Genomic DNA, 139,189 nt, shown 5'->3' with positions numbered 1-139,189 from the left:
TTCTGGTCTTTTCCGTTCTCGTGCAGTCAGTTTCACTAAAACCAAGATGCCAGCCAGAACGCACTGGCATGACTCAATGCCGCTCAGGTCTCCATGGTAACTCCCCCACTCTCCACAAGCAGATGCCCCTAAGGCTCGCCTAAGAGGCAGGGAGAGGCGTGGAGGCAAGAAGCGTCAGAAAGAGGACCGTTTCTGGGCTTCAGGGACTCTTTCAGAGCCCCGAGAATTGCTGGCATGGCTCAGTGGAGGAAGCCTGCCCAGGACACTGGTCTCTGTCACCCACCTGCCACAATGGAGGGCCCTACTTCATCGCTCCCGGCAGATATGGAAGAGCTTTGTGCAAATCAAAGAGAAAAGTACAAATGTCATGATGGGGGAAAGGGCCAAAGGCATGAACTGGCAATTCACAGGAAAAGGACAGATGTGACAAGGACACAGCTTATTAACTTGAGGGTGCACCCACACTAGCGCTCTCGCTTCCGTCTGTCAGGTGGTGGGGAGGATGAGGGAGGAAGGGAAATCACTTGTGAGAAGGACCTTTTCAGTTATGAATTAGAGCGCCTTTAATATTCTTCAGAGAGACACACGGAAGGCCTGATTCCTTTTTAATTACTTGGGGCCACACGTCTGCTTCTCTGATTAAGCTCCCGTGCTGAGCCAAGACCTGGGGGGCATGCACATGAGAGATGTGTCACCTCCCCAGAGATCAGAGGGACACAGAATCCCGTAACCATGCCGTTCCTTGGAACCTGCCAGCGTGGACAAGGGGTGGGGAGTGGCACCGACTGTCCCAGGTACAACCTGCCTCCTGTATCACGATTCCGATCGCACACGCTTTCTGACTCAGCTCTTCCACGCACACACAGTTACTGAAGGAAATTACTAGAAAAGCTTGCACGTTTCCTGGAAGGGGAAATGTCGAAAACAAGCTAAAAGGCCATCATGATCATCTAGCTACATGTGCTGGGTACCAGACGAGGACAAACGTGGAAAGGCTTTGTTCGGTTACCGCTCACGTCCCCTGTGTGGGACGTGCCCTGCGGTCCCCACTGCAGAGAGAAAGACGTGGAAACTGGAAGCCACGTGACGACAAGCCTGTTCTCCCGACCAGCTGTAACCCTATAATGACCCACTGTAGACACGTGGAGAGCAGCGCTTTTCTGTCAAGGCTCTGCGGTGAGCCAGGCACTCCCCCGATGCTAAGCCCACAGACCTGATTAAACTGGACAAAAGCCTTCATCCTTCAGGTGCCCACCACCGTCTGCACACACCTGGAAAGAGGGCGGCAGGACAAGGGGACCTGCAGGCTCGGTTGCGACATTGCTGTGCATAATACGATCTGCCCATCCACCCAGCCCACAGCTACTAAGCAGCCAGTCTTCATGGGGCATCTCCGGGGCCCTCCTCCAGCCTCTGAGGCCCACGAGGCCAGAGCCTGGCTCCTCCAGTCTCCTGGCACATGGTCCAGCCTGGGGCATGTGCGAAGCCCACCCCTCAGAAATGTCTGCTGACGCAGTGAATCAGCACAAGGAAAATAAACATGAGGTTTCAGAACAAGATCCTTCCTTTCCCCTAAAATAGAAATATCCTTTCAATTTTTATGACAAAAGTCATGTTCTTAAAGGAAACACTAGACAATTTAGAAGTACTAGTGGCGAAACTCCCTCCCATCATAACCCTACTTCTGAGAATGAATTCTGTCCTTCTGGAGCTATTTTCAGATTCCCAACAATGTCCCCAGAACAGTGTCCCTAGTTACTCTGCCCCAGCACCTAGCCTGCTCACTCTACATGCTTATCAAAGGCAGAATGGCTTTATTTTGTATCTGATGCCTGTTCACTTGATGGTCTCGCCCACACCGAGGACAAAACCTTCACACTGAAGCTGAAGACTACAGAGAAGGAGCTTCCTTCCACACAGCTGTCAGCCACGTTTGGAGACAGAGATACAGATTTTTTTCACACAAGGAGTAGCAGAAGATACTGCTAGTTCCCCACCCTCCCAGCCTCCTCCCCCAAGTCTGCTCCTTGAAGGCTCTGGATCGTGGGCGTCCTTGGCTTTTGAGGGCTCTGGACCAGAAGAGCCGTTTGTGGAAGTATTTCCTGCGTCTGTGGATCGGACCTCCCGTCCTCGGCGGAGGGCGAGCAAGAGAACCAGTCAAAGCCTGAGGGCCTTGCCCTACAGCATCCCCATGGAAGCCTGGGGCCTCCAGGTCCCTGAGTGCCCAAGTGACTGCGGTTCCATGAGACATGAGGTACACATTTGCTAAAACACAATTGCAAAAGCAATTAAAAGGGAATTAGTGGAAATTTGGTGTCAACTTAGCTTCTTAAGACTAATTATTGGTTCATTAGGACTCCCAGGCTTCAGCAAAGCCTTTGTCACATGGAAACAGCTGCCACACCTGACTTGTATGACCCATAGGCTTAGCAAAAGCAAGCCAGGCCTCACGGTCACGAGCTGCCTGGGGCTCTGGGGTCATCAACAAGTCCTTCTACTGAGGCCTGCAAACCTGGGGTGGGCAATGAAGATATCCGTGCCTCGTGCTGTGATCAGGTCTCCATGATCGGAAAAATAGAAAGAAGCTTTACCGTATCAACTTGTGGATCTTCCTAATCACTTCCGGTTGCAGACCTTTGAGTCTTCTAGAAAGGTAGGATCAAAACCTGAATAATCGTGGTCTTTCACTTCCTGCTTCACCTGAGACCACACTACAGCAAACGTGAACGGCTGTGCCAGGCACAGATGCGTGTCAACCAAGCCATCCGCGGTCAGGGGCAGCAGGTCAGTCTCTGGAGGCGGGGGACGTGGGGGCATGGGGGAGGCTGTGTGGAGGAGGCGGCCGCCGAGGTCACACGTGGAGACAAACACAGCCCTCCGCAGCCTGTGGGTGGGGCTGGGAAACGTCACGCAGAGATGGAACTGAGATACAGAGCCGAGAGCAGGTGCTTAAGCCGATGATACACGGAACATGTGACCCGCCGTGGGGCTGACACTGAGCAGCCAGGCCCGTGCGTCTCAAGGAAGATGGACAGCCCGTGTCTTAGTCACCCAGTGCTGCACAACAGCTCGTCCCAGAGCTGAGCCCCGTATTAATGTGCCGCTCCTGCAGTTCAGGAACTGAAGAGCGGCTTAGCTGGTGCTTCCTGCCCGGCTCTCTCCTGAGGGTGTGGTCAGGACAGGACCCAGAGCTGCATCCTCTGAAGATCTGCATGGTGCCGGGCAGTCTGTCCAGGATGGTCCCTCACTACCCAGACTCTCTAGCAGCCCCTGACCATGTCCATGACCCAGCAGCTGACCTCCCACATGGCAAAAACAAGAGGAACGCACAGTGCCGCTTGGACCCAACGGTGGAAGTCACACACGGTCATGTTTGCCACATTCTATGCATGACAATAAAGTCACTTAAGGGAAGTGGAATTAAGCTCTACCTCTTCCAAGATGGCATGCCCAAAGATTTACAGCTTGATTGAAAAGCCACCCCATCCCAGAAAAACAGACCTCCTCATCTAGGGTTCAGGGGTCCACCATCCCTAAAGACAGTTCCCTGTGACTCATTTAAAGCCAACTCCACCATTTACCAAGCCTCCTCATACTCACGGAACACCTGTGCACCTGTGTGTCTTATTCTAAATGTAAACACAAGTTATCTAAATACACTTGTCAACAAGAATACCAGACACTTCAGGGGACAAAAACCCTGTAACGTCAAAGAGAAGGCATTGAACTATGAAAGAGAAAAGCTGACCCCTGAGGGATTAGAAATAATTCTGGAAATGGGATGAGAACCACCACCACCAACCCTAACTAGTAGCTTCAGGGAGAAACCACAAGACATCACATCTATTATAAAACAACATAATTCTACAAAATCTAGACACTCAGAGAACACGAAGGAACTCCTAGAGATTAAAAATATATGGCCACAGGTATTTTTGAAACATGTAGAAGGACTGTTTAAAAAAAAAAAAGTCAAATCCAATAGCCCAGAAAATATAACAAAAAGAGACAGAATAGATGAGAGGAAAAAAGGAGAGGCCAGCAAGTCTGGGAGGCCCACCAGATACGGGATAACTAGTGCGGCTCCTAGGAGATGGAGGGAGAAAGACCTTCTAAGAGAACTAGGGAATTCACCAGATCGAGAGGACACAACCATCAGTGCGGAAAACCTCACCAGACCATCAGGATAGTTGTGACGAAAACAAGAACTCTCTGTCAAGAGTTCATGGGGAAATCTGAAAACATCCAGGATAAGGAGAATGCCCTTTGACCTAAAACGCGAGTTGATAACCCATTTTGTTTTTGTAAGCACAGTTATTTGTTGTTATTGTTGTTTTATTTTAATTTGGAATTTTTCCCGAATTTGCACACCAGCCTTGGCAGAGGCTGCTGGCCTCTGGGTTCTGTAAGAACAGCACAGGAGAAGCCCGCATTGTCCTGGGTTTGGAACTCCTCCCCACACACCCGCAAGGAGCCTCCTCCCCCAAGCCCGCTCCTCGGGGAAACCCTACAACTCTACCTCCTTATGCAGAAGGCGGTGATTCCCTCCCTCTTGGTCTGCAAAAGTCCAGCCACATCCTCAAGACTCTGTTCCCAACACCTAAGTCTCCATCAGCATTTGGTAGCCAAGGTCCACTCGCCCTAGAGAGGAATTTCACAACCAGCAAGAAAGGCTGGTGACAGCTATTCTAAATAACAATTTTCTCTCTCTTTACCAAATATCCATTTTCCAAGTGTGCAAACCGAAGTCAGAGAGGCAAAGCCACATGCTCAAGGTTATGAGATTGGGATCAGACCCAAGACTCAGAGCCAGGATTAGAACCCAGAAATGTCTGGCTTCAGAGCCTGGCTCCAAGTCCCTGCTTTCCTCCTTCTTTTCCAGGGAGGAGGGGCCCGTCGCTAGCACTATGCCTACCAAGTGAGCCACAGCCCCGTTTCTGGTAGAAAGAGTGTGACTGGCCTGGCTCAGGTCAGCTGTGCCTCCGTGCCCAAGCAGCTCTGGCCAGAGACAGCAGAGGCTGCGGGGTGCCACTGAGTCAGGGGGCAGCTCCTGGGGTGACAGAAGGTGTATGGGCTGGAAGGCCATCCTGGGAGGGCCTGTGACAGAAGAGTACAATTTCATGAGGCACAGCCAGCTGGTTTCATATCGCTGTGCTCACTCGCGTCAATGGCCGGGCAGAATTGTCATGATTTTCCACCAGACGTACTCCGGTTCCCCACCCTGAGCAAGGCCCCTCTGGCCTAAGAGCAGAAAATGGAAGCGCATTTGCTTCTTCCCCAGGCTCGGGCGTGGGGTGATTACTTGGCAAATAGCCCTGTCACATTTGGTCATCGCGGACATTTTTCCTCCCCGGCAGCTCCTCTTCCCAAATGGACCCAGAGACATTTCTCAGAATGTTCTGCTCAAACAAGCATGTGACAAAACAGCTTGTCAGCGTGTCTTTCTTGCCGAAATGAAACCATGATGTTAAGACCCAGTCCTTTATTCATCTAGAAATGATGGGATAATGGCGCACTGGCTTAATTTTCCAGGGAAAAGAAGATGGTTCTTGACTAGTGAAGCTCCCCATAACCCCGCGAAGAGCAGTAATTATCTCCCTCCGAGTCAGTCCCTGTGGATCTCCTAATTAATTTAAAATATAGACGAGGGCTGTTCAAAAAGTGAGTTTACAAGGTTAATTACTGGTGTATTACACACAGCACAGGCATCGCGCTGGGCCGTGGTACTGGGCACCTCCCCCACGGTAAAGCCAACTGCCCACTCCCTCTCTGTCCAGCGCTGAGGGGCAAGCGGTGACCTGCTGGCTGGTTTTCGAGACACGCCGGCGTTATCAATGGAAATCAGCTCTGTTCGTGATGGGGCCCTTGGCTGAAATGACGAACTCTGCCCTCCAGCACACGCAAGTGCACGCACACACGACCACACATGTGTACAGTATATGCGTGCATGCACATCCACAGTCACACATGTGCACATGCGTCTCTTATGCACGCACACACACACACACACACACACACACACACAGATGTTACACAGGTGGCAACGTGCGAAGGACGAGTTCTCAGCTGATCGTCACATGCTCTACCTGGAAATGCCAGGAGCTTACCAGCACAGAGAGCCCTCTTTCCCTTCCTTTGCTGACGGAGACCCTAAGAGCCCTGTAGGGATGGGGTTTGCTTCAGGAATGGACTCCAGCTAAATCAGGTGGACAAGAGGGAGGGTACTGCCAGGAGGGAGAAAGGGAAAGTTTATTTCTTGCCTCGAGCTTGCAGTACAAGAAAGGACGAGGGGCCTCTCCATGTCCTTTCCCCAAATCTCCCTCTGCATGCCCACTTCCAGCTGTCCCCCAAGTAGAGGTGTTGGCCCCGTCGGCCAGAGCCCATGTTTCACTAGCCAGCAGGGCTGCAGGCTCCGTACCCCACTTCCCTTCCTGTGTCAGACTGTGGAACCAACAGGTAGGCAACCTGCCTCGCAAGGCCTGGGAGGCACCACAGAGGTAAGGACAGGACTCCGTGAAAGCCCACAGCAGAGAGAGCCAGTGCTCTGTCCATGACATCCAAGACACACTTGACCTGGACCCTGCAGGGTGAGCCAATGCCCCAGAGAAAGGAGAGGCCACTGCAGAGAGACCAGGGCAGAAGCAGGTGTGGGAACACGGGAGACGGCATGTTGGGGCTGCTGGGCCAGAGAGGTGTGAGGGCTCTGCGTGTCAGGTGAGGAATCCGGACTTCATCCCGCAGGCAGTGGGAGGTTTCCAGACAGACGGACAACTTTCATCCTGGAGGAAGCTCAGACTGGTAGAAAATGTGGGGACACTGGAGCACAGGTCAGAAGCAACGGTGTCCTGATCAAAGGCCGTAAAAGTGAGGGTAGAGACCAGGGCGGGTACAGGGACTGAGGAACAGAACGTACATGCCCCAGGGCTCGGTGGGAACTGGCTCTTCTCACTGGAAAGGGGCTGCAAGCGCTGAGGTTGGATCATGGAGGGCCGAGCAATGGTGGTGCATCTCCGGGAGAGGAGCACAGATAAGGATGCGTGAGTGTGTGCACACATCACACATGCACGCACACGCACTCCTCAGCCAGTGGGTATCAGGCTCCGTTCTCTGGTCCTCACCTTACACCGCATCCGCGACATGAACAGTAAGAGCAGCGACAGCATTTAATGAGGTCCCGTATTATCTGTGAGCAGCATTCTGTGCTGGGTATCACATTTCCACACCCAGACAGTTGTAGGCATTGGCCAGGAGAAGCCCAGAGAGGGCGAGCAGCTTGGCTAATGTCACAAAGTCAAGAGGAGATAGCGTGGCCGACACCCCGGGCTGTGCCCTGCAGGCTGGAAAGCCGCCTGGAGACCAGCAAGTCAGGCCCCCCCACTACCCTCCCTTCCAATGGCCTGTGCCAAAGCCACCATAGCATTTCCTCCTCCAGAAAGCAGCACAGCCGGAGAGATTATTGTGACATATTTCCTGAAGACGCTGTTTCTAGAGCACTTGCCTGATAAAAATGATATATTTATTTGGGACCGCCGAGAGCTTGCTGAAATGAGGAATTTATCTGCATAGCTTTTGTTATTAAAGTGATTCTTCTTGTTTATTTCCTCCTAAGCTACTGATTCCATCTATAATACATGAGTTTCAGGTAATAGAAATTTTTCATGCAAGTAAATATTTTAATAACAACATTATGGTCTTGATTCTGAGTGTTACACGTGACAGCCCGACGCAGGGAACGAGTGTTACTGGGAGGTGAGGGACTTGTCTCCTCTCTGCATTTCCGACCTTGGACAAAACCCAGCCTTTTCAGTGCCCCCCGTTTCCTTATCTGCAAAGTACGGTTGTGGCCCCAAGCCCCCAGTCCCCTGACTCACAGGGGCTACTGTGAAGCTCCAGTGTGAGGACAACCCCGAAGGGAGGCTACAGGCTCCATGACACGTGGGCCAGGTGAGCTTGGACTGTCAGCTAAAGACACTCACAGACACACTGGCTTAAATAAAATAACGTGTCCGCTGGCAAAGGCAGCAAGAGTCTAGGAAGGACAAGCAGCCCCAGCCTCAAAGGCTGTCAGGGACTGAGGCAGGGCGGCCACGGCTGCCGTCCCCAGCATGGAGCTACCAGCTCTGCGGCCAATGTCTGCTGCTCTGCCTTCAAGGTCAGGGCCTACATGGGCACACAGTGCTCATGCCCTCTTGGCCCAGATTTAGTCCTGGGGGCCCCGGGCTTCCTGAGTGTCAGGAAGGCTGGGAAATGTGGGTTCTAGCCAGGGGCCCACATGCCCAGCTGGTGCTCAGGACGGGAAAACGGATGCTGAGAGACGTCTCGCTCAGCACCGTGGAGCAGACAACCGCTCAAGATGACGGCTGCGGAAATGGAAGAGCCCCAAGGTCTTTGGGAAAGGCCTGCACCACATGGCTGCCCCGCAGCATCTGCACAGACCGGTGCTCAGGGCCGCACACCTACAGCCTACGAGCACATGGGGTCGTGACGGAAAGCCTAAGAGTGGGTGCACAACCCCAGACGGGCAAGGCGGGCACGGAACCTAGAGAGCGGGTGGTGACGTGACCTGAGGCGGGGAGCGAGGCTGGAGAGGCAGGCGGGTCCAGGACGGACTTTCGGAGACCCACAAGGTGGGACCAGTCCAGACAGGTGGGACTGTCCTGGAATGGAAACGACAGCTGAGGACACACCTTGCAAGTTTTGGTGCTCCAGCAGGCTGGCGGCCGTGCCCTGACCTTGCCCCAGACAGGGCTGTCTCCTGTCCATGACCCACAACAATGGACGCTAACTGCTTCCCGTATCAGAGCTCCGCCCTGGCCACATGTGTTCTGTCTGGGCTATGCCTGACGTCCCAGACAGGCAGACCCTCAGTCCGCACCAAGTCCCACGCCTCGACCCTACCCACGTGTCTCCCACATACATTCCAGTGTCTCTGTTGGAAACCCAGAAAGGAGCGGGGCTGTGGCAGGGGCAGAAGCATCCCCAGGGCAGCAAGAAGCATGAGTCTCAGTGACGGCAGGGGAGGCCATCCGGGAGTGTGAGTGGCACCGGCCCTCCCAGCGGGCTGTGCCCCCAGCAGACAGGGAACCATCACGGAGCCTCGGTGACACATGCCACTCACTGCACGTTAACAGCTCATGTGCATTCGGATCTGTCCATTCCAAGTCTTTGTCAAAGCCGAGAGCGTGAGACTTACAGCTCTACGGTGTAGCAGTCATGGAGGCCGGCAGCACCATGAGGAGGAGACTATCAGGTCAGCTCTCCGGGAGGAGACGGTTTCCAGGACGGCTTGAGACTGCACGCACACGTTGTTCCTGCGGCCCGTCCCACCAGAGGGGCGTCATCTGCAGTCTCCACGGCAGGAAGCCTGGTATGAAGAGGCGCCAGGGTGTCAGGACAAAGGATTCCCACCAGGACCACAGACTGGGACACACATCTCTGTGGCCGGGGACGCTGGGGTTTTTGGGGAACAAAAGTAGCGATGCCGGTGGGGCACGTCCAGCTCTGGCTGACGAGCTGTGCTCAGCGAGCTGCATACAAGCCAGCACGGCTGCTCACCTGCATCAGGGCCTCTTCCCCACACCCGTGCTGGCCCCATCCCACGTTCACGGCACGTGAGAGATGTCCTTCTAAACCCAGGTCTGACCGTCGCCCTCCCCTCCCACCACAGGGCCTTTTCACAAGCTTCTCAGTCAGCCTGGAACCCTCTTCCTATGCCTCCTTTGGTTCCAGCCCTATTTCACTAGGAGCAAACGCCACAGTCCTACGAGGGCCACAGGCAGAGCGACCCCACGTGTGTTGTCCTAACAGGGACATCCTGGAGCCTGACAAAGCGTGACACGACCCGGGGGGGTTGCCAGGCCTCAATCCCCTCTTCAAGGCCATCCTGGCTGGCCCTCCCCTCTCACCTCCTGGCCTACCCCATGCTCCACGGAAGCCTCCACCCTGCTGTCCCCCACCCCACCGGGCAGGCCCACCTGTGGGCCTGGCACTGGCTCCTTCCAGGAGCTTCTCCCAGGACTGGACAGGACAACCTTCTCCTCCTGCAGGCACTGCTCTCCTGTCTCCCGCTCAGGGAGGCTCCCCGGCCGTCATGAGGATGGCCTCAGTCGCCCACCTGTCCCACACCCTTGGATGATGTGTGGTTCACCAGGACGCCGGCAGAGCTCCTCGCAGCGCTCCGAGGTCTGCAACACCCGCACGGCCCCGGAGACACCCCAGTTCTACTGCCCACACACCGCGGCCCCCGCAGCTGACTGCGGACCAGCGATGGAGAGTGGCCCGGGTCATCCGCAGAGGGGGTCAACCCCTCCGGAGCCCGGGGACCCCCACCCTGATCGGACCCCATACCAGGACCAGCAGCCCCTGCCTAGGGACCCGCACCAGAACCTGATGCCCACCAGGACCAGGACCCCCGCCCGGGCCAGGGACCTTCCCCCGGACCAGGGACCCCGCCGGGACCAGGGACCCCCGCCGGGACTGGGCGTCGAATACCCGGGGCAGAGCCGCGCGGCCCAGAGCCACCTGACGCAGGCACCGAAGGTCCAGGTGTGCCCGCGCCAGAGGCCGGCCGTCCCGGGGCTCTCCTGGGACAGCGGCGGCACCAGGCTCCGGTCCCCTCTGAGGACGACAGACATGCGGAGAAGCGAGAGCGCCGCCAGCCTCGGCGGTCACACAGTAACCTCCGACAGGCCTCTCGCGTGCCGGGCCCAGGTCCAGTGTCGGTGCCAGTCCGGTCCCGGAGACACGTGGCTCGGAGTACTCAGATTGGCCGGCTCAGGTCACGTGTCCCCCACGGACTACTCGGATTGGCCGGCTCAGGTCACGTGTCCCTCACGGACTACTCGGATTGGCCGGCTCAGATCACGTGTCCCCGTCTGCCGCGTCACCGACGCGCCAGGCTCGGAATAGTCGGATTGGCCGACTCGGGTCACATGCTCCGACCACCTGGACAAGGGGTGGCGCCGTCGAAGGTCGCGCCGGTGCTGGGGACCGAGGGCGGTCTGAGGGCGCTGTGCGGGGCCCCGGGGACGGCAGCCGCCCGCCCCCGCGCCCCCCGCTGCAGCCAGGAGGAGGCAGGATCCGCCCCGCGCGGGGCTTGCCGCAGCCCGTACGTTCCCGGAGGACACGGAAGCGCCAAGGCCTTCTCTGCCTCTCTGCCGCCGCGCCCAGGAGGACCCGTCCGTGGGGACGACGGGGAGTCGCTGCCGCGGGCCCGGCCTCGCGCGGTCACGACGTCGGTCGATGAACCCGGTTCGCGTCCTCCCGCAGGCGCCACCGAAGTGAGGCCGTCGCCGAATGTCGGGTCCGGCGTCCGATCCCGCAGCTGAAGCGAGGGCGGGCGTCGGCGGGGCGGGGAGGCCCGCGGCGGGGCGGGCGGAAGGGAACTCGGAGCGAGCCGGCCGGTGGCCCGGAAAAGGCAGCGGGGCCGACGCGGCCTCCAGGGGAGGAGCCACCAGTGTCCGGTCCGGCTCGGACGCCCGCCCCGGGCCAGCGCCGCGCTCCCCGGCGGGTGTTGGCGGTCGCGGCGCGGGTCCTGCGGTGCCAGCTGGGCCCCATGCGCTCTCAGAGCCCGCCCCGCCTCGCCCTTCAGGTGCCCGGGACCCCTTCACGCAGTGCAGCAGGGACCGTACAGCAGGGGCACTGACAGCAGCAGGGACCGTACAGCAGGGGCACTGACTGCTGCAGGCGCTGGGGTCCGAGTCGCAGGCCGCCGATCTCACCCTCAGTTTACAGACGTCCCGTGTTTAGTCTGTGAATACTAAAAGCATCTGCCCTGCAGGGTTTTTGAAGGATAAATTGCAAATGTGTTAGGATGTTAAGTGTGTAGCCCTGGGTCTAGCTCAGAACAGGAGCTCACTCAGCGGGGCCTTCGGTTCTCTGTTTCTTTCAGCAAACCTGGACCCTCTGGTCCTTGGAGGGAGGCTCTCTCTGCGGGTGCTGGGGTGCTCTGCGTGGAAGTCGGCTTCTTGTGCATCTTCAGCATCAGCCTGGGGTCTGCTTCTCATCGTGGGGTGGGGGCCGGGCCCCAGGAATTCTCCAGCTTGTGAGACACCATACCTACTGCATTCATGTCACTTAGGGACCCTTCCAATGAGATATTGCCCTCGTGTTGCATGCCGTTGAAGAGGAGGAATGGTACCCACAGGGTCATTGCTCCATTCTCCCTGGTTTTCATCGCTTTGCCTTTTTTTAAAGAAAGACCTATATGGGGGCGCCTGGGTGGCTCAGTGGGTTAAAGCCTCTGCCTTTGGCTCAGGTCATGATCTCAGGGTCCTGGGATCAAGCCCTGCATCAGGTTCTCTGCTCAGCGGGGAGCCTGCTTCCCCCTCTTTTTCTCTGCCTGCCTCTCTGCCTACTTGTGATCTCTGTCAAATAAATAAATAAAATATTTTTTTAAAAAAAGACCTATATGAAATGAATTGAATGAGGGCTCTAAATTCCGCAGCTAGGAACGATATTGCTGGGCTCGCAAACGGGCACTGCTGTGCCCTTCCGAATTCTTGGTGAAACTAGATGGTGAGCATGCTTTCAGAGACCCCAAACACCTTCGTTTTTTAGAGAGCGCTGAGAACACAAGTCATCCAAGCACAGCATCTCAACTGAAAGGAACAAATTATTAACCGTGACAGCTGAGACATAATGAGATTCTAATTGACACCTTTCGTAAATGTTCCTTGCCCCAGATCGCGTTCAGAGTAAGTGGCATCATTAAGAATAGAGCTCAAGTTTTCTGCTTCTAAACCTGGTACTTTTTCTGCCATAAGCCAGCAGCGGCTGTGTCAGCGTCACAGTAAGGGCCGGGAAAGCAAGGGCAGCTGGCGTCGTGAGGGCTTCCTCTCTGCCGTGATCACCACCGAGCGTGCTGATGCTCTGTCTCGGACGTGTGTGTGTGTGTGTGTGTGTGTGTGTATGTGTATGTATGTGTGTGTGCACACACGTGTGTGCACGTGCGTGTGTGTATGTAAATAAATGAGTGAGAAAATAAGTAATCTCTCAGGGAACATGATATTGTCATCCCCACTTTACAAATGAGGAGACGTAGGACCGGAGTCATTGGACACATGGCCCGGGAGCACTGGGCTGGGGAGTCATCCCACTCAGCCTCATCCATGACGGCCCAGGGGGCTGTAGTTCAATAGTCTTTCCCATCAAGCATTGCGGGTCGTCCCGCGTTCCCCCTACACGTGGGACATCCCCACACAGGACTTTACTTTCAGATCTGCCTTACCCCATGCAAATGCAAGAGCTGCTCAAGACCAGGGATTTGGCCCATTTCTCTTACTTCTGTCTCCCCGGTGCCTAGAACACGGACGAGCTCAAGTGGGCTCGAAACATACTTGTTGCCAGGAGGTACGGACAAATGAGTGGGCGGACAGAACAGAAGGAAGGTTTGGTGGACGACGGAGAGAAGGAAAGAGGATGTATGGGAGGATGGATGGATGGATGGACAGATGGACAAACGGGGATGGGCAGGTGTGGGAGTACTTCCCTAGCACAGGCAGCCAGAAGTCCCTCACTGTCACCCCAGTGACCACACAGTTTACCGGACCATGGTTCTCAACTTTGGTTGCATATTAGAACCTTCTGGAGACCTTCTGAAGAATTCAAAGGCCTGAATCCCAGCAGCAGATCGTCAGGCTTAACGGGTCATGCGGCCCAGGCACTGAAACAGTTAAAGACTCTCCAGGTAATTCGAATGTGCAGAAGCACTAGTGGGCTCAGCCTGAGGACCCCTTCCCCGGAATTGCAGAGGGGGCTTTGAAAAATGCCGACGATCCCGGGCTGCCCACCAAAGCTTCCCGATCCGGAAGAGCCAGTATGTGTTGACATATGCCCAAGGGAAATTTTTTCCCTCTTCCGCTTAGTACCAAATTTAAGTTGGGGGACGCCTGGTGGCTCAGTGGGTTAAAAGCCTCTGCTTTCGTCTCGGGTCATGATCCCAGGATCCTGGGATCGAGCCCCGCAACGGGGCTCTCTGCTCAGCAGGGAGCCTGCTTTCCTTCCTCTCTCTCTGCCTGCCTTTCTGCCTACTTATGATCTGTCTGTCAAATAAATTAAAAAAAAAAAAGATTTTTAAAAATTTAAGTTGGTGGTTCTCCTTGCAGGGGGGAATCAAGGGTTATTTCTTGTTCCCTAATGATGAGAATGAGGGGTTCCTACTAGACTACCCACCTGGCCTGGGTCTTTGCTTATTATTCCAAGTCACATTTCCAATTCAGCAAATACCCTTGGGGCAAGAATCCAAAGACTAGGAGGGGTACCTGCCTTCACTGAGTTTTTTACTTCATCGTTCCTTTCTTTCCAATTTATCAATGCACTTAAGGGGAAAAAATAGTATTTTATCCAGTTTCAGAGGGAGGGGTCATCACCGTATGTCGTGTGCTTTCCTGGACAGGAGAAGTCTGAGCTGTGTGACAGCTACTTCCCACAGTTCGCCAAGATGTCCACTACAACCTAACCCATAGCCGTTTGTGTGACTGTTAGTTTCGAGTGTGCGTGAAGACAGTGCGTGCCGTCTGCAAACTACCCTGCACGTATATGGGTACGTGTGCAGGAGTGCGTGTGACCAGCCAACGACGATGCTATCCCAGTCTGCTCTGCTCTGCTCTCATCTCCTTGATCTGTTGGCTTCCAAGATAAGGGCCCTGGGGTGATCAGAGACCAGCTTCTTCCTGTTCCTCCACCCATCGGGTCCTGCTCCCATACTTGGGAGCCCCAGCATTAGGTGACTGGAGCTCGTCTTCGTCCGTTGACTAGACCCTCTGGCAATGCCAGTCGTCCCTCCTTATCCACCAGATGCTTTCATATGCTGTCGAGCGTCAGCAGGTAACTTCTGCTTCTCTCTTGTCGGTAGGGGCTCAGCGTCGCACGTAACTTCTCTTCCACGTCCCTGTGTGTTTCTGTTCCTGATGTGCTTCCTGGAAATGGCTTAGAGACACACTTGTGACCCTAACTTGGAATCCCTCTCAGGGGGTGTACTTAAGTTACACTCACTTTGGACCGTGTCCGTTTTATTCTGTTTCCTATTGACTTTTCTTCCTCCTTCTGCCACACCACCGCCTCCCTGTCACCAAGTGGACCAACTCCCTTTATGGTATCTTCCTTCTCTCATGTTTCCCTTTCTGATTGTCCTTCTCTGTTGTTCCAGAGAATTCCCTTAAGTACTCTGTCTGTAGTTGAACCTATACATTGTCTGTATTTGAACCTACGCCATCTATCAACGTCTGGACGGAGTCCGTCCCTACACCTTTCCCTCGAACAGAACAGAACTCGGCATATCCTTTGCTTCCTTCTTCCCACTCGACCCCTTTGTGTCTCTCCCCCACGTGTGTCCTCTGGGATTCTCGTTCCGGCTCTCCCTCATTTTTGGCAACCAGACGTGATGTATCTTTAACATGTACTGCAGTTTTGCGGACCACCTCTCATGGATTCATCTTTCATTTCTCTGTTCGTGCTTTCAGATGGGTTCTGAGAAGGGTGGGAGGTCCGGGCTTCCGGAGATGGAACAAGGGAGTCCCAGGGACGAGAGGTTTCAGCGCGTGGATTGTAGTCCGTGCCATTGTAATAATGTCATCTGGTGGCAGACGGCAGCCATACGGGTGACGAGCAGAGCGTGACGTGTAGACACGTCCAATCACTATGTCATACACCTGACACTGTAACATTGTGGGTCCACTGGACTCAAGGTTTTAAAAAAAAAAAAATTAATTAAAAAACAAACAAACAAAAAAAAGAGGTATGACTTGAGTCCATATAATCCAAACTATGAGACAGCGAGATTGACCCGACATGACTCCTTCTGGTTTGAATCTGGGGGCGAGAGCTCGTCCATCACTCTGCGGTCACTGACTCACCAGGCCCTGACTCAGCGATGGTGAGTCAGTTAAAAGGTTGCTGATTCTGAGTCTGTCAAAGCACCGGTTGCTCCTCAAACAGTGTAATAATTCTTGAGTTTTGTTCTTGGAGGGCAAAAGGGAAGGTGGTAAGTAGATTGGTGGGTGGTGGGTGGACAGAAGGGGGAGGGTGAGTGGACGGATGGAGAGAGATGGATTATGAGAAGTACGTGTCGCAAGCTCTTGCCCATCTGAAGCTGTCTCTACCCTCTGTGGTATTTGCAGCAATGAGGGAAGTCGTCACTTTAACCCGTTGCCCGAGCTCGGAACGCATGGCCCCGCGTACCCTGGAGCGTTGCTCGGACTTGCCGTTTCATACACAACCAGTCCCTCGCTTTCTCTGTCGATATTTTGCTTTTTCTGGGAGGTTTGTAGGATATTTCTCTTCATCCCTGGTGGTATGGAATCTTCCGACGATGGTCTGGGGCTCTGTGCGTTTTATATCCGATGCACTTGGCTCCCCGGCAGCTGTCAGTGGTGACTATCGTAATGTGAGCTCGCCGCACGGCCAGCCTCGTGATGCATTCCACGCCCCTGCCCCGGATACTGTCATTATCCTCCTGGCACGGAAGAGGAAACTGAGCTGCACACCCACTGGGAAGCCTGTCCTCAGTCCTGGGAAGCATGTCGCTGTTATTTCGTGGAGAATTTCCTGCGTTTCCTTGGCTCTCTGCCAAGCCCTGTTGGGTATGGGATTTGGAGGTCAGTCCGTGGGCACAGGGTTGGTGAGGTTCCCTCGGCTGCGTCGCTGGGCTTACCCACCCCGACCTCAGCTGGCTGCTCCTGCTCCTGGACCTACCCATGGAGGCCCTGCCGTTGGGAGTTCATTGGACACTTAAGTCTTTAAGGGCCAGGCTCCCCAACAGGAAGGCAAACAAGCTGGGACTGCAGAGACAAGATGGCACTGGCATCCTGCTCTGTGCCCCAGACAGGACCACGATCGCATCCCATCTTACAGCCTGCAGAAAAGGCTTTCACAGGCCTTCTCAAAATAGATGATTCACTCAGCCTCCGACGTCAGCCCAGAAAACATTGGCCACTGTCACTCAGCCTCCGACGTCAGGACACATGAACAGTGACCTGATAGGTAGCCAGGTGTGCGATCAAAGCCCCGACGGACACAGCTTAGCAGCCAGCCCACAGGGGCCCAGTCTCAGGATGCTTAAGACAGCTCCTCAGAAGAGCTTATGAAACCCTAGGAGCTCAGAGGCCAACAACCCTCAAGCCCCCACCCTCTCCAGGAGCTTCACACGTCTGCTCGGTAACCATTGCCAGGCCGCCCACCGCTCCCGTCTGGTCCACCTCCTCATTCTTCACAGCAGTGTGAGCAAGAGCCATGGGCACTAAGGGGACACAAACCCCATAACGTGGCCTCTCCAGCTCAGACAGCCTGGGGACGGGTGCAGCGAGGGCCCCACAGCCACCTCCCCTCCACACCATCGTCCCCGATGCCTGCGGTCCCTGCTCTCTTTGGGCCCCTCTAGCCCATCCTGCGTTTGCCGTCCCTAAACATGGTGCTCCCAGCTGCCGCTGGCTTGGCCTCTGCTCTGGTCACCTTCCATCTTCTGTGGATTTCTTTAAATCCTGTCCACTCTCAGAGCCTGCTTTGTGCTTTCCACAGCAGTGGTGCACAGTGAAACCTTTTCTGTCATGTTGAGACTTGGAGCAGAAAGATAAGAAGGTGCTTGGTTCGCCACATGACCCAGTCTCCTCCCACCTTGAGCGGGGGGACCCATATGGCAGCAAGGTGGATGGTGTCACAGATGGATGGCCCCCAGGGAGAACAGGCCACACCCCAGGCAACAGCCCAAAGGGCCTGAGAAGCTCTCCGGACAGGACTGACACGGTTCGCCACTATGACAGCTGATGCTCCGGCAGCTTGGCCACCATGGCCAGCCACGGACCCACCCCCTCCCCCCTAGGTCACAGCTCAGCCGGGTCCCCAGCATGGGCCTCCGTGGTGGGGGTCAGGTGACCCGCACTATGCTTGGGGTGGGTGCTCTAAGACACACACACACACACCCCCGCCCACCCCAGGTCTGAACATCTGGGGCTCGTGGGCATGTCTGCATGCTCAGCTCTGGCCTCTCCACGGACCACCAATCTGGAAGGAAAAAACGTCCCCCGAGAAACCAGTGCATCTACAGACACAGGCTGTTGGCTCCAGGGCAAGGACTCCGAGGACAGAAAGACTGGTTTAGGCTCAGAAACACCAAGGGAGCACCCCCGGGAGGATGTCCTCATGCTTCTGAAAGCCTGGCTCACGGCAGAGCCCCTTTCCCTGGGAGTTACCCCACACATGGTGGCACGGTCCCTTTGGCCTGGAGAGACCCCACTCTCCTGTCGGCCACCGATGATTGACTAATGGAGTGTGACAGCTCCCACAGGGACCCAGGCTGGGCCGACCAGATCCCCTCCCCCTCCTGACATGTGAGTAAAGCAAGCTGCAGACCTAATCAGGGGTGTTGGGGCTCAGCCTCTGTCTGGGAGGAAGTGTCCCCGTATCTGCAGTTCTCACATAGCCTCCTCCTTGGCCCATGGCCCTGGCCCCAGATCGAGCCTCTTCCTGGCCAGATGTTGATCTCTGGGCCTGACCCCCCACTGGTGACCTGGGGGTCAGTGTCACAGACGGCCCTGCTGTGAGAGCAGGTGACTTTCCTCCCTACCTCTGGGCTCACATCTCCTTTCCTCCCCTGCACGGAGGGCGGCCAATGCCTGGACCTCTTGCTTCCTGGGGCTGCTCCCTCACTTGGGACCCAGTGCCCAGGAAGAGGGCTGGGCCTGTGCACAAGCTGAGGGACGTGGCAGGGGCAGACACAGCGCCAACTTCCTCTCTGCAAGAACATCGAAGCAGAACCCCTGAGGGTCACTGGGGCAGCTGGAAGCTGGGCCATCCTCAGAGCTCCCTCTCTAGGGTGTTGTTCCCCGGTGTGCCCCCTGAGAACTCCCTCTGCACCCTGTCCTCTAGCTTCATGCCAGCCTGCAGCCACGGCCCCTCCCAGGTGGGGTCCCCACCTGCACCCTCACACCTCCAACCCTGCCCAGGCAGCACTGGCAGCAGGCAGGAGCCCTCGGAGGACCGAGTACACATCCCCATGCTCACAACTCCTCCATGCCCCCCGATAAAGACCCCCTCCTGTGTGTGGCTCTCAAGCCCTCCACCATCCGCCTCCAGGACTCCCTTCCCAACACCAGGCCGCACGCAGCGGGGAAGATGGCCTCTTCCTCCCACAGATGGCTCCCCACAGGGTCCTTCTGGGCCTCCATTCAGACCCCGCCTTGGGGGGAGCTACAGCTTTATTTCTGCAGAGCCTGTCACTCCATACGGCAGAGAGTAGAGGGTTATGATCATATATTGCAAATTGAAGCCGTTATTAATCAAAGCATCCCTGAAAATATCAAACACGTCACGTGACATCTCTGACTCCTCTCCCGCGGGCTCCGTGGCACACCCACGAGTAGGCTGACCTTTTCCACAGCCGAATTATAAATGTCAGAATTGCGTGGCTCCATCCTTCAATTACTGTCACTTTGAAAGGGGAGAGCACTGGAAGCCTCCGACTTAAGTCTTTTCAACCACAGATAAGTTGCAGACACGCTGTTTCCTTGAGAGCAGAGCGCCGGGTTCGGAGAAGCCGGGCACCCCCTCCCACCCCGCGCTTCCCACGTGCCTTGTGCATGCCTCGTGCAGTGACCCAGAAAGCCAGCAGCTTGCTTCGGGGACCGATCACGACTCCCCGTCTGCTCTCCTCTGCTCCGACAAACTCAAGATTTAATTTTTCCTCAACTGCTATTTCCAGAAGCACCGCAGGACGAAGAGGCCTCCGGGGCCCATCCCCTAAATACGGACAATTGTGGATTGCTTTTTGTGTTTTCGTGTAGATTGCTAAGTCGTTTTTTTATTCTGAAGGTTTTTTTTTTAAAAAGGGACATTCCTTCTGGTCACATTTCTGTCTTCATTCAAAGTCTCCAATCAACAGGAAAGCAGGGTGGGTTGAGCCCAGTAAGCTGGGGAAGAGCTACTGCTCATTCCAGGCTAATGTGTCTCTGTAGTATTTATAGTGTGAATGTATCGAATTAGCAACTTCACATGTGCTACAATGTAATTTCTTCCTCTGTCTCCTGGAACCTATATTTGCAGTGTGGTCTTTTTTTCCCCCTTCTCACTAAATTAACAAGGTATATTATTGGATTTTAGTTATCTCCCAACATAGGCAAACAATAGTCTGTTTCTCCTTTCCAGGGAACTCCCTGGGTTTGATCTGAGCGGAGAAGCCTGGGCCCAGCAGGGAAAGGAACGTCATAAATTCGGCGGGCCTCTTCGGGGATCTTTAGGTCCCTGTGGTCCTTCTTTGCATCCAGACACATGCTATCCACTTCCAGGTTCAATGGCACCAGAACGCTGTGGCGATGAGGGTGGTCAGCGCCCATGGCGGCCAGCTGCAGACTGGCCCGCACGCTGAGGCTCGCATTTGGGGGGCACACGGCAGAGCATGCCCCTCTTCTCATTCCTCCCCCTCCCCCGAGAGCGAGGAGATGTTTTGGAGGGGGACCAGCCACTCATCCTGAACCCACCTTTCGGCGGTCACAAATCGGTCCACGTGGTAGCTGTTCAGATTGCTGGAAGGACGTTGGGGAAACGGTGTGTAAAGCAGACTGTGCGCAAGGTCCGGAAGGCGGGCAGAGGGTTGGGTGAACAAACCTTCCCCGCAACCTGGGCCTGGGGAGTTTCCCAAGGTGTGGGGGTCTCCTTGTTGAAACCAGGACCCCACCTCCTCCTGCTGCCGAATACAGACTCAGACGTTCTATGTTCAGGGTCATCTCCTTTCTATTTTTGTGTGTTCTGACACTTTATTACGAAATTTCAAACATAAGGAAAGTTGGAAGAGTTGCACAAGGAGGGCTCACACGTGCTTGCATGTGCACATGTGTGTGCCTGTGTGTGTGTGTGTGTGTGTCTGTCTGTCTGTGTGTGTGTGTGTGTTGGGGGTGAGACTTAAAAATGCAGCTTTCCAGAGCCGCCTGGCCAGCTCACTCGGGACAGCATATGACCCTTGATCTCAGAACTCTGAGTTTGAGCCCTGTGTTCGCCGTAGAGATTGCTTAAAGAAATAAAATCTTTAAAAAAAAAAAAAAAAAAAAAGATTTCAGTTTGGAGAACCTGGGTGACTCAGTTAAGCATCTGCCTTCAGGTCAGGTCATGATCCCAGGGCCCTGGGATCAAGCCCCACGTCGGGCTCTCTGCTCAGCGGGGAGCCTGCTTCCCCCTCTCCCTCTGCCCCTCCCCCTGCTCATGCTTTCTCTCTCCCTCTGCCAAATAAATAAATAAAATATTCAAAAAATAAATGTAAAAAACCCCACAGCTCTCCAGCGTTCAGGGATTGCACTGGGTTTTGTTTTTGCTAACTGTGGTGGTCTAAGAAGACCAGGACAAGGAGGCACGCTCTGTAGGAAGGCGCTGGGGCGTGGGGAGCCACAGTCAGCTTCCCAGGAGTGATAACAGGAAGGCAGAGTCCACGCTCATGGAAAGGGCTGAGATTTAGGCCTGGTAAAATGGCATCCTATTAAGTTAATGCTGTTAATTTGAATTTTATTGATTTCATAGTTTGCCATTCTGTAATTTGTCCATTTGTTTTGCTTTTACAATGAAATGAGAGCCATAAACAGAATTTTACTCCAGCTCCGTGTTGGTACATGTTCAAGTGACAGTATAATGGGGAGTACTTGAGTCAACAGAAGCGAGGCCGAGTTCTTTGGAAATGTGCTCACTTTAGAAAGAGATCCCAGCATTGCTTGGGTTTGAGATGAAATTTACTTGACATTAGCTTTTTCTGCCAAGGTCAGGGTCTCCACGCCTTCCAACCGCAGGAAACTTCATCACGTGAAATCTCTGTGATGTTTTTTGGAGGCACCGTCCCCTCATGGGCAGCTCGGAGCCTGCAAAGGGACATATGGTGGGCTCTCCGCACGCACCCGAAACACGTCCAGCTTCCAGCAGGTACAAATGAACAGACCAGGCCTCGGGAGCCGGGAGCCCAAGGGGGAGACACGGCCATCACAGTGGGTCCCCTGCTGTGGGAGATCGCAAGCTGTGTGATAGCGCAGGACGGACCCTTATGCAGAGAAGTGGACCTGCACAGACCCTGTGCACACTTCTCTGTGCAGGGTCCATCCCCCAAATGACCGGTCCCGGAGAGCGTGTGATGGCCACCAGCACAAGCTTGCAGGAGACGTGCTTTTCCTTCTTCCCTCCCACAAGAGGACACCAGGGCACCGTGTGAGGGATCAAAGCCCTCAGCAGAGTGGCGGTTCATAAGCAAACACCTCACATCCCACGTGTTGCCAGATTTCATATTCTAACTGGCGGGAAGGGCAGATTCATGAAGGCCAATAGGAAAAGCACAGTTAGCAATGTGACTGTACCTGCAGCCCCCGACCTCCGGGACGGCTGGAGTCATAAGCCGTAGCCGGCACCGAACTCCTCACACACACCTCCCCCTCCAGCCTCCCATCTGGCTTCTCCTGCCCACACCCAGCATCCAGCCCACCTCTGGCTCACTGCGGGCCCTCCTGCTGGGAACCCCCACCCACTGCAGACAGGCTGAGCCCTCCTTGTCCTCTTGCACCAGCTGAGAAGCTGCCTCCTCCAGGAAGCCTTCCCTGACCCACGCCAACACAGGCAAACACAGGGAACTGTGCCCATTTTTCACGCCCATGTGGTTTGAGTGTCTGTCCCCACAACCTGACCATGAGCGCCTTGAGGGCGAGACTTGGACTCTTAATATTCCACAGGCCAAGCAAAATGTGGGGTACATACTCTGTTCCTCTTTCCGAATACTGTCACTGGAGAAGAACAAGGGACCCTGGGAGGCTGCTGTCTCCTCCCCGCTCTGCCTCTCTGCTCCCTGGTCCCTGGCCGCTGGGCACACTCAGTGTGTGTCCCAAGGCCACGGGCCACACAGCAGCCTCACACTCCCAACCCGGCAGCTGCTTCCTTCCGGAACCCAGGTCCTCCCCGTTGGCCTGACCCAGGACCCAAGCAAACCACCAGGCACCCCCCCTTCACCCCACAAGGGTTCTCGCTGGGTGTGGATAGAGGTGCTGGGGTCCCTGGGCCCAGACCCTCTGCTGAGTGCCACCATGTGTGGACAGGTGTCTTTCTTGGTTCCTGTGTACTCTCTGGACATGTGGCCCCCAGTTTCTCAGGAATGGGACCCAACATACTCCCGTGTGCCCAGCTCTGCCAGAACCCTGGCTGGAGCCTTCATGCAGGGGCCACCGGCTGTCCTCGGCCCTGCTGTCCCAGACTTCTCACCCCTACCCACCGCCCTGACCGCTGCAGCTCTGAGGCCTCCCTCCTGAGAAGAAAGCCCCACCCTTCCACTCCCGGCCCAGGCCAGCTGAACCCCAGAGATCAGTCGCCGAGGCTGTCGGTCTAGAAACCGGCTGGCCCAAGGGGCAGGGGGAGGCCAGATCGGGTGTCCCCTCCCTGCTGCTCCTCGTGTGCCCAGCCCAGCCTCCAGCCACCCGCGTGTGGCCCTGCAGACAACCCCAATTCAAACGATAAAAGCCGGTTTCTCTCTGCCTCGAACATTCTACCAGAAAATGAGCTGCAATTTGAAACACAGGAAAATGTAATCTTTCCTTTTTAGCACTCAAGTGCCTTCATTCTCAAAGAAAGCCAGCGGCGGGCGGATTGGATTTGGGGTTTTTTGTTTTTGTTTTTGTTTTTTTGTGCCTTTTTTTTTTTTTTTTTTTTTTTGCCAATTATACATTTTGCTTCCAAAGCTGCTGGGAGAACAAAACAGAAGTGAGAACGGAGATGGTCATTCTTCAAAGCCCGCCTCCCCAGTCTGCAGACGGGCACGCGACTCATTAGCGCGAGCCGTGTGACAGGCCGGAGTTACGACTAGTGTTCGCGCGCGCTGTAAAGAATGTCCTCTATTAATGACAACAGCTGTCGGTTTAATAACCCCAGAAAAGATCATTAAATTCCTTCACATTTCCCAGAAACAGATGGAAGAATCGCAGAAAGGTTCGGGCATATGGGGGAACATATGGGATCCCGGCAGCTCCGAAGAGGGGCGAGTCTGCTGTGCCGACAGAGGGGTGCCGGGGCCCATGGAGGGCGTGGGGACCACAAGCCTTTGGTGCCCCAGGCCTGGCGGGAAAGGGGGCCACCCGACGGCGGGGTTGGGGAAGGCTGAGGGGATGGCCCCACTTTGCCGCCTCTGCCTTTGTGGGAGGCGCTGTCCATTGGCCGAGGACAACACGCTCAGGTTCCCACACACGCTTCCCTGGATCGCCGTGGGCTCACGGGTGTGTGCAGACGCATCCAGGTCAGTGCCCAGCAGGGGAAGGCCTGACCGGAGCAGCAGTAGACACAGCAGACACAGCTAAATGCCCACATCAGAGCCCATCAGCTCCCAACCCATCCTTCCCCAAGTGCAGGGTCCCAGGACCTGCGTCCCCCTTGGTGCGTCCAGGTTCAGGACGACATTCATTCCAAGAGCACTGGTGCCGGTGTCCTGAGGATTCAGAGCTGACCCTGCACCCTCGGAGGAAGGGAACAGCCACCATGGGGAAATGCAAGGTTAAGGCATTATCTCCCCCAAGAAAGGGCACAGGACACTTTGCTCACACGTGCATTAACTCCCATGCTGCGTCAAGGGCTCCCACTGCCATGCACCCACGGATTTGGAAAGCCAAGCTGAGCTTTCTGCAGAGGAAGTGGTGTCCCCATGGCACTTGGCAAAGTGTCAGCGTGGGGAGAGTGAAGACACGTGTCTGGGAGTGCTGGTACATGTGCCTGTATAAGCAGAGGCAGGACGAAGAGAAAATTACTCGGACGAATAAACGGATTAACCATGTTTGCAAGAATGGTTTGACATTACAGTGTTAATGAACAACAGAGAACACGTCTGATGCTTTTGGTGGAAATGTGTACTAGCCTAAGGATGTCTTCTGCCACTCCCTTCAATTTGTATTCTTCCTTGACATCATGGGTTGAATGGCTTCGCCCCCAAAAGCGATACGGTGAAGCCCTCCCCACCCCCACCCCCCCGCCTTGCCTGAGAACGGGAGCTTTTTTGGAATTAGAGACTTGCAAATGGAATTAGTTAAGTTGAGGTCATGCTGGGGTCAGGTGGGTCCTTTATCCAGGAAGACTGGTGTCCTTATAAGAAGACAGAGACTCAAGGAGAAGCCCAGACCACGGGGGCAGAGACTGGAGAGCCGCCCCCACCAGCCCACCCACCAGGCACACCAACTATGGCCGGTAGCACCAGATGCCAGGGAGACACAAGGAAGAGCTCCCCTGTGGGCTTGAGAGGGAGCACGGTCCTGCGGACACCTTAACTTTGGATCACAGGCATCCAGAACTGTGGGACCATAAACTCCTACGATGTTGAGTCAGACCCTGTGTGGTCCTTTGTTATGGCCCCAGGAAACCCACTGAGATGATTTAAATCATGTGCTCGTGAACAACAGCTCAGGGGCTGTTTTCCCCAGCCCTTGAATTATTTTACATTTGCAGAAGAAGAGTAGGGAAGAGTTGGGGGAGAAAGAGGAAAGAGAGAGGAAGGAGGCATATAAAACACCTGTGTCCCACAAAGCCTAGAATATCAGTATTTGACCCATTACAGAAAAAGCTTGCCGATTCTTGGTTTAATACAACCCTAATGGAAATTCCCAACAGATAAACTTTGGGAGAAGTAGGAATAGGACAAAGTTTCATCTAAGAAAGCTTTGGGTAAAGGAACAATGAGGGTTTGTACATGAGATACTTAATATATAAAGTCTCTAAACCCACAGGATAAGGAAACCAGGAGAAATATCGGCAAACAGATCAATGAGACAGGACACACACCCCCCTTAAATGAGTCTGTTTATAATGAGTAAGTACTCTCATTATTTTTCCTGTATGTTTCCTGTAGCAGCAGCTGGTAGGAAGACATAGAATGTTTTCAGTTTGGGGGGAACTTGGGGTATGGGGAAAATAAATTATTAGATCATCACATCACACAATTTGTTAAAATAAGTCCTAGACTAATTTTTAAAAAATTAACTGTAAAAAAAAAAAGAAACCTAAAAAGTCTGGAAGATGATGCCACCATTTCACCAGCTGCCAGCTGGCACAAAGCCACAGAGAAAGTAGTAAAGATATGATGACAATGTTTAAAATTCTGTGCCTCAGGAGAATCCTAAACCAGGGGCACCTGGGCAGCTCAGTTGGTTAAGCGTCTGCCTTCAGCCCAGGTCACGATCTCAGGGTCCTGGGATCAGGTCCCGCATCCAGCTCCCTGCTCAGTGGAGAGCCTGCTTCTCCCTCTCCCCCTACTTGTGCTCTCTCTCTCTCTCTCAAATAAATAAATGCTTAAAAATTAAAAAAAAAAAGAAGCATCCTAAACCAAACCAAGAAGCAAATGACAAGCTAAAAGAGTATCTGACCATGTCATGACAGAGAAAGGATTAATAACCTCCATACATAAAGAATACCATGAACACCCCAGTGGAAGAACAGACAACACCCAGGCCCCAGAGGTTCACACAGGCCATAGTCCTGGCTGAGGAACATATGAAAGATAACCATTTCTCTGTTGATAAACAGAGCAAAACAAAACAAAACCCACACATTGAAAACCAAGATCCCATGTCTATCAAATTGGCAAAGTTTTCTGTGTTGGGAAGAGTCCAGGCAAGGACGCTCATGCGCTGTAAATGGAAGGATACCCGAGCCACCACGCTGGCCTGCAGGTTTGCAAAGCAGTCTGTCCGTCCTGCTCTTTGATGGGAATGAGGGTGTGCGCGATGGCGGGAGCATCGACGGAGTCCAGGGGTCACATCGGTTCACAGGCAATTCTCCCCGCGCTGTGTTCACATTGCCACCAGGGGCACACAGTTGAGCTGGGGACCCCGAGCTGCCCGCCCCCCGGAGTGCCCCTGGGCCGCGTCTGGCCGCCCTCTGCCCGGGAGGCACCATCTGCATTCAGACCTCCTCTCCCTCGCTTAACACTTCATCTCCAGACGGTCCCCACATCCCTTTCCAGCAAGCAGCGTCTACGAGTAAAGTAGTTTTTGCTCTCTTTGTTAGAAATTTAATTAATTTTTAAATAGCATTTTTATTAAGGTGGTTGGTTTCTGTTAGTGTTGTGGTTACAGCAGAGCATAATTTTCAGTGATCTGTCTTAAACATATTTTTCCTGTAAGTTATGTCATTTTTATTGCATGATTTTACAGAATACAGTACTTTTGGCATTTTATGTGAATACATACATATATATCATATTGCCATAGAATAATTCCATATGATCATCAAAATCTTCAAAAAATTCCACTCACAGCTATATGTACACAGAGGAGAAAAACAGAGATATGCACAAAAATTTGCGCATGAGTGTGCTCATGGGGGACTTATTTATGAAACTAAAAAATGGCAAAAAATTATCCAAATGCATGACGGTTGATTGAAAATCTGGTATCCTAGCCATACAATGGAATGTGTGAGCCATTAGACGTCATCTTTTCCAGGAACTCTTGGAGCAGTGGAAATGTTCCTAATCATTCATCAAGTCGGGGGAAAGCTGTCTATAAAATAGTGCAAATTTCACAATATACACGATTAAATTACATGCTGATTGTTTATACGTGGCAAATACATAAATACGTACCATGCAGTGTAGTAGGGGTGGGGCTTACAGTGGTGAGGGTTAGGGGTGTGTGTTAAACAGCTTTTGGTGCTCTTCCAACAATTTCCAGGCTTTCCTGTTATAAATAAAAGAAAAATGAACATTATTGTTAAAGCCAATGAAAGTCTAATGGATTTTTTCTGACACCAAGAGGCAAAGACAGAAGGAAGGGCAGGGAAGGGGAGAGAGGAGCCAGGGAGGATGAGGCCACCCTCGTTGGAACCCTGATGCCATGTGCCGCAGGGAGATTCTGGGACGGTGGGGGGAACCTCTTCCCCAGGCCTCCAGAGACCCTCGACTCCTAGAAACGTCTTGCCTCCTTCCCAAGCCAGCAATGCCTGGACCCCAGGGTTTCTTGACACACACACACCCACCCTGCGAGTGATGGCCACAAGGGTGAGACCCACTGGTCTGAGAGCCCAGAACCCCAGAGTTGAGACACCGGACCATGAGCGCATCTCCTGAGGGCTCATAACTGCAGAGAAAGTAGCTCAGACTGCCAGCAATGTGCAGGAGGGCACAGGACGTTCCGGTGCCATAAAACAGGGATACAAAATCACATATACAACTGGTGCTCGTGACCGCAAAAAATCTGCAGGGAGGGGCGCCTGGGGGGCTCAGTCAGTTAAGTGTCCACCTTCGGCTCAGGTCATGATCCCAGGGTCCTGGGATCGAGCCCCGCATCGGGCTCTCTGCTCAGCGAAGAGCTTGCTTCTCTCTCTCCCTCTGCCTGCTGCTCCCCCAGCTTGTGCTCTCCCTCTCACTGTGTCAAATAAATAAACAAAATATTACAAAATAAAATAAAAATAAAAATAAATCTGCGGGGGAAATGCGAGGGAAGCATCCAAATGCTAGCAGAGTTGGGACATCAGAATTTTCTACCACAGGCGCATAGGACTTTCATAACTAAAAAAGTAGAAATTGAACCACTGGAGGGATAAGCCCAGATCCCCTAGATTACAAGCAAGGCCCCTAAGAGGGGACCCTACCTACAGCTCAGAGGTTCCCTGTGTGCCCCACACCCGGGTCTGCCCTGGATACCTCAGCCTGCACGGGAGCTCACCCCAGTCACCGGGCAGAGTCTGGCCCTCGCTATGGGGTCTCCGAGGTGTGTCCTTCCTGTTAGCCTGGGGGACGTCTTCCTCTACTCGCCCACCAGAAAGTGGCCCCTCTCCATCCCAGAGGTCAGGGCCTTGTCCCCAGTCCTGACATATGGCTGGGGGCTATGCCGTGGCCCCTCCCGACACAGGGTGCGTTCCCAGCCCCCCAGGCTGGCCCAGCTGAGGCAGAGGCCCAGGACTTTTCTCCAGCCCATTTAGATCGTTGCAGATGTATAAGGAGCTCACTGGGGAAGTTCAAAACCGTACCATGTGCAACACATCGGTCATAAACGGAGCCCAGCTCTCTGTGCAGAAGCCCCTCAGGACAGGCCATGGGCAGTGTCCCCGAGACCTCCCCCGCCTCCAGAGCAACTGACCACCAGCAGGAGCGGCACTTGCAGCCTCCGGCAGGACCAGCCCCCCAGAAACCATGCTGCTCCGTTGCAGTAGGAGCACAAGGATGAGGAGGACACTGACAGGACCAGCAGTGGCTCCCCAGGCCGGCCGCCAATGCACCAGGTGCCCAGCCTGTCACCAGGGGTCCGGCTCATGGGAGGCTGGTGCACCTCATCTCCGTGAGCATCATGGGGGCTCAGAGATGGACCGGGGGCAGGCCACCCCTGCTCCCAGCTGTCTTGCTCTGACAGAGCATCCCCGAAGTCCCCGGCAGGGCAGCCTGTCCGTGCTGACATCTGTGCCTGGGCCGGGCTGCAGGGCACGTCCGTGTCACTGGCCTGGGTCCTGAATGCCCACCTGGAGCTTGGCACTGACCGAGTGCTCAGCCCAGCACGGCCTGCCGGACAGTGGCTGCAATGCCACCGGAGGACAGGCCCCAGGCACCAGTCTGCTGTGCCACCACGTCCTGCTCCCCCCCACCCCGCGTGGGTCCGGCCCACTCCTGTCCCGGTCCGCTGGCCCCCGGGACTGGCGGCGATGTCCCCACAACAAGCTGGGGAGAACAGACAGAGTCCAGGGTGGGTGGGAACAATGAACCCCGCCCAGGACTGGGAGAGTGGCCCCTTCTGCCTGCAGCACACCTCCCAAGGAGGCAGCTTTGGGGCAAGGCTGGGGCATGAACAGAAGTTCTCAGATTGGAAACGGGGACGGCACAGCACAGAGCCAGGGCGGAAAGGGCTAAGGGGGAGGAGGGGAAGCCGTCATCCCACTGCAGAGCGGAGGGAGGAGCCTGTGCACTCTTTCTTCCCCCAGGTGGAGGACACGTCCCAGCGCCAGGGGACGCAATGTGCCTGCTAAGGTCCAGAACGGGAGACCACCCTGTTTCAGGGCTCCCGCTGCGCAGGGCGGCCCAGCGCACCTGCCCATCCTATGGGCTCCTCTGCTGCTCCCGCGCCCACACTTCCCAGGCCAAGCTCTGCCCCTGGGGACCAGGAAGCCCACCTCGTGGCTACCACACAGTCCTATAACAGTAGCCCCTCGCGTGACCCTCGGCGAAGACCCGTGCTGGAGAACCGGTATCTTTGACTGTGCTGACCACGCACATCTCATGTCCCAAGGCCCAGCAGCAGCCCGCCTCCTCCAGAAAGCATTCCCAGCATGTCCGCATCTCCCTTCTGGGCTCTGACAGTCCTTGAGTCGGCCCCGCAGGTCCAACGCCTGAGTCCTCACTCTCTCGTGCTGGGTGCTGACTCCGCTTCCCGAATGCACAGAGATGCTCTGAGCAGAGACCACCCCCTCCGCTGCTCGGGCCTCACCCGCGGAACAGGGCCCGGCACACAGTAGGTGCTCTGGCAGGGGGTTCACCGAATGAGGGCTCTGAGGAGGGGAGATGCGGGAAGGGGCCGTGGGACGATCCTCCAGGTAGGGCTCTGCCGGATTCCCACCTGTTCCCTCCGTCGGCTCCCCGCCGGGGCCGCCGCCGAGTGATGGATGGACCAGGGGCTGGGTGTTATTAATCACCGTGAGGGCACACATTCATCTTGGTGCAGGATTTTTACTTTTCTCCTCTAATAATGGATTAAAGCGCCCGGATATTAATGGGCCGGATAATTTATGTTTTGCTTAAGCAGAAAAAACAAACTGCCAGGCCCTCATGGCAACAGCTCTCCCCACCGATTGAGAGATCCAGATACATCTCTGGAGCTGAAGTGTGCTCGGACGCACGCTCACCCGCCAGTGCTCCACGGTCTGCAAACGTTTTGCAGCAAGTGCCAGAGAATCTCTGCGCCCAAGCAATGACCTGCTCCCACCAGGGGACTCTCCCTCCTCCTCGCCTTCCCAACGGCTTGGGGGCAATTAAGCCACGAATCCCCAGACCCCATGTCCCTATGCCCCCTCACAAACGGAGCAGATTGGTCCTGGCAGCAAACACTTCAGGGAGGCTCTCATGCTGCCCGGAGACAGCAAGACGGGCCAAGGCCGTGCTCCTCTCCTGGCACGTCTCTCCTGATAGGGATCTTGGGGAGAGAGGTTTTCTGACTTCATCTGACCCTCTGGTTTGCACACCATGGAGTGTCAGCCGTGCTGGGCTCTCGCGCGTTCTGGCCTGGGGCCAAAGCTCTGTGATGCGCTGAGTGTGGAGAGGGCACAGGAGAGCCGACACTTATCTCCTGCGTGGCACCGCTCATGGTGTGACCTCGATCAACCCTCTGTCACCTTCTGGGCTTCGGCTCCCCACCTGAACAATGAATGCTTGGTTTGGGTAACCCCAGACTTTGCTGCTTGTCACTCAACCACTGCTGGGCTCCAACGGTCCTACAGGACGGGAGCCCCAAGGGTTGGAGCTGAGCATCCAAAAGGACCGTGCGTGCTCGATGGCCGTAGGAAGCACCCACCGAGTGAGCTCAGTCCCAAGGCAGTCAGGGCCTCATCCCAGGTGCAGAGCAGAGCTGGTCTCACTGGGCATGGTCAGTCATAAAGGACAGGGCACTGGGCACACTTAATCAACCCTATTTCCTGATGAAAGCTTACCCTCTCTCCTCAAGCTCCCCAGAGATAGGATAGACACACCAGAGGCCCTTAGGAAGCAGGTGACTTAAGCCAATCAAGTAATCTTTTTCTGCCGGCTTCGACAGACTGTGAGATATGTGGGTCCTAAACAAGAGGTTATGCCAAAGCTTCGTCCCCTACAAGTAAACCCTCACCCAGCAACCCTTCCCCCTACAGCACAGAGCGTGTCCTGCTAAGCCATCCTTCCTCTCGTCATGTTTGTAAGAATATAGACGATTTGAGCCATATGACCCACCACCTTCACCTGACTAACTTTGGGAGGTCACCCCATGAAACGGCAGAATCCACATTCTTCTCAGGAACACCAGGAATGGCAAGTCAGGCCGTACTTGTGGCCATAGAGCATGTCTCAAAACATGTAAAAGATTGAAATCATACAAGCTATATTCCCTAATATAATGGAGTTAAATTTAAAACTAATGGCAGCAAGCCATCTCGGAAATCACCAAATACCAGGAAATTAAGCAAAACACTTAAATAATCCATTGGCCAGTGAAAAACATAACCAAGGGAACTAGGAAATATTTCTAACTGGTTGATAATGAAAGCAAAACCTATTCAAAACTGTAGGCAACAGCTAACACAGGGACTAAAAGAAAAGTTAGAGCTCTAGATGCCTGTATTTTTTTAAAGATTTTATTTATTTATTTGACAGAGAGAGAAGGAGATCACAAGTAGGCAGGGAGGCAGGCAGAGAGAGGAGGAAGCAGGCTCGATCCAAGGACCCTGAGACCATGACCTGAGCCAAAAGCAGAGGTTTAACCCACTAAGCTACCCAGGTGCCCTAGACGCCTGTATTAATAAAGAGAAAAGGCGTGAGATCAGTGACCTCAGCTTTCGCCTATAAATGCCAAACAGAAAAGCAAATAAAACTCAATGCAAGTAGGAAACAGGAAACAACAAGAAGAGAGAAAATCAATGACATAAAAATTGGACAAAGAAATGAGAATCGCAAAGTCAAAGTTGTCTCTTTGGGAAGATAATAAACTCACTAGCCTCTCCGAGGAGACTCTTCAAAAAAAGACGACAGAAAACACACATAACCAATATCAGACACTAAAGAGGGGGTTTCCTGCGGAATCTGTATGTATTAAAAGAAGAATGGAACAAAGCGAGGGTTGCTAGAGGGGAGGCGGGTGCAGGAATGGGGTAACCGGGTGACAGGCCCGGGGGCGGCCTGTGGGAAAGAACATCGGGCGCTACGCACAACTGGTAAATCCTGGAGCACTACATCTGAAACTGATGATGTACTCTATGTTGCCTACCTTAAATTTAAAAATTAAAAAAAAAAAAGAATAGAGATTATTATTAACAACCCTACAGCAATAAGTCGCCAACTTAGGCGAAGTACACAAGCTCTTTGAAGAAGAATCGTGGCCAAAACTGCCTGATGCGAAAGCACAAGTTAAAGTGACCTTATATGTAAAATAACTTTTAATTCAATTCAAAAACTTCCTCACCCAAAAAAGTAGTCCAGGTGGATTTACCAAGGAATTTTACCATTTAAGGAAGAAATAGGAGGAGGAATCATTGCCTCAATCACTGAACGAAACCAGAGTAATTCGGGTACCAAAAGATGACAAAGATATTATAAGAAAAGAAAAATCACCTTATGATTAGAGAGAGAAAATTTTCCATCCAACTCTTAACAGATTAAACAGTGGTATATAAAGGTGTAACATGTCATGACCAAATGATATTTGTCTCAAGAACAGAACATTAACTCAACCCTGGGAAAAATGTTTGAAAAAAATCCAGCTAAAAAAAATTTGAGGGCACCTGGGTGGCTCAGTGGGTTAAGCCACTGCCTTCGGCTCAGGTCATGGTCTCAGGGTCCTGGGATCAAGTCCCGCATTGGGCTCTCTGCTCGGCAGGGAGCCTGCTTCCCCCTCTCTCTCTCTCTCTGCCTGCCTCTCTGCCTGCTTGTCATCTCTCTCTGTCAAATAAATAAATAAAATCTTTAAAAAAAGAGAGAGAAATACCTAAAATCTATTAAAAAAAAATTTGGAAAAGCCAGTGACATTTTCTAAATTAACATAAAGGAGAAAAAAATCAGTGTAATTTGCAACCCTTATCATATAAAGGAGAGAAACCACATAATTCAGATAACACATTGGACAAAGTGCAACATCTACTCTGGTCACTAAAAAAAAAGGAAACTGTGAAAGAATGTCCTTAACCTGAGAGAGGCGTCAAACACACACAGAGCTAACAACATCCTGCAAAATAGTACAACACTGCACGTTTTTCCCGTAAGATCAGTAGCAAAAGTCCCTGGAAATTGTTTTCAACATTGTACTGGAAATTTTAGATTTTAGATTTTAGATTTTAGATTTTGGAGATTTCAGAGTTTGGAAACTTTAGATTTTAGAAATTTTAGAGTTTGGAAACTTTAGATTTTGGAAATTCTAGCACAAAAATCATAAATCTTGGAAATTAAATAAAGTGGTCATGATTCACCAAATGCACGGATGTGGAATCTACAAAAAAGACACTAGGATAATTGAGTTGTTGACCTTGCAGAATACAATGCCACCGTGTAGAAGTCAATGAGGGGCACCTGGGAGGCTCTGTCAGTTACGCATCGACCCTTGATTTCAGCGCAGGTCATGACCTCAAGGTCCTGGGACAGACCCCCACGTCTGGCTCAGCGCTTAGAGGGGAGCCTGCTTGAGATTCCCCCTCGTCCTCTCCCCCTGTTTTTCCTGCTTGCACACCCTCTCACTCTCTCTCTCTCTCTCTCAAATAAATAAATAAACAATGATTGTTCTGTGTACTAGCGACAAAAAATTAGAAAATGGAAGTGTTTTAAAATACCATCTGCATGGCCAACACACACATGAAAAAGTGCTCCCCATCACTGGGCATCAGGGAAATACAAACCAGCACCACAGGGAGATCCCACTCACACCGGTCAGAATGGCTAAAGTTGACAAGTCAGGAAATGACAGATGCTGGCGAGGATGCGGAGAAAGGGGAACCCTCCTACACTGTTGGTGGGAATGCAAGCTGGTGCAGCCACTCTGGAAAACAGCATGGAGGTTCCTCAAAAAGTTGAAAATAGAACTGCCCTATGACCCAGCAATTGCACTACTGGGTATTTACCCTAAAGATGCAAACGTAGTGATCCAAAGGGGCACATGCACCCGAATGTTTATAGCAGCAATGTCCACAATAGCCAAACTATGGAAAGAACCTAGATGTCCATCAACAGATGAGTGGATAAAGAAGATGTGGTATATATACACAATGGAATACTATGCAGCCATCAAAAGAAATGAAATCTTGCCCTTTGCGACAACATGGATGGAACTAGAGCGTATCATGCTTAGCGAAATAAGTCAAGCGGAGAAAGATAATTATCATATGATCTCCCTGATATGAGGAAGTGGAGAGGCAACATGGGCGGTTAAAGGGGTAGGAAAAGAATAAGTGAAACAAGATGGGATCAGGAGGGAGACAAACCATAAGTGACTCTTAATCTCACAAAACAAACTGAGGGTGGCCGGGGGGAGGGGGGTCGGGAGAGGGTCGTGGGGTTGTGGACATTGGGGAGGGTGTGTGCTATGGTGAGTGCTGTGAAGTGTGTACACCTGGCGATTCACAGACCTGTACCCCTAGGGATAAAAATACATTATATGTTTATAAAAATAATTAATAAAAAAGATGGAAAAATAAAAATAAAATAAAATACCATCTGCAATGAGTTAATAAAAGCAGACACCTAGGAACGAAAGTGAGGAACGAGGGACAAACCCAGCGAGGGTGCCCCCTCACCCAGTGACGTGGACCACACACCAGCGGTCACCTGCCAGCAGCGGCGCAAGAGGAGGACGTGTCCAGCATGCATGAGGAGCGCCCACCATCTGCCCGCGGTTCAGAACCCTTAATTTAAATCAAGTATTTTGTAAGGCCCCTGTGCCCGCTAACTATCGGCAGAGCACAGACTGCCCCAGGGCATAGCGGCTGAGCGCGCGGCACCCTGTCCCCGCTCCTGCCTGTGCGCGACTCTGTGGCGACCCTGCATCCACAGGCGGGCGGGGCCGGGGACCCAGTGGCTCTGCTCACACACACGGGCAGTGGGTCTGGCTGTCGGCTTCCCAGGCCGGTGGTCTCGGCTCAGCGTTCCAAGGACGTTACCAGCCCAGAAGATGCAAGTCATCAGGAGGCCAGCCTCCATGTCATCTGCTGACAAAGCAGGTCGCAAGCCAGCCCAGGTCCGAGGACGCGTGGAGAAGTGGGCTTTGCCATGAACACGAGGAGTGGCCCACCACGTGGTAAAGCCACGTGCACCCTTGGCAGGACTTTGCAGCCATAAACCACCCCCACGGCCATGGCACATTTTATGACCCTTCAAACAAAAACACAGAAAATAGCCCAACCGAAACTCAGAATCCCTCAACCAACCTAATATAAGGTGAGAAGGAAGGAGAAGCGAATCCTGGTAAAACAGCACGTGTTCCAGCATTCAGTGCAGAAACGCTACGGCACACTTGGGCCCCAAGGCTGTGTGAACCCATCGGCCCTTTGCACGAACATGCGGGGTCCCACAGGACTGTTCCATTAGTGACGCCGATACGACGAGCCTCGTTTCCATCGGGAATGGCTGCCAACATGCTGAACCACTGGTGGGCACATTCGGAACAAAAGGAAACACAAAATTCCCAGCTTTGTATGCTCGCTGCGTTCCTGGACTCTTTGTAGATGAAACGCAGCCAAAATGGGTGGACATCCTGGGTTCACACGCATGCAGTCGGACTCCCTACGAGAATGTCTGGCTGGAGGTCTGAAGCCCAGGAGGGCAAGGGGTCATTTGTCGAGAAAATGGACAGCAGGACAGTGAGGCGTCCCTCCATCTTTGGAGCCTGAGGGGCCCCCATCAGATTGGGGGTGGTCATGACCGAAATGCACGCTATGGGAAGCCACAAGGCACCACCCGTGGGGAACCCCAGGGAGACACAAGGAAGCAAAAGGAGCAGGAGCCCAGGACTGGGGGGAGGGGCAGGGCGGTGACAAGAGAAGGAGGTGAGGCTCCCAGCAGATCGCCGAGCTTGTGGCTCCGTGTCTCCTAACCACGTCAGTGGGGGAAGACTCAGCGGTGCAGCGCCTTTGGGAAGGGGCCAGCCAGGCCGCCCGCCACACCTGTGTGGCTCAGAGACCCCGTCCTGAGGGCATGGAGGTGGCCCACTCCTGGCTCCAAACTCCAGCGCTCGCCCTGAGAACGAGCTTCTGCTGGGCAAGTTCCAAGCCGCCACCCGGCGGTGGGGGTCTGGGGCAGGTGCACACCCTCAAGATTGAATGTTTACATCTGTGCTCCCCTCCGCACCTTGGAGCTTTTCCTGAGAAACGAAGGAAGGTCACGGCTTGGTCCGATGGCTGTGGAGGCCGTGGCTGGGTCCCCGGGGACAAAGGGAGAAGCTGGAGCCCGTGTGTGTCTGCACGCTCACACTGTGATCGATGGGTTATGGAGTCATTTCTGTTAATTAAACTCCTTAATATAATTTGGAGGTAAGAGAGCTTGGCCTGTATTTCAGACGGTCCCTGGGGGACGGGGAGAGTGGGAGAATACGCCATCTGGCAAAGCTCCACGAAGCTTAATCACGGGGAGGGGAGTCGCCGGAAATCGCACGGACGGAGGAGGGACGCGCAAGTCCACACGCGGAATCCCGACTCACTTCACCCACCGGCCGAGGCTGAGAGCACATTTCGGGGTCCCCGAGGCCTGTGAGTCCCCCAGGGCCATGGTGGGCTCCCTCCGCACCCCCGTGGCTCTCCGTCCTGCGCCCTCCCCCACTGCCCCAGAGCCAGGCTCCCCTGACTGCCCCCCGAATGGAGCCCCCTTCCCGCTCAGATGGTGTTTCCCCCGAAGGCAGCACTGTCCCAAGGCCGTGCATCTTCGGAAGGAAATCGGGGCATAATTACGCATCCTGTCTGTGCGGTGGGGCCCAGAGCCAGGCTGCCTGGGGGTTAGAGTGAGCCGAAGCCTCGGGGTCAGGGCCCGTCCAGCCAGCCGAGGACACCCCCAGGCTGGCTGGGACAAGCCGGACCCAGGTGCCGCCAGAGATCTTGAAGCCGTGGCCTCCTCGTGGGCCTCACCCACAGACACCTAGGTCCTAGGACCCATCGGGACAGGCAGAGCCGGGAGTGATGGCTGCTGGGCTCCTCCCCGGGGGTCCACGGAGGGCGCGACGTGGCCCAGCCACCCTGTGCCCCACCTGCTGGCTTCCCCGCAGGGAAGGATCCTCTCAGGCAGGGTCTCTGGGGCTGAAAATCACCCTCTGTGACACCAGAGAGGCCAAGGCTCTCATCCAACTTGGTCACTGCCCATCACCGGTCCCTGGGGAAAATCAGCAAAGCAGAACAGTGGCCGGCGGGGTTGTCTGCGAGGTTCCCTGAGATGACAGGCGCAACACAAACACAGCGCCTGGCCGGCACGGCGGGCACACAGACAGACGGGCTGCTGGCCTCCGCGCTCCCTCTGACTTTTCTGGAAGAGCACTGGAGGAGCTGAGTCGTCGGGAGAGCTCGCAGAACCAAGAGGGGACGCGCCAGGGGTCTTTCTGCGTTTGATGAGATCTGACCCGGTGACTAACTTCTCACAGTTCTGGAGGCTCAAAGTACCCGATCAGGGGGTCCGCAGACGGCCATCGTCCCGCTTCTCCCCATCACAAGGGCGCTGATTGCACCCGGGGCCACGCTCACGGCCTCCTGTCACTACAACACTTCCCGAGTCCCCCCAGAAACCATCACCCTGGGTGACAGGCTTCATCATACGGATGTGGGGGAACACGACTCAGGCCCGGCGAGGGGCCGAGAGCCTGGCCGGGGGCGTCCTGAGCAGGTTCCCGACCCTCCTGGGTCTGGGTCCCTGCTCGCTGCCTTCATCCTCCCCAGGCCTCCCCGTAACTTGTGTGTCAGCTGCAGGTGTGACTCGGGGAGCCTGTCATCCCTGCCCCCATGGAGGCTCCGGTCCCGCACAGGACCTGGACTCGAGTCGTGTTCCGGGGGAGAAAGAACTGCGCTCTTCCGGGGGCACGAGCTAACGAAGGAGGCCGCGCTTGCCTTGACTGTGTGGAGACCCGCACACGGGCTGGGTGAGCGCTTGGACCTAAGCCCTGCGACGGGAAATGGAGCGGATCGCAGCCTGTCGTCCGAACCTGGGCCCACACGGCAGCCACAGCTGCGACCGCCCCTGAGGACAGGAACGGGATTCTCTGATGCACAATGGAAAGGTTCCAGCAGGCGAAACCCATGCCCAGAGCCCTGGACCAAGCCGAGGCGCCGGGGACAGACATGAGTCGTTTCCCTCTGTGGTTTCACACGCCATTCCCGCAGACGCTGTCTGGGAGCGTCCGGCTCTAACCATGCCACCGAGGTGCCGGGGACAGACATGAGTCGTTTCCCTCTGTGGTTTCACACGCCATTCCCGCAGACGCTGTCTGGGGGCGTCCGGCTCTAATCATGCCACCGAGGCGCCGGGGACAGACATGAGTCGTTTCCCTCTGTGGTTTCACACGCCATTCCCGCAGACGCTGTCTGGGGGCGTCTGGCTCTAACCATGCCACCGAGGTGCCGGGGACAGACATGAGTCGTTTCCCTCTGTGGTTTCACACGCCATTCCCGCAGACGCTGTCTGGGAGACCACAAACGTCCGTGGCCAGCGCACCTGCCAAGCCCATCCTGCCACGGGGCCAGCCCAGAGACCCTCGACGGGCCCAGTCCCGAGCCTCACGACTGGAAGAAGAAACGTCCCCCGGATATTTCCAAAGACCCAGGCGCCCGGGCTCTCTGTACCCCATGACCCACCCCAGCAACAACGGAGCCCGGGGACAGAGGGCAGAGGGGGTTCACGGCAGCTGAGCCTGGACGGGGAACATATGTGGGGTTGAGCCGGAACGGGCCTGAGGCAGGGGTGGTCGCCGGGGGCTCAGGGTGAGGCCAGGGTCTGTGCCTCGGATCCCCCCGTATTCGTTGCAGAGCGTGCAGGGGTGCCAAGGGCGGGGCGGGAACGCAGGTACGCCTGGGGCTCGTCCGCGCACTCTTCTCATCCCCGCTTCTCCCGCGGTGGTTCCAGGAGGCACGCGCTCCCGCAGCATTAAAAGATAATTTGTAGAAATAACGTTCCTTTAATAAAAGCCAATGGAGTGACACGGTTTTCAGAGTGCGTGGCTGAAGACGGGAGGTCCGAGCTCCTGCGGGGAACGAATCTCTACCCCTGCCGTAGGCCCGGACACCACGACCTCCTCGGGCGCGTGTAATACACTGACTTGGGAAGTCTAACTCGCGGTGCAACGGGGCCACGCCAGCCGCTCGGCTCTGCCCCCGAGGGTCCCCCGAAGACGGGCTCTCCCGGCCGGGCTCATAAATGCAAGGACAGGAAGGACAAACCCACTTCTGCTTATTCTTCATCTCCCCTGTTTTCTATATTTATATAATTAAACAGTTAGTGGCTAAATTGCATGGTAATTGATTGCAAAATTGCTTTTTTAATGAGATTTAGACACTAGGAAATAGCTTTTTTTTCTCCAATATGCCCAAAGCGAACCTGGTCATTCTGACAAAAAATTGGCTTCCTGGGCGCGTGAGCCTCGGTGAGGAGCAGAGGGCAGGGGATACGGCTGCCTCCCCGCCCCCACGGGGCCAGCCAGCCCCTTCTCGGCTCCCCCCGGGGTGCTGGCTATCAGAGCAGGGGCCTGAGACTGGGCTGCCCCCAGCCATCACCCCATCACCAGGGCGGCACGCCCGAGGCTGTCCTGGGAAGTGTGTCTCCGGGATCTCACCCCAGCTCCCCACGTGCCCGTCACCAGAGGGAACCACAAGGTCCCCCTGCACCCCCAGCACCCGGCGGGTGGGACCGGCCAGAACCTTGAGCTTCCTGGAATCTAGCAGGGGACATCTTCCCATTTAGCCGATGAAGACCCAGAGGCTGTGCGTTCTCAGTCCCCTGCCATGCCGGCACCATAAATACTGACTCCTCTGGGCTTCCAGTGCTCCACCCTCCGGAGTCAGCTGTTTTTACAAATAAAGTTTTATTGGAACACAGCCGGTCAGCGGCATATCGTCAGTGTCTGTGTGCATGGGAGGATGGCAAAGCTGGGCCACGGCAGAACAGACCACATGGCCACCAAGTGCGTCCTGGCTGGCCCCAATAGCACAAGTTTGCTCCGGAAAGCTGCCCCCCCACCAGGCAGCAGGGCAGGGCCTGAAAGTTTTGAGCCCCGAGGCCATACAAGGGTCCACTGGGACCTGCGACACCCAGCCACGTCTCCAGGTGGGACCGACCCGGGACCTGGGGTGTCGGCGGCCTTCCCTCCCCTGGGACCAGGCTGGGCCAGCTCCTGCCCCTCCCTCTCGAGTCCCACCCAGACCCCCGTGTAGTCACTAACACTCATCCCCAGCAACATCCTGCATGGGAACTGGTTTTCACTGGGGGGTGCAGAGTGCTGGGGGATCCTGCCAGGCAGCACCCCTTCCCGGACGCCATATCAGCTCCCTTGCCCATCCGGGAGCAGAGCTGGCCCCGCCCAGGCCCTTGCCATCCTGGCAGCTCCCGTTCGGCCTTCTCTCTGGGCGAGCCGTGAGCTCTCCGAGGGAGGCCTGTGTCTGGTTCCCGTCCTTCCCTCGCTCCATGCAATGGCTCTGGCTGGTGCCCCACGAGCCCGCGCTTGGCACTGTGACTCTGGGGGCAAGGAAGATGGGATTGCTGCCCGCCCAGTGAGTCCACAGCTCAGAGGCGGGGCACAGAGACAGGCACGCCGACAGAGCAGGAGGCCGCGCCGTGGGTAGAGCCCGTGACGGAAGGAGCTCCCCCACGGAGCCTCGCACTGTGAGCAGGAGTTGGCAGGGCGGAAGCCAGAGTGGGGCCCAGACCTCTCTGCTCACACTGCGTGTCCAGTGGGCACGTCCACAAGCGAGCAACCATGGCAGGAACCGGCCAGCGCCAGGAGGAGCCAGACCAGAGTCCTCGCTCAGCCCTACCCTCGATCCATTTTGGCCTCTCCGCTGCGTGCCGGGGCTGTGGGTGTGCAGGAACAGACACCATCTCGGCCCTCCTGACGCCCAGCAGGAGATGTGTCCACGCAATCGTGCGTTCCCGCCCTGAGCTGTCTGGAGGAGGAGACAGCCACCACCCAAATGGTCACACGCCCCAAAAGTGCAAAATTCCAGGAAGGGGCTGATCCTGTACAGGGGGACAGGTTCTAAACCAGCTGTTGGAGACACTCTCCCCAAGGAAGACGGGCCTCTCCGGAGACCCAGACATCACCAGCAACACAGCGAGGCAGGGAATGCCCCTCCGCGGGGAGGAACCGGTGTATGCAAAGCCCTGAGGCCAAGGGGTTGTGGCAACCCCTGGGGTCTGGGGGCCTCTCATGAGGGCAGGGAGGGCAGAGCGGTGGCCCTGGAAAGGAGCTGTGCCCCCATCAGGGAGGGCTTTGAGGCGGGAGGGACGTGGACAGGTCTGCGTCCAGAGGAGGCATCACCAGCTGCTGCAGGAGAGGATCCAGGCCGTTGGGGGGGGGGGTGCAGGGTGCCATACGACAGGCAGGAGGGTCTATGGCCTGCGCAGCAGGTGCGGAGATGGTGGAGGAGGGGAATGGACGCATCAGGAAGGATTTAGGAGGGAAGACGGACAGGACTTGACGTGGCTGGACATGGCAGGTGCTTAGGAGGGAGTCAGGATGGATGTACCTTGGGCCTCAGAGGAGCAGGGGCACCACCTCCTCTCCCTGCCCCGTGCCCTCTCTGTGCACCAGGAACCAGCACTCTGCTCTCCGGGGCTTTCCTCACTGGCGTCCCCGTGCATCCATCACCCGGCAAAGCACCTTCCATCTGTCCCCTGTATCAACCCCACAGGTCAGGTCCGGTTGGTGGCAGACCCGGGGCCCGTCCCTGCCAACCCAGCCCACACACTGTCCCCATCCAGCTCCATCCACCTGTCCTGTCCCCAGGTGGCTGTGGGATCCCGTCTCCCCCGCGCCCTCGTGCACCCTTTCAGGGCCTCCCCAAATGCTGAGGCACTTCGGATGGCCCTGAGCCCCTGGCTCTGTCCCGCGGCTGGGTGAGGGAGCTTGGGGGGCCCACTCTGCACATGCTCTGGGACAGACGCATCAGGAGGTCTGGAAGCCATCAGCACCCCGTGTGGACTCCCAGCACATCCCTGAGCAGCTTGGCCGTCGACTGCGGTGAGCCCCCAACGTGGACAGCCCTAACCCTAAAAGACCTCCTCTCGCCCACACACGGGGCCCCCGCGAGTGCTCCCAGCAGTGATGCATTTCCTCCGCACAGAGACCCAGGGACCCGGTTCCCTCCACCTCGTGTCCCACCGTCCCCGCTCCGCCAGCTTCTTCTGCACATATTTGGGGTCAGAATGCCTCCGTCACAGCCTCTCAGATCTGCCACCTCCACCGTAGCGGGAAGCAGGCACAGAATAACCCTGAGACAAATGGGCATGGCGACGGGCCAGTAAACTCGACCTACAAACACAGGCCCCAGACGGGAATGGCTGGGTTCCCATTCAACTTTATTTACAGAAACCCACAGCAGGCCCAGATGTGCCCGTGGGCTGTATTTTGTCCCCTGCTCCCGGCTGGCAAAGGGGGTAAGGAGAGGGTTGAGGAACACTCCCTCGTAGGTTCCTTCTGCCCAAACAACCCGTTGTCACTTCCATGCCCCTTCCTGTGTCCCTGCCCACGTGGAAACGTGTGTCAGGCTGGGCAAGTGCCCCACACGGGAGACGGGAGGCGGGTCCTGGTGAGGGCTGGCCTGTGGCCCCGGACCTGTCCAGCCAGCACTTCCCGAGCCTCTGCCGCACGGCAGGCTCTGCATCCCATCTGGGGAGACTGGCGGCCACAGGACTCTGCCCCAGACCGGGAGGAACCAGGGTCCACTCTAAACAGAAATGCAGCTGTTTCTAAGAGACGACACGAGCTCCCTTCCTGAGGCTCTGGGTTTTCAGACAGACGCCCCAAACGCCAGAACTCCAGCCCTCTGGGGGCACTGCTGGAAGAGACACGACGTCAGCAGAGGCTTCCCAAGGCGGGAGCCTTCTGTCCATTTCTCCTGACTCCCCGAGCTCGGCCCAGGGCCCACACACGGATGGCCCCCAGGACTGGCTGGATGGGAGAATGAGCCCGGACCCTGGGGGTTTCTCATCTTCCACGGGTTCCTTCATCCAAACCAGAGAACCCTAGATAACTGCAAAGTCACAGGGAACCCTTTGCACCCCCAACAGGAGTAAACACAGATCCCCTGAGCGGCCACCGGGGCAGGGCTGGGGACCCCAGCCTTGCCTACAGCTGAAGGTCGGACTTGATAGGAGCTCGAGGACTCTTCACACCTTAGGAAAGGCAGGGATACCCATGAGCTCGTGGGGACCCTCACAAGTGACACGAGGCAGACATGGTCACCTCCATGCCCTCCAGTGTATGGGAGATCCCAGCCGGGGCCCACGAGGTGAGGCGGGACCCCAGTGCCACACCAGGGCCGAGTCTGGACTCCGTGGGGGCCGTCCTCTCCCCGGGGCCTGGCCCCGAGAACACCCTGTCACTAAGTACCCATCTCCAGAATGAAGCTCATTTTTAAAAAACTTTATCACATGGTGCATCTTCTCTAAAGGAGAGCGATCCCAGGCCTGGGCGAGCTGCAAAGACACAGTTGCTGTCCTTGCTGGAGTTTATAAATGAGGCTCCCTGGGGCGCGGCACAGAGGGAGGGATTTGCAGAAAACCCAGACAAGGGCTGGGGGATGCTCTGTGTCCTGGGGCCTCTGGCCAAGTGGGTGCCTGCGCCCTCACTGGAGTTAATCCCCAGGCGTCCCGGGGGCGGAGTCAGAGGCTCCTGGGAGTCTCTCCTGTTTGATTATCTCTGGCAACAGGCCAACGTCTTCCCACTCCCTTAGCGGTTCCGTAGCCCTGGGAAGGGAGGCCCAGGCCCTCGGGGAGGCTGGGGGGGCCCTCAGGCAGCCTCTGGATAGAGACCCGGCAGAGAGAACGGGCCAGGAGGAGGCAAGTGGGGGGTCCGCTGAGTCCCTGTAGGTAAGAACAAGCATGGCAGGGGGGAGGGGAGGGAGGCCAGGTCCCTGCACATCCTCGGAGAGGGAGGGGCTGTGGGAAGAATCCGGCCTCCAGGAAAGCTGGGCTGGGGGCACTTTCCAAACGGGAGCCCCTGTGCTGGGGAGGAGGCCATGGGACTTCTTGGGGTTGGGGTGTCTGTTCTGAAAGGTCACGAGCCGCGGGCCAAAGTCAAGATTTGTGTGTCTTGTTTCTCAGGAGCCGTGTGGACGGGTGCCGCTCCCCCTGCAAACAGCGGTGATTGCAATCACTTGCCGTTCCCATGGCAACAGGAGAGCTGAATAGCGCAAACAAGGAGGGGAGCTCTCCCCCAGATTCAGGTCTGCTGGGCAGCACGCTAGCACACGGCGCCCCCGCCTCGCTCGCCGTTCAAGGAGCGGAAACCTCTCCTGGGTGGCGACCTCGTCCACCTCCTGTCACTTCTGAGGGTCCCCTCCCCCCAGGGCCTGACGCCATCAGGTAGTCTTGAACACCTCCAGCGACGGGGAGCTCATTCCAGCACTGGCCGGCTATGGGTGCTCAATAAAGGGGGACCCTGGTCGGTCAGAGGTAAAACCGAGAAGCCGTGAGACAGGCTGTAGGAATAAGAACAAACAGACCACAGGGGCTCATGGCTCATCTTCCTCACAGCTAACGTTTACGGAAGCCTGGCTCTCAGTGCTCTACACTCGACCGACCGTGGAGGATCAGGTGCAGTCGCTAGTGAGAGGAACGGTTGCACAGGTCACACGCTGTGCCAGTCGCTCCCTATGCCTGACCTCCCCCCGCATGCACTCTCATCCCTACTTTGCAGACGAGGGATGGCAGCCTGGGGAGGTGAGGACTGGGGCAGCAGAGCCACGGCAGAAGCTCTGACCTGTCTGACCCCGGGGAACACATCTGGCCGTCCAGCTCGCCCCTGGAGGGAGGACTCGGCTGGATTTGGAGACAGTTGCCTGACAGAGGCGGAAGGTGGTGAGAAGGTGGGGCTCAGACAGCTGGGCTGGGAGCTGCTGGTTGCACCGTGAGCCTGGTCTCGGAGCCCCACAGCCCTCTGCAGAGAGGCAGGCCGACACCAGGGAAGAACAGATCTTTGGAAAAACATCGCCGAAAAAAAAGAAGGAATTCACAAAGAAAATGACAATTACATACACTGCCCAGGGCACATGGTGTTAAGCCACAGATAAACAAGGTCTGGTCCCAAACTCCGCCGTCCGGTCACTGCCGGGTGCTGTGGGAGGCACTGGAGATTCAGAAGGGATGAGGTCCGGAGCTCACAGAGGGAGGGGAAGAGGCAGGCGGCCACAAACCACCACGGAGCGTGAAGGAAAAGTAAATACACTCTCAGCCCCGCGTCACCTCCCACCCACCTTTTCTCGGAAACGCCTGGAGAATGTTCCATCCCTGAAACAAAGGAGCAAATGACAGAAGAGAAAGACGCAGGCTCCCAGGGGTGTGTGAGCCAAAGGGTGTCCCCGAGGAGAGCTGTGTGGCAGGAACAGAAGGAATGTCACCGGGGCGAGATCAGAAGTTGGTGGATCGCAGGGGAAGTAACACTGAGAGGGAGGCGGGTGCCCGCGGAGGTCTTGCAGGAGTCCCTGCTAGACGCATGGACCGCGAAGCCAGTCTGTCCTGGGACAATTACGTCTCGGTGCCTCCCGTGGGCGGGACACTGCTCTCTGCACCCGGAGCACGGCGGCGAGGACGGCAGATAAACACGCCTTGGCGGATTTACTGTCTAGTGCAGGAAATAGGCAGCTTGCAGAAGTCGCTCACGAGTGGGGTGTCCGGTGCAAGATGGGGTTCCCCTCCAGCCAGAGGAGCCAGGGAAAGCCCAACGGAGAGGGGCCCGGAGCGGGTGAGGAAGGAGGTCTGTGGGTGTCTGGGGAAACCGATGCGGAGTCCATGTCCAGATGCCCCAGCACGGGCGGGACAGCAGCGAGTCCGTGAGTTGGAGGTTGCCGAACCCGGTCTAACCGTCTTGCTTGCTGGGCATCCCGCCAGCCCCGCTGGACGCGTGGTTCCCACTGTGGGTCTGGAATTCATGCTTGAATATGTGTTGAAAGGGAGACTTGGACTCTCCTCTACACACTGCGTGCCAGGAAGTTCATTCCTGGAAGGCGCACTATTTTTTCCCTGGAATTCCGCGCTTTTCCAAGGGGATACTATTTCAGCTAGTAGACAATTCTCTGAAAAGACCCCAGGCCATCTGCTGGAAAATGCTGTTACACGCTGGACCCTCATTAGGACGGCAGGATGATCGTGGTTTCGTGGTATTTTTTTTTAAAGATTTTATTTATTTTATTTGACAGAGAGAGATCACAAGTAGGCAGAGAGGCAGGCAGAGAGAGAGAGAGAGGAGGAAGCAGACTCCCCACCGAGCAGAGAGCCCGATGTGGGGCTCAATCCCAGGACCCTGGGATCATGACCTGAGCCGAAGGCAGAGGCTTTAACCCACTGAGCCACCCAGGCGCCCCCGTGGTATTGTTTTAAAGCACTTTTTCCCCTGAAGAACATACACATGGGACTCGGCGATGTTGCCGCCGTAGAAACACAGGATGGACAGAAGTTGTTTCTCCAAGTTCTGTCCTCCAGTGTCCTGTGTCCCTTGCTATAGTTTGTATTTTACTCATTTTACTTTTTTTTAATTTAAATCAGGATGAGTGTTTCTGTCCCGTGTAGCATTCAATACGGCTGCTAAAGTTGCCAGAAAAAACCCACCGGTGAAAGATGTCCCACAGAAGGAAGATTGAAGCCGAAATTAAAAATGAAATCTGAGCTAGCTGGAATCCTATGGTGCAGTGGGGGAGGTGCAAATTTGACAGATTATCATAATTCTAATTAGATGCGTCCCCCTTACAGTACATCCCAGGTCTGGCGGGAAGGCGATTTCGCAGGTGAATGTGATTACCGCTTCCACGTCTTGTTTTCCTTGTGCTGGGCTGGGAGAGGAAGGCCCGCTGGGCCGGAGGCTGGGGACACCGGCACAAAGCCCCTCTTCCCGGCTGGCTCCTGGGACTCTCGTGCCCAGAACACCGCAGGGTTTGCGGACTTCCTAAGACATCGGCTGCTGTGTCTGTGCGGAAGCTACCTGGGAATCAGGACATCATGACATGAGGAACGGCCGCTGGACAGTTGCGTTAGCAGACCGCCTGGGACCTCCTGGGACCACCTGGGACCGTCCGTGACCTCTGGAACACAGCGGCACTCGCCGTCTTCAGCGTAAAAAGATGGTTCCTGGACATGGGACCTCGTTGGCATCATTGACCCCATTCTTGGCAGTGTGGACAGGACCTCCCTGCCTCCCCAGGGTGCTGGTCTTGAATAGTTTGAAGGTTAGACTCTCGTGGCGGAGGGTACAATATTTTGTGAGAGACAACTGAGCAACGGAAAAGCAAGAATAGGCTTGGAGACCAAGGTCTCTGATCTACGATGCCGTGGGACCAACGAGGGGCTGGCCAGGGAGACGCTCAGACCAATCCCCTCTCCTTGCCCAGGCGCTGGATGCTGCCGCTGACCTCCCTGCCCCCGGCCCTGGTAATAGAAGTCCACAAAGTGGCTTAACACAGTTCTCACTACCTTACAGTCTTGGGCTTCAGACGTCCAAAATGGGACTCGCCGGGCTCAAATCAAGATGCTGGCAGGGCTGGGTTCCTTCCGGGAGGTTCTAGGGGTGAATCTCTCTTCTGGGGGGCACTCATGTCCCTTGGCATGTGGCCCCTTCCTCCACCTTCACAGGCAGCAGCATGTGGCAGAGTCCCTCTCACACTGGCCCATCTCCGGTGGCCTCCTCCCTCCTCCCCTCCATGGGACCCGGTGGTCCCCATGGCTTGCCAGACACGCAGGGTCATCTCCCCACATCGAGGGCAACTGATTTCAACCCTCAGCCACGGGGTCCCGGCCCCCAAGGCAGCAGCAGATGCAGATGTGGAGCTGGAGAGGAGGGTTTCCAATGGCCAGTCCTCGAGCCGCTGCTGGCTTGGAGATGCTGTCAGAGCAGCTCCTTACCCAGGAGCTCAGCAAAGAGATTCACCAGGAACAAGGAAAAACGAGATGGGGACCAGCACTTGGAACGGTAAATGCACAGAGAGCAAAGGCGCTGAGGGGCATTTGAAGCCCCCAAGCCTGTCCCTTCCTGTGCACAGTCAGGGCAAACCTCAGACACTTACATAGGCTCCGACCCCCTCTCACCTGCACACCCAGGCGACGGAGGAGGAGACCGGCTGTCCCAGCATGGCACACTGTGGGCTGCGGGGCTCCATGCCTCTGCACCGTCGGCAGTGCCCATCCTCATCGCTGACTTGGTTGCCATCACCGATGAGCGCCTCAGCCTCCTCACCTCATCTGAAAGCTGGGATGATGATATCCCCGCACACAGGCATAGGCACACACGAGCATAGCGTAGGCATGCACACACGTGTACGTACCTGTGTGTACATGCGTGCACATGTGTGCACGCACACCTGCGTGTGCGTGTGTTCGTGTGTACACGTGTGTGTGCTCACACGTGTGTGCGCCTCATCCCTCCTGCCTGGTTCCCTGGCTCCTCGCCCTCTGCCTGCAAGTGCGGCAGGACAGGCACCCTACCTGGGACCTGCTCTGCCTGGCGCCCCTCCCCTTTCCCCCCTCCAAGGCTGAGCTGCCCCGAACCTGTCCCCTCCTGCATGTGCATCCTGAGTCTGAAGGAGCCGCTCAGCACTCAGGGGTGGCCAGTGGTCTTGTCCCTCCGATTGCACGAGGCCACTGTCGCCTCCAGGGAAGCTCACGGGGGCAGGAGCCTAAGGAAGCCGTTTGCTGCACCAGGACCCCCAGTGAGGTCGGGAAAGAGTCCACCTCCCGCTCGAGGACCTGGGACCATGACTCAACTCACTGTCCTCCACGGCGTGCCTGCAGATCGTCTGCTCTCATCTCTGCAGGGAGGAAGCAGCTCACAAGGGCTCCCCCATTCCAGCGAAGACAGCCCCTGACCACCAGCGGCCAACTCTGCGTCCGCTGGGCCTGAGTCCTTTCAGGGAATGACTACTACAGGCGGGGACATGGTCGGTGAAGACCGGGCTGGGGACAACGGGGCGTGTCTTCCCCAGGCCTCCTCCACCAGGTCGCAGCCAGCAACAAGGGACGGGAAAGCAGGTTTGGACAGAAGGCTCCAGAAGCGCATCCTAAGCGCCCACACCAGGGTCGCGCGGGGTCCAGAGCCTAACCCCAAGGAGGAAGAGCTCCTGGTGTGAGGTCCGCAGGGAGCCGGCCACGCTCTGCGCCCCCCAGCACAGGCATGGATTCTTCAGCAGGAGGAGGGCGTCCAGGTTCTGCCTCCGATTCCTTCCCTCCCCTGTGGGGGCTGCTCCGAGCTTCACCCAAATCGCCCCGAGGCATGCCGTGTGCCTGCAGAGGGGACCGCCGCTCTCCATGGTCGTCTTGGCCTGACCTCACGCCGGGGAAGCATCATCCTCCTCCAGCATGACTCTGACCCCGCAGGTCGCGGTCCTGGTCACGGAGCACTTGGGGGTCCCGGCCCCGTGGAGCCGCCAGGGTACATCCCATGCAGTGCGCCGCCCGCCCAAGCACCCGCCTTCTGCTTGGACCCCGACCGCACGTCAGGACTGGCCCTCTGACTGCCCCCAGCATCGTCCAACAGGCAACTCACGTTACAGCACCGAGCGGAGAATAGTCCCAGTCCCGGGACCCTCCGTGCGGGGCTCCGTCCCGCACACACATACACATGTGCACATGAGATCACCCCCACACACACAGGTGGGAAGGTGATGCGGCCACACCCCCAGCGGTCCTCGGGACCCCCCACCACGCCGCACAGACGGGGCTCAGGCCCGCAGGCTTCTGGCTTGCGTGACACGAGCTTCTCTCCACCGCCGCAGCAGGGTCCCGGCCGCGTGCGTGCTCCCCAGGAGTCTAGGAGACCCCTCTGCTTGCCCTGCCCCTCTGCTTGCCCCGCAAGAGCCCGTCCCTAAATCCCCAGCTAACCACTAGGCCCCTCCAGCAGCCTTCCTGGGAAGCCGGCTTCTGCACGGCCGCCAGAAATGGTTCCCACTGCGGGCAGCTGTTCTCAATTAGCCGGAACGAGGCACGAGGCACGGGGGGAGCGAGAATGGGAGAGGCGGCTGCTGGCTTCACCGAATCAGAGGGGCCTCTTCGCTGCCACCCCCGCTGCAGGACTCCCCTCCCTCCTGATCTGGACTCTGGGGCAAGCCCAGAGCTGGCCCCTGGGGATGCCGGGCCCAGGAACTGGCAGGGTGGCCCGCGGCGTGGCCAGAGATGCCAAGTCCTGGGGAAAGAAAAGGCATTTCTAAGAGACAAAGGCAAACCTGTCTTCAGGGTGAATATAAACTTTGCAGGCGGGGGTCACTGTTCTTGCTCTGAATCCCCCACGGGGTTCCCAAAAAGCCGTGTGAAGAGAGTGAAGCCTTGGGGTCGGCCGTCTGTGGTATTGATGACGGAATGGGGACACCCGTGAAAGGTCGCATGGTTCACACTGGCACAAAATACGTACCAGATTTCTCCAGGTGGCGGATCCCTCCTCCCATGCAGGCAGGAGCTGCTGGGGCTCAAGCAGGTGGAGAAAATTCAGGCTCACTTAGACCCAGAAAACAGAGGCACCTGATCACGGGCTCCCAGGAGGCCTGCGGAGGGCGGGGGCGGCTGTGGTGCAGCCCAGGCGTATGACGAGGTGACCCCAGGCCACAGCACTGGCCCTTCGCTGGGTGCCGATACACCGAGCGGACTCTGGGAGTCGGTCTCGGAACCTGGCGTGACCGCCGTGGCTAATGCGTGACAGCCGTGCTCGGCCTTCATCCGACAACCCAATCGATGGCCATGGGGACCCCGGTGTCAGACAGGAGGCCCGCGGAGGACAGTCACCATCCAGAAGCCAAATGCCTCACAAAGGGACAGCCCTGGGGCTGGGGCTGAGGTCGGAGAGTCAGCTCAGCTTCCCATCACAGCTCTGCGGGGACCTGGCCGGGCAGCCATGGGCAGGTCACTTAAACTGCCCCACGCTCAAGTTCTGCAAACACTGTATGGAGTCAGGGGTGTGGAGAGGGTGAGAAAGCCACTTGGCGGGGCGCTGGGAAGACTGAACTGGCCAGGTGAGCACATCAGCTGGGGTTTGGCCAGGATCCCGAAGCACCATCAGTGTGGGGGGCTTGAGGGAGATTCTTCAAGGGGACTTGACGGAGCCCCAGAACACGGGGGGCAGGGCACGGTTACCAGACCCCGGAAGGACAGTGTGGTCGGGCAGAAGCACAGAGTGGAGGTCAGAGGGCGTGGCAGGAGGGACACAGAGATGCCGGCCTGCATCCTGTGCCAGAGTCCGACCACGTGTGAGTTCCCCAGGGTATAGCCCTGCCCTCAGGACAGGACCCCAGGCCCCAGCCGCACTCATGGGCCGGTCTGCAGGAGTGACCATGCCCTTGTCCTGGCTTACCCACCACCCCAGCCGGGCCACCCGTCCCAGAAGCGGTTCCGCTGGCTGAGAGAAGGACCCGGGAGCCCCGGTATCGCTGGCCAGCCGTCGCTCCTGGCATGCCCTGGCCAACGAGTACTGGGCAGTGTCAGATGTGGACATCCTCAGGCCCGGCCCTCAGAAACTGACTTCTCCAGCCCAACTCAGCAGAAACACAGGGCCAGCATTAGCCAATACAGCAACCAAGCAAATGAGGAAAAGCTGCACCTTCCCCAAAACACTTTCCTGACATCTGCTGGGAATTTGCAGTAACGACATGTACCTAAGATGACAAGGAGGTAAAGAGGGGGGCCCCTGGATTGTGCAGTGCACAACACACACAACTGTAAGTAGCAGCCCAGCGGCCTTCACAACCAGAATGATGGTGACGAGAGGTGGCGTCTTTCGGTCTGTTGTTTGTCCCCCTGAGCCCCACACTGGCCCCATCCACGCCTGCGGCAAAGACCACCAGGAGCGCACCTCTGCTTGAACCCACAGGCTTATGCGCTAACAGTGAGCACAGAGGGGACTCCACTGTTGGAGCGCGTTCACATGAAACCCCAGAAGGAGTCTAGTTTGTAGTGTGTGGGGCAGAGCTTGGGGGGAACCACTACCACATGCTGGCCGAGTCAGGATCACCCCAGAGACCATATCAGAAACAAAACGCAAAACGTCTCATCTAGGGCAAAACGGCAGTGTTTCGACATATTGGGTCAACATTAACGTCACCTATTTCTTCTTTACCTTTTTAGCGTGGCCACCAGGAAACTCGAAATCATCGCCGCTGCTTGAATTCAAAGCCGCTGGACCACGCTGCCCTCCCCTTCCCGCCCGGGCGTCTGCGGGACACGGTGCCCCGGCTGTGGGCTCCAGGTCGCTCTGCACCCGGTGGCGGGGGCTGCAGACACTGGCTTCCCCCTCCCCCTCTCTTCCCTGAGGGAGGGTCTGGTTGGGCCTTGAGGTCGGCTGGCTGGGAAGGGACGCCGTGTCCTCTTAAACACGCTCTTTCTCTTCTCCCTCTCATCTTCCTCCCCTCCCTCCTTCTGCCTCCTCCCCCTTCTCTGCACGGGGCCCTCATCAGACTGGACCACCAGGGAGACTGTGGCGGGAGTACTCCCCAACCACACGAGCCGCTGCATGGACCCCAGCCTCGGACACCCGACCCCGTCCCCCGCGTCTCTCCCCCAGCCCCTCCGCTGTGCTGGAGCCCAGGGCCCTCCTTCCCTCCCTCCTGAGGCTCCCTGGTCAGTGGAGACAAGTGTCCCCAGCCCTGGTTCTGTCTGTGATTACCGTGGTGACCTCGGCTATGCCCGTTCTCATCTGTGGACCTCAGTTTCCCCACCCACAAAGCGAGAGGTCGGGCTATTTCTGAGGGCCCTTGCATGTGTGAGAACGGAGGTGTTCTCCACGGACAAATGCTCCGGTTCAGCCGGTGTTCCTGCGCCCCTGTCCACAGCGGGCATTGTCCTGGTGGCTGACACCGACACCCACGGGTACAACAGGCCACCTGCCCGGGACTGCGCCGTCCGCAGCAGCCGCCGGCCTTGACTCTGCTGGGGAGAGACAGGCGCCCAGGATGTCCTCCGACGCTGTCTGTGTTGGTAGTGGGAGGTAAGGCAAGAGTCTGTTAATCAGGTCCTCGCGCTGACAAGGACCTGAGGTCAGGAGCTCTGCACACGCGCGCCAGGAAGATGAGGCTCGGCCTGAACTTCCACGGAGCCTGCAGTGGGCAGGGTCAGGGAAGGGGCCCCCAGACCGTGTAGGCAAAGTGCTCACGTCGCCTCCCACGCTTCGGCCATGGGGTACAGGTGAAATTGAAGACAGTCTTTCCCCAAAGAGGCCAGTGGCCTAATCCCCAGAGCCCGTGAACAGGTGATCCGCTGTGGCAGAGGGATCTGCCATGTGACCCAGCTAAGTGCACTGGGGGGACTGCGCCGATGGTTCGGGCGAGCCGGCACAAGAGAAGGGTGCTGGCGAGAAGGAGGTCGGAGGGCGCAGGCAGGCCAGGGGACCTGATGGCCGCCCAGGCGGGCTCAGAGGCAGGAGGGCGTCGGCCTCCAGAAGCTGCAGGAGGTGGGGAAGCAGGCGTGGAGGCCAGAGGTCCCTGGGGGGGACGGGGCAGCCACGTGCTACAGGGGCCCCGGGGCTGCTCCCCAAAGCCCGCACTAGCCAGATGGCGCATGAGATGGTTCCTGGAAAGGGTCCAGTTGTCCTGCCCTTGGCCTTGTGTCTACTGTAAAATCAAAAAGGGCAGGTGCACAGGCTGGGGGCCGGCGGGGCTGGGGGAGAGCAGACCTAGAAAGACGAGAGTGGAATTGTGACTGATCTTAATCCACTGCATGATGCGGCCGGAGGGACCCTGTGGACTCTGCGACAAGGGGAGGGGTCTCCGGCTGCCCAGGGCCATCCCCACCAGGAGCACTAACGTCACACAGCCCTCCGTGTCCTGGCCCTGCCCCTCTTCTCTCTTGGGCTTGCAAAGGTCCTGGGGCATCAGGAGGGGAGACGGTTGGGCTGACCATTTGGTCCACACAGAGGACCAGGCAGGGTTGTGGGACACACTCGGGCATCAGTCCTGCTGGGGGGGACCACATTTGGGGGCAGGTCCTCACGGACCTCAGAAGAGAGGGAAGGAAGGTCCGCGCAGGAAATGGAAAGGAGCACGGGGGCCGGGAGCCCTTGGGCCGGAGCTCGCGGTCCTCAGACAGGCTCTGCCTCTGAGCCACTGGGGCCCCTGCCTCTGACCCCCACTGGGGCCCCTCCTTGTCCAGCCTCCAGGGGCCATCAGGAGGCAGGCGACTGTCCCACTCTGGCTTCCCCAGCTCCAAGCATCCTCTTGCTCTGACCTCCCCCCAGGCCGTGCTGGCCACCGACCCCCCCACCCCCGCCAGGCGGCCCTTAGCCACAAGCAGAACCCACCAAACATCAACCCTCTTTCCTCTGTGGGCAGGGGCGGGGAACTGACACCTCCAGCCTCCTGGTGACACAAAAGAGGGGAAGGAGAAAGAAAACATCACAGTGTTCGCAGCCACTCCCGCCACCAGGAACAGCCTCATTCTGGTGGCCCTGGGCCCATGGATTGGGGACCACGGAGGAAGAACCACGACCACAGTGCCACATGGGGCCTGTGGGGAAACTTACTTACACTGTTTATTGTTTTTTCCATTTTAGTCAGGCCTCGGACAAAGCACAAAAAATGTAATTTTGACTACGGACAGAAGCCGGGTGTGGGGGCAGGATGGGGGACAGTAAAGTTCCAGTGGTTGTCCTGCCCAGAAGGGAGTGGCATGGACTTGAGAGAGCGTTCTAGAGGAAGTGTGCGCAGCTGCAGAAGTACCCAGGGGAGGCCGGGCAGGCCCACTCCGCACCCTAGCCCAGCATGTTCCGGCAGCGGAGCCGCTCTTCCTCCCGCTTCTCCTCCAGGCGGTTTTCCAAAAGCCTCAGCTCCCTGCGCACCGCCTTCCCCATGGACGGCTCCAGCTCCAGCACTTTCTGAAGGTCCGCCCTGGCCTCCGCCTCATTCCACACCTCCGCGTGAGCCCGGGCCCGCACGTAGTAGGCCTTCACGATCCCTGAGGGGAGGACAACACTGCACCTGCTGACCCCCTCCAGGCGCGACCTCACCGCTGACAAAACTCTTAACCTTAACAGGGATCCTTAACTTCTCTGTGCCCCTGGGGCCGCCTCCTCTGCTGTACATGTGGGTGACAGCAGCAAGAGCAGGTCCTACTCCCCTCCCTTGCAGGGACCCTGCCAGGCCCCAGAACTAACTCCAAACCGGAAACCTCCTACTCAGTCCCGTGGGCTCCCCACAAGGTATGGGCTCCAGACCCCCGTCCCCTCCCCCACGGGTTACTGGGGCACTGAAGGAGGTGAGGAGCACAGGGAGCCCAGCCCCCTGCGCACAGCAGGAGAGCGATGTCTCAGCGCACCCGCAGTCACTCCACCCTGCACGACCGTCCCCCCGCACCTCGCTCGCAAACACCTGCTCCCCAGCAGCGGCACCAGCTGCGGAGGCACCAGCGTGCAGGCCTGCTGCCTGCGAGTCCCGGTGGCTGCGAGTGAGCACCAAGGCCTCCCTCAGCCCGCCCCGCCCCGCCCCGCCCCGCGCACCTGCTGGCCCTGCCCGTTCCGCCCTGCACCTGCCACCCTGCCCTACGCACCTGACATCCCTGCCCGCCCGGCCCCGCACCTGTCGGCCCGCCCCGCCCCACGCCGCCACACCTGGGTGCAGCCGCAGGATGTCGCTCGTGTGCTCCAGCACCTCGTAGTATTCCTCCTTCTTGAGCAGACACTGGCAGTAGTTGAGGATCAGGGTGTTGACCATCTTCTCCAGCTTCAGCCACTGCACCTCCCAGGGCTTCTCCTGCGCGCGGGGTGGGGGGGCGGGGGGCACCCCAGTCCGCCGTGAGTTGGGCCGCCTGCCCCCGCCCCTGCCACAGTCCCCCCGCCCCGGCCGCGCGGGCAGCTCCCCACCTTGGTCTGCAGGTTCCTCAGGCAGACGATGGCTTCCTGGTACTTGCTGGAGGCTTCGTCGTAGCGGCCCAGTTTGAAGAGCCGGTTCCCTTCTCCGTGGAGGATGGGCACTGCCTGCATCTTCTCCTGGTTGTTCAGGCTCCACGTCTCCCGCTGGTACTCGCTCGGGGCCTCCACCTGGCCGGACAGCACAGGGGGGTGAGGCGGGGACCGGGGGACCTGCGCCCCTGCAGCTGGGGACCCGCCTCTTCTGCCTTCTCTGCAAGCATGCTTGCTGGTCACATGCACGTGCATAGGGGACAGAAGACACCGGCTGAGCCCGCCCTAAATCAGCACCTTTATGCAAGCTACAGACAGACAGCCCTTGTCAACACTGGACTTCCAATATTCAGAAGGCGGTCTCCATACTCACTTGGCTAGAACAAGACACGTTATTGCCACCTGCTGGGAAATTGCCGTCATGAAAGTTCAGATCTACGAGGTCTAAAATAAACACCTTAGAGTAAGGCCCTTGTGCAGTGCACAAACCGCACAACTGTCCTAGCAAGGCCCGCAAAGGCCCTATTGTTGACACCATTCCCTTATTTGTTCACCCATGTAGCCGTCAGGCTGAACCTCATTCTTGGCCATAACCCAAGTCCTAACCCAGGCCAGACCCTCTCCCACCACCTCACAAATGCGGCAGTGGTTTAGAAGCCCTCTCATGCTCTAGAAAGAAGGCAGTGATGCCCGGGACCAGGGAGGGGAGGCTCCCCACACCGCGTGCTCTCTGAAGCTGGGACAGCCCTCTGCCCCTGCCGCTCCCAGAGCGCACCTGCAGCAGCTCTATCACGAAGATCAGAGGCTGTGGCTCCTTCTGTAGCTCGTCCAGGTCCTCATAGCCCAGCGTGTGGTAGGCGAACATGTTGGCGAGCCCACACGTGTGTACGTGCCACTCCGTGGGGTCCTTGCCCTCCGCCACCTGCCGCAGGCTCCGGGACAGGATGGGGTAGACCCCTGTGTGCTGGGGGGAAAGACAGCGGATGGCATCTGGCCTGCGTGCTCAGAGCCCCCGCTCTGAGTCCTGCTACAGCCTCACGGGCCTGGGGTTGTTGCTGCTGTTTGCCCCCAACAGGCCCCCGGAAGGACTGTGGTGCACTGTGTTCCAGGCCAAGCGCTCTCCCAGCTCCTTCTGTCAGCTCCTTCCACAGGCCCCAGCAAGGGAGGCCCCTATCCCCACTCCACAGGTGGGAGACTGTGAGGTATGAAGCCAGTTGGGAAAGGTCACCCAGCAATGAAACGACACAGACTGGGTTCACGCCCAGTTTCAGGGGGCACGCTCTCACCTTTCCTGGCCCTCGTGCTCAGCCCCCACCCATTTCTCTCCCGGGGAGACCTGAGCCCATGCGTTGGTGACCTGCAGGGAGGGAAGTGTGGGGAGGAGGGAAAGGCCCAGGCCACAGGGGCCCAAGGGCCGACCTGGCATCCCCAGGGGGCTGCTGATTAGCAGGGAGCCTGGGCACCTGTCTGAGCTCCAGCCCCCTTGGCCGCACCTGTGGACATGGAGCTGAGGGGAGTTAGAGGAGACACAGGGGTAGGCCCCGCTCGCCCCAGCCTCTCCCTGCACTGGGCACGGGGCTTGCCACCCTCAAGGAGGAGGAGGGATGAGAAAACCAGCCCCTTGAGCCTCAGCTGCCCCGCCTGTGAGCTGTCCCTGAGAGCCCCCCTCTGCTTGGAAAGTCCAGAAACGGCCCATCTCAGACACCCTCGTGGCAGCTCCAAGGACTGAAGGGACAGAAACAATTCAGCCTGTCCTCCGAGTCACCAGCGTGGGGGTGAAGGTCAGCCAGCCCAGCCCCCACCAGCCAGGATTAGCCCAGAATGCCCTGCTGAGGCTCCTTTGTGAGGAAGAAGGCCAGATGGTAGTTAATTCCCCTGGGATCAAGGCTGACCTAAGGCCCAGAGAGGCCCCAGGAGCAGCTGTTGCTCTAGGCAGCACCAGGTCCTGCATCCCAGCAAGTGCACTGAGCAACTGGGCCCCAGGGCCAGGTGGCTGCCTGGGCAGGACCTCCGGTAGAAACTCTGCCCCTTGACATGCATACCCTAGCACCAGCAGAGCCTCCCCCCACCAAGGGCAGCACTGTGGCTGGGGGTGCCGCCAGGAGCTGGAAAATATCCAGTTAGGAGGAGAAAGGCCTGAAGAGGATCCCCGAGTCCCGCGCCCAGCGGGGTGGCAGCTCCTGGGAGGGAGGGAGCAAGGAAGATAGGAGTCCCAGGTCTGTGCCAGTCTTGAGGACAGCTTGCCTGGCTGGGGACCGCAGACCAGCCAGAGCCACACGTGGGGCTCCGTGGAGCTCACCTCTGGCCCTGGGGACCAAGACCGTGCCTGTGACGGAGGCAGGGGACCCTGGGACCCCCACACCGAGTCTCCTGCCTATGGATCTGTCGCTATAGGAGAGCCCGCAAACTCTGGGCCATGGGCCATACTCAGCGCGCAGACTGGTTTTGTCTGATCACTCACCTTGCGGAGCTGTTATCAACTAGTTAACCAACATTCAAATATCGGGGGCGCTCACCAGGCGACCATCCAGGCGGAGCTGAGGACCAGCTGCCCCTTTGGATGAGGCAGACGATCCGTAGACAGCCAGAGCTCCGGGCCCCTCGTGGAATTTTAGTTTGCAACCCGTGGCCTCACGGTCCTGGGCACCGGCATAAAAATCCCACATGGAGACCAACGTCCTGCCTGGGGGCAGGGCAGAAGCTCCCAGCCCCAGAGCGGCCCTGCCTCCCTCCCTAGGGGCAGGGGAGGGAGAGAGGGGGCCTCTTCCTCTTCAGACTGATGCAGAGAGGACTGGCCAGGGGGAGGGTCTGCAGGGAGTGACAAGCAATGCTGCTGGGGGGAAGGCCAGTCCCTCCTAGTATGATCATTCCACTGACGGCTGCCTGTGTCTTTCCAAAACTTGGATTCTTAAATGGACAGGAGCCTCTGGAGGGGAAAGGGGCCAACCTAATTAAGCCTGCCAAACCTTTTTGCACTTCCTGGCCTGGATGCCACCTGCTCTCTACACGCAGACCTGGTGAACTCCTATTCATCCTTCAATACCCAGTTCAAGGTCATCTTGGAGACTTTCCCCCAAGACCGTAAAGCACTAGTTGCCCATCTCCCGGGCCCTGAAGCAGTCTGCCTTCCCTTAATCATGTCATGGGGCTGGCTGCCCCGTATCGAGAGAGTTCAAGTATGTGTTCTTCCTCCAAGAACTGAGGTTCCTTCAGGGAAGCACTTAGTGTTTCGTTCCTAACACACAGCAGAGTCCAAATCTGGTCCCCAGTGAATGTTTTCAGATAGATTGGCAGCCGGGCACACGCACGATGGGTGGGTGCTCAGCAAGATGGGTGACACGGCCAAGACAACACATCCATCGGCCAGCCCAGGCTTCCTTGGCAGCCCTCCATGCACTCAGCCCTCCCGCGTGGTGACCATGCATCCTGCGGGGGCAGGGCCTTGCTGGTGGCCAGGCCTCGCCTACCGGGCCGCGGCATGATGGCCGGCATGACCGGTGCACGTGGGTCTAAAAGCTACAGAGCATCCGCACCGAGCAAAGCCGATGGATATTAAACCATCTGAAGCCGTGAGGAAGCCCATTTTCTGAAGACCCAGGCAGTTAAGAATAAAACGCCTTGACCAGCTTTCTAAGCACCAGGACCAAGACCAGCAGAGGCACCGGTGGGCAGAGTCCTTGTCTGCCCCGTGAGCCAAGAAATGAGGGACGAGGCGGTGGGTGCCCCTAGTGGCAGAGGCGGCTCTGCAGCCTGACTCGTGCTGTGACCTGCAGACCCTGCCACGAGCAGGGAGGGGACCGACTGGGGACCCCACCCCGACCCTGAGCAAGTCACTCCCCGTCTCTGCCCCTGTGCCTCCTCATCAGCATCTAAAATTCTGTCAGCACTCCTCCATTACGACTTGTCCGAGCAGCCACCACGTCCCGTAGTGCCCCCAACCGGCCCCCGGCACCGGGTTTCCCTTAGAGATGAGTGACACAGAGTGTCCCAGGGAGAAAGGGCTTCCCCGGGGCCACAGAGCTCAAACTCAGATCTCAATCTCTCTCTCTCTCCCAAATTGCTCCTTCAGCGGCCCCGAAGACATGATGGGTCGGAGCGGCCGCCATCAAGGGCTGGTGCGCCGGTTGGGTGAAAGACAAGGGGGAGCCCGGCAATGGCTGGGTCAGGCCCGCGACGTCTGAGCCGGTCGGCCGATCACGGTGAGAAGAGACTCCCAGCGCGAGAGGCCAGTGGACCGGGCGGGCGCCCAGTGGGAAGCTGGCAGAACAATTTCTAGAAACTGTGGGGACAGAGGAACACGGAAGACGGTCCCATGGAAATCCACCAGCTTTCTAGAATGTGGGGAGCCCCTGTGCACGGACTGTGTTTGGGTCGAGATTGGAATAAGCCGGCCACTAAGCTAGAGAAATGTGGACAGTACCAGAGACCATCGGCCTGAAGGAATTACGGGGGTTTTCAAAAGACGTAATAATGACACTGAGGTAATGTTACTTTAATGCCCTTTTTACAGATAAGAGAGTTGTCTTTGCAGCTCTAATGTAGGGAGTCTGGAGCGTGGTTTAGCTGTGTGGGATGAGGGAGAGTAGGTGGGGGGGATGAGGCAAGCCTGGCTGGGGTCCAGTGGGGGCTGGTGTGGGGGATGGGCTTGGGGACGTCTCTGGGCTTTCTGTCGATTTTTGTATATGCTTGAAAGTTTCCATAAGAAATGTTTGCTTAGGGGCGCCTGGGTGGCTCAGTGGGTTAAAGCCTCTGCCTTCAGCTCAGGTCATGATCCCAGGGTCTTGGGATCAAGCCCCAGATTGGGCTCTCTGCTCAGCAGGGAGCCTGCTTCCCCCTACCCCTGCCTGCCTCTCTGCCTGCTTGTGATATCTCTCTCTCTCTCTCTCTGTCAAATAAATAAATAAAATCTTTAAAAAGGAAAGAAAGAAATGTTTGTTTAAACATCCGTGAGTCTTGGGGGCGCCTGGATGGCTCTGTGGGTTGGGCGCCTGCCTTCAGCTCAGGTCATGGTCCCAGGGTGCTGGGCTCAAGCCCCATGTGGGGCTCCCTGCTCAGTGGGGAGTCTGCTTCTCCCTCTCCCACTGCTGTTCCTCCTGCTTGTGCTCTCTGGCTGTGTCTCTCTCAAACGAATAAATAAAAAATCTTTTAAAAAAAAGTGAGTCTTGCCATTTCTATCTGGGCTACAGAACAAGGAGGCGATCCCAGGAGGGTCACAGACTTGAGAGTAATTTTACATGGCTCGCGGGCACAGGCAGAAGGGCAGGAAAGTGACCAGTGACCAAAAGTCCCCAGGACCCAGTAACCGTGTGTGGGGCGCCGTCCTGGTGCCCTATCCCACCCCGCCCCCCAGGCGACCACACCACCGACGGCCACTCTGGGGGCTTGTGGTCTGGGGTGACCCTCCTCCGTGGGCTCAGAGGCAGAGGAAGGGATGCAGGGTTTCGTTTTCACCCCACTTTGCCCCGCAGAACGGGGACGAGGCTGCTGGAGGCGCGGACCGCACGGGCGGGTGTGGGCTACTCACGATGGCGTCACACCAGAACTCGGCCACCTCGCCGACCCGCATGGACGTCAGCAGCACTTCCCAGACCTCCAGCTTGAACATGTTCCCGATGATGATGTGCATGGGGTGGCCCACACGCTTGCTGTCGTCAATCACTGTCCGGTCCTCGTCGCATTTCGTGGTGCGGAAATGGAAGATCACCTGGTCGGCAGGAGGGGACCCTGGTCTCAGACAAATCTCCCACCGTCACTCGCGGGGCTATCCTCTGGGCTCAGCACACCGCACCCCATCCAGAGGCCGGGACCCCACAGCGACCCTGTGCTGCCTGCCCTAACCCCCGCGCCAAGGGCTCCGAGCCACTGGCTATCCCGCTACCTAGCAGCTGTGCGGGACCTCAGAGCTCAGCTTACAGAAGCCCTAGATCTGAGGCCACAGACCCCGCCACTCCGTCATCCAGGGAAGCCCACCAGACATTTGGGGACAACACTGTGAACCCTGAGGGCTCCACTCTACACTGAGCATCAGAAAACTCCCAAAGCCCTTTCCCCAGCCCATGCCAGAGTTTAATTTGCCAGCATCACAGACGTCCGGTGAGTGGGCGCCGTTTCTGAGCTTCCCAGGTGCTCGGGGCTGATAATCCTGGGAAGGGCCCTCCTCGCCCTGCTTTGGCAGAGCGGAAAGAGGCACAGCGGGAATGCAGAAGGCGGCAGTCAGGGAGCCCCTTCTGGTGCCAGGAGACCAGGTCCACTCACCCGGGACCCCGTGATGAAGTTTGGGAGCTCCCCGGTCCCTCCGTGTAGGATGGTTTTCTTGACCCCCTCCACGTTCAGGAGCAGAGCGGCCTCCATGGCTCCCGGGCTCAGGCTCAGTAATCTCCCAGGAGGAAGACACCCAGACCTGGGGATTGACCCTGACCCCGGGGCAGGTGTGAGCCAGGAGTAAGCCGGGCAGGCAGTGCCTCCTCCCTACTCCGCAGGGGGAGGTGAGGCCCCCACCGGCCAGCCACCAAGGGTTTTCTCCCATCCCAAGAAGAAAGAAAGAGGCCAGAAAGATCTCAGAGAAGATGGGGAGGGGTGTAGCAGGAGAGAGGCCTCAGCCCAGCAAAGGGGAACAGGAGGGGAGCCTGAAGCCCCCTCCACGTCCTGGTGTCCATGCCAAGGTCCTGTGGTCTCTACAGTCCCTGCCTTCCCTCTTTCCTGTTTCTTCCTCCTCTCCCCCCAAACACTGTGCAGGAGAGGATGTGATGCATGGTGGGGGTGGGGGAGCAGGTTTCTGGCTTGGGGGCTTCTAAAACCAGGTGAGAGAAAGGACAAGTTTGGGGAAAGTTAAGGGTGTCCCCCAGCCCCGCTGTAGCCCCCACTCCAGGTTCTGAATATGGGGAGCAGGGCTCTCTCTCTCAGGGTGGAGGGTCTCATCCCTCACCCCTGTGCTCGGGGACCCCTGCAGAGTTCAGTCTCTGCACCTGGGATCCTGCTCGGGAATCAAAGGGACAGGTGGCCTGAAGGCGTGGTATTTGGCGCCACCTTGTGGTCAATGGGAGCTCGGGTTCCCAGGGTCCTTCCTTTCTGTGACCCCAGCGGGAAGGGACACTGGATTATCAGGAGCCACATAGAGCCCCTGACAACACTTCTCATTTCCTGACCTGTGGCCTTGGGTATCTGCCACCCTCCTTAACTCCACCTGCCCTGCCAAAATGGGGAGATCCACCTCTCCAGCCCCCCCCCAAAGTCTCCCACAAAGAGCCACTGACATAGAGGCCAAGCCTGAGCCCCTAAGCCCAGACCGGGGCGGGCGGATCAGACCCCTAGGCCCCTCCCAGGGTGCTCAGACCCCCTAGGGCTCCCGTCTGGCCCTCTCTGGGAGCAGGGGTCCGTCTGGCCCTCTCTGGGAGCAGGGGTCCGTCTGGCCCTCTCTGGGAGCAGGGGTCCGTCTGGCCCTCTCTGGGAGCAGGGGTCCGTCTGGCCCTCTCTGGGAGCAGGGGTCCGTCTGGCCCTCTCTGGGAGCAGGGGTCCGTCTGGCCCTCTCTGGGAGCAGGGGTCCTGGGGTCCTTCTCTGTCCACACAGCCATGCAGAGGGGTCTGAACGCACAGGAAGCAAGACGGATGCTTAGAGGGAAATAACGCGATTACCATGGACACTGCGGGAGGGAGAGAGGGAGAGAGGACCCAGGAGTGGAGGGCTGCTTCCGGGGTCCCGGCAGTGCTGGCTGCTCCCCCACAGCGGCGGCATGGCTGTTGGCTCTGTCTGTGTTCATCGTGCTGGACTCCCTGCCGGGGACGGCTGGCTTCTCACTGTTACCCGTGATCGGTCGCTCGGCTCCGGAGGGCAGAGAGGCACAGAGTTGGGGTGTGGGTGCTGGGGTAGAAGGCATAGATCTGAGCCCCGGGTGCAGAGGAGCAGGAGTGGGGTTTGGGGGTGTTTGTTGAAGCCGAGACCAGAAGAAGGACGTGCTCAGGCCACAGCGCCCCGACAGGCCCCCAGCCACGGTTAGCCCCAGACTAACCTCCTAATGGATTTTGGGAAAAGGCAACCCTAATAACCCCACCCCTCTTAAAACCCATCAAAGGATCTCTGCTCCCCTCAGGACATGCCCCAGCCTCTCCCCACCCACCCACCCACCCCAGGCCAGTGGAGCCACCCCCTGCCCCTGGCCACCCGGCCCCAGGGTGGTAGGCCCTCAGTCCGCCAGCCACCTTCCTTGGTCCTGGAAATGAGCGGTGCCGGGTCCCCGACACTGCCCTTGGCAGGCCCCGGCTGAGGAAAGCCTCGCCACCCTACTCCGCCCTGCATCTTGTCCCCGAGCTCCTCTGCTAAACCGCAGCGTGCTGAGGGAGTCTACCCAGCCCCTGCTCACGTGGGGTTCCCCACACCCCTTCGCCGCCTTCCTCACCCCAAGGACGCCTCCCTTGCAGCATCTGGCCCAGCGTAGGTCTGCTTCTTCCAGCACCGGCCATTCCAGGGGGTCGTGGGAACTAGCAGGAAATTCTGCTGTTGGCCAGGGCGTCCCCCAGGACGGGGCAGGGCTGGGGCCCCTCCTCCTCCTCCGTCCTCCTTGGCAACAGAGGCACAGGTGGGGCTGGACCCCAGAAAGCCCCTGCCTAGGAATGACTTTGCCCCCGACCCTGCCACCGCTCCGCTGGGAGGCAGCCCCCGCAGGCATACAATTCCTCCCTCGCCTGGCCGGCTCTGCTCCCGGCAAGGGAGGAGTCTCTCATTCAGAAAAAGACGTTTCCTCCTCCTCCTCCCCCTCATTGTCAAAGACTCTGCCGTCCTTTCCCCTGGGCTGGCGGGGATGGGGACGTTCTGAGGGAGGGGATGCAAAGCCCCACATGGGCAGGGGGGCCTGGCCAAACATCCCTCCATTCACGTCTGACCCTGAGGAAGTCCTGTGATCAAAGATTGGGCATTTGGGATGCAAAGCCGGACACCCAACTTTTCGGTTCCTGCTGACTCTGTGCTCCTGTGTCCGGCCAGACACTTCAGCCTCGGAAATCTGTGCTGTCATCCAAATGCGAGTAAAAATAGCTCCTCCTTGGGCGGCAGGGCAGGAAGCACACTTGGCCCGGGTCAGGGCTGGGCCAGCGCGGACTGTCCTCTGACGGCCGGACACAGAAGGGAGCAGCCCAGCCAAGCTGAGACTGTTTTCCTTCAGTGACTCCCTCCCACACCCAGCTTAGTTTTCCAGAGAATAAGGGCACTCGCCTTCCCCCTCCTGTGTCCTTGGGGAAAGGCTGGAATCCAATCCCCTAATGCCATCCACACGCCTGTCCCCAACAGGCCACAGCTCAGCCTCCACGTGGGGAAGGCAGGGACAGGAAGAGCCGTGGTCAGACAATGAAAAAGCAAAGCAGAACATCCCAGCCCACCGCTCAGAGTCCCACTCGTTTCCAGAAACTTGAGTCTCACACATCTGTGAGCTGGGTGTCTGACCGTGGGCACTGGCCCCTCGGTGCCAGGAGTCTCCCCCCACATGCTCAAATACGTTCTGGGCTCCCTTAGCTCATTCTGAAGGTCCCAGCTGTAAACGATGAGACCCGGGGGGCCTTCACTGTCATTTTCTTCGATTATTGTTTCTTCGGTTCATGGACGCCCTGTCTCTCCCCACAGGCTAGATCTGAGGAGCGGGCGCATGGACCCTGGTCCCCTGAGGGCCACTGGGGCCCACCTAACCTCGCCTGGCCTCAGTTTCCTCATTTAGTCCTAGGCTGCCCTGAGGGTCCAGCGAGGTTGTCACAGAAGGGCTGGGCGGGCACACCAGCACCTGTGGCGCGCAGCTCCCTCATCCCTCCATCCCCCACTGCGGGGAGAGAGGTTCCTGAGCCCCAGGCCTGGGAGACCCAGCTCTGTCGCGGCCCAGGGTCGAGACCGGCCAGAGATGGGGCGCGCTGCACGGCCCGGGACAGAGCTATGGAGTGGGGGGGTGAAGCTCGCAGCGAGGAAGCCTGGTGGGGGGGACGCGGTCTGGCCCCGGGGTCGCGGGAAAGAGGGAGGGGCTTCTCAAAGGACGAGTTTTGGAGCTTGTGCGGTTGCAGGGGTTGGGGGAGGACTCGCCCTGAGGGGGACTGGACTGGAGGAGGGCGGGGGGGTGGGGGTACGCTGCTCTGGCCCCTCCTCCAGGATCTCCCAGGTCCAGAGTGCGGGGGCACGTTTGGGTAACACAGGGCAAGGGATGGAGACGGACACACCCACGCGGGAGCGGGCAGCCGCGAGCGCTCCGGGCAGACACCGCCCCCCCGCGGCCCCCAGACCGCGGAGACAAAGGGGCGGCCCCCGGCTGCGCCCCCTCCCGCGGGAACCGGGCGGCCAGCCAATCGGAGGGCAGCAGCCCCGCCGCGAGCGCGGGGTCCAATTGGATCCCGGGCGCGGCCGCGCTGCGCGGACGCAGCCAGTCAGCGGCGAGGACGGGCCGAGGGCGGACCCGCGCGGAGATTCAAACCGGCGGGGTGGGCGCGGAGCGGCCGGCGGGGCGTGCGGGGGGTGCGGGGGGCGCGGGGGGCTGTCGGGTGAGTGCGGCCCGGGGCTCGGCGGCGCTTCCGTTCCCACGGGACCGGACCGGGCGGGGGGATCCAGGCAGGACGGGCGCGCATGCAGGGCCGTCGGGGGCTGCGAGACGCAGACCGGGGGGGGGGGGGGGGGGGGGGGGGGGAGTGGCTGCGCGGCTGGAGCGCCCCGGGCCCCCGCGAGCTTGCCAAAGGGCGTCGGACGCGGCTGCGGCGCAGGGAGGTCGGCGAGGGCCGGTCCTGCCTCCCCGCTTGCGGCGGAGAGCCGAAAGGAGGCTGGATGGAAGAGGGGTGCTGTGGACAGTGGCAGGCAGGGACCGCAGGACGGGCGGAGCGGCCTGCCCATCCTCCGGCCCTCCTCTGCGCCTCTGACCTCTCTTCCAGGACGCACCCTCCTTCCCGCTCCCACAGCTGCCAGGGGCCTCCACACCCAGCCCCAGCTGCCTTGTGTCCATGGGGCCCCGGGAGGGTAAGGGGGCTGCCGTGCTGACCTCCCTTTTGACCTCCCCCCAGGATCTGGTGGGCTGAACAATCTCTTGGCCAGGCAGATGGCTTCCAAGTGGCCGGGCGTGGGGACCTCAGTGCGCCGGACACCGCTCCAGGACCAGGAACAGCTGGAGGAGGAGGACGGGCCACGGCCTGTGGCCGGCCATCCGGAGACCTCCGGCGGGACCCTGGGCTCCCTGTGCAGACACTTCCAGAGGAGGCTGCCGCTGAGAGCCGTCAGCCTCAACCTCGGGCCAGGGCCCTCCTGGAAACGCCTGGAAAGCCCCAGGCCAGGGCAGCAGGGCCTCCAGGCTGCGGCTCGCTCTGCTAAGAGCGCCCTGGGTGCCGTGTCCCAGGTAAGGCCGGCGGCATTACCTCTCCCTTAGCTCAGGCTTCTATGGCATCAGACAGCTGCCTCCAAGGGCCCCTATGAGGAGGCAGAGCCGATGAGGACAGGTGCGCAGTCCAGAGGAACCAAGCCCCACATTGGCAAGAGGCCAGAGCTGCATTGTGGTGGGGTGACAGGCAAGGGCGTAATGGGGGACACCAAACAGGAAGCTTCTGGAGGTGACCACAGAACCACCCAGGAGAGGGGCAGCAGGAGGGCAAGCAACATAGTGTGAGTCCCTCTCCAGAGCTGGGGGGAAGCTTGGGTGTGGCCAGAGGGTGGAGAGCAAGGATGGGAACACATCCTTGGAAACAAGGATGTGTTCCTTGGGACACATTTTTGGGTCCCAATGAGGGACCCAAAATGAGGGAAGGTGTCACCCAGGAGGGACAGAAGCCGTGAGGATGGACCCACCCCCAAGGAGAGAATGGGGCCGGACCTCTCCTTGGGGTCTGACTGGGGACCCGAAATCCCCAGACCTTCCACTGAGAGGTTCTGAGCCAAGTGTAAGTCTGGTCTGTAGGAGCCCCAGCACGGATTTTTCCCCCGGGGCTTGGAGACACGAAATGAGATGATCAGCCCTCGGCCACACCACCTGCCATACGGAACTCGGGTCTTGTTCTGACCTCCGGCCTCTGGCTTTGCTGGGGCAGACGTTCTGGTGGAGAGGAGCCAGGCGGGTCCGAGAGACCCTGGAACTCGGGCTCGCTGCTGTAGGCAGTGAGGAGCCCCAGACGGCTTCCGAGCCCTTGGGTCCTGTCAGCTGGCCCAGAGAGGACTGCACCCGCGTGCAGCGTGAACTGCTGGGTGAGACCAGGGGCTGGTCCGCGGGGTGGGGGTGGCAGGCCCAGTCTCTGGGCTTTGTTGGAAGAGTCAGGGGCGTTACGGGTCCGGGAAGGGACTTGGGTCAATGTGGACTCACTCCCCATGGCTGCGGCAGATCGGGACCCATTTCCCAGGGGCTCGTCCACGCCCCTACCCCAGGCCCCTGAGCTGCTGGTGTCTGTGCCTGCTGGCAGGCCGCGGGGCGGGAGGTGCTGCCACGGCTCTCGGAGAGCGCCCCTTGGCGATGGCCAAGCTCACCTATCCCTGCACCCGCCACAGAGAATCCAGGAGTCCTGCCACAGTGGCACCAAGTGGCTGGTGGAGACCCAGGTGACAGCCAGGAGGAGGAGGAGGGGGGCACAGAAGGGCCCCCGGCTGTCCGGAGCTGCCCCTGCCTACGCGGCCCTGGACCCATGGGAGAGGGACGGTCCCCGGCTCTCTGCCCGTGGGGGCCCACGCACCTACCCCCTGCGGCGGTCCAGGAGGGAGGCTGCCCTCCGCAGCCCCTACTCCTCCACAGAGCCCCTCTGCTCCCCCAGGTAAGAGGGGCAGTGCTGGGGCCCCCCAACATGAGCTGAGCCCCCTCTTGTGGCTGCCAGGGGCACCTGGAGCTGCCAGCAGCCGCGTTCCGCACCCCCACCCCCTGCCAGCCGGAGGCCTCAGGAGGTCCTCCAGGCCCTCAGTTTCCCTATCCGTCAAGACAGGAGTCTCCCATGAGCCCGAAGCAAGTCCAGACGGCAGCTGGAGGCTGAGGCTCCGTTTCCATGGGGGCAACAGCAGGGCTGACCTGTCTGCAAGGTCACCTGCCCTTGACCTGGGCCTCGAGCCTCTGTTCTCTGCCAGGTGCTCTAAGCTGTGCCTGTGTCGCTCCTTGGGGGGAGGGTCTGGGACAAGGTGTTCCCAGCCCCCTGGACATCGCCCCGGTCCAGGGCAGCTCGGGAGGGGCTTGTTTCTGCTTTCCACGGGTCACCGGCTCGGCTTCTCCCTCTTTCAGTGAGTCTGACAGTGACCTAGAGCCTGTGGGAGCAGGACTTCAGCATCTCCAGCAGCTGTCCCAAGAGCTAGATGAGGCCATTGTGGCAGAAGAGAGGTGAGCCAGCATTTCTGGGGGACCTCTCTGCCCCTGGATCTATCCTGCTGTGTGACCCTGGCCTACCCCTGCCCCTTGCTGGAGCTCCCTCTGCTCATCTCTAACATGAGGGGGACAAAACACGTAAGGCCCTGGTGCCATGTTTGTCCATCACCTGGAACCCCCCCAGGCCAGGAAAGACCCACCCTTCCTCCAACATTCCCCATGGCTCCTCTCTCCTGCCTGCCCGTGGAATTGGGAAGAGCTCTGTGGCCACGGTGGCATTTCTGGTCTGTCTGCTCAGGGCCCAGGAGGCAAGTCTTGGATCTGCAGCTGCCCCAGCTTGGGGCCAGTCCCCCATTCATACAATGGCCATGATGAGCTCCTGGGTGGGGCCCAGCCAGCTCGGGTATGTGGCAGGAGGTCCCCTCCCGAGCCGGCGGCCCCATCGGCCTCTGTCCCTCCCGCCCTCCCATCTCCAGCGGCGACATGACGGACATGACCGTTTCTCTCATCCGTGACTGAGGACGTGCCTGCAGACTGCCTTCCTCCCAGACATCTTCCCTGGGCTCTCCTCCTCCTCCCCTTCTCCTCCTCACGCACAAACAAGTGCTCGAACAGAGCCTTTTCCGGAAAAACCCACAGAGCTGATGGGCCCAGCAGAGCCGGGAGTGTGCGAGGCTTCCCGCCTGCCTGGAGCCAGAGCCGCTGACCTCACAGACCACATCAGTAGCCGAGCATACCGGCCACCTTCCAGCTCCTGGTTCTGGGGGGATGACCATGGCGCCCATACTTCCCTGCTCTGAGCACAGAGGGGGCATGAAGGGAACTATGTATTGTGGGAAGCGAGCCACATCTGACCACCGTGCCCTCACGCCGGGATCCATGTGTCCCCCCGAGCTCCAGAGGATGGCCTGGGGCCACTGCTAACAAGGACCCAGGTGGAGGCTGCTGGAGGGGCCCCTGCTCCTGCCCTGGCCACATCTGATTCTGTCCTTGACTGCCCACCCCAGCCTGAGAGTCACGTGGGGAGAGGCTGGGGTGGTTCACTCACCTCCCCTTTTGGGCTTGGAAACTCACCCCACACTTCATGGCTGTGTCTACAATGGGAAGCCCGGGTAGCAGAGGTCCCGGGGGGCCCTGAGCTGTGTACCCAGAAGGCAGACCTTTGAGGAATCAGCCCCTGGACTGCCCAGTTCCAGGGACCCTGGCTCCCGTCCCCGTGCCAACCCCTCCCCCAAGCCCCGAGCCCCTGGGCCCACAGATCCCTATTTATCCCCAGCACAGGGTACCATGAGTGAGCAGGGAGGGGTAGCACTGGTCAGTGGCCATTTCTGCTGTCGGCAAATTATTTAAGAAATCTGCTTTGTCATTTTACTCAAAAAAAAAAAAACCTATCAGTTGACTTCTCTGGAGATAACGATGCTTTTTCATAATAAAGACTCTGCCTCTGTGACATCTGTTCTCTGTGTCGCACACGCACACCCCACTTGGGGCAGCGGGGCTGGGCTCCCCTCATCCTCCCCAGGCCAAGCCGCCGGCCCCCAGCTCGGGGGACGGGGAACGAGGAACAGAAAAGGTCCCCTCAGCTTTGCTCAGGACCAAGAACACCTTAAAGGCAAATCAGGTTTTTATTTCAGTGACAACATTCGAGAGTTAAAAACCAGCTCACATCAAAATCAAGACCAGTTTGTAAAAATCGTTGAACTCCATAGTGCTAGGCGTGGGTCTGGTTAGAAATCTGGTATTTTACATGTTCTCCAACGGATTTTGTACAAGGCAGCCATGAGGAGTGGGAGAAACCGTTGTCAGCACAGAACCATCCCGCACAGGTAACACTGAGGAACAGCCAGGCCACGGACAAGGTCAGACAGGCCACCCCCCGCGGAGTAAACAAATAGAAACGGATAGTGGGGTCCCAGGGTGGGGGTCCCCGTGAGCAGGCTGCTCCTGTCCTGCCCCTCCTTGGTGTCACCGGCCCCTCTTTGTCCCAGGGAGGGTGAGGTCAGATTCCACCTTCCCTCCGGGCCCCAAGAGCAGGACCGGGCCAGGCCTCACTGCTGCTCAGGGACCTGACCCTAGCTGTGATTTTTATAAAAGTTCCCCCAAGCCTAGAAGGAGAGAGGGAGAGAGGGGTGGTTTCTTTTGGCGGAGCCGAAGAGAATAGGTTTCCAGAGCACGTGGCACCCAAACCCCGGGCATCGGGCGGGACATTGGTTGTTTAAGGCGGGGTCAAGCCGCGAGGCTCCTCCGAGGTCTGGGCGCCCCTCCCGGGCAGGGCGGGAACAGAGGCTGGGGGGGGGGCGTCCAGGCAGAACCAGCGCCATCTCGGCACCTGCCACCACCAGCTCCGGTGTCTGACTTTCTTTTAAAAAAGGGCGCCGTACTCTGCCTGCAGGCCACGTCGGGGGCGCAGACTCGGCTCCCAGGTGGTAGGACGAGCGTCTCCCTGCTTCTGGGAGCCCACGCCCCGGCCACCCCCGGAACGCGGGGTCCACACCTGCTCTTCCCCGCCCCGCGCCCAGACAGGAGGCCATTCACCCGGACTCAGGAAGAGTCAGCTTCTTGAAACACGTGTTTTGTGGAGCCTCAGGGAGGAGTCGCGAGAACTTCTGAAGAAAACCCAGGATGCCCGAGAGCGGCCGGGCCGGGCGCACCGCGCGCCACCGGAAGGGAGAGGGCGGAGGAGGGCGTCAGGCAGCGCTGCGGCAAGGACAGCCCCCGGGTCAGGAAGAACAAACATGCCACAGGAAAGACGAGGAGCTTTGGTCAGGCGGGAAGAGGGGCGACCGGCCCCCCGGGAGCGGGCGCACCGGGAACTGGAAGGGTTCTCTGGAAAGCAGCCACACCGGGGTCGCGGAACGGCTCCGGGGAGAGGCAGGGCCCCCGTCCAGACAACAGCACCATGGGGTGCTTTGTTTCTCTCCGACTGGAGTGGACGGACGCTACAGAACAGGCCGCTGATCCATGGGGTGCGTGTGGGCTGCAGTCGCTGGGAAAGCGGGGGTGGGGGGCTCCCGCGCAGAACCCCACTGCGCCCAGCTTCAGCGTCGCCTGCGCGAGTCCTCCGAGCTCGGGACAGGAGGGGGTGGCCTTCTGCCCGGTCCCCGACCCCAGCTCCAGACCAGGCTGCGAAGCCCCGCTCACGGGATGCAGGTTCCCTGCGGGGTCCTGGCACGGTCTCTGTCTCCATCTCTCTGGCTTCCAGCCTGGGGGTGGCAAGGCAGAGAAGGCCGAGCTCCCCGGAAAGACCGTTATCACCCACATCAGTAGCTCGGCGAAGGGGACGCCCGCGGTGCGGCGTCGCATGTTCTGGAAACGGTGGAAGCGGCTGTGCGCGCGCGCTGCGGCCTCGCAGAGTGCCCCACGGATGGAATGTGGACGGAGGAGTGGCCCCCGCGGACCACCGGGCGGCAGGGCCAGAGCGGGAGCTGCCCGCAGGTGGGGCGGGCGGGGGAGGACACCCTGCAGGTGGGGCGCACGCATCTGCTGCGCTGGAAGAGAATCGCGTCCAGGAGCGCGCGGGATGGGAGATGGGAGCCCGGCCCCCTCCGGCCCCAGCAGAAGGCCTGCTTTGCCCCGCAATTCACAGGTCAGTGCCAGCTCTCCCCGCCAGCAGCCGCTGTCGGGGAGAACGCCGGCCATGCGGGAGCTGTAAGAGGTAGACGCCGAGCGGAAGCAACACGGGGCCCACGTGGGTGCCTGCGGCGGACACAGACGTCTAGGCTCCGGGGCAGCCCGGCAGGGGCGCAGCCCTGTCTGGAGGAGCTGAGCCAGCTCTGGGGCGGCCAGAGGGGGCCCCGAAGCAGGCCATGGCCGCCCAGGGGGACAGCAGCTGGGGTGCAGGAGACCCAGGCCCCCTGCAGGGGCTCGCATCAGGATGCCTTGGGCAGGCTCTGAGGGGCACCGCACTCTGGGAGCCAAGCCCTGCCAACCTCATGGGATGAGCCAGGAGGATGAGGGCACCAAACCCAGCGGAGTGGCAGGCGGAAGCAAAGAGAATACAACAGTTTGAGCCAAAATCACGTGAACCCCCAGAATGCCTGGGTCTCAGCTCTGTGCCCTCCAGGAGCCAAGAGTGAGAATCAGTCTGAGCAGAGGTGGGAAGGGCGAGTCAGATCACTGCCCTTGGGGCAATGTCCCTGTTCCTGGGACACATGGTTTGGGCAGCAGTGGAAAGCAAGCTACCCCGTGGTGCAGGGAGCCCTTCCCAGTTTCCCGTCCCCATCCCCCTCCCAGGGGCTTCCTGTGAACTGGTGAGGTGCTCCGTGCCCGCAAGGGGCCCCTAGAGCCCCCCTCAGGCTGCGTGCAGCTACACCAGGCTTTGTGTAGCTCCAAGGGCAAGACAGCCCAGGAATCAGAAACCCACACCAGTCTCAGCAGGGAGACCCACCCAATCCCATGTGGAAGGCAGGCCCAGAGAGGGCGAGCAGTGGGCTCCAGGTCTCACAGCCAGCCCAGCTGGGCCAGAGCTCATGGCTGAGCTCATGGCTGCAGCCTCATAGGGGAGGGCGCCAGGCAGGGCCCTGGGAAGAGGAATGACTGTCCTCATGGGCCACAGGAGAATGGTAACAATACCGAGGACAAGACGGGGACAATGGACAGCCGCAGGAGGACAGACCATCAGCACCAGACCCCGACCCCCCAAGGCCCTGGACAGACATTGCAAACACAGGAGGACCCAGGGGATATCCTCTCACTCCCAGAAAGTGGCCACTTGGCCCCAGGAAAGCCAGGAGGCCCAAGATGGTGACCCGGGATACGACAAGAAGGATGGCGCCAATGTCGCTCACCCCTCCAGCAGACAGCCAGAAAGCCGTGCCTGCCAAGGGCCACTGGTCCCCGGTCTGGGGGCTTCTCCCCTCCCTGCCCGGCACCTCCAAAGCCTTAGGAACCCAGCAGGATGGTCAACTCCGTCCAGCCCTCCTGCTCCAGGCAGGCCCACTCCCCAGGATCACACCCACACCAGCCCTGACCTGGGCTTGCGGTCACCGCACCGCACAGGGAGGCAGCTGGGGCTGCACACAGACCCTGGGATCTCCCCATTGTGGCCCGGGGAGCCCCCCCGGGCGCGGCAGGGTCCCTCCCCGCTCTTGTTGGACACTGCTGGACAGACACGGGAGGGAAAAAGCAGGAAAAGGCCCGTCTCCGGGAGCAGCAGCCCCTCCCAGCCCACGGGCAGCCGGCAGGGCCCCCCTGCTCTGCACACAGCCTGGCCTTCAGGGCACCGACTCGAACTTGGGGGGCCCACGTGCCCAGCTGAGCGCGGCCAGGGGCCGCTCATGGTCCTTGTCGGACTCGGGCTGGCTCTGCGCCCGCTCAGGCTTGGGGTTGGCGGGCGGGTCGGGCTGCTGCACGGACATGGTGCGGCGCAGGTGGTTCCGCTTGCGCAGGAACTCGGGCTGGGCGTGCAGGCCAAAGCTGCCCTTGCGCAGGACCATTCGCGAGTTGTTCTTCTTGGGGCGCGAGCGGTGGCCGGCCTCCAGCGCCGCCAGGTGCACAGCGTAGCCCTCGCTCAGAAACTGCAGGGGCGGGCGGGCGGGGGGGACAGGCGTCAGGCGGGAGGGGCCCCATGCTGCCCCCACCAGTGTGGCCCCTCACAGCCCTAGCATGGTCTCCAGCTTCCCCGTGGAGCCTGGCGGGAACAGGGAGCTCACCACTGCGCACAGCTCCCTGCCAGGCCTTGGATCTCTGAGCCCTTCCATCTGTACCCGTGGAGCGCACCAGACCTCTGGATTCTTGATCAGGGTCGGGGGGAGGTCCCCGTCCTTGTCACTTGCCACTGAATCCCCCAAATGCAAGGCTGTCCCATCACCCAGTCCCTACCCCACAAACCTCCATCAGGTCTTGGCCCCCACAGTGGCCTTCTTGCCCACCCCCGCACTGGGTCCTCAGACCCCAGCTCCCCAGACCAGCAGCAGCTGCAGGACCGTAGCAGGCAGAGTCTCCACCCCACCGGGCCTCCAGAGTCCGAATCTGCATGGGGCAAGCCCCAGGACAGGTGTGTGCATCCGAGCCAGAGAAGCCCGCCTCGGTTCCCCCTCTGGGCGGGGCACCGCCTCTAACCCGGGTCCCACCCTGGGGGCGCTGTCTCTGGCCCACATCTGCTGGTCGCCCTCACACCCTACGTTCCAGGGGATCATCACCTTCCCTTCAATCCCCTCCTCCTCCTGCTCTCAGTCCCTGGGAGGGCAGCACCTGCCTGCTGACCCACGCCAGGAAGAGGCTGTAAGCCAGGCCCTGCCCCCACCCCCAGAAGCTGGGGCTCCAGCTGTCACCCGCGACCTCTGCCGCCAGTGCTCCTCGGACCCCAGGCCTTTCCTGGACAAGTCCTTCAAACTCCCGAAAACCAACCCTGCCCCCGTCTTAGCTGTTCCTCCCTGGGGGGCTACCACCCCGTGCTCCTAGTCAGGCATTAGGCCTTTATGTTCCCTCTACCCCGCTGGACTGGATGAGGGGACACCTGAGTCCACCCCCTGCGCCCCACACGGTGCCTGGTCCAGGGCACGTACCCACTAGCGTGGGGGGGAACGAATGAAGGGCTACGGACCAGAGAGAAGCATTAGCCGCCTACGCTGCCCCCCGGCCCCTGTGCTCCCGCAGGCCCGCCCAGCAGCCCCACCTGGCACTGGGTCTGGTACTTCTTGGCCGGCCGGCCCACGATGAAGATCTGGGAGGGCGGCAACCCCAGCACGCTATAGACCGAGATGTCCTTGGTGGAGCCGTAGGCCGCGCTGATTCTGATGAAACACTGAAACACAGGCCCGGCCGCTTCACCCCACGAGCCCCTGCAGGAGCCGCCCGTCCCGCCCCGCCCTGCACCCCAGGCCAGCTGCAGAGGAAGTCGGGACCCCAGCGCCTGCGGACCCCACTGGACGGGGCGTCAGGGGGACGCGGGGGCCAGGACTGGAGGCCCGTGTTGTCTGGCCCCCGACCCACAACCTGTGCCGTCCACAGGAGCCCGGACTGCAGTGTCCACCGGCTCTGGGTCTGGCCACCCCTGGAGATGGCCACCCTCACACTGCTCGCTTTGAGCCCCCACTCTGGTCCCACCATCGCTGGGGACAGCCCACCGACTGCCTGGGCCTCTACCCTGCCTTCTTCAAGGACGGTGGCCTCTGGCACTAAACCCAGAATGGCTTCTCTGGGCTCTGAAGGTCCCATCCCCGTGGCGCGCCCGCTCCTTTCCTCCCAGTCACTCACAGCTTCAGCCCTCACGGGCCGGGGCCCCTTGTCCTCCCTCACACTGTCCCCAGAACTGCTCCAGGGTCCACCTTCTCACTTCTAGGGGCTCAGGGACCACGCGGTTCTGGTGCCACAGCCTCCTCCTGCTCCCCAGAAAAACTCTGCCCGAGTCCCACCTCCCACCCTGGCCACCACCAGCCCTGGGGAGGACTGTGCCCCAGCTGTGAACCAGCCAGGGGCTTCCTCCATGGGGAGGGACGCCCCGCCCAGTCCCACCCCTGCTCACACCGCACTTGCCAGCAGGGAGTACACCCCCACCCAACCAGCCCTGGGACCTGACCCTTCCCCTGCCAGAGTCCCCGACAGTCCCTGCCTTTCTCTCCAGCCCCACGGCCACCCCCTGGATTTGGGTCAGTCTCGCCCTTGTTGGCCTCCCCACCTCTCATTTGTCTGACCGTGCTGGGAACTTTCTGCAATGCTTCAGTCACTGCCGCTGCCCAGCTTTTGACCCTTCCATGGCTCCCCATTCCCCTCAGCAGAGTTTATGGTCAGCCTGGTTTGCAAGGTTTTCAAGGCCTTCCAACATTCAGGCTCCTGATGACCTTCAGGCCTCTGATGACCTCCAGGCCTCTGGTCCTGCTTGACCTGGGCCTGACCCTGTACACACGAGCCTGAGAACATCTCAGGCTTCTGTCTACCTCAGTGCCTTTGCACAGACTGTTTCTTCGGCAGACTCACATTCTCACTTCAGGACTCAGCTCAAAATGTGTCACCTCCCCAGCAAAGTCATGTCTGTCCTCCTTGCTGAGAGGCTTGTGCTCATGGTGGACCACGAGGCTGTCAGTTTACCTGTCTTTCTTCCTCTGGATCAGGGACTGGCAGACTTGGTTGTGAAAGCTCAGATAGTGTCGTAGGCTCTGCACACTTGCACCCAGCGTGAACACCGTGTAAGCAAGGGACACAGCCGGGCTTGACTACAACGGTGTTTACGGGCGCCGAAATCTGTGTTTCCCCGTCCTCGTCACATCATGAACCATGATCCCCCTTTGGATATCCCCCTAAACACTAAAAACTACAGAAACCATTCTTAGGTCCAGGCCCACAGACAAAGGCTGTGGGTACCCTGAGCCCTGGGTCGCTCTCCATCAGGGTCTCTCCAAGTACAGAACGGGCCCCGTGTGCTGTGTCTGATGCAGGAGGGGGAGGCAGAGCGTGCTCCTGTCTAAGGAGCTCCCCGAGGATGCTGTGCTGGGGCCTGAGTCCCACCACGAGGACCGCCCTGGCTCACGGTGCCGGAAGGACAGCAGAGCTCAGTGGCCCGACAGAGCAAAGTGGCCACTGAGATGTCCACTGAATGAGTAACCAGGCACGGAGACAAGAGTTCAGGCTTGGGGGCAGGAGATAAAGGTGGAAACGTGGGACTCTGGGATTGTGGGCGAGTCACCGAGCCTCAGGGAGGCTGGCCGTCCTCATGGGCCCCCGCGGACAGCACCCACCGCGCCCAGCTGTGCAGGCTCGCGGCGAGGTTCACAGATGCGCTCTGCACGCAGGCGCGGGCTACAGGCAGAGGGCAGAGGGGAGGAGCGCGCGGCAGCGTCCGGGTCCGGCCTCGCCTCTGCCCGGCCGCAGGGACTCACCTCCTGCACGAGGTTACGCAGGAAGATGGCCTTCTGCCGCAGGGGGTCGTGCACCAGCCCATCGGAGAAGAAGATCATGCCCTGGGGAAAGTTGTGCTGGGACAGCCAGGACACCACCCGCTGCTTCTGCATGTCCGGCCGGCCCGTGATGTACAGAATCAGATAGCCCAGGTCCTGCCAGTGCCTGCGGGCGCACGGCACACAGGTCCAGCCCGGGAGCCTGCAGCCGCCACAATCCCCACCTGCCTCTGCCCGGGCCAGACCCCACAACCTGCAGCCCCTACACATCAGCCTGTGGCCCCCAGCGCCCCCAGCCCCCCCACCCTCCCGCCTACAGCCCCCAGGCCCCCCAGCCTCTACCCCTCACCTCAGCCCCTACCCACCCACCCACCTGCAGCCCCCAAGCACCCCAGCCCAACCCTCCCACCTACAGCCCCCACCTCTCCAGCCCCCACCCTCCCATCTGTAGCCCCAGCCCCCCAACCACCACCTGTAGCCCCCAGCCCTTCCCAGCCCCCCACCCCCCACCCCCCACCTGCAGCCCCCAGCCCCTACCCACTCTCCCACCTGCTGTCCCTCCTGCAACCTGCAGCCTCCCTGCAGCCCCCCGCAGAACCCAGCCCTCCCCAGCCCCCACCACACCCCACAGCCCTTCTGAGGAGACCCCATGAGAACCAGGGGGAAGGACTCCAAAGTCACAGGGAGCTGAGCCAGACATTTCCCAGATGGCCCACAGGCACCACATGCCCACGAGCAAGCTGACCCCCACTGCTGCCCCCTCTGCTCCTGTCCCCTTCTCCCAGGGGCCTCTGATGGCACTCACGTTTCCTAACAGAGACAAGCCAGCTCTGCCTGCCCTGCTGTCCCCATGTCCCTCCTTCCCGTCCCTGAGTGCCTCATCTCCTTCCAGCAGGGTCTGACCCACCCTCCCCTTCAGCTGGCTTCTCTGCCCTCGCTCACAGCACCCCAACTCCAGCCCAGCCTGGGCAGTCCCCCAGGACCCTGGTGCCCAACTGTACGGTGGGGGAATGAGTGGACACTGCCCCAGCCCTGAGAGGGCTGTCCTTTGGCCGATAGGGACCAGTCCCAGACGCGCCTAGAGAGGTGTGCGGGCGCGGTGTGTGCCACAGGGCAGCTTCCTGGCTATCCTTAATGTGGCTTCACACACCTATCTCCACTGCTCTGTTGGCTCCCCATGTCGTGTCCGAAGGTCTCCCTCCTCTGCACACCTGGGACCCCCAGCGTTCTGCCCCGAAGCATCCATCCCCCACAGCCACACACAGGCAGCGCTGTGGCCCATAAGCCTTGGGCTCTGTGGCTGACCCGTCCCCTGGGCAGCCTCCGTGGCCTCCTCTCCTCCTCTCCTCCGCATACCCCTGCCTTTCAGGGCCCCCTCCTCCAGGAAGCCTTCCCAGCTTCCCAAGAAGCACCAGCCCAGCAGGAGAGTGTCCACTGTTGACTTCGCTTGGAGCCGTGCGTTTCCTGGGCTTGAGAGGCGGCCCCCAGGGAGCCGCATGTCCCACATGCGTACCTGCACGTGGTCCCTGCCCCGTGAGTCTGGGTGGACCCGCCACTGCATACAACCCACAGACCACAGTGGGAAGGTCACCGTGACTCCCAAGGCTGGGCATAAGAAGGCTTGTAGCTTCCCCCTTGGTGCTGAGGAGACCAGCCACAGGGGGCAGCCACGTGGACAGAGAGTAAGCGAGCCCCACTAAGGAAAAGGAGCTCACGTGAGTACAGACGCCATGTGGGAACCCAGCCCAGGGGGCCTCGGGGACGAACCCCAGCCCAGACAGCCACCTGGCTGCAAGTCACGGGGACATGTGACAAATTCCCGGCAGAGCCCGGGCAGCCCACGGAACCAGGAGAAATGGAAAGGTGAACGGTCACGTTTGGCTGCTAAACGCAGAGCCCTTTCTCGCAGCCAGACACGCTCCAAATACTCTGGTCGTGTCTGGGACTGGAAGCCCGGAGGCCGGGCCTGACCCTCTGCAGGGATGGGCGGACGCGGCGAGGGAGCGGGGAGCTGGGGTCCACGAGCGGCAGGGCGTTTCCAGGGGACCCTGAGTCCCTGAGACCAGGACTTCCCGGCCCAGAGAACATGCGGTTGTCTCCCCGGGCTGCGGGCTACAGCCCCGACGGCAGGACACCCCCCCTTGCGGGGAGGGAGCACTCACCGGACGACGTCCACTGCGCCTGGCCGGACCTTGGGGTCACTTCCCATGATGGACACACTGGCTGCGAAGGACCCGTCGATGCTGAACACCACGCACTCCATGCCCCGGGGCAGCACCGTGAGGTAGCTCGTCGCAAAGGTCTGGTCGCCCCTACAAGGCACCTGCCTGCGGTCAGCCGTGCGTCCGAATCAGCTGTTAGCCTGAGGCCCGAGGTCAGCCTGCAGCTGGGGTCAGAGCTCAGTCTGGGGCCGGGGTCAGAAGGAAGCTGGCTGGCGGCCCCGTCTGTCCTCCTCTCTCCCCACGGACAGTCACGGGCCCGCAGGAAGGCGCCCCGAGGCCTCCACTTCCAGACGGCCCAGCTGGCAGGGCCGTGGGGATGAGCCGGCGTCTCACCTGACAACCATCTTCACGGGGTAGACCCCAACTCCCAGGCGCCGGGGCCGCGGCACGCTGTATGTGATCCGGCCACTGCCGTTGGTGATCTCGGTGTCCAGGTGCACCCAGCGGCCCGAGGATGGCTCTGCCATCACCAGGATGTCCACCTGCCCACGGCAGAGGGTGGGGACTCCCTGAAGACCGGGGTGGGGAGGGCCCTGCCGGGGAGCTCTCCACCCACTGCCCTCTCCGCCTAGTGCCCTGCCCACCTCTCAGACCCACCGAGGACCCGCCTTCCTCTGGCTCCCCTCTGAGATCTTCTCCTGGCTCCCACCTCCCCGCTACAGGCAGTAAGCAACCCCCACCCCCGCCAGCCTCTGCCCCTCCTGCCACATGCGGCCTACAAGGGGCAGCGTGGACCCCGTACCTTCTCTCCGGTCAGGGCCACCATGTCAAGGGGCCCGTACATGAAGCGCCCCACCAGGACCTGGGGGCCGTCTTCGGCCGCGATCACGTCGTTGGCCCGGTGGTTCGCAGTCACATTCTGGAAGAACAGAGCGGGCTCAGCTGGGGCTGGCTTCTTCCCGACACTGTCCCTGGGACAGGCAAGGGGACATGTCCTTGCTGCACCACGCCTTCCTGGCAGACCTTCTGAGCCGGGTTCCATGGGATCCTCAAGAAACGGGCCCATGGACTCCAATGCTGTCTCCAGGGACAGACGAGCTTGCTCTGCTCCTGACCATCCTGCACAGCAGCAGCCGGTCCCCTGACTGTCCTCCTTCCCGGGTCCTGGCTCACATCCCGCAGCCATTTACTGGGACGGGGGGATGGGCCAGAGTGGAGGGAGCGCGTGAGAAGGCCATGGCGTGAGGAGGCCGCGGGAGCCTGCACCACGCTCTGGGGCCTCCTGGACACTGAGTCATCTCGTCTGGGACCTCCCGCCACCCCATCCTTGCACTTGTGGCTTCTGCTCACCCCGTGGCTCCGAGGCCTCCCTCCCTCCCACCACGCTCGGCCTCACTCCGAGACCTGAATCCCTCAAGCCAGTGACCGTCCCCCTCCAGTGCTCTCCCCACACCTGCCTGGGCTCCCCTCCAACCCTCTTTGGAAAGCACCGTGGACTTGTCACGCCCGGGATGCAGTCCCGATCCTCAGCTGACCCCGCGTGAACCTTCTGGCACGCATCCCGCTGCTCCCGGCCCAGCCGCGGCACACCCTGGTGCCCCAAATATGCGTGGCCTAAAGGCCAGCCCAGCACCAGCACCTCGACAGGAAGCCCCTGCTGACCCCCCACGGGGTCTGCATGTGATTCAGCACAGGCCCCTCGAGGGCATGGGTCCCTGAGCTGGGCGCTGGGCACACAGGGAGGAAGCAGTCAGGATCCTGACCTAGACACAGTCGCCACAGGCCCCCCCCAAGAACTCTCAAGGGTGAAGAGTCGATCATGCAAATAAACCATGGAAGATGCCCGTATTGCCTGTCACCGGGGAACGCAGAGCCACGCCACCAGGAGACCCCACGTGCACTTGCCAGGGTGGCGGGACCCCTTATTGCTGCCCCCCACCCCACAGGGTGCAAAACAGTGCAGCCTCCTCGGAGGAGCTCGCCGGCTCCTCCCACAGACAGATAGCAGCTGCCGCTCCGAGCCGCCCTTCCCTGCCAGGTCTGCACCCCCAGAGTGAGAACTTGTATCTGCCGAAGGCTGACAGCATTGCTTCCAGCCGATGAAGGAGGAGCCCCAGAACGCCCAGCAGCCGGTGAACGGGTCAATGGTAGGTCCCTGCGAGGGAGACTGCTCGGCCACAGAGGCGCCTGGAACACAGACGCCCCACAAGAGAAGCCAGATGCAGACGACAGCACGCTGTGTGACCCGCACACGGAGGTGGGCGAATCGACGGGCAGTAGGGTGCTGAGGGGCACGAGCAAGGGGTCTGCCCCCGAGGCCATGAGTGTGTTCCAGAACAGACGGCAGTGAGGTCTGCGTACGTCGGTGACCCTGCCGAGGTCCATGGAGCCGCACAGGTGTACACGTGGTGTCAAACGCGGCTCTGTCTCAATACGTGTGTTCACAAAAACGGCCGGTCCGCGCAGCGCTGATCACCTCAGGGTGCACAGCCAATGTTCCCACCAGATTCGAGGGGCCCACCAGGGCAGGGGCTCCGTCCTAGGCCCTACGCTCCCTGCCACACGGGAAACAGTGGCCTCACCCACACTCGAGGGCGGTTGGCCGAGTCGGCACGTGCACTTATGCCTCCCAAACTCCTATTCATACTTCAACACCCCGCAGAGGTGACTCTTGCTCACGAAGCCCTGCGTGGCCTGGCCTGAGAGTCCTTTGCTCCATCTTCTTCCTCTCCCTCTGTCCTGGCAAGTACCACAGCAGGCCACACTCGGGGGACAAGCCCCACGGTCATGGACAGCACTCTGACTCAGGTCACACCTATGGAGGCCGTACCTCCAGCGACTCCTCCGGAGCCAGCATCTCCCCCCAGCCAGCCACCCCTGGAGCCCAGGTCCCCACGCCCCCACTCCCGGCAGCCACCGTGCACGCACCCGCAACTTGACCTGCGTCCGCTTACGGAGCCACTTCTCCCGGGGCTTGGCGGGGCTCAGCGCCGTGGGGTCCAGGCCCGCACTCTCCTTGACGGTCACCGTCTCGTAGCGCATCACCTGACGGACAGCGAGGGTACAGGGCTCCAGGTCAACCCAGGGCCGCCCGGCTCCCTCTGTCTGGGGCATCAGGCCCACTCGCCAGCCTGGGACACTCAGGGGGGCTGGGAGCCCCTGACCCGGCAGGACCCAGCAGGACCCAGGGCTCCAGAAATCTCAGGGGCTTGGCTGTGGCCCCTTCTGCCTGCTCCGGGCCTTGCTCCTGCTGCGCTCCCCACGCAGCCCCCCTGCTTGGCCCCTCCCCACTGGGCGTACTCTCTATCCCCCGAAGATGCTGCTCCAGTGCTCGTCCCGAGGATGGTCTCTGTGCCTCCCAGAACCGTGGCATCTCTCCGTGGCTCCCACGGTCATACCCCATGAAACACTCACCCCATGCAAGGCTCCCACCTGCCCCACCTCCCTCCTGTACCTGCGGTTGGCAGGCTCGCCCCAGGCCCCAGCACCGTTCTCCAGGAGGCCCCCTGACTGCACCCTGCCCGTTCAGAGGTCTGCTCCCCTCCCGCTGCTGCCCTGCCCTCCCGGACTGTCCTGCGTCCTCCAGATCCCAGGCTCCCTCCCCAGGGGACTCCCTCCGCATCGGGGGGCGTGTGACCACAGATCTGACCTTTGGCCGGTTCCGCACAGATCTCCTAAATCCTTGCTACCTCCTGAACACTGGGGGACTATAGGTGTCCTTTGTTTGTTAGTGAGGGGCATTTGGGCCCCACTTAGGGGGGAGCCGGTGGCTGGGAGAACCCCAGTCCCGACCTCGGTGGAGGTCGAATCAATCAGCAGCAGCCACTGATTTGACCCGTCCTGCTGGGGAGTGAGGCATCCACGGAAACCCAGAAGGAGGTGGTTTGTAGAGCTTCTGGGTTGTGATGCATGGAGACTGGGGGACAGTGGTGCTGGCTGGGGCACGGCGGCTCTGCCCCCATCCCGCACGTCGCCCTGAGCCCCTCTTTCACCCGCTGTTCCCGAGTCGTGCCCAACACACTGACGATCCCGTAAGTGAAGGGTTTCTCTGGGGTCTGGGAGCCGCTCTCGCGACCTGATCAAACCCAAGGCAGGCTTGTCGGACGACCTGGCGACCACCTGCACCTGGGGTTTCGTTCTTGCGAAGGCTGGCAGCCCGGGGGGGCCGAACCCCCAGCCTGTGGGATCGGATGGGGCCCCCAGGTAGGTGGGCTCAGAGCTGGGCTGCTTTGACAGACACCCTGCTGGAGCGGAGAGCTGCCGGGTGTGGGGCAGCACACACGCGGGAATCGGGGCACCGTGCCCGTCACTGCCTTACATGCCGTCCACGTCTGCCCTGAGCTCCAGACCCCGATCCCCAGCCAGCACCCCCTCTTCCAGGTCCAGACCTCAGACTTGGCTTCCCGCATCCCAGCCTGGCCCTGCTCCTCCCCAAACCTAGAAGCTACCCCCCTGGTGCTCGGGGACCTCCCCTCCGTCACAGCCAGCACCCGGCTGCCGTCCCTGAGTTGGGCTCCCAGGCTGGCCTCACAGCGGGGCTCCGGCTTTCCAGCCCATCAAGCAGCAGACACAGGTTCCCCCCAACAAGTCCCGTTGGCAGGTTGCCCTCCCTCGCCCGAGCCCAGCCGTGGCTTCTCGTGGACACGGGCACCCCTGGCCCCCAGCCTCTCTGAGCCCCTTGGAGGAGTAGCCACTGACCACTCGTCTCTGTGTCCGAAGACAGGGACGTCCACCCAGGTACTCTCTCCTGCGTTTTCTAGAAAGCACCGACCCAAAGCCAGTGCTCGTCCGGCGACCGACCGCCTGACCGCATGACCCCGGCCTGGCTGACGGCTCCGGGGCCCAGAGTGGCCGGCAAGGCAGCCCTCCCCCACGCGCCTGGACGGGCCTTCCGGGGAGGGGCGCCGCACCTGTCTCAGGATGAAGGCCACCACGTCCGTGGACTCCCAGTAGCTGGCGTGGAAGAGGTGTGGCAGGGCCACGGTGGGGAAGGCCGTCAGGACGTCAGGGCAGTACAGGGCGTAGTCGATGCGCCTGGCGCCCCACCACCTGGCTGTGACTGTGGGCGCGACAGTGGGGTGAGGACAGCGTGGCCTGCTTGGGCCCCGACTGACCCGCGGGGCCGTGTGGGCCCAAAGCACGGAGCCCCCGGCCTCCCGCAGCCCCATCGGCCCGCCTGCCCCCAGGGCGGGGGCTGCACATGGTCACCGGCGGTGGGCGCCGGCCCCACAGAGACGTCCACTCTCATCCCGGGACACAGGGACTCCCAGTGGGAAAACTGAACACTGGGGAGAGGGCTCGGGCGGGGGTTGAGGTCAGTCTAGGCCAGGGCTCGGTCCACAGGGCCCTGTCCAGGCCCAAAGCTCAGGGCTCAGTCTGGACTTCCTCTGCGGCTCCTGGCCTGCCCTCTACAGCTGCCCTGGGGAGGCCCCCTCGACTTCCGACTAGGCGGGGCCCCAAGGACCTTCACTCACCGTGGGAGGCACCCACTGGTGCCAGGCTGTCCGAGGACGCCGAGCTCTCACTATGGGAGCTGTCCTGGCTTGTCCTCCGTTCCGGGCGCTGGGCCCTCAGGCCCTGGGGAGACGAGGAGGGGGCATCCGGAAGAGGCGGGCTGTCCCGTGAGCTGCCCTCCAGGAAGAGGGGACTGTGGGCACGCAGGGCATCCGCTGTGGGGATTATGTCACAGTCGGGCCGTGGTCCTGTGTCCCCCAGCCCGCACCACCCACCCCTTGGGGCCCCCGATGGGCCTTCTGCACCCCTGACCTCTTCTAAGGCATGGGTCGTGCAGGCACAAGCTGTGGAGCACGGGCTGAGGTCGCAGGTGACCCGGAACCACATGCTCTCTCATACAAAAGCCTCCCTGGGCCGTGTGGGCCGCATGGCTCTCCAGCCCGGGGCAGGGCCACGCATTCGAAGGTGCACGGGGGCAGGTGCGGAGCCACTTCTGTCAGTGGGAGCTCCTGACTCTTAGGACTTTTGGAAATTAAGTTTCTGTTACAGATCGGGGCTGGGCTGGTTTTTAAGCCTGAACGAATCGCAGGCCCAGCAGCTCCCCCCGACCTGGTCTGGAGCTCAGAACAGGCTTCCTCACCTGGGCCACCGTCCAATCCAGGCCTCCCTGCCCCTGCCTGGCTCACCCCACTTGAGCCCCAGAGGTCACTGGCCCTCCCCCAGCCGCCGTGTCCCTGCTCCCCCTGCAAAGTTCCTCTGGATCCCTGTCCTACAGCTCGTCCCCACCTGTCCCAGTGCCATGGTCCAAGGCCCCCACTTGCGTGATGCCCACCAGGCTGGGACACTCCCAGACCTGCCCCTCCAGCGTCAGCACCCAGTGTGGACCCCTGGACTTGCAGTCCAGGTCGGCAGCTCGGGCCGTATGCTGGCACTAGCTGCGGGAAGCCACCGGGGGGCAGGGCCTGAGCCCCCCCCCCCCCCCATCGCCTCCCGCAGAGCAGGTGCACACCGCTGAGGGCTAGGAAGGCAGGCGAGGAGGCTGCTTCCCCCACCACCTGTCCATCTAGAGCCTGCAGACCTGCTCTGCGGGGGCTGGTCCCCCATCGGCAAGCTGGTGGGGCCAGCCCGGGGCCCAGCACGCTCGCAAACCCCGCGAGCCTACCCAGGAGGAGGGACTGTCCGTCACCCAGCGGGAACCTCTGGTAGCGGGGAACGCTGACTGGCGGCACCAGGTGGAACTTGGGCTCCAGCAGGGGCTCCAGCCGTGAGGCCGAGGGGTCGGCACAGTGGAAGAAGCTGTACACCTGGCCGCAGGCGGGGCGCACGTGGAGGCCTGCGGGTGAGAGGGTGCACGGGGCCCTTCTAGTTCCTGCCCCCCCACCCCCGAGTGCAGCTTTGAGTCGCCCACCCCTGCTCCAGGTAACCTGCCACGACCCGGCTACCCATAGGAGCACAGCCGCCACGCTGAGTCCCGTGCTCAAGGCCGATCTGCCCCCCACCCCCCAGGAGCGGCAGCAGGTGCCCAGCGCCGTGGCTCCCCACCCAGCCTTCGGCGTCCCTTTCTCCGGTGTCCTTGCTCAGGCAGCCGCCCTGCCCCCTGCTCTCTCCTGGTCAGACTCCGGCAAACCCGTCCTGCTCTCACGTAGCCGCTGCCTGGGCAGATAGGGCAGACAGCGGCCCCCTCCCCAGAGGCCCAGCCCCCAGGCTCCAGCGGCCAGAGCTGCAGAACACTCCTCCCGCAGACCACCAGGCGTCTCCACTGAGGCTCCCCGCCAGCCAGGCTCAGGAGACTGGCCGCTCCAGTGTCCGGGAGCCCTAGGTTTCCTTGGCAACACCGAGGGTGGCCATGGGATTCTGCCTCACCCCCCAGCCCGCTCCGGCAGGGCTCCCCCTTCTCTTCTGTCCCATCAGGTGCACGTTGGGGGAGCTCTGCTGCAAAAGGAGTTTGAAAAGTCCCGGAGTGTGGACCCTCGAGGTGCCCTAGTCTCTGGGACTCCCCGATCCCCTGTGGACAGCACTGGTTGGAGCAGGTTGTGAGCTGTAGGTCAGTGTGTGGGGGGGCAGCCGTCCCAGGCTGGGGGTCCGGGTGTGCTGACCGGCTGCCACAGGTCTGTGAGCCTGCACGCCGGGGAAGGAGGGCAGCAGGGAGCAGACATGGCATCTCTGAACAGGGGTGTGAGAGCCCCCCGCACCTTTGCCCCATCAGGAGACATGGCCGTCTCCCCCAACCCCGTCCCCTCGCTTTCCCTGTGCCCCACCCTCTCCCCCAGATGGAGGGCCTGATGGCTGCTGCAGAGACACAAGGCCCCTCGGGCCATGGCCCAGGCCACCCACCGTCCAGCCCGGGCAGCACCGTCCTCCGCATGGCCAGGACCAGGCCCAGGGGCGAGCCGAAGAGGAAGAAGTCGGACACGTCGAAGTCGAGGCGGCCCAGGCTGACCTCAGGTGGCTGGGACGCCCTGGGCGCAGGGGGCTCAGCCTCATCCTTCAGCATGCTGGAGTGGATGCTGTCCCAGGGAGGGAGAGAGCCGGCAGGGCCGTTAGGGACTGCATGCGGGCTGAGCAGGAAGAGCCCGGCCCTCCATGTCTGCACTGGCTCTGTACCAGCCGCCACGGCCCGCTCGCGTGTCCTCTGAGGGCCAGGTGGGAGGCTTTGGAGGCCACTGGCCCTCCACCTAGGGGGCTCCGGTGCCAGGGCTGGCGGGCAGCCAGAAGCGACTCTCGGACAGATGCACGTGGCCACCCTCCGACAGCACTGTATTTTCCCAGCGGGGCTGAGGACTTTGGAACATGGAGCACCGCGCCCGTGGGCAGCCCCGCCCCATGGTGCTGGCTCTGTGGGGAGGCCCAGCCCACACACACGGCCCCGGGGGCTTCACAGCGGCAGACACAGATGCAGCCAGCTGTCACCTCCCTCCCCTGCAGCCTGCGGAGAAAGGAGGCAGAGGAAACCCCGTGAATCCCAACCAGTCCCACCCCAGGCACCGCTGCCCCTCGGAGCCCAGGCGGACACCCTGTCGGGGACAGGAGTGCACGGCCAGACAGACAGGCCGCAGAGCTGGGGGCCTCCCTGACCTGCCAGCTGGCCTGGAAGCGCAGCTCAGAGGTTAAGACGGTCCGGGGCCCTGATCCAGGCATCGGTTAAGGGCACGCAGATTCAGCCAGAACCCTCGAGGTGGGCGTGGGAGGGGATCTTGGAGGTCACAACGGGGTCCCAACAGGACCAGTGCCAGTGAGCGGCCTGCCCTCTGCAAGCGAGCGTCCGGGAGCTGGACCTGAAGGCCGGGCACCCCTCTCTGCACCGCGAGCCTCTCACGGTGAGGATGGCGCTGGGGCTGGGCGGTCCGCGTGGGGGATCCGGACGGTCCCTACCGCACGCCAGCTATGTCACTGCCCGAGAGACGGCCACCTGTCCCCACAGCACAGAGCAAAGCCGCCGACCTCTTCCCACTCTCCAGATCCGGGCCCTCGTAAAGGGGTGAACCGGGAAGGTCGTGGTTTCACCTTGCAACCCAGACATGAGCTGCGTTACGGTTTGAGCCTTGGCAACGCAGAGCCTTTGCTCTGGCCGAGTCCCCTCCTGGAGGGCGCCTGGGACACAGCCCTGACCCTCGGGACTGTCTTCGCACAAGGAGGGTCACCGGGGCTCTGCCTGCAAGTCCCGAGAGCTGGGAGAAGCCCTGGATTGGAGTCCTGCGACCAGGTGAGACGTCCTCACTGACGAAATACTCCCCGTGGAGAACGCTCCCTACTACTTATCACGTGGGGAAAAGTCAGGAACGGTTGCGAGACGAGGGGTTTTGTCCAAGGAAACCGGTGCGGGAAGCACATGAATGGCGCACGTAGAAGAGGGCCTCGGACACGCCCAGAGCAGGTCTGCTTTGCAGAGTCTGTGATGACCTCCCAGGACAGGTCACGGTAAGAAAGGGGGCAGGAAGCAGAGAGGACAGAGGCCAGGGCGTCCCTCCCCGCGTGGGCCAGCACCGGCCCGAGTCCTGAGTGCGGGTGCAGGCAACTCACGGAGCTCTGGGCAGGAGGCCGCACCCTGGGGCCTGGGGCCCGAGGACGCGGGCCATGTGACCCCAGGAGCTCCCCCGTGGGGGCCTCTGTGGCCCTCGGGGGAAAACGGAGAGCACACTCCTGGAGCCGTTCCCCAAACACACCCTGTCTGCTCTCGGACCACCTCCTCAGAACCGTCGGCGGGGCAGGGGGCAGCGAGGCCCGGGGAGGGGGCCGAGCTGTCCCGGGTCCCTGCCGGTCCGGAACGGAGCAGGGGCAGGGCACAGGCCACCTCCGAGGCCGGGTCCCCTCTGCCGCGGACACGGCGCAAGAAGGGGCGCTCACCTTGACAGGAAGGTGTGATGCTGGGCAACGGCCTCACAGTCGTAGGTGGACGAGTCGCTCTGTTTCCGTGGCAACGGTCTCTGAGGCTCCTCATCCTCGGGCGCGCTGGACACGTCGATGCTGCTCCTGCTGAGGCGCTTGCTGCCGGCCAGACTGCACGCCTCGCTCACCACAACCGGGCTGTCCTTTGGGGCCACACAGAGGACAGAAGGGCATTGCTGCCACCGGAGATGCCACCGAAGAGGCCAAGCCCTCTGTCCTGAGATGGGGGGGGGGCGCTCCCGCAGGAGCCGGGGTCGGGCGGCCCTTGGGACTCTAGACCCAGCCCGCGCCAGGCCCCAGTCCCGTAGGGCTGCGAAGCCACCCACCCAGGCAAATCACCTCGGACACGTGCGTGGGGCTGACGTCACCTCCCCCAGGAGAGGCCCCTCCCGGAGCCAGACCCCCGGCCTGTCCCACCACCTTGTCCCTGCCGTCCGGCCTGCACCTGCGTGCTGCTGATGCTCCCCTTCCGGCTGCTGCTGCCCGGGCTGTCCCCTGAGGGCCCCGCGCTGTAGCAGATGGCGTCGAAGGCCAGGAGGCCCCCCACACAGTCCCCGATGAGACACACCTGGAGAAGACGCAGCTGGGACCAAGGCCTGCCCACTGCTGACCCCGCACTCCCCACCCTGCCAGAGCACCGGATGCTTGTCCACGGGAGAGGAAAGAACCTGTCTCCGTGAGACACGACAGAGCCCGCCAGGGGATGGATGCTCAGGCTGCGGTCATGGTGGGCATGACGACGGCTCAGGCCAGGGTGTCGCAGAGGTCAGACTCGGGCCTGGGTCGGGCTAGGGCAGGGCAGGTCGGGGAGGCCATCCTACCTGCCCACTGAAGCCAAGCCCATCCGGAGACCTGAGGAACTCCGCGTAGACCTGGTTGGCTCGCTCAATGACGGTCGCCACCGCGTCCTGGTAGCGCGGGGAGGAGATGGCCAGCAGGGGCAGGGCAGCCAGAGGGACGTGGTCCTGGCTGTTGCCGAGGCCGCCGTCATCGTGGCTGTAGGGGTTCAGGCTGCAGACAGGGTCAAGGGAAGCCCAGCCAGGCTCAGGCAGGGGCCGGTGTGGGGCTGCACACTGGGCAGAAGGGAGCACAGGCACGAGCTGGCCATGGTTAGGCCCCTGCTCGGGGCTCTAGGGGAGGGGCTGAGTGAGAGCCAGAGGAAACAGGGCACAGGCGGGGGGCTTGGGGGCAGACTGCGCTGACTCCCCTGTGCGCTGTCATGACTCCGCCCGCACCAGCCTGGGATGTGGGCCTGGGGTCTCCTGGGACAGCTGCCTTCCCTGCCCTCTTCTGCTGAGCCCCAAGGGACACCGCCACCATGGGGAGCCACCTGGTGTGGACTGGGGATGGGGCACATATCATTAGAGCAGACTTCCTAGAGGAGGCGGACTTTGGACTAGGTCTCAAGGAAGGCTTCAGGGATGCTAGGAAGGAGGAAGGAGAGCCTTCTAGGCATGGGGTCCCGTGTCAGCCACTGCTTGGAGATGGGCACACAGCTGTACACGTGACCTGTGTCCACCCTTCTCGGGAGAGGGTCACAGCCTTTGTGACCCTTGTGAAAGGCGGGATCCCAGAAAGGACTAAGAAACCTTGCCCTACAGCATCTCCAAGGCCAGTGAACAGTCCGGCACCTTCGTTTCCCTGTTTGCCCTCCAGCAAGCCCCTCCATCTGTGCGTGGCTCAGACCCCTCTGGGACCAGACCCCGGCGTGCACCCCAGCCCACACCCCCACCTGGCCCGCCCCTGTCCCCTGGGACGTCAGGCCTCACTGGGCAGAGGACCAGCCCTCTGCCCACAGCCCGAGCTCAGGCTGACGAACCCACTGGGGACTGCGCAGGAAGCAGGACAGGCGACCAGGCTCAGGGTTTCCTGAGCAGGTGGCAGAGCCCTCATGGAGGGCAAGGCTGGCCTCACAGCCATTCCTCATCTCCAAAGAACACAAATTAGAGGAAACAGGCCTCAATTGCTGCTGGAGAGATTTTAATTAGCCGAGTAAGAGCTCCCTCCCAGCACTGCCTGGCGTGATGGATGGCCCGGCGAAGAGCTGCCTGGGGGAGCGAGGCTGTCCCCACCCTCCCCTTGAGCGGTCGGGCCATCCATCTTCCTGGTGATCAGGCCAGGCCTGGCTGACCCAGTTCTGGAGGTCAGCCATCTGGCGGGCGAGGGCCCGGGGTCCCGATATCGGTTATCGGGGACACAGTAGCTCCTGACGGCTGGAGTGGGGAAGAGCCTGTTTCCCAAGTCCCACTGCAGACCAGGTGCCCAGGGCAGCTGTGCCACAGGTAGAGTCCAGGGCTCCTCCCCTCCCGACCACGGGGGCCCCAGGGCTGAGCCCCGGGGCCCTGCATTTGACAAGAATCACGTCGGGTCGGGGAACTACTGACTCAAGCCGTCCCTCCTTCCAGCTTGGACGGAGACCTGCCCTGTGTGTCCCGTGACCACAGGTGGGTCAGCAAAGAGGTTGCTCAGGTCCTAAAGGCAGAGGAGACTTTCCCGTGTCTCAGAGGGAATAGTGGGCCCCGCACACCCTGCTCTCCGCACCAGGGACCAGGGGCAGGTCTGGACGAAGACCCCAGGCCCAGCAAATGCACTGCCTCACCCCCTCCAGCCGGGGTCTCTGCAGCGTCCCCCACCTGGCCCAGTCCGTGGGATGCACTGTCCCCTCCCAAGGACGAAGCCGGGTCACAGCTGACCCCTTGCTCTGCGTGCTGCACCAGCACGTGGGACCCTCACGATCTCCAGCAGGAACTTGAGACATGACTGTCCACTTCATACAGACGAGGACACTGGGACAGGGCCGTCCCCTGGGTCCTCCCCGGGCGTCCGTGGGGCCCGGTGCCCGCTGCATCAGAATACACATGCCCACTGGGCTCTGACTGTGGCTCAAAAGCGAGGCTGCCCAGGTTTGGCTCCCAGCTCCAGGGGCCGGGTACCCCCGGGGGAACTGGCTTCGCCTCTTGGGGCCTCGGCATCCTCCTCTGGGCCAGGAGACCGGCGTCTAGTGAGCCCCAGGAGCAGGTCTGCAGCATCGAGGGGGTTCGGCAGAGGAGCTCGTGCTGCATGGCTGTGCAGGGCTCTGGACTCCCACTGACCACTTCCCAGCCCTGTGCTCCTGGTCGCTCGGGACCCTACGCCCCCAGGGGTGCGCCGGGTGGGGAGCCCCTCCATGTCATCCCCACTGACCCCCCCCCACCTCTCCAAAAGGGCAGGAAGGACGTAGACTCACTTAGAGACGAGGGAAAAGGCATCGGAGCAGACAGCAGGGCAGGGCACGAACTTGATGAGGATGTGGCCCAGGGCCGCCGGGAAGTGGGCTCGCGTGACTTTCTCCAGCACCGAGCCGAAGGTGTGGATGTCGGCCGCCTTGCAGGACGGGTCCCCCACGCCCGTGTCCAGGATGCTCCCCCCGTGCAGCACCAGCAGGAGGACGTGCGTCTTGCAGGAGCGCTGTGGGCAGCCTTCCTGAGAAGGACACAGGTCGGGATAGACAGGAGGCAGGGACGCGCCGTCGCACACACAGCTGTGGCTGGCCTGTCTCAGCTCCCCGCGTGGCGGGGCCCCTCCTGTGCATTCTGAGGGTGGCACAGGGGCAGCAGGCTGGCCAAGCCCCTGATATCAGGGTGGGGAGAGTCCCACGAGACCTTTCTTGTTCCCCTGGGAGCCAGCAGCCCAGAGCAGGACAAGCACCTATGCAGGGGCGCACAGCAAGTCCTAGGGTGAGGAAGTCTCCCAACCAGGACTCCTGACTGGCGGTGGCCCAGACACCCCAGAAGCCAGCCCACCTCATTGTCTTCGTGGATCTCGATGCTTCCCTGGGCTGGGAACCTCTGTCTTCTCAGGGAGACTCGATACAGCTCTCCTGCAGGGGAACAGAGGACTCAGCCCATGGGCCTCCCGATGCCAGGGCCGCAGAGTTCCCTGGGGTCTCGCTGGAGGGACAGCGTCCAGATCAACAGGACCAGAAACTTCGGTCCTCCCCAGGCAAGGGAGGCCGGCAGGGGCAGCCTGGGGCCGGGGAAGACGGTCCCAGGAAGCACGACAGCCGCAACAGCACACGTGTCCTCCGGGGACTCCTGCTTCCAGCTTGGGACGCAAACAGGGGCCGAACACGCCTCTGAAAGCCGGAGCTCTGCTCAGAGTGTTTTTTTTAAGCATCTGCCTGAAGCCGTCAGACCAACTGCAAGGCTGTGAATGAGGGGAGCGGGGCCGGGGGCAGGCGGAGCCCCAAAGAGGCGTGGCGGCATCTGGGTCTGGGGAGCTCCCAGGTGTCCTCGCCTCCCGCAGCCGCCACTCTTCCTCTGGGGCTTCTAGCGGAGCCTGCGTCCCCTGCCGCTGGGACCCGCAAGCTGCTGCCGCGGACTGAATCTGGCCCGCCACCTGCTCTTGTAAATAAAGTTTTATTGGGGCACAGCTGGAGTCCATGGCCATTCACAGGGGCCTCACTGAGTCTTTCGAGCCCACAGGACCTGGAATATTTGCCCTCGGGCCCTGACAGAGAAGTCTGTGCGGTCTGAAGCCTGCATTCCCAAACATCGCTGCATCGGAGTCTGGGGTGGAGGGAGACGCCGCGAGACGTCCAGCCGCCCCCTCACTGCCCACCCGGGGCCGCCTGCCGCGCAGACCTTGCTTCCCCTCCCTTCTCCCCACGGGAAGGATTCCACTTGCTCTGTGTGGCCGCACCACACGGCTAGACGATGAACCCCTCGTGTGCCTTCAGTGACGGGGAACTCACCCCCACCCCGAGCCTGCCACACCTGCGAGGATCCATGAGGGGAGGACCCTCCAGGGGCTCTGTGGGCAAGCCCGTGGCAGGGGAGTGGGGAGCCGGAGCCAGGGTCAAAGTCGGGTCTCCCAGCAGCCCCAGGGAGCTCTACCAAGGGCACCCAACAAGAATTCTGCCCTTCTTGGAAGGCAAGTGCGTTTCTGAACTCCTCGGTCCTCATGGACATGCACCTGATCTCAGGGTAGCTGCTTTATGAGCTGAGGGCTGCTGCCCAGACGGGCAGGAGCGGGTTTCTCAATGACAGAGGGGCTGGCCCGGAGGGGGTGGTGAGGGAGGCTCCGCCTGCGCTTCCTCCAGCTGCTTCCAGCCACGGGACTGTCCCCATAACGGCCCGTGGATCCCCGACCCTGACCCCAGGACAGGCTCCCACTACAACAGCCGGGGAGCTGGCCTGGTCTTGGTGGAGCACTTACTATGTCCCCGAGCTGTGCCCCCCTCCCCACAATGGCCCTGAGCTTTGGTTCTCTGGGTGTGAGCCCCCTTTTCAAGCAAGAGAACCGAGGCTCACCCCTCCTGGGTCACTGCCCCCGGCCTCACCACGAATCGGGCCATGTGAGCCTGTACACAAGCCCCACACCCGACAGAGGACGATGCCTGGTGGTGCTCTGTCCTCCCCGGGAAGGTGACACCACACTCTCTGTCCACAGGAGAGGAGATGCTCATGCAAACCACAAAGCGGCAGGCTGCCCAGCACGGACCTCCTCCCCACAGCAAAGCAGCCAGTTCTGTGGTGTGTGTGGCCACGGGGCTGGCAGCGGCCCAGAGACCACAACTTCCGAGGCTGGGTGGTAACTGGTTTGGAGCCAGTGCCCCAGTCCAAGTCTTGCGCTCAGTGGCTTGAGAGCGGGGCTCGGTTTTCTCTTCTGGGGCATGGGGATGGCAGCCTTCCAGAGCAGGAGCCCAGCACAGAGGAGCTCAGACATGCACGGGGCTCAGAGTGGGGCTGGCCACATGCTAAGTCTCTGTCCGTGTCAGTCGTGCATTTGGAGGACATGCCAGGGAGGCTCAGGGGTCCCCGAGCCGGAGCCAGAGGCCGGCAGGAGCTGCCTCAGCATGCACAGCCCTGACCCCAAACCCACCAGAGCCCTGATGGCCCCCCACACCCTCGCTGGACTGGCTGCCGGCCTCCAGTGCGGCTGCAGGCTCATGCACGGTGGCTGCTACGAATTACCATCACGAGCCTATAAATAAGCCACAGGGGAGACACTAGGGTCCTGCCGTCTCCCGGGCGCCATGCCCTCCGCTAGCGGGGCCGGCTCCTGAGCTCTCACTGAGCCCACGGGCCCCAGGCTCCCACATTCTCCATCGGCCTGCGGCCAGCCACCTTGGCCCCACGCCACGCCCTGGCAATGAGCTGATGCCGCATCCTGGCCACGGACGACACTGAGGCAGCTCGGGGCTCGGCAGGGACGGGCCTGGCAGGACCCTGGGCGCCCCGCGCCTTCCCCGCCAATGGCAAGAGTCTGGCTTCCTTTCAGTGTGCAAAAGCCAGACAGCTTTGGCTCTGGGGGAGGGAGGAGGGGAGGCCTCGCCTGCAGATCTAGATCCGGCCCCCCCACCCCGAGGGTCAGCTACCAGGCCTGGAGGGGACCCCTGGGGATGTGCGTCTCCAGCCTCAGCAGAGGCCTCTGCAGACACTCAGAAAGGCAGCCTCGAGGCCCCCTAGCATGTGCCTGGCCCACAAGCCTTCTGCTCTCTGAGAAGCAGACAGTCCCCGCAGAGTAACTGAGGACACCGGTTCTGGCCACCAGACCCGACAGCGTTGCTCCTCCCCGCCTCGCTCAGGCTGAGCTCTCTGCCTTCCTACCTGGGCACGCCAGCGAACTCCTACTATACCGCAAAACCCTGCTCAACCATCCCAGCCTCTGGAAAGCCGTCTCAGGTCTACTTAGGCAGAGATGGTCATCTTACACTGTGCTCAGCTGGCCTGACTCATTGCTGTGAGGTTAGTCAACCATTTCCGCATCAGACTGGGGGTCCCCGAGAGCAGGGAGCATCGAAAGCCAGGTTTTTGTTAAAGTTCACTGCGAAGACCCTGGGGGTCATGCAGCCTGGGAGACCTCTCCATGCTCATCAGCCCCGGGAGAAGTCCCATCTAGGGAAGAAGCATCTATACTGGGATGCGTATCTCCTGGAAGGCCCCTGGGGGTGCTGGTGTCAGGGAAGCATGGCAAGTTCTCAGCCTGGGCCTCATGGGTCCTCCCCCTCCACAGGCTTCCCCAGAGCCTCTGGTGACAGGAGCGGCGGGCAGGGTCCCGGGAGGCGGGGAGCCCAGGACCTCATGGGCGGGCTGCGTGGTTCTCCCCGAGGCTTTGCTTCTGCCAGGGGACCCTATTCAGGCAGGGTCCCTGCGGTGCCCAGTCCCGGGGTGGGGAGAGCCCACGGCTGTTTCTGTGACCGTGTCTTGTGACTGCAGCACCCACCCTCAGCACCCCTGCTGGCCTACCCAGCTCCCCGTGGCTCCCCTGCCAGCTGGAGGGGGAGGCTATATTTGCTTACTCACAACCTTGGAGAGGCACAAATTGTCATCACCCTTCTAATTACCCAAGTGCCACAGTGCTCCTGAGACAGAAGCCAAGGTCAGCGCCCACGCGCTCAGCACACCCGGCAGAGCGTCACCCGGCTCGGCTGAGGGGTCCATGTCCCTCTCTCCTGCCGCCAGCCGCGGGGACCACGAGGGATGGAGGCCCCCAGCCGCGTCCCCGTCAGCATGGTTTTGCTGGACGGGGGGACACCGGGTGATTTTCTCATTTTCTTCACGTGAGTCCGGACTTCCTTTAGTGTAAAGCTATTGCGAGTGCGAGCGTGTGTCACTTACAAGAAGAACCGTGAACCAGCTGCAAGCCCTGCCCGACCACACACACACACAGCACACACACAGCAGAGCGACCGGCCAGCCCTCGGGCGCTGGCGGGCTGGCAAGGGGCCCCGAGACTATGCAAAGGGAAAGGAAGGCCTGTGGGGCCGACAGTGACCATGAAACATGGCCCGTGAATCAAAATCCTGCATTTGGGTCCCAAAACCAGCTGGACACCACGGCGGCCTCCTGCTCTCCTGGCTGGAGCCCACATGTGCACCCGGAAGCCTGAGGACCTCAAGGGCCCTGGGGTCATGTGATATGGGCCTTAGCTGGACAGGGGCGCCCACACGGCCTCGCGGCTGTGAGCTCCAGCACCTTCAGGGCAGAGCGAGGACAGTGCATTCCCGAAGCTCGGGCCAATCTGGGGGCTCAGGTGTAGCCCAGGAACCAGGCAGGGAAGCTGCGGGACAGGGGCCCCTGCCCGGGAAGATCAGGCTTGAGGGGACGCAGTGGCCTGTAAATGCTTGGGGTCTGCATGTGGGTCACGGAGGGACGGCAGAGCCCGGCCACCGAGGGGGGTGGTTTCTGGAGGGTTCATGGCTGTCCTGGGGGGAACTGAGCTGGCCTGGCCGGAAGGAGGGATTGTAGGAGCAGGTGCTATGAGTGGATGCCAGGCGGGTGGACGCCGGGCAGGCACCCCAGGCATGGTGGGCTAGATGGACCCGAGGTCCCTGCTTTCACAGCCTTGGCCCTTCAAGGTCATGGCCCAGCTCCATCAGCCTGGGTTCATCTGCTAAGGAGGCTCACCCCAGTGGGCTGGTCAGCCCCCCCAGAGGCACTGGCCCACACGGAGGCCTGACCGCCGCCCCATGGATTGAGCCTGGGGGAGGGAAGGGAGAGCAACCGCCACTGAGCCTGCCGGGCCCTACTGGGGAGCGGGCACAGAGACGCAGGGAAACAGCAGCGTGCCCACCCGCGCACGCCCGCACACTAACCCCTGCTGCTTCCAGAGAAAGGACGGGCCACAGCTCCTGTGTGCAGGCACCCACTGGAGGGATCACCACGGAGATCACTCCAGAAGGCCTCCTCCCCCACTCCCAGATCAGCACTGCTGCTCGGCCCAGGGTGTGGGGAGGCAGCCCCTCCCCATCCACGGCTGGTGTCTGCGAAGGGCAGTTTGGCCACGTCCCCGGAGACACTGAGCGTCCCCCTCTCCGCCCTGGGACCGAGCCTCGCACAGACAGGCACACGCAGGATGCTGGCCATGGCCATGGGGTCACGCTACAAAGACAGCAACGTGTGCCAAGCGCGGCAGGAGCCGGTGAGACGGGCAACGCCACAGGGAGACAGGACCCCTTCCCACGGCCAGCACACCCCCAAACGCATGGGGGGGCGAAGATAATCCCGCTACGTTCTCGCCCGCGAGGAGCAGGGGCAGGACGAGTGCGTGGCAGGCTCCCATCTGTGAGCATTTATGGAGACGATCGTGTGCAGGGAACGTGGCCGGTCGCCGCCGCGGCGAGCAGCGCGCCTCACCTGCATCCTTCCGGAGTTCAGACCCTCGGCCGGCACTGCCCACTCAGATGTCAGATTAAAAGTGGGAATTCTCTCAACCCCGTGGAGCAGGCAGACTTCCGGGAGATGCTGGTTTCTATGTTCTCCCTGCTTGGGTTTCCCGGCCTCCGGGGAGGACTGCGGCAGGCTTCCTGGGTTTTGTTTCTAGAAGCTCTTTTGTTCCCAGGAGAAAAGGATTTGAGGAAACAGATTCTCTCTGACTGAAGAGAGATTCTCACCCCCAGCTGAGACAAAGGCGGGGTGTCCTCAGGGTTGGGGGAGCTCTGGGGGCCCCGGACCACTGGCTAGGGGCTGCACAGAGGGACAGATGGGACCATCGGGCTGGGGTTCCCACACGTGGGCACCTGCCTGGTCCCATGCCCCCGGCTTTCTCTGAACCTGAGAACGTACTCCTTTCACGGGGCCCCGCTTCAGCTCCGCGTCCACCCAGCCATCCTTCTCCACTGGAGCCCTGACCAAGTCACGGGCCCCATAAAATCCCAGTGCCACAGTCCCACACCAGCCTCCCCTCTGCACAGTCTCCCCTCTGAGCTCAAGCACTGGGCCATACAATGGTTTTCAAACCTTCTTCCTCCCATCACAGGGGCTTTGCACATTCTGCTCCCCAAGCCCTGTGTCTTCTTCACACGGCTATGTCCAAATATTTCCTCCCGAAGCCTCCGTGGTCCCGCGCCCGGGGGTGTCCGTCCTTGCCGTCCTCTTCCTGGAAGCACCGGGCTCTCTCTTCGGAAACTAGTCCCCGTACTTCAGGTTTTCTGGTTACTTGACCTGGCATCTCCTCCCTCCCTGGCCGGGAGGGCCTTCAAGGCCCGGACAGGGTTTGTTTACGCTCCGTTTCCCCCACACAGACCGTCCGGGCGCTGGCACCGAGGAGGTGCTCAGGAAATGTTTTTCAAACAAGTGAGTGGACAAATATTTTGTTCCCGCTTTGGAGCCCCGTCAGCGTCGGAAGCTGAGGACGTCCCAGCAAAGCACAGATGTGTGCAGACACACGCGTGTCCTCATGTGGAGGAACGCACAGGCACACTCACACGCACGCCAATATACACACGAGTATCGTGCGGCACACACACAAGAGGAAAACTCCTCAGGCCGCCGTCTGCCACCCCGAGCTCATTAAAGCAGCTAAATATAGCCCGTCTGCAGCTGTGCTCAGCACGCTGCCCACACCAGCCAGGAAAAGACACCAGTTACCAGCGGAGCTGCGGGCAGGGGGCTCCAGGCACGGTGGGGCTGGGGGATAGCTGCAGGTAGGGTCTCCAGGCATGGTGGGCCGGAGATGGGGGGCGGCTGTAGAGACACTGGAGGGGAACCTTGGTGGTGGTCCAGGCATCTGAGCTGCTCCTCTGGCTCCCGGGTCCCAGCAGGGGACATGAGGTCGGGCCCCACACGTGGGGCAGTGCTGACACCCCCACCTTCTTTGTCCCTTTCAGGCCACACAGGTGACGAGCCCACGGAGCCAAGCGCAGTCAGGACACGGCCTGCTGCTTGCTTCTGGTGCGGGTGCAAACAGTGACGGGAAATACTGGAGAAGACCCCGCGCGGGGAGGAAGGCCCCAGACGGCAAAGCACAGCACCCGCGTCAGGGACTCGGGATTGGAGCGGGCAGAGCAGCACGGACGACCACCGTCATCTCCTAAAGCCGCAATGCGCCCAGCTCCGTGGACAGCACTGCCCAGCAGGGGACGTGGCACCGCCACGGCCGCCTTCCCCGCAGGCGCTCCAGGCTGCGGTTCTCGCCGACCCAGGGCTGGCGCTGGACCGGCCCCGGCCCCACAACCACGTTGCCGCACGTCCCTGGAGAAGATCCTGAAGGCGCAGACCCACGGGAGTCTTCAGCACAGAACGCGGACGGAAACCTACCCCCTCGGTTTGAAAACCGAACACAAGGGACTTCGCCTTCATACGTAAACGCATGTTTTTTCCGGCCCAGTCCAGAAGTAGCTGGGGGGGGGGGTCAGCCCCACGGCTCTCCTTCTGAGGTAGGTCGTGTCTCCCTCGCTGGGGAACATAGGCACACCCTGCTTCCCAGAGCGATGGGAGGTCTGACATCTTGGGGGGCCAGACTGGCCGGGGGAGACGCCCCGTGCAGGGCTGGCTAATTTCCAGAGACAAACGAGCCTTCCACCTGCAAACACCTGTTCTCATGGTCCAAACCCTTTCTTCATGCACAAGCCAACCTCTCCTGCCCCAAATTCCCCCAGGATGGACGCAGACACCCCCAGTTTCTCAGTGGCTGCTCCTAAGCTATTGCCTCCTTTCCAGTGGAAAACATACCTGGGCTCTTGGCTGAGTGCCCCTGCACTCTGTCCACCCCCGGGGCCACGCACCCCTGCACTCGGTCCAGGGCCATGCTCCCATCGCTCTGTCCAACCCCAGGGTCGTGAGCCCCCACACTCTGTCTGTCCCGGCACAGAACTGAGCGCTTCCTTGTGGCCCTTCCTCTTGGGAAACATGAAGGTCCTGGTCCCCTGGGTCTTCACTCAGCCTCCTCTGCAGGCTGAACTCTGGGAGCTCGTCCTGGTGCCGCCCCACTCATGCTGAGCCCCATGCACTCGGCCTGAGGCTTTGGGGTGCCCCTGGCAGAGGAGTCCGGCCCCTCCCCGGTCCCTGACAGCCTTGTCCACAGCTGCCCCAGGTGCAAAAAACCCCTTCCATGCCAGTCCTGAGCCGTGGGAATGCAGACACCTTCCTGCCCCTGAGGAATAGACCAGCCCGGGGGGCAGGAGAGGGCACAGCGTGGGCTTAACCCTCGGAGAAACAACCACAGACCCAAATAGCAGGAGAGAGAAGAAGGGGGTTCGGAGACCCAACTGGCATCTTGACCCTCCCTGACCCCAGCCTCTTGAGAAACCCAACCCCGCCAGCAGCAGACACGGCTCAAGAAGACGTCCTCAGGTCACAGGGTTGACTGCAGACACTCTGCCAGGCATCCCTGGGGCGGGCCCTGCAGGAAACCTGGAGAAGCCTTACCGGACAGATATGCAGGTCCAGGACAACTAGGGGCGGGCTCTGCACTCACAGCCTCTAGGGGGTGGGGGAGGCAGACGGCATGTCCGCGTCTGTGTCACCCGAAGGCCCTCGTCTCTGAGGCTCCAAGGCTTTGCACCCCGTTCCTGTCCTCTCTGACCACAGGCAAATGGCACACAAGGGTTTGCACCATCCCATCTGCCATGCCGGGCTCAGCCTCCTGGCCCACCAGCCCCCGCGCTGCCCACACATGGGAACTTGGGACCCCAGGCTTGGTCCACGGGGCAGGGAGGGGCCCCAGGCCCAAAGAGGCTGGACCCACCCAGGTGGGAGACAAGCCTCCGGGGGGGTCGGGCTTAACTCACGCTGCTTCTCCTGGAGGGTGCTGGAAGTGCACGGGGCGCTCGCGTCTCCTGCGGGGAAAGAGAAGACAAGTGAGCAGACTCCCTAGCACGGTGCTGGGCGTTGGGAGGCCACATGGGGCTCCTGCCCACCCCCTCCCAGAGCTGGGGTGGGCAGAGGTCTCCCCCCTTCGTGCACCACAGTCCACAGAGCCGGGGAACAGGAGGCCTGGCCTCTCCTCCCACTGTCCCAGGGCAGCTGCTCACAGGACACTGCCCTCTCTGAGGACACTCGGCAGCGTGCAGACCACCACGGGCCCTCTCCTAGCTCCGCACCCACGTCCGCTCCTGCCTCCCCCCTGCATTAGCTCTGGATGCCCTGGGCCACCACAGTGGCCATCCTGGGACCGCCCCCTCCCCAAGTCCTGCCTCAGCCAAGGCACCCCCTTTGCCCCCAGCCGGAGGGACGGCCAGCCCTCCCCACCCCCATCCTCACACAGTCGGGGCCCGAGTCCTGTGGGGTCTGCCTCTGAGACTTGGGCCCCACAGTGGAAGGGGCATCTGTGCTGTCCACTGCTGTCCCCGTGCCTGGCACGCTGCTTCTCAGCCGCGCATGCCCCTACGGGCGGACTCCACTGAGTTCCGTGGACGACAGAACTCGCCCCCCGACCCCAGAAAAGCCGCTCTCCGCAGTCCTGGAAGTCAGATGAACCCCTCGCGGCCAGTGGGCTCCGGAACGCATCGCAGATGACAGCCACGCACAAGATACACTTTCGTTCACACATAAACGATCCCCAGCCAAGTGAGGACACCCGCAAACATCCCCCCCAAGGCCCCGTGAAGAGTGTTCTGCGGAGGGGACAGCCCACGGCCGACTTGAGAAGAACTGTGCTGGAGGGAAGATGCATACCCCACCGTCGTACTCATGGCCACAACCAACATCGCAAGGGTTGAAGCTCTCTGTGCATTTTCAATGACTTCCTTCAAATCATACGCCCTCAGGAGGGGAAGCCCCGGTCCACAGGCGGGGGGGGGGGGGGCCCACCTGCACACCCCATGGGGCACACTGCCGTCGTCCCCTGAGCTCTCTGCCTCCCGACACTAGACTCATACCAGGACACACGCTCTGCCCAGACCGCTCACGGCTCATGGGCCCACAGTGGCTCCCCTTCCTCGCGGTCTGAGCCTGGCAAGCCAGCCTCTCTGGAAAGCAGCCCCTGGGCACCTGCTGCGCCCACTCCAACCCCGATGCCCTCCACCGCGGGATGCTGTCTCTGAGTCGGTCTCGCCGTCTCAGGCCTCACTCCTTTCCTACACATGTAAGAGTGTGGCTCCCTGGTCAAGCTGTCCACGGCTGTCTGATTCCTACGGCAATGGTGAGCTCACGCTCCCCAGACGACGACAATTGTGGGAAGGAGGACCTCCATGCCTGGCTGAGGTATTTACCCTTCACTCCTCAGATAATGGAAATCCCCGTGCCGGTCTCCCTGCAGAAGGAAGTCCTGGGTTTACAGCACAGTAGAGCTGAATGCAGATGGTAAACTCACAACAGGACCCAGGCTTTTTCTCCTGCCCCAAAATGACACCAAATATTTTCTGAGGAATTGGTCTTTAGTGGTACTATAAAATAAGAAGGGGGTGTCCTTGGCAGAGCGGACACTGTATGGCACCCCTGGGAGGTGGAGAGCAGAGGGAACAGGTCAGGGGAGGCAGGGCTGGCAATGGCATGTGCAGAGCCTGTGCACAAAGAAAAGGTGGGGACCATGTTCAGAAGTACTAAGAGTTTGAAGATGGCAACAGCAGAGCATAAAATCAAGTGAGAGACCCTCAGCGTGGAGCTTTGTAGGACCGCCAAGGTCACACAGCCATACTGCCAGTGAGGAGAGGGGAAGCCATAATTTGCATCCTGCAGAGGAAGGAAGGCTGTGGCCAAAGGAGGGGCAGCTCGGGGGAAAGCAGTCTCCTCGATGGAAAACCCAGGAGCAAAAGAAGCTTTTCCAACCATGTGGGCCTCCTCCCAACACCTGCCTGTATTGACCGAGCAGAGGCATCTGCTCTCAGGTGTGGGAAGGGCTGAGTGTCTGAGAACAGGACACCCTGGGAAGCTAAAAATACCAAGAAGAATAAACCAGAAGCTCATGTCATCCAGCAGCATGTGCTACCCTCTCCGATAATCAGAGCACAGCTGTTTGCAATAAACAGACACATCCCGGCAGCCAGTGACAGGCTGGCGGGGGGAGTCTGACTACGGAGTTGGGTACACAGTGTCACCCAGTATCACAGGAAGACCAAAAGCATGGAAGCAAGACGCCAAACTCAGTGACAGAGGGAGGTGAGCCCAAGAAAATGGATCTGCAGACCCCTTAGCCAGTCAGCAGGACCTCAGAGTCGAGCCATCACCACCAGGACCTAAAGGGCACTTAAAACACAGATTCAGTGAGTCTGGGAGGGAGCTCCAAAATTCACATCTCTGACAGGTGTCCAAGTGATGCTGATGCTACGGGTCCAGGGAACACTCTTTGAGAACCACATTATTAGACACAGGACATAAGCCAGAGTTTGGGAGGAATCATGGGGTAAATAAAACAGCTCTCTGGGAAAGGGAAGACAGAGAAGGTGGTTGGGACAACTGGGCAGTGCCTGCCTCCCTCCTGACAATAAGAATGTTGCCTGATGACATTCAGTTTGTCCCTAAAACAAGACTGTAAGCAGCACCTTAAGTGAGAGCTCACAGACTGTTAGTATAAATTATTCAGAAAGACATATGCAGTCTCTGAACATAAAAGATAGAAACATGGCAAGGACCGAGTGAGACACAGGGCTCAGGGACACAGGGCTGTTCCCTACATGAAAGTCAATCACAGTAACAGAAAACAGGACAAAACCCACAGGATCATCTCAATAGAGGCAGAAGAAGCACTTGGCAAAACACAACACCCTTTCATGAGAAAAATCCCTGATATAACCCAGAATAGAAGGGAACTGCCTCGACCAAGCAAATGACAACTACAGGAAAAGCCCAGCTAACATTATATTTAACAGCAGAAGACTGAAAACTCCACCGATGATCGGGAACAAGACAAGATGCCAGCTCCCACCATTGCTATTCAGTATTACACTGGGGAATTTAGCCAGAGAATTCAGGCAAGAAAGGGAAATAAAATGCATCCAGGCTGGAAAGGAAGAAGTAAAACTACCTGTTTGGAGATGACATGATCTTGCGTATAGAACATCCTAAGGAATCCTTACCCCAAAATAAACCTAATAAATGATTTCAGCAAAGTTGCAGGATAGGATACAAGATTATATACAAAAATCAATTGCATTTCTATATACTTGCAAATAATCCATGAATGAAATGAAGAAAATAATCCAGTTACAATAGCACCAAAAAGAATAGAATACTTTGGAGTAAATTTAGCAAAACAAGTGCAAAACTTGTACCCTGAAAATAACAAAATGTCACTGAAAGAAATTAAAGAAGACCTAAATGAACAGAAAGACATCCCATGTTCATGGATTGAAAGACTGAAATTGTTGAAATGGTGATACACCCCAAATCGATCTACAGATTCAACACAACCCCTATTAAAATCCCAGCTGGGTTTTTTGCAGAAATTGAGAAGCCAATTCTAAAATTCACAAGGAAATACAAGGAATACAGAATAGCCAAAAAAAAAAAAAAAAAAAAAAAACCTTGCAAAACAGAGCAAAGCACATGGATCCTGATTTCAAACTAACTACAAGGGCACAGTTATCAAGATGGTGTGGTGCAGGCCTAAGGATACACACGTATCATTGGAATAGAATTGAGAGCCCAAATGTAAATCCCTATGTTTCTCATCAACTGACTTTTGACAAGGATGCCAAGACAATTCAAGAATTGTCTTTCCAATAAATGGTTCCAGTACCACTGGTAACCCACCAGCAAAACAATGAAGTTGAACCCCTACCTCACACTCTATATAAAAATGAACTCAAAGTGAATCAGACCTAAATGGAAGAGCTAAAACTATAAGACTCTTAAGGGTAAATCTTCATGACTTTGTATTAGTTGATGGTTTCTTAGATATGGCCTTGAACACAGAAATAATAAAAGTGAAAGTACATAAAATGGGTTTCATCTGACTGTTAAAAATTTGCACTCTAAAGGGTATTATCAAGAAAGTGAAAAGACAGCCACAGCATGGAAGAAAGTATCTGTAAATCATATAACTGATAAGGGTCTAGTATCCACAATATATAAAGAACACTTATAACTCAACAAGAGAAAAACAATCTGATTTTAAATGGGCAAAGGATTTGAACAGACTTTCTTCAAAGAAGATAAACAATAACCAAAAAGCACATAAACATATGTTTATCATCATCGGTCATTAGGGAAATGCAAATCCAATCCATAATCATATGCCATGTCGTACCCACTGGTGAAGCTATAATCGAGCAACAAAGACAAGTGCTGAAAAGAATGTGGCTTGTCTGAACTCTGGTACAACACTGGTAGGAAGGGAACATGGGGCAGCCTAGCACTCCCAGTCCTGGGAGTGTCCCCCACAAAAACCCATACTTGAATACTTACAGTAGAATTACTTATAACAGTAAAAAAAAAAGGAAACCACCCGAATGTCCACCAGTTGATGAATGGATGAACCATATGTGGGACTATCATTCAGCCATAAAATGGAATGATGTTCTGGCCATGCCACAGCAGGGCCGAGTCTCAGAATCACGATGTCAAGGCAGACAGCAAATTCAAAAGGCCACATACTGTTGGAGTCTATGCATACAAAATCCCAGGGTTTTGAGGAGAGAAAAATGGGGAGTGGCTGCTGGTAGGTATGGGATTTCTTCTTGGGCTGATGAGATGTTCAGGAACTAGGTAGTGGTGGCTACTCAGGGTCATGAATGTACAAACTGTACAGAAAGCACTGAATTGTGCACTTTATGAGGGTGGGTTATATGGTATGCGAATTGTGTCTCAGTTTGTAAAAGAACTCGGCAGGACCTACCTTCCTTGGACAATGTTAATGGCAGCACTGTGCTTCCTGAGATCACTGGACTCAAGCTCGCTCCCGTTCCATGTCATAATCTCGCTGAGGGATCTTTGGTTAATTAGCCCACGCTGAAGTGCGTGTGGTCTATTTCCATCCACTTCTAACCCACCAGGGGACTCTGACATGTCAAAGAACAGGAAGAAAGAGACCTTGCAGAGCAAAGAATGAGTCTGTGGCACCCACGGATAAATACCAGATTGTTACGGAAAAAAACCACAGTGCACGAAAATGAAAAGATGATTGTTTAAAAAGAAAGAAAGAAAGAAAGAAAAAGCAAAAAGAAAAAAAAAACCCAAAACAAAAAAACCCTAGAAGAGCTGAGCAGAGGAAGGGCGATGGCTAGAGAAGACAGAACTGGGGAGCTACCGATGGGGTTGGAGCGAGGAACATTTCCAGAGCCCAGCAAGGACCAAGAAATAGGAACAGGAAGGGCAAGGGGAGACCCAGGTCTGGAACGTCTCTAAGGTAAGTGTGGAAGGGGAAACAGAGAAAGAAACCCCTGAAAAATAATAAAAAGAAAACACGCGTGTGTGCGTGTGTGTACATCAATATGCACAGATGTATACAATGTAACATATACAACGCGCCATATAGTAACTTAAACAAGTGCCGAATAGAGACCCGATACATTGTACTCCGTGTTGCGTGTTTTGTGTGTACAAAGTGCCTGTCATGTCCCATTACGTGCTGCACCTACGTACCTAGTATACACTGTATCGTGTTGTGCATCATATGTTGTACATGTATGTGCACGTGTGTACGTGGTTACGTCACACCTCACAGGCCGTCAGGAACACGGGGAACGTGAAACGGCCTCAGGCATCCAGGCAGAGCTAACACGCAGGCAGCTAGCCCACAGCTGAGTCTGTAGCCCAGGGAAGAAGTCGCAGCTGGAGATGGACATGGGGTCACCATGGAGGGCGGCGGCGACCACCCAGGCTGGTCTCCAGGGCAGAATTCTCCTGACGCGTCGGGGGCTTCTGCTGCCCAGAGTCATGCCCGGGCCTCCCTCCTGAGGCCCCGGCGCTCAGTGCCCTCCTGCACGGGTGACTGTCGCCAGGACCCCCGCTCCTCCTCGGCTCCAGGGGGCTGTACCCTCACTGAGCACAGGAGCGGCCTGTGTCGTGGCGGATGGATGGGCGGCCAATGAGATGAATGCGTGTGTTCTGCTCTGTGAACGAGTCACACCCTGAGTCCCCAGGGGCTGCAGACACAGTGGTTTCCCCTCCTCACCCTTCCCTGCCCGCCCTGCTCCCCCCACCCACGGGGAGGAAATAGTATCAGCATCGTGGTTCTGACCCAGTGCAGCCCGTCAGGTGCTTGCCGGAATGTACTGGTCCCCGAAGCGGATGACCTGGTACAGAACGCACTTGGCAAGTCCTGACTCACTTAAGCTCCCCCAACACCAGCACTAGCCCTGCTCTGCCCACAAAGAAAGGGAGGTGCCAAAGGTACCCAGAGTTTGCCTGCCTGCAGAGCCAAGTTCATGCCCAGACCACGGAGAGCGCCTGAGGCTCTCCCTCCCTTGCCCTCCAGCACCCCCAGCCCTGGCTGCTGCTCCTGCCCCTCCCAGCTTGCACAGGAGGAGTCGGGGGGAGGGGATGGGAAGAGGTTGGCCAGATGGGCCGTGAGTGCAAGGCTGGGCTTGTCTTATAATGACTGAGCACTGTCCCAGGAAGCAGCTGGAACCTGGGACCCCTTCTGGGCCCCTCCAGGCTTCGTGGTGAAGGCAAGGGCAGGCCAAGGGTCCTTCTGCAAACGCACGGCTGTGACAACTGGGGCATTGCCTCTGGACAGGCCCTGGGGACCAAACTGGAGCCTGCCCTTCCTGGGAACAGCCCAGTTTCTTTAAGACCTGACTACTCTGCAGAGGCCCCAAAGCCCACCTCCATCCAGCTGGCAACGAGGATACAAGGGAGAGGGGTTGAGCGTGGTGCCGCACCAGCTCCCAGGACCTCGGGCAGAACACATCGTCTGTAAGCCTGGGGTTCGCCATCTGTAGGATGAACACCCATCCGTCCCTGTGCGTCCATCTCACAGCACAGCTTTGGCACGGTGAGTGCCCCAAGCCCAGGGCACAGGGGATGGGCTCGAGGGAAGTGGCTCCAGGCAAGACACCAGCACTGAGCCGGCTGCCACCAAGACGGCCGTCCTCTCGGGCTGGGCCGGGACCATCTCACAGGACACCTCCAGAGGGGACAGCCTGGCCCAGCCCGTGTGTGAGGAATGACAGGGCCGGGAAATGAGGAAGAGGTCCTCTCTGGGCTGGGGGAGGGGGGACAGGAAGGACTAGCCTGGGGGCAACACGCCCAGAGGCCAGCCCCCTTGACGCAGGGTGGTTCTAGATCTGGCCCTGCTTCCTGAGTGGCCTTCATCCAACCCAGGCTCTGATGACGCGGCCTTCCCACTAAGCGACCTGCTCCACCCGCCCCTCGAAGCCTGGCTCCGTAGCTCCGTCCTCGGGAACCTTCCTTGCCCCCTCTCTCCCCAGTGCCCAGCGACCCTCCGCCCAAGCTTGAACCCTTACATCTTGTCTTGTCCTGTATCACCGTCCCAAGCGGTGGCCCCAGGTGGGCCCCAGGGTTCCGTCTGCCAAGTGCTTGTATGCAGTAGGTGCTCAGCAAACTCTCGGGGATGTGAAACGGCCAAATGGGCAGGACGCCTAGGAGGACGGGCTGCTCTGCTGATGGGCGCCTCCATGAAAAGCCCCGTGGGCCAACCCAGCCGCACACTCCTTCCTCAACCACTTGGCCCGCAGCAGGTGCGGCCCACCCTGCTCCCCTTCCGGGTCCTTCCCAGAGGCTCTCCACCCGCCTCCCTGGCTTCACCTGTTCTGCCGACCCCGGAGATCACCCCCGCCCCTGCCCTCAGGAACGCATGCCCCCGGGGGAGGTCATCCCACGGACAAGGGAAGCTCGGCCGCCCGGCACAGAAAGCCCCGCACGAGAGCCCACGGGGGCTCCCACAGGCCACAGCATTCGGGGAGGTGCCCAGAGAGACCCGAGCTCTCGCCGCTGTCACCCACGCCCCGGCCCCTGTGGCACGTGCGTGCACACGCCCCGGCCCCAGAAGCAGAGGCTCACCCGGACGCTCGTCCAGCTTCCCCATGGTCTCCATCTGCTCCGCCAAGTCATTGGAGTTCCACTGGCTCATCCCGATGAGGAGGGCACTCTTCCCTTCGGCCACCTCCTCTGTGGGCAGAAGCAGAGGCGGGCATGAGCACGCGGGCTGCGTCCAGGTGACCTACCCGTGGACGCAGACTTCCGCTACCTGAGGGGTCTGCGCTCGTGGACAGCTACGACACTTCCTGGAAGCTCCCGCCATGGGCAGGCATGGCTGCTGCACCCTATGGGGCCCCCACAGGCTGCGGCAAAGAAAGGGACGAGGGGACGGTCATGAGGGAGGCTGAAAGCCCCATCTGTCTCTGCTCCCTGCCACCAAGAGCGGTGTTTCCTGAAAGGAAACGTGTTTGCAAGGAAGAGGAAGGCCATGCCCTTTGCTCAGTTTTTCCTTGGGTAGGTTATTGGCTTCTCCGAGCCTCAGTTTTTACATCAGAAAAATGGGTGCGGCACGTCCCCCCAACACACAGACCTGCCGTGAGGGTTCAAGGAGGCAATGGGGCAAAGGTCTCAGGGCATGGGGTGCTGGTTGATAAAGACAGTACAGTCTCGCGCGTGAGAGGTGCTGCCGCCGGCACTTGGGTTTGAGGGGGGCAGGACCAGCTCCGGTGTACCTGGGAGGGCAGGAGACATCCGAGCAGGCCTTGATCTGTAATGACCCCTTGGCTTTCATGTCACACTTGTGAACCCAGTAATGCCTCCGTCCTCTCCAACGTCCCCCTCAACCCCGTCTCTATCCCCGCTCTTCCCCAGAAGGGCTCAGAGACAACACCGAGGGAGTCAGTGGGGCCACGTTCCCCAACCACACTGAGCGCCGGTCCCCGGGCCCCATGTCAGCTGCACACCCGTCTGGTGCAGCCCCCCATCCCAGAGCAGGGCACGTCCTCCAGACCGATCCCACAGGCGTCCGCAAGCCCGGCTGTGAAAGGGACGAGCCTTCCTGCCAAGGGCGCCGCACCCCTTCTCACAGGTTTAGCGGGTCCGTGAGGAGAATCCAATGGGTCAGGACAACCCAGAGCAGGAGACAGGAGCCAGATAGCGCCGGGGAGCTGTCCATGGTCCTGACCGCGCTGGCGCTCCCCGACCCCACCTGCAGCCAGGACACCTGCTCCTGCCTCCAGAGTGCACCTGGAGGGATTCACCCATGTCACCGGGTGCCGGCTCCGCACGGAGATGGTCACACACGCTTCACGACATCCCCTTACTCTGCCCTCGTGACGCATCAAGAAAGGTAATGATCGGCACCATTTCCATTTTATAGACGAGGAAAGCTTCGCACAGAGCAATTCAGGACCTTGCCGGAGGCCACCAGCCAGAACCGGGATTTGAACCCAGATGCACCGTTCTGAGAGCCCTCCGATCCCGACGGCCTGGCCTGGACACCCTGAGTCATCTGCCCAGCCCCCCAGCCAGGCGCCACACGTACGCCCTGACCGCTCCCCACAGGCGGCCTGCTCCCCGCTGGCACACCTCTACGCTGGCATGCAGCGCTGTATTCTGGGCACACCCCGGCCGGATTCCAGTCCACACTCTGCCCCACGTGTCCTCCAGCTGTTCCTGTCCTCGTGTCTCTTCTGCTGGGCTCTGGTTTGACAGCCCTTCCCAGCAAGCCACCCCGAGGACAGGAGAGGATGTCCTGCACCTGCGAAGCTCCAGGGGCCCACGTGTGGTCAGAAGATGTCAGGGAGTACAACCCTTGGGGAAGCAGGACCGCCAAGGGCTTAAAAGCTGAGCTCTGGGGTTCGACAGGCTCTCTTCAACCTTGGGTGCACCATCTGCGGGCTCTCGGACCTTGAATGGTAACGTGTGTTTACGAACCTCAGTATTTCTCACTATGAAACCACATCGTGGCATCGGGTTGCCCTGAGGTTAGATGAGGTCAGGAAGGCAAGGTGTCCATGGGCATGACGACCACAGGACAGGTGCGGGCCTGGAGAACCGCCCATGAAGATGACAGCACAGAGCCCCATGGGGTGTGTGTGTTTGAGGTGGTCAGCGTCCCGGGGACCCCCAGGGCTCAGCAGAGCCCCCTCCTCTCCTGGCCCACAGCCCCTTGGTCTCTCTTTCCAAGAAGTGCGGCATCCTCACAGACTTGCGCCACGTCCCTGCGCTTGTGGTTGGCCATTCTCACCCATACCCCCAGCCCCCCCACTCCTCTCAGGCTGCAGCAGTCCCTGCCACACCGTCCCACACCACCAGGGCAGGCCTCGCTCTGGCCACGTGCTCGAGCTCCTGCTGCCCGGCTCTCTGGGCTCAGGACCTCCCTATCCCCACTGGGCTCTTACTGTTCTTCCTCTCCCACTGGATCTCTCTCAACACCCTGGTTCAGTCCTGGGGAGCCACACCCCCCCACTCTGCTTTCAGGAACCTTCCACAGCTTCTCACACTCGCTGACCCCAGCCGCCCTCGCCCACACTCTCCCCTCCCTGGGTCTCCCCTCTGCCCGCTCTCAGCTCTCAGCCTGGGGGGTTCACTCTAGCAACAGTGGGCTCTTCCCCGAGAGGACACGCACACGCACGCACACGCACACCCGGAGCCCATGGCCGCTCTGTCCGCTCCATGTCCCTTCGCTGCGGTAAGTGCCTCTCGGCAGGGCGCACGGAGGCCACGAAGCGCTGGCTAGACGCGTGCTCTGGTTACCGATTCTGCATTTTGGCTGGAGGCTGCGCTCCGCATGCTGACCATCACCCCAAGAGACTCTGGGGGAAGGTTTTTGCACCGACCTCTCCCCCATGGAGCTCCCGTCCCTGCCCAGCCCAGACCCTGGACGGACTCGGACCCTGATGCGAGCTGGGTCCTTGCCTTTTACTCACGGCCTCTGTGTCCTCCCACCCCGGGGCCACAGGATCTCAGAGCAGCGAGACTCCTTGCTCTGCACAGGGAGGATCCACCTCAAGCCCACTGAGCTGAGGACGTGTCCCCTTCCATGATCACTGGCCTAACACCACCTGTCACCCCTGCATCAGACACCGATCTCTCAGGACCGAGGAGAGCCCTGCCCTGGGGCCTCTGGGTTCAGGACTGCACACCTTCCCCTGGCGCTATGTACTGCGGTCCAGCCTGCCCCCCACCACAGCCATCACGGGATCCCCACACAGCCCATCTCGGATACCTCGGGGCAGCTCTGTGGCACCCACTCCTCCTCTCTCAGCCTTAATGAGAGGACAGGGGTCAAGAGTTCCCCTGTGGTTTGATTCTGTGAGACCCCTTGGTCCCCTGCCCACCAAGGCATAGCGTCCCACTCGTCCCTGAGACAAACGACCCCACCCCTTCCATGTGCAACATGATGGGCCCCAGAGACTTGCCTGGGGTCAGACACGGGCCAGTCACCGGCCCAATCTCTATCCAAGTGGCTTGCACTGTCCTGTCCACTACCTTCCCTCCCGCCTGAGGCTGTGCACCCACAGGAAGCCCAGACAAAGCTGTGCCGTAGTTCCCCGCGGTCTCGTGGCAGCACCATGCTTTGGTTCCCGTGGGCTTGTGGCAGCCTCACACTGTGGTCTTGGTTGTTTCCTTCCTTATTTTATTTTCGGCAGCTGTCAGTGTGGCTCACCTGCTCTCCGCGGTCTTCCCGCCCACCACCACCGATCAGCAGGCTCGGCAAGGGCTGGGACAGTGCCCATGCGCCCCGTGTGCCCTATGCGAGGGCAGCGCCCGCTCCCCGACGTGCAGGTACTCAGTAAACACGGAAAGAGGGGATGGGTAGGCGGATTCTAGCCCCTGCTCTGCCCAACTCCTTGAGTGACCTTGAGCGACCCTGAGCAAGCTTCCCAGTCCTCTGGCCTCAGTGTCCCAGCCTGGAGACTGGGGTAGCAGTGTTGAACTCAAAGACCTTGCAGGCCCCCAGCTCTGACATGAGGTTGAGCCATGGACTCTCCCGCCACCCCCTGGCTTTGCCCTCGCTCTGCACCCCAGCCCTCCAGACTGGTCTGCAGCCCCCACATCTCCTGTGACTGACAGGAGGGAGGAACCTCTTCTGGGTCAAGAATCTGGACCCCAGCACCCAGCCCACAGTGCCCAGGGAGCTGGCCTTCTGCCCAGGGGGTGCTGGGTGCCCAGCCTGCTCCACTCTCCTGCCCCCAATGCCTCGCACCCCTCACACACAGCCAAGCCCTGCACCCGGAGCCCAACCCTCTCCCCTGCACTACCAGAGCGAGGGGCTCCCGCCCCACCAGGGAAACCCTGTTCAGGCCTACAGGCTGGAGGACGGAAGAAGGTCCAACCTCGGTACTAAGTCAGAGAAAGGGACCTGACCCCCCCACACTGAGCTTCAGGGTTCCAGCCCCGCCACCCCACCTCTGATGTGGCCTCAGCTTCCCCATCTTCCCCATCAGAACACTGAGGAGGAGGATGTAACGTTGCAGGGGCCTGCTTGGACAAGCACCCCACCCAGGAGCTTCCCGACGGCTGGAGGATGCAGGGCCCTGCTAGAGGAGGGGACAGCAGGAGAACAGGGCCAGGGAGGGGACCCTCGAGTCCTGGACCCCCACGGCCTGGCCCCGAGGCTGAGAGCTGCCAGTGGGGCCTGACTCGGCTCAGGCAGCGGAGGACAGCTTCACCCCTGACTGCTCACTTGAGTCTGGGACCCTCCAGAGGCCTTGATGGGGGAAGACACGGAGCACCAGGAGGAGGGTAGGGGGCAGCCCAGAAGTAAGGGGGTCTACACAGCCTGTGGGGCGGCTCCTGTGGCTAAGGGCTGGGGTGCTAGGCAGTGGGGAGCAGATAACGGGGCTCCCAGGAGCCAAGGGCAGAGGAGGGGGACAGGGCGGACCCGCGGCTGGGGGAGGGGAGGTCACAGGGAGAACAGGTGTGGCGGGAGGCACAGCGGGCAGGGTGGAAGGTGGGACCCTCAGAGGGGAAGCAGGTGAGCAGGCCTGACCCGCCCACCAAACCACACCACAGTGCTCCCAGCACAGGCCATCCCCATGCTCTAGGAACCCCAGCCCCGATGAACTGCCAAGTATTTGAAACAGATGTTCTAAGCATCAGAGTAGCGATGCTTGTTGTCACACTGAAGCTAGCTGCTACGGAGACGCGGCCCCGGCAGCGCCTCCAGACAGACACCAGTGGGGACAGCAAACGAGTCCCAAGGGGGCTGTTTCGGGAGTGGCCTCAAGGCCAAGCCTCCCCCTGCCCAGCTGGAAGGCACTGGAACCGGGCATTCCCCATTTCTGGAGTTATGGAGGGCACAGGGAAACTGAGGCTGGGAGACGATCAATGGCAAGGCTGAGATCACGTCCCAAGTGCCCCACATGTCCCGGTGCCCTGAGTGTCCCGTGTGCCCTGAGTGTCCCAAACACACAGTCTGTCTTTCAGACATTTTGCCAGGCATTTCAAAGCCAGCCGTCCCAGGAGTGAGCTGACCCCCCACATAGGGTGCCCTTCCTGGGTGGGGCCCAGCCAGCCGGTGAGGACCAGGTGCTCCGGGGGCAGGAGGAGGCCTCCAGGGCTTCTCGTCCACCTGCACACGGGCCTGGCAAGCGCGACCACGGGGACCCTCGGGAATTCTGGACAGACTTCACTGCCCACCTGCCACTTCCTGTGTCTGGAAGGCTCCTTGCCCTCGTCCCTTGTCACCGTGGAGAGGACACCACAGGCTCCCCATCCCACGTCCATTAGGGACCCACGTCACCATGGAACGTGTGGTGCGTTTCACTCGCGGCATCCTTCCCCCTCAGGAGTGTGCCTTCCCCAGGGTCACTGCTGGGTTTGGCCTCCCTACCGAACCACAGGCCCGAGGAGGGCAGTGCCACAGCCCATGGCCTCTGCAGCCCGGTGAGTGCCTTGCACGGCACCCAAGGAGACCCAGAGGGTGGAAGAGTAAAGGCAGAGCCCCTGCCGGGGACTCACAGATCGGGTACCTCTGAAATGTGGGACGTGGTGTCCAAGGAGGGAGAGACACTAACCCCCACAGGGAGCCCCTTCCCAGGGCTTCTAGAACAGTCATCCAGCCAACGACGGGACGACAGCGTCCACTTACCTCTGGCATCAAAGAATTCATCGTCCGAGCTTTCCACGGAGTCGCAGAGCACGTTTCTCAGGTGCCAGGGGGCACCGCCGCCCGGGGGAGGGCCACCTGCCAGAGGGAACACTCCCGTTAGCCCGGCCTGAGAGCGCCTCCAGCGTGTGGCAGGCAGACCTGTGCCCCCAGACCGACGGCCGCCAACAGCCCCGCCCCTCGCCAAGCCGGCCAGACACGCGGCTTGTGTTGGGCCCCCGACCCCCTCCACCGTGCTGCGGTGAGGCAGGCGCGAGTGGGCCCCAAACAGACCGGAGTCGGTCAAGGCACGCCGCCACGGTCGCCGGGCACATCACGACTCGCATGGCCGTGCAGCGAGGGCGCGGGGTCACTCCCGCGGGAAGGGGGATCTGTTCACGATGGCCTCTCGAAGGCCCCACCACCTGCTCAAAATGGGACACCAAGGTCAGCGGAGCAGGGTACAGAGGCCCCGAAAGTCACGGCCGGTCGTGTCCGCGTCTTCCCACAGGCCGCCTGCTTCTGGCCGTGCCCAGTGGTAGGAGCGTGACGGGGGTGGGGAGGCCGACGCCCACACCACGCGTGCAGCCTAGACACGCAAGCCCCTGTCAGGAGGGGGCCTGGGCCTGAGCCCTGCCCTGCTTAGAACCCTGAGGCCCCGTTTCCACGCCACGGCCTTGGTTTGCCCCGGAAGGTATGAACGGCCATCGGCCCCGGGCTCAGAGGATGTGAACGGAGGCAGGTGCAGCGTCCGCCTCACGGAAGGCCCAGAGCTGCAGCCTCTGGGTCCACACGAGGCCCGATGGGTGCCGGCGGCCCTCCGGGGCAGTGAGGACACACACGGGATGTGGCCTTCTCCTTCGCCCACCCGCGCCGGGCTGCCCTGGAGCCCCTCTCTGAGCTCCCTCCACAGGCACCCGGGCGCTCACACCCTCCACTCGTCCCCAGACCCATGAAGAGCGGGGACCGTCCACACTGAAACCATGAAGGTGTCGGGAGAAACCTGCCCAGTCACTTTCCTGAGGGTCATCAGGGAGCAGCTTAACCATCGTGTCCGGCAGCACCGGAGCCTCGAAGGTGTCCGACGTCCGCGTGGGGACAGGACGGAACAGTGCAGTGGTCCCGGTGGAGGACACCCACAGGTACGGCCAGGAGGGAGAGAGGCAGGAAGGGCAGGGACAGTGTGTTCCTTTGGGCCAGTTTGGAAAACACGCCTGTGTCTGCACACGGATTCGGGCGGCGTGTTGGTTAAACGCTCAGGTCTGAGGAGGGACGGCCTGGATCCACAGTCACTGAGGCCCCGAGAAGCTGTGGGAGGGTAGTTGAGCCCCTCCACAGCCCCTGTGCCTCAGTTTCCCCAGCTGTAAGGTGAGGACAGCTTACACCTGCTGGGGAGGGTGTCCCCCTCGAGCGACGCATCACGGCACTCATGAGCCCAGAGCGAGCATCCGCGGCAGAGATCATGGTACAAATTTATGTTCAGCCACGTCACTGCATCGGGGAGGACACGCCCAAGAGGCCGGCAAAGGTTCCTGCGGAGCAGCTCTGACAGGAGGAGGCTGGGAGACGTGGCTTCTACACGGCTGAGTGATTCGATTCCCGAGTCAACCTATTCTACCCATTCGAAGAGGCGTGTTTCCTCACACCTTTACATCTTTAAAACCGGACCGCGTGGCCCGAGAGTGCATATCCCAGCTCCGGCGGGCACTGGAGCAACTCAGGCTCGGACAGCACAGACCCGCTCGCACATGGGCCCTTTGGGAAACACTCGAGGCTTTTCTTTCAGCAAACGTCCTTATAGGTTTACTAATCATGCTTCCTCCCCTGCAGCAGAAGCCCCAGTAATCCATGGCACGTCGCACAGGAGACACGCGGAATGCGCAGTCACCGACCACATGACTGGAGAGGTCTGGTCACCAGTAGGGACTACGGCGTCTTAGAGACTAGGGGAGACAGTGAAATCACCCTGCACTCAGGGCTGGTCCTCCCAGGGCACCAGCCCTGGCCAGCACGTCACACGTCATGTGTCTAGAGAGACCCGTCTTCTTATAGAAGATCCCTGCCTCAGTTTCCTCATCTGCACATTGAGGAACCTGACGGCGAATGTCCCTTTTCCATTCTGACTGACGTCGGAGGAGCCCGTCTGGCACACACGCCAGTGAGCAAGGGGGAGGTGGGTGCTGCCCCAGCCCTGGCTACGGGAGCCAGGCGTGGGCACTGTGACAGCCCCAGGGAGCCCACGGCAGCCCTGTCCCCTCCGTGCTCCGCACCCCTGCAGGAAGCTGGCACTGCTCCCTGCCATACGCCCAGATCCCACATCACAAACTGTTCCTGAAGGGCGAGACCAGCCCCATGGGCCCAGGGACCCTGCCCCTGCCTGTCGCTGTAGCCTCACCCACCACTCACTCCCAAACGCACCCCAGCCTGAGCACCATGCTGGGAGCCAGGCCAGAAGCATGCTGGGAGGTGCGTTCTGAAGCCCGGAGTCCCAGCGAGGGGCACCCACATGCCCCGCGGGGACTCTCTAAGCTCTCGATGCTTGCCCATCCCTGAGGGCCGCGTGGCAGGCTGGGCAGCCAGTCCCTGCTCACAGACTCTGTCTTTCCTGAGAGGTTGCACCAGTGTGTGTGTGTGTTGGGGGGGGGGGGTGCTCCAGCAGCTGCGGCAAGACAGGGAGAAGAAACCAAAGGGATACGGATTTGAAAGGAAAAACCCAAGCCGCCTTGATGCTCAGACGGCATCATGTCTACACAGAAACAAAACCTCCACAGAATCGAAAAAACCCACCGGAAACGCCCCTGGAACAGCACAGTTGCCGGGTACGAGGCCGACACATGAAGCCAGCCGCACCCTGGGCTGTCAGGAGGAGCCGGAGTTAGACACTTAAGAAACAAAACCATTTATAACCTGCACCAAAAAAACCAAACCCACGAAAAGAAGCGCTTGAGTAGAAACCGAATGTCTGCAGAGAGGCTTGAGACACAGAAAGCACAGTCATTTAAACGTCCTGCCGAGTTCACCTTCATGCACACGCGTTCCCGGTCAGCAGCATACACACTAGACTAACACGCAGATGTGCCTCGCTGCGCACACCCATTCTGGTCCACGAGGTGAAGCCTGGACGGCCAGGACGGTCCCACTGTCCCTGCTGTTTGGTCCCCGTGGGTCGGGCGGGGCAGCGGGCTTAGCGGAAGCTTCACCCCAGTCTGTCCAGTACCTAAGCTTGAAGGGCAGAGGCTCTGGGATCTGTAGGCCACACACCGGCGCCTCCCACATCCTTCCCTTTGGGCCACCATCCCTCTAGGTCACTGCCACGCTGACAACAGGTGTGACGGGCTGGGCTTCGCGGGGTCCCGGGGCGGGGGGAGCGGCTGCAGGGAAGCAGCGGGACGAGGGTGTGAGACCTTCCTACAGATGCGTCGGTCCCTGAGAAGGAGCCGGACACACCGAGCATGTATACATGTGTGTCCTGCACACACGCGTGTAGGGTGCACAGGCGGAGGGAGTGCACGTGACCCGCCCCACAGCCGAGGGTGTGGACAGCTGTTTGCTCGAGGCCACAAAGCCCGTCAGTGACCGAGGCGGCGTGGGAAGCGGGACCCATCCAACCGGCCCTCCGGCTCTGCGAGTCAGCGTCTGGGTATCCTCGTGTCCATGTGGACATCTCCACGTGCACCTGCCCTCCTGGGAGGCGGCCATCCTCCCGAGGCCACCCTTCCCGACCCTGTCCGAAAGACACGCCAAGCACACGCGCTCCCACAGAATGCCCTCCCCGCCTCTGTGCCTCATGCACACCGGCTTGCCAGCAGGGGTGGACAGTCAGCAGAAACGTTACCACGTGGCCATGGAGCGACACCAACCCGGGCTCCTGCTACCATTTACGGACCCGGGACAGAAGCTCACGGAGCTCGTGGGGCCTCACTTCTGTCGCCTGCGAGATGGGCATCGTAGCTCCAACCCTGTCCTCGGGAATTCAGCCCAGACTGCCCACTGTTGGGTCCAGTGCCCTGGCCCCCCACCAGCGGCAGGACTGAGGTGTAGCCAGGGCTCACGGGGGCTTCCCGGCAGCCCCCCACGGCCACAGACCCATCCACGTCCTCCAAGCCCCCCTGACATCCTCCAGCAGACTCTCCTCCTGTCCCACCTCCTCCAACACACTTACTTAGAGCTCTAAATTGGGACCAAAGAGAAAGGGGGAAAGCCAGCCTCGCGGTCCAGAGGGATGCTGAGGATCCCTTGCTCCCGTGAGGCCCTGACCCCCAGCAGGCTCTGAGCTCTCTCCTGCCACCCAGGATAGTCTTTTGACCAGGCCTGGGCCTCCCCAGCACGGGCTCCTATCACCAGCCACACACACCAGTTTGTCTTCCCCAACTGGGCTGGCCCAGGGACACGGCAACGGAGGGACACGTGGACAGGAGCCATCAGGGATGCTCGGCCCTGTGCCAAGGAACCCCCAAAGCGGCCCCAACCTGCGGACAGGAGGCCACCGGAGAGGAGACACCATGCTGAGCTCAGGAGCCCCACCCGAGGGGGAAGGCATCGGCCGACCCCTCTGGGGCCAGGCCGCGGGCCGGACTGCACCCTGGGGGAAGGAGTTAGGGCCGAGCCAACCTGGATTGGTCCGTGCCCCTGGGATGCAGCTTCGCAAGAGCCCAGGACAAACGAGGGGCAGCCCAGCCACAGGGCTGAAGGCCAGTTCCACACCCCCACAGTGTGGGCAGCGTGTCCCGCAGGCAGACGCCCTGCAGGCTGGAGGGCCTGGAGGCCTTCCTGGGGAGGGGGCCCAGCTGAGCCTTAGGGGCAGGGTGTACAGGGTGGGCAAGGTGGAACGGAGGACAGACACAGGTCAGCGCAGTCAGACCATGACTGTGGATGCTGGATTGAGACGCTTCTCCTCCGGAACGGGAAGTCTGGCTCATCAGAGCACAGAGAGGCCTCCGGCGTCTGCGGTGACGGCCACATGGCGCTGGGGTTGAAGCAGCCCCTGCCAGCTGCCTCCGGGGGCTCCAGCGACTCTGAGTGGCTGGGCAGGGCCGTCCGGCACTGGGCCAGCCCGCGGCTGGATGCGAAGCCACGGCAGGGACGCTGCCTGCGAACCACGTGCACCTGGGGGCAGCGAGTGCTCTGCTGGGGCTCCCTTAGGCCCCGTGTCCCCCGTGCCTCCACGTCCGTCACGCACGCATGCACACACGCACGCCGTGGTCTCACAACACTCGGAATCCCGCCCCGCTGCTCTGGCCTGGGCTCCCACGAGTCCACATGCAGGACCTGGAGTGAGACGTGCGGGTCTGGCCCCGGCCCCGGAGCCTGGCCTCCCGCCTCAGTCGAGCATGATGTGGACCACCGTCCCACTCACCCGCCCCCGGAGGCTGGTTCAGATCCCAGGCCTGCCTCTCAGCCGTCCGCCGGGCATTAGTAACTGCTGCTAACCACGCTGTGCCTCAGTTTCCCATTTTGGACGTGGGGGCAGTAACAGCACTCAGAGCGGCCGCTGTGAGGACTGCAGGAATAAGCGTCCATAACAGGCTTAGCACCACGCCCGACTCTGCCGGCGTCTGTGCACACAGACCCCATGGGGCCCCTGCCCCTCACGGGCACAGCGCCCCGTCCCCCAGACTCTGAGCATCACAAGGCCAGGATTTCTGGGCTCCTGCCGCACATGGCCTCTGGGAGGCCCCGGGCCACGCTCCCTGGGTCCCCACCCTCCCCTCATTCCCACCTGTGCTGGGGGTCAGTGCAGAGCCCTCCCGCCCTGAGGGAGTCTGGAGCCTGCCTCCTCTGTGCGCCCCTGACGTCCTTCTCCTGGGCCATCAGAGCACCCATCTGCAGCCTGGGTCCAGGCCTGCCTGCCCCACTGGGCAGTGGGTTCCCTGGGGCACACCCTTGGTGGGAACCCTCCAGGACTGAGCACCAAGGAAGCTCTCATTCTGCTGGGCACGGATCCCTGCAGGAGAGAACTCAGGGGTGGCCCTCTCAGGGAAGCATCCCATGCACCTGTCTTCACCCCCCTCTCTGGGTCACAACAGGTCCGGGAAGCAGACTCGTCCAGGGCCGACCTGCCCACGCTCAGCCCTCACGGGTGCCACCAGGGCGGGACGAGAGGCCAGAGAAGCCGCTGAAGGAGACCGATGCAGGTTGGGGGTTGGTTGCTATGGAAACAAGTCCTAACTCTTCCCAAACCGCTGTATGCGCCACTGATGAGCATATGGGCTGGGCTGTTTCAGGGACATGCGGGGAGCCCTGGGAGGGCCTGTCTGCTGGGGCTCTCGGCACCCGGAGCCCAAGTCCTGGATGACCGGAAGGAATCCAATCCAGCTCCTGGGGGACCAGGTGGCCCCACGAGTCCGGGCGTGGGCTCCAGGCTGCAGAGTGGACACGAGACCATCCATAGCCCACACCTGGAGCAGTGGCCCAGACGGAGGCACGGCCCTGGCACACAGCAGGCCACGGCGCCCATCCCCGTTGCTTGGTACCCGTGGCCATGGCCCCATGGCAGACCCAGCTGCAAATTGGGCACCAGTGCCAGCCGCCGTCTTCCACCTGACCCTGGCCATACTGGCCCCGGGCACAACAGAGGGGCTCGGCCTCTGCCAACATAGACTCCCGGGCAGTGCCTCCCACAGCTGCCGGGGGCCTGCATGGCCCGGGAGGCCAGCGAGGAAGGGCCGTGGCCCCAACCTGCAGCTGGCCTGTCCACTGTCCCAGCCCTGTCCCCAGACGTGGGCTGGAGGTGGATCAGGACCCCAGGGTCCCCACAGGACACATCTGGCTCAACCAGTTACTCTGAAACTATCTGTCTTCTGGTAGCTCGTGAACATGCCGCTGCAACGCCCGCTAGTTCGCGTCTTTAGGAGAGAACCGGTGATTAATCTCTTTGGCTACCTACGGCATTTCCATCGGCCCTGCCTGCCTGGCTCTGCAAGAGTCGGAGCTGCTGGGAGCAAAGCTCCGAGGGCCCGGCAGTCCGTCCCCCAGACTCCTGCTCCACGAGGAGAAGGCGTTGTCCTCCCGCGAATGGGAGCTCACACAGCGCCGCAGAGGGCTCCGCCGCCTACAGGCCGCTCATGAGAGCGGTGGGGACTGAGGCCCCCTGCCAGTCATGCCCCTGAGCCCCTGTGGGGGGTGGGGGACAGAGCCTGAGGAGGAAGCCGCAGAGGAGGAAGCCCCAGGAGCCGGCCTGCACTGTGGCAAGAGCCCCAGAGGCCACCTTTGGCAGTCGGGGAGCAGCGAGGGCCAAGGTGACCCTGCGTGGGCCTCCTTACCACCTGCCACTCCAAGGCTGCTCCAGAGAGGGCAGGGGACCCCAGGCCACCTCCTGCCCTGCAGGCTCCCCACCTGGGGCTGATTCACAGCCCCCGACGCTGCGGGGCCAGGACCCCAGAGTTGGGGCTGTGCGAGGCTCTCGGCGCTCCTCCAGATTCCCGGGAACAGAGCGACAGCAAGGCAGAGACACCCCACACGTCCTGGGCAGTAACGGGAAGGCCGAAAATAGCTCTTTTTTACCACCAGGGATGACTCCAGAGTTGCTCAGCCAGGACCAGACTCCCAGGGGAGGGATGTGGGTGGGGACAGGAGAAGGAAGCCTCAGGCCATGGCCAGGCAGAGGCATTGAGGAGGAGGACAGGGGAGCGACATGCTGTGGAGCGGTTGGGGGACGGTCAGGGGTGTGCGAGCAGGGATGGGTGGCCGCGGCTTCTCCACACCCCGAGTCTTGCACCCGGCGGGCTGTCCCTGAGCAGGAGCTGTGAGGGAGGTGACCAGCTCAGCTGCAGGCCACTGGGAAGAGGCTGCTCCCAGACACAGCCTGATGGGTTTCCATCTTTGCTTCCAAAGACAGCAACCTCCCTCCCCTGCAGAGCAACGGCCATCTGGGAAGGGGAGCGCCTCCTCGCTGGCCTCCCCCACACCAGTCTGCAAACACGCGGGTGACCCTCTCCAGGGAGCGCGGGCTCCGGACTCCCCAGGTCACCCACCCCTGGAGGGTCGGGCCCGGGCTCCGCTGCTCACCGGCCTGGGGACGAGCCGGGCCAAGAAGCTGCGACAGCAGCTTGCGGGCCAGGCACCCGGTTTCTGGGGTCTGACGCAGCAGCGCCTGCCGCCGCCAGCCCTGGCCACACAGGCTGACCCCACTTCCCACGGCCACAAAACCTCCCCCACCCCAGGGCATGAACGTGTCCCACAGACGGGCCACCCCCAGCCTCAGAGCGAGCCTCACAAGCACCACCCTGGGGACAGCCTGGAGGTGGGGGGGGTGGAGGGGGCGCAGCAGGGACCCAACTCCAGCCCGAGCCGCTGACAGGCAGGAGACGCCCCCCACCCACACGCGGCCCCCCATGAGGACTGGGGCCCGCACAGCTGGGCGGGCGGCCCTGGAGGTGGCATTTACCTCCGGAGTGACTCACGGAGGCTCCATTCCTTTGCACGGGGGGGGGGGGGGGGGGGGGTGCAACTTAGCATTTTCTTTCTCTTTAGAAAACAAGGATTTTAAAGCCCCGGGAGTAGAGAGAATTTGAGGGCGGGGGGGGGGGGTGCTGGGATCTCGTGGTTTCCAGGCTCACTGGTGATGTGCTCCAGGCCCCCTCCCACACCAGGCCCTGGGGTGGGGGGGGCGAGTTGGCCACCCCCTTCCCCGCCTGGCTGCAGATCTGGTGACCCCCAGGGCACGTGGGCTGTCTGTGCTGGGCCCATCCCCCACAACCCCTCTGGGGTCCCTGGGGGGGCAGGAGAGCAGAGAGGAGACCCCCCTCCCCCACCCAGAGGACAGGGCCGTAGGGATGGGCTGAGAAAGAAGAAAGACCAGTGTTAAAGCCGCAGCAACTTTAGAGCCAGTCCTGGTTCCTGAGACTCTCCCTGGCCTTCCCCAACCCCCCACCCTTGAGGAAACTGAGGCCCAGGAGGGCAGGTCAAGGTTAAGCCCCAACCAGCCCCCAGTCCTACTTCCAGCCCAGCCTCTGACTTCACAGGGTTCTAGAATGAGACACTTCACCCTCCCAGGGCTCCGTTTCCTCATCCATAAAATGGGAGTGACACGGAGCCTTACCGGAGAGACGCTGTCCAGCCAGCAGGTGGGAGGCCAGTGACATCTCAACCACGGTGCCTCCAGACCCCCAGCCAGAATCCACCAGAACACCCCACTCCCCACGAGCGTTCACATCCCCGTTCTTGAAGACACCGACCTCAGGAGAGGGCCCCATGCCCTCTGGGCCTCAGTTTCCTGCAAACGGGTCTGTAAGCTGGCGTCACACCCTCTGGCCAGTGGGATGCAGATCCGGCCCCTGCAAGGGGGGTCTAGCCAAATGCTCACACTCCAGGTCCCACTGAAGACTCCCAAACAACCGGCCAGGTAGACGGGGCCTCCCGCTAATACAAGGGCTCCGGGGCCCAAGGCCACAGGTATGAGACAAGACTCAGGGACCCAGCAGCTCGCGCAGCCCAGGCTGAGAGGCAGCAAAGCATCTCCGGTAGGCACCTACCCGGCTCACCAGCTCTGCCGCTGACAGTGGCTCCAACAAAGTGCTCCCCAAAGTGCTGCGAGTCTGGTCCCTCCTCGGGAGAGGACGAGTCCCCTGCCCAACCCGGCCCAGGCCCCGCAGGCCCCTCCCCTCGGAGCAGGGCCAGCCCCTGGGAGCTAATAAACTGGTTCCTCCAGCCCAAGGCCCTGCCCTGCTGAGAAGAGGTCCCAAACTGCTGGGGCACTGGGTGGGGAAGGGGGGTGCCTGAGGGGAGGTGGGCAGGGGCAGGAAGCAACCCTTCCCCACAGAGCCAGCCCGGACCTCACCTGCCTCTCCCCCGGGGCAGAGGGGCTGCCGAAACTCCCAACCTGCCACCGGGCCCCATCCTCCATGCTGCTCTCCGTCCTGAGCTCTTTCCAGTCCCCCAACACCCCTCCCCAACCCCTCCACAACCACCTCTCCCTCCAACCAGCCCCTCCCCAACCCCAGGCCTGCCCCTCGCCATCTTCCCATCCAAATTCACCAGCCTCTAAGGCATAACTCCTACTACCGCCCGCCTTCACTGTCTTGGGCCTCCTGTTCTGTTCCACCACCCACAGGTAGCCCTGGGGTGCAGATGACCATCCCCGCCAGAAGGCTTGGCCCCTCCTTGTCCACCAGACCTAGAGCTCCCCCAGGCCCTCCCCTTCTCTCTCAAGACTAGATGCAGGGTACCACAACAGCTCTGGCCTGGGTTACTGAAGTCTCCCGAGAGACCCGGAACTGGTAACAACCTGTTTGGAATCAACACTCTAACTTACCCAATCCCTTCAGGAAACTCCCAACATGCTTTCCTGCACCTGGGATCTCCTGGCAAAGTGAAAGTCCTTTTACTGCTTCCCGTCAGCGCCTGTCTGACATAGCTAGCTGCTCAGGCTGCACACTGCACGAGCCCAAAAACACCATTCACTAGCCCACGATATGATAATCCCAGAGTCATGCGCTATGGTGACTCTGGGACCCAAACCCCTGCCTCTTCCCTCATTAGGCAGCCCTTTGGCCAGTTTTCAGAGGGAACATCTCACAGGTCACAGAATACATCCTGACTCACAGGCCGGCCTCCCACAGCTTCCCCCTGCAACCTTCAGCCTTCCTTGGTTCCAGTGTCACCCCCCAGGGTGGCCTGATCATTTCTAACCATCAGTCTGCCCATCCACCGTGGACGGTCGTGAGCATCAACACCTCTCTGTGTTACGACCCCCCTTGCACCCCAGTTTCTCTAGCTGCGGCGAGAGGGCTGTGGGCCCCCATCTGTGAGGCCGTCTCTGTTCTAAAGCTGGCCAATCTATTCTGTTCCGGCTTTGCTGGTGTGGCTCCCGTGCACGCGCCACCGAGAGCCGTTTTCAGGTCAGTAGGCTTAGAGCCTGAAGAGCAGAAGGGACATTTGCAAAATGCAAAGCAGCCCAGAAGGACCGAGCAAAGCAGGCATCGACCCCTCTTACTGGGTCAGTCCCAGCGGCTCCTGGGAGGGGCAGCTGAGTACAGGAGTGAGGGGCCTGGGTGCTGGGACCCACGGAGGAGGGCGTCCAGGCTCCCCGCAGGGAAGGGCCGGGCACAGAACGGACGCCGAGAAGACAAGATGTTAGAGCGGTGCGAGGTCCAGCCGCTCTGGGCCAGGCAGTGCCTCACCTGCCGCCGTCAGCCTGGGACCCAAAGGACCACGGGCCACCGCAGGGGCCAAACGGCACCCCAGGCTGTGGGGGCCACTGACGGGGCCATGATGGAGACAGTCCCTTACTTCCTCCTTCAGAGGAGGCTCTGCCCAGACCCTCTGTTTCCGATGCCTTAGGAGGGGGAGAGAAGCATTTCCCCCTCCGGGATCACTGTGCACAGTGCCGAGAACACAGTTCAGGCAGAGGGCTGGCTGCTGTCATCATGGCCCTGCCCCAGCAGGTGATCTGTGCAGGGCTGTGCACGCACACGCACACACGCACACACGGAGCGGGGGTGGTGGGTGGGACACACACCCTGCCTTGCCCTCTGGGAACAGTGGGTGTGGGGAGGGACCCCGGCGCCAGGAGGGAGGGAGACAGCGTTTTCCAGCCTGCCCCGCGTCATCTCCTGGTACCTCCCGCAGCACCTCCATGAGGAATGGGTGTTTAGCTGTGCTGCACGCTTGCTGGGTCTCGCTTGGCCTGCCCCACCCTGCAGGGCTCCTTGGGGGCCATAAGTCACAAGCCCAGCATGTGCAGGCAGTTGGGGGCGGTTAGATCCAGCCCAAGGTCCAGAGCACCATTCCTGGGGTGGCACTGGATTTGCACAGAGCCCAGGCGCTCACACTGAGTGTATATATGGGTGAATTCACACTTGTTCTGGCACGGTCAGGGCTTGCAGGGAAAGGGGTGGGGTTCATGCCAGACCAATGCCGTGTCCCGAGGGAAGGCACAGCACCTGCTAACGTCACAGGCTGGGTGTGAGTTCTCGAAACATTTACACACGCCAGCCTCCCCAGCCCGGCCTGCTGAGACCGGGCTGGCGGTCGCCCACACGGTGGGGCCAGTCTTGGGGGCTCTCCCCACCACGGGGCCCAGAGTGTGGTGCAACTCCTGCTCCCCAGCGCCCGGCTCTGGGCCTGGCACACAGCGGATGCTGGTGAATGAACCGTCCGAATGAATGAATGAAGGAATGACTAACGCCCACTCCCTCACACCACGGGTCTGCACCCGGTGCCTGGGGGAGGGCAGAGCCCACCGGACCCCAGAAGAGACTCCACCTTCAGACCCCCGCACCTGACGCTCTGCCTCCAGGGTCGGGTGGGGGAAACGGATAGGACGGTCCCCGGTGGTGCAGCGCCAGCACCCCTCCTTCCCAAGAAGGAATCTGGGTCTCCTGACTGAGCTGGGGGCGGGGGCATCGGCGCGTCCTGTTCAGAGCAAGGGGCAGGACAGGGGGGCGCGTCCTGGCTGGCGCTAGGGGCGTGGGATGGAGCGGCGGCCACCGGACAGCCCCTGAGGTCCCCGCGCCCTGGGCTGCCCGTGCGGGTGGCAGTGGAGGCCTGGCGGGGGGGGGCGGTGGCGGCCTGACCCCGACCCGGGCGCCGCAGACCCGCCCCCACCCGCGCCGGCGCCGTTCCTCCAGGTGCCGGGGGCGCAGGAAGGACGCGGGGCGCACGGCCCTCCCGGAACCTCCGCCCACCTGCGCGGGGGCTCACCTGGGCCCGCGGCCCCTCCTTGCGCCGCGCGGGTCCCTCCCCCCGGCCGCCGGCCCTGCCCTCCCGGCGCCCGCCCTCACCTGCGCGGCCCGCCTGGGCCATGTCCCGGGCGGCGGGCTCCGGCTGCGCCGCGCGCGCTCCTCGCCGCTCCCGGCCGGGCCCCGGCAGCCGAGCCGCCTCCGGCCCCGAGCGGACTCCGCGCGCCGCGCCCCGCGCCCCCGCCCCGCGCGCCTCAGCCGCCGCAGCCACCGCCTCGCCGCTCCCTCCCGCTGCCTTAAAGGCGCCGAGCGGCGGCCGCGCCGCCCCCCGCGCCTCCGGGGAGGGACTGACGGAGGAAAGCGCCCGACGCCGCCCCCGTGGGCCCGCACCCCCGCCCGGCCGCGGCCGCCGCTCTCCGGCCACCACCGCAGCGCGCGGGGGGCGCAGACGCGGGGCGGCCCTGCGGTGCGGGCGGGGACGCGGACGCGCGGGCCGGGAGAAGGGGCGCGGGGACGCGGGGGCGCAGCGCCAGGGAGACACCCCCGGGCCGAGACGCCAGCCGGGGAGGTGGGGAGAGGGAGATCAGAGAAGACGGGCGACCCAGAGCCTGGCGCGGGAGAGACACCTAGCAGCAGAGGCGAGGAGAGAGGGAGGTGGCCCTGGGATGGCTCTCCATCAGCGCCCCGCCAAGGTCCGGGGGCGTGACCACGGTCTGACCTAGCCTCAGCTTGGAAAGGACCTCAGTGCCTTGAACTCTGCGGGAACGTGTGCAATATACCCAAATCCCACCTGGGATTCCAGGGCGGGAGGCCAGCAGCCCAGCCAGCAAGCTGCGGCCTTGGCACTTCCTAAACCTGGCCGCAGACATTCCCGGTGAGCAGGCCCTGGGGGCAGGCGTCTGCCTGAGCACAGCCAGGGATTCACAATGCGGGGCAGCCCGAGGGGTGGCAGCTGCTGGAGGGGGTGGGTGCCAGGATAAGCCTCCTAGCTCCCTGCTACTGCTGGGGTTAACTCCCACCAGGCCCTGTCCTGGGACGATGCCTCTGCTTGCCGCTGCGCAATTGGCAAGGGTTAAGCTCAATCACGTCTGCAGCCAGTGCCCCACCCACCCTGTCCTTCCCCCACCTTCTGCAGGAAAGTCCCCCTGGGGCCAGCCTCAGTCCTCAGGGCAAGGTCCCCTTAGCCCCTCAAAGGGAAACCAGGCACACAGACGACAGGGGGCCTCAGTGAGCATCTAGTCCACAAACCCTTTTCGGCTTTAACTCCACCCGCGGGCTGCTCCCCAAGTGGCCTGCACCTGGGGGCTGCCCACCTCCAAGGACGGGTTGCTCAGGAGTTCAAGGGTGAGCTCTCCTGTCTTTGGATGGTGCAGACCATGAGAACGTCTCTTCTCACCCGAGCTGCAGTCTGCATCTAGCATGTGACCCCCATATGGGTCCTGACTGGCGCCCCAACGGGGCGAAGCGGAGGCTTCCCAGGGCCCCGCGTCCAAACTGCCTACTCAGTCTTCACCCAGGAGGACCCACCAGCCTGGCTTGCCAGAGGCTGCAAATCGGTCAGTCCAAGAGCTCTGGATCCTGGGACGAGACGACGGTGCTGACTCCAGCAGGCAGAGTTTCAGAAGCTGGTCACCAGCTGGAAGAGTGAATGGACTCCTGCGGCCCTTCCCCAGTCCTCGGGCACCGTGGGGATGGGCGCGGCGGGTGGTACGGGCCAGACCGGCAGGGAGCCCGCGGCCTCACCTGTACCCGCTCTTGGGACCTGCAGGGCCCCCGGAGGGGTGCTGTGCTGTCTCCGGTGCACCTGGAAAGAGGCAGAGGCTAGGGAAAGTCTGCTCGGTGGCCGGGAATGGTGGCAGGGGAGCAACAGACCTGCCTCCGAGGGGACACAACTGGACCCGTGCACCCCTCCGGGGCCCTTGGCTCGCCGTGGCCTCAGTGACTGCCATTTGGCTAGGGCCCTGCTACCTCCTGGCACCGCCTTCCGTGTGTGCGTGTGCGTGTGTGTATGTGTACATGTGTGTGGGTATGTGTAGGGCTGTGCTGCTGGCTGTGTATGTGTGTGTACATGTATGGAGCTGTGTGTGTGTGTGCATTTGTGTGGGGGTATGTGTGTAGATGTGCATGCCTGTGTCTGTATGAGTGTGTGTGCGTGCGTGTACAATGTGTATATGTGGGGTATGTGTACACGTGTATTGGATGTGTGTGTGCACGTGTGTATGTGTGTGCATGTGGGGGTGTCTGTGTTGTGACGTGCATGTGTGTACATGTGCGTGTCGTGCGCACACACACACACCAGGGAAGGCGCATTGTGAGGGGAGCACTGAGACTCACTGCTCTGCACGAGTGGGGGTGGCTGGGGGGGGTGGCGTCCCATTGGTTGGAAGTTCAGACCCCGCCCCACCCCTGGGTGGGGGGAGTGAGTGGGCGGGAGGCACAGGGTGCTCCTGGCAGAGGGGCCTGGATCTGGTTCAGCCAGGAGAGCAGGGTGGCCCCCAGGGGTGCTGACCGCGCCAGCAGACCGGCTGCTAAGGAAGTTCCAGCCCTGCCTCTGGTCAGAGCAAACACGTCATCCGCATGGGCGTGAGACTAACTGGCGGGGGCTGACCTCGTGCACCGCTAGCATTGCCCTTTGGTGAACACGGATGACTAGCGATTTAGAGGCGCTGCCCTTGTGCCTGCAGGAGAGAAGTGGGCGCCGCTGCTTCCTGGGCACCCAGCTCTGTGGTGGTGAGGCTCAGCATCAGGGTTCCAGGCCAACCCTTCCTCCAGGGTGGCGGGCGGCTCCCGGGCCAAGCTACGCCCCACTGCCCGAGAATGTGCACAGATTGGACCCATCAGAGAGCTCCAGGGAGCGGGGCTGGCCTGGACCTGGGCACTTGGAAAGGGACACGCCCATCACCAGAGCCAACATGGCCCCGCAGAAGGGCAGTCACGCCCGACTACACTCATTTCCTTCCTGGACACACTGGCTGCCGGGGCAGGTACCACGGTGCCCGGCAGGCCTGGCGCAGCCGCTCACAGCTCAGGCCCAAGCCAAGTGACTCCTTGCTGCCCGCTGCAGACAGACGTCAGGGCAAGGCCTGGGGCCTCTGCCAGCCTCACTGGCCGGTCGCACCTGTCCTCCCTGCAGCCTTCCCGGCCCCGCCTCTCCAGTTCCCACACTGGGAAGTCTCAGGCAGCCATCCATGGCTGCAGGGGGGCCGCCTCCATTCCCAGATGGAGCCTCGGCAGTAGAGGCCTAAGTGGAGCTGCCCCAGCCCTGCCCGCCGCACGGGAGCCAGGGGACCACGGGAGCCAGGGAGTGAGCTCTTCCCTTCTCGCCCGCAGCTTTTGTGGCTAATCTAGCCTGCGCCTCCACCGCCCACCCAGGGAGGGGCTGGGACCCTGCCTGACCCACCCCTGGGCGTGTGGACAACCACGGCCTCACCCTCACAGCGCCATCAGTGAAGGCACTGGGTGGCCAAGGCGCTTACTAGCAATCCCTTTTAAGATCAGCGAATGAGCCCTCGGGGGAGCCCTGGACCCCAAGTGTAAGGGCCCCCCGCCAGCACAGCCGCACCCCGGCGGGCCACGCCCAGTGTTCCATGGTTCCACAGCGGTGACCTGGTCCCCATCCTGTGCCCAGGAGGGGCTGAAAAATCTAGGCCATCGTGTGCGCGCATCCTCAGCCTGTCCCAACGACATCCTCGAAGGTCTCACAGAACCCGCTGAGCGCCAAGGGTCACTGAGGGCCCATGCTGCCAGGTCGCAGGGCTGGGGGAGTCTGCAGGGGCGGGGCCGGTTTCCGAGGAAGGCGCGGCTGATGGAGGAGGCTGTGCTCTGGGCACACAGTCTGTCCTCCCTCCTCCTTCAGCCTCACAGTGGCTGTTTTCTGTTTGAGGCCGAGATGAGGTCCAGCTGTCTTCACGTTACTCTCAGACCAAACGCAAGCAGGGACTTGTGTGCTCACCGGCAGCACCTGTGGCGTGGGGTTTAAACCTCGGCAGCCCCATCGCTGCATGTGGGGAGGGCTCCTGGGGCGGCCGTGGGCGGGCAAGGGTCCTGTGGCCGATGGAGCTCACAGTCTGTGTTGGCTCCCTGGAAAGCACCCAGAGCTTGGCACTCAGACCACAGCTGGATAAGCCCAGACAGGGGCCGGCAGGGAGGGATCCCCAAACAAGGGATCACTGTGTCTACCCTTCTGCCTCTGAACTCTGCCAGGAACTGGGGACCTCCGTTGGGCTAGGAGCTCTTCCTCTGTCTTCTGTTCCTCTCCTTGGAACAGCAGTGACAGGGTCTCTCAGAGTGGCCACTGCAGCCCTACGGGTGTCACACACATTCTTCGTGAGGGACTGTGTTTAGTCGTGACAGCAGCCCATCAACCATTCCCATTTTACAGATGAGGAAACCAAGGCTAGAAGCCAGGTATCTTTCTTCGGGTCCTAAGTGGCGGACCCGGTCTGCCATCCATGACCCCCTCAACCTCCAGAGGGAAGACGACCTAGGACGGCAGGACCGCTGGGCACCAGGGGTCGCAGGCTCTCCACTGGTAGGTCCCATATTCTGCCAGCGTGGGCACAGCCCACCTGGCCTGGAAGGCCCCCCGGCGGTGCGGTGGGGCTACGTACCAATGACTAAAAGGCTGAATTTGACAAGGGCTGGAGAGTGGATTGAGTCCACTTGTTAAGGATGAACTAGATTCCTGGTGGAGTGCAGAGGCACCCCAGGGGCCCCCAGCAGCACAGCCTTCTCCAAACACGGAAGCACCCAAGCAGCGTCTGGGAAGCCCCTGTGGGACACGGGGCACCTGGCCAGTGCCGATTAGATTAGCAGCTGAAGGACCACAGTCAGTCAAGGAAACATCCTGGCCCAGGAGGGCGGACGGCCAGAGAACAGGCAGATCTAGAAACGGAAATCCCCTTACCCGGGAATCCCCTACAGGGGCAGAAGCAAGAACTGCCAGAGCCAGCGTGCGGGGAGGAAGGGGTGCGGTGGCCGGGAGCTGGGGGTGGGCCCACGCTCTACTTTGTTTTCAGATCTGGGGTCCCAGGAGGGAACCGAACACTCCGACATCCTCTGTGCCAGCAAGGAAGGACCCAGACCCCACCTGGGGCCAGCGCCAGCAGGGCAGACCCGCACCTCACTGCACAGCTGCAGACACAGGGCCCAGGAGCTGGAAGTCCTGCGGCTCCCAGCACCCCGAAAACGGGGGTGATCCCCGGCTTGTGGTAGGAGCCCCTTCTATCCCCTCCTGGTCCTGCCGTCCTGTCCCTATGGCCAGGAGCCGCAGCGAATCTGCCAGCCTCCGCAGGGCTCGGCGCAGACCGACGGTGCACATGTGGGGCTTCCCGCCGCCACAGGAGCACACTTGGGCTCTCCCACACAAGCGGACATGACAGGATGCTGGCCGCCCAGAGGCCAGCACCAGGAGTGGACGTGCCTGGCAGCCCTGCCTTCACCAAGGACACCCGCACTGCCGGCCCCCACATCCACATTGCTCTGTCGGGTCACCAGTCACACCTGGGACATGCCTGGCCGCCTGGATGGGAGCAGGAGGTGCATCCGGCCTCACCACGACTGCAAGCGCTGCATGCTTCTGAGGGGAGGCCGCGTCCTGAATCCAAGTTACTCAGATGCCGGGGACCCCGTGGCTTCCAGAGCACACTCCTGAGGCCTTGTGGACAGTGCGCTGTCTGCGGCCAGGGACGTGGTTGGGCGCTGTTGCAGCCTCCAGAAGCCGCCGGGGCGGCGGGGTCCTCGCGCAGGCGGCTCCGTGTGGGCTGCCGCCCACGGCACGGTTCACGTGTCTCCATGCCCTGATGTTTCCACACTCGGGGAACAAGAACACCGTGATCGTCAGAGTTCAAACTCCCCTTCGAGCTGTCGGAAGTAAAACTCGCAAGCCCCCCTCCAGCTCCTCCACCCGCCTCCGCCTCGGATGCCAGGAGTCTCCGCTGCCTCTTCCCCAGCCTCACTCAGTTCCTGCAAATCCTGGGGCGGGACCTGAAAGGGGCAGCACCACCCGCGGGGTCGGGGAAGCAGGTGCACACCAGACCCAGGACCCTGGGTGCAGAGCCGCTGACCCTGGTGACCCCAGTGACCCCGGTGAGACCTACCCCTGCTCTGCAGGAAAGGGGGCTGCAGACCTTCCTCCGTCCACCCTGGAGGAAGATGAGAGCAAGCCCCCCGCGGGGTCCCGCTCGGCCAACAGTCAGGCCGGGGAGCACTATGGGGAGGGGCCTTCCCTTACCAGGCTTCCTGCCTGCCTGGGTCCATGGAATGTGAGCCCCGGAAACTGCAGCCCTGTGCACACGTGTGCACATGTGCACATACATGTATGTGTGCACATGTGTGCACTGCGTGTGCATGTTATGTGTGTGTGCATGTGTGTACGTGTTTTCCTTCTGACCTCCAGGATGTTCTGCACGTCTCCCGTCACATGGCGCAGCTACACAATCCGTGACCGGGAGCTGACATGGCCAAGAGGCCACCGTGGACGGGGCTGGCCTCCAAGACTGTGCCCGTAGGGCCCTCAGCCTCCCGTAGGCTCAGCCTCAGAATGCGCCGTCCCGTGAGCCCCGCGGTCCCCTCTGGGCCCCAGTCCTTGTTGGAGCCACAATCCTGACCCACCCCTGTATCCCTCGCACATGTGTCGCTGGCGGGCTTACGTGAGCATGGACCGGGGGTGGCCAGGCGTGCGGCAGGGCCTCCCCGCGCAGACACAGAGGGAACACCAGGATGCCGGAGCAGGGCTGAGTCTGGGGTGGATCTCACTTCCCAGGGAGGGTGGACTTGGCCAGGGAATAGCGTGTCTGGGGCTGTGCCGCTGCTGAGGGGACCGTGGGGGTGGGGTCCTCCCACTGCATCACCCGCACTAACCACACCACCTGCACCACACGGCCTGCTGTCTACGGGAGGCCTTGCCATGCTGCCCCTCCTTCCCTCACCGCAGCCCCGCCCATCCGTCAAGGTCTGGTTCCAAGGCTGCCTCCTCCGTGAAAACCACCAAAATTGCAGCCTAGGCTCAGGAAAGAGTCAGCCCCTCGGCCCCCACCACAGCCCGTTCTCTCTCGCCTTCGTGCTCGGGCCTCGTGGAGGGACAGCCTGTGCCATCCCTGGGTCGCTGTGGCCAGCAGGGAGTTTGCAGAAACTGCCCGGTCTCGGGAGATACGGGGCTTTGGAGGCGTCCACGGGCAGATCTGCCCCGGCCGCCATTTGGTCCCGCAGCTCAGGTAGCGGGGCCTTGATGCCCCCTTCCCCTGATCCGTCCATGTGGCTGTGGGGACCCATGACTGAGACCTGGCTGCCCAGAGCCCAGCGTTAGGTTACAGACCAGGGAGCTGCCCCAGGTGGAAAGCAAGCTTTCAGGAGAAGGAAACCAGGGCAGGGCTCAGGGTGCAGCGGAGGCCACGGGGCCACAGTGGGGTTGCAGCTCGGCGCAGGGGGCGAGGCCATGGCGTGCCCGTTCCGGTGACGCCAGGGCCCCGTGGACCACTACATGCACCACAGATGGCAACCTTCGGCTGCCCAGTCCCCATCCCACCCGTGAAGGGGTCCACAGCCTCTGCCTCAGTGTTGGGCGCGAGCCCCCAGGCACCCAGAGCATAGTGGGCACTCCGTGGCAGACAGTGGCTGCCGTCGTGGGTGGCTGCCGGGTCCAGCCCCGGTGGGGGGCAGGGACAGGGCAGGGCCTGTTGGGAGGCCCAGAACGGAGCGGGGTGCCCAGCGCGGGCAGGACCACCATCAGCGAAGATGGAGGCTGTGTTCACAGGTGATGTCTGCTACGGTCTGTAGACTGTCCCCGTGTCGTCTACTCAACAGTCAGTCACAGGACACAGAACACAGTGCCACGGTGCCCGCAAGACCCCAGCAGGCCTCTCCCTGGTTCCGTGGCCCTGAAGCCTCCCACACACAATGGGACTGGCAATATTTCCTCTCCTGCCCCAAGGATGTGGCCGGCACGGGAAGGCCTGCCGGCTCACGGGAGCAGCGTCCAGGGGCCCCGAGGGACATCCGTCCGCAGCGGTTGGAGCCACCCCGTGCTGGCCTTGGGGTCACAGGCAGGGAGGGCCCCTGGGGACAGAAGCCAGACCAGCCCCACGACGAGACGTCTGCATGGCTCACTTCCCCCAATTCTCCATGTCACAGACTGGGAAACCAAGGCATGGAGGTCCCACAGGAACTCCCCTGTTGGCCCCCCCCAGCTGGCTGGTCCCCGCTGGCACACAGGACCAGGTGGAGAGAGAGACACTCAGCGGGGTGCAGGGAGGCAGGTTGCGGGCGGCTTCCTCCCCTTCCTGGCCTCAGGGGGCCCTTCTCAACTTCTGCCTTCTTCAAGGGGCCAGAAAGGGGGACCCGGACCTCTGGGCCTGAGGGTCCCACCCAGTGGGGCGGGGGCTTCTGAGGCCCACCCGTGGCTCTGCGGCCCAGCCCCCGCCAAGGCCGAGGGAAGAGCCAGGCAGTATGGGAGGGGCTGCAGGGAGGAGGAGAGAAGGGGGAGTCCCTGGGTGGGCCTGGAATGCCTGGAGAGGCAGGGAGCCGGTGGGCTGGGCTGGGAGACCAGGGCTCACTCGGGTCCCCACAGGGGATTCCCAGGACCCTCACCGAGGACGCTTGGTCACACTCCTGAGGTCTGGAGGAAGCCCCATAGCCCAGCTCTAACCGGACCCCACGTCCACCACGAGCAGGCCAGCCCCGAGCTCTAACCGGACCCCACGTCTGCACGAGCAGGCCAGCCCCGAGCTCTAACCGGACCCCACGTCCACCACGAGCAGGCCAGCCCCGAGCTCTAACCGGACCCCACGTCCGCCACGAGCAGGCCAGCCCCGAGCTCTAACCGCACCCCACGTCCGCCACGAGCAGGCCAGCCCTGGCAAGGGGACCCACCTGCCACTCACTGCCTTCCTGCTGCCAGAAAGGCTGGAAACTCACTGCCCCTGTCCCAAGGCCCTTCTTGTCCCACTGGCCCCGAGGGCTTCCCTGAGACCCTTCTTCCTCCTCGGCCCCTCGCAGTCAGGGACGAAGACGACCCCCATCCCCTTCCCTCTGGGGCCCCAGTGCCACCAGCAGAGGGAGGAGGAGGATCCTGTCGGCCACCGCAAGGGGCACTTCTCCAACCACCCAGCATTCCCAGGGCAGCAGCGCCTCAGACATGGCACCCTGCCTCAGGCCACCGAGGAGACAGGTTAG

The 139,189-nt window shown here is 60.6% G+C and overlaps 3 protein-coding genes across 5 annotated transcripts; 1 reads left to right on the top strand and 2 right to left on the bottom strand.

Moving 5' to 3' along the window:
* Window positions 1–55,405: 55,405 nt before the first annotated feature.
* Window positions 55,406–65,424, bottom strand: AIPL1 (aryl hydrocarbon receptor interacting protein like 1). Its single transcript, XM_032322295.1, has 8 exons — window positions 65,060–65,424; window positions 64,299–64,306; window positions 62,922–63,079; window positions 62,191–62,370; window positions 57,442–57,630; window positions 56,628–56,804; window positions 56,376–56,517; window positions 55,406–55,723 (listed from the first exon to the last, which is right to left on the bottom strand). Exons 1-8 carry the CDS (start codon window positions 65,419–65,421, stop codon window positions 55,521–55,523), a joined length of 1,419 nt encoding a protein of 472 aa, XP_032178186.1. The 5' UTR covers window positions 65,422–65,424; the 3' UTR covers window positions 55,406–55,520.
* Window positions 65,425–66,992: 1,568 nt separating this feature from the next.
* PIMREG (PICALM interacting mitotic regulator) lies at window positions 66,993–71,386 on the top strand. Of its 2 annotated transcripts, none has more exons than XM_032322355.1 (5): window positions 66,993–67,172; window positions 67,683–68,011; window positions 69,148–69,407; window positions 69,863–69,958; window positions 70,583–71,386. In XM_032322355.1, the coding sequence occupies exons 2-5, from the start codon at window positions 67,718–67,720 to the stop codon at window positions 70,647–70,649; spliced, it is 717 nt and encodes a 238-aa protein (XP_032178246.1). In that variant the 5' UTR covers window positions 66,993–67,172; window positions 67,683–67,717; the 3' UTR covers window positions 70,650–71,386. The 2 variants fall into 2 exon arrangements, with proteins under 2 accessions (XP_032178246.1, XP_032178247.1); XM_032322356.1 differs by having other exon boundaries at window positions 66,996–67,172; window positions 70,420–71,386.
* A 163-nt stretch (window positions 71,387–71,549) lies between these two features.
* PITPNM3 (PITPNM family member 3) lies at window positions 71,550–130,332 on the bottom strand. Of its 2 annotated transcripts, none has more exons than XM_032321660.1 (20): window positions 130,121–130,332; window positions 117,402–117,497; window positions 111,386–111,493; window positions 103,273–103,320; window positions 94,562–94,638; window positions 94,006–94,241; window positions 91,601–91,790; window positions 91,225–91,347; window positions 90,738–90,922; window positions 88,728–88,900; window positions 87,556–87,726; window positions 86,414–86,608; window positions 85,850–85,998; window positions 83,868–83,984; window positions 81,742–81,858; window positions 81,333–81,481; window positions 80,940–81,104; window positions 78,760–78,943; window positions 76,560–76,688; window positions 71,550–75,459 (listed from the first exon to the last, which is right to left on the bottom strand). In XM_032321660.1, exons 1-20 carry the CDS (start codon window positions 130,140–130,142, stop codon window positions 75,157–75,159), a joined length of 2,937 nt encoding a protein of 978 aa, XP_032177551.1. In that variant the 5' UTR covers window positions 130,143–130,332; the 3' UTR covers window positions 71,550–75,156. The 2 variants fall into 2 exon arrangements, with proteins under 2 accessions (XP_032177551.1, XP_032177550.1); XM_032321659.1 differs by having other exon boundaries at window positions 75,157–75,459; window positions 80,940–81,089; window positions 130,121–130,248.
* Window positions 130,333–139,189: the final 8,857 nt, after the last annotated feature.

This window comes from Mustela erminea, chromosome 18, assembly GCF_009829155.1.
Source record: "Mustela erminea isolate mMusErm1 chromosome 18, mMusErm1.Pri, whole genome shotgun sequence".
In the NCBI taxonomy this organism is placed as follows: domain Eukaryota; kingdom Metazoa; phylum Chordata; class Mammalia; order Carnivora; family Mustelidae; genus Mustela; species Mustela erminea.
This window is presented reverse-complemented; position numbering and strand designations above follow the sequence as displayed.

Excerpts from the sequence above, each read along its gene's own strand:
- AIPL1 (XM_032322295.1), bottom strand. The coding sequence starts at position 65,421 with ATGAGGGGGAGGAGGAGGAGGAAACGTCTTTTTCTGAATGAGAGACTC. Across the intron at positions 62,371-62,921 it reads ACTTCATCACGGGGTCCCGG|GTGATCTTCCATTTCCGCAC; the intron begins GTGAGTGGACCT and ends CCTGCCGACCAG. Across the intron at positions 55,724-56,375 it reads CATCCTGCGGCTGCACCCAG|GGATCGTGAAGGCCTACTAC; the intron begins GTGTGGCGGCGT and ends TCCTCCCCTCAG.
- PIMREG (XM_032322355.1), top strand. The coding sequence starts at position 67,718 with ATGGCTTCCAAGTGGCCGGGCGTGGGGACCTCAGTGCGCCGGACACCG. Across the intron at positions 68,012-69,147 it reads CCCTGGGTGCCGTGTCCCAG|AGAATCCAGGAGTCCTGCCA; the intron begins GTAAGGCCGGCG and ends CACCCGCCACAG. Across the intron at positions 69,959-70,582 it reads GCCATTGTGGCAGAAGAGAG|AGCTGATGGGCCCAGCAGAG; the intron begins GTGAGCCAGCAT and ends AAAAACCCACAG.
- PITPNM3 (XM_032321660.1), bottom strand. The coding sequence starts at position 130,142 with ATGGCCCAGGCGGGCCGCGCAG. Across the intron at positions 86,609-87,555 it reads CGGACAGTCCCTCCTCCTGG|CGGATGCCCTGCGTGCCCAC; the intron begins GTAGGCTCGCGG and ends TAATCCCCACAG. Across the intron at positions 81,482-81,741 it reads TGGCCCTGACCGGAGAGAAG|GTGGACATCCTGGTGATGGC; the intron begins GTACGGGGTCCA and ends TGCCGTGGGCAG.